The 118,310-nt window shown below is 52.5% G+C and overlaps 4 protein-coding genes and 1 long non-coding RNA gene across 13 annotated transcripts; 1 reads left to right on the top strand and 4 right to left on the bottom strand.

The window, feature by feature from the left end:
* Positions 1-995: 995 nt before the first annotated feature.
* On the bottom strand, positions 996-6,846 carry Acr (acrosin). The gene is made up of 5 exons (XM_027925382.2): positions 6,770-6,846; positions 5,644-5,850; positions 5,156-5,439; positions 2,141-2,286; positions 996-1,565 (listed from the first exon to the last, which is right to left on the bottom strand). The coding sequence occupies exons 1-5, from the start codon at positions 6,844-6,846 to the stop codon at positions 996-998; spliced, it is 1,284 nt and encodes a 427-aa protein (XP_027781183.2).
* Positions 6,847-10,153: 3,307 nt separating this feature from the next.
* On the bottom strand, positions 10,154-67,118 carry Shank3 (SH3 and multiple ankyrin repeat domains 3). Of its 6 annotated transcripts, XM_071609351.1 has the most exons (24): positions 66,991-67,118; positions 66,549-66,604; positions 65,206-65,822; positions 64,685-64,888; positions 63,578-63,649; positions 61,729-61,837; positions 61,503-61,654; positions 61,243-61,410; positions 61,037-61,153; positions 60,487-60,564; positions 59,527-59,593; positions 46,596-46,869; positions 43,745-43,938; positions 42,736-42,849; positions 37,353-37,428; positions 36,982-37,064; positions 36,467-36,591; positions 36,230-36,362; positions 35,205-35,285; positions 27,361-27,491; positions 26,725-26,809; positions 20,464-22,726; positions 18,061-18,095; positions 12,620-12,664 (listed from the first exon to the last, which is right to left on the bottom strand). In XM_071609351.1, exons 3-23 carry the CDS (start codon positions 65,479-65,481, stop codon positions 18,083-18,085), a joined length of 4,815 nt encoding a protein of 1,604 aa, XP_071465452.1. In that variant the 5' UTR covers positions 65,482-65,822; positions 66,549-66,604; positions 66,991-67,118; the 3' UTR covers positions 12,620-12,664; positions 18,061-18,082. The 6 variants fall into 6 exon arrangements, with proteins under 6 accessions (XP_071465446.1, XP_071465447.1, XP_071465450.1 ...); XM_071609345.1 differs by lacking the exon at positions 18,061-18,095 and having other exon boundaries at positions 10,154-12,664; XM_071609346.1 differs by lacking the exons at positions 18,061-18,095; positions 66,991-67,118 and adding an exon at positions 66,883-66,932 and having other exon boundaries at positions 10,154-12,664.
* Positions 67,119-82,332: 15,214 nt separating this feature from the next.
* LOC114106301 (uncharacterized) lies at positions 82,333-84,363 on the bottom strand. Of its 4 annotated transcripts, none has more exons than XR_003585166.2 (3): positions 84,093-84,363; positions 82,879-83,013; positions 82,333-82,648 (listed from the first exon to the last, which is right to left on the bottom strand). It is a non-coding gene; the product is annotated as an uncharacterized lncRNA (long non-coding RNA). The 4 variants fall into 4 exon arrangements; XR_011706900.1 differs by lacking the exon at positions 84,093-84,363 and adding an exon at positions 83,558-83,894 and having other exon boundaries at positions 82,879-83,467; XR_011706901.1 differs by lacking the exon at positions 84,093-84,363 and adding an exon at positions 83,220-83,894 and having other exon boundaries at positions 82,879-83,158.
* Positions 84,364-84,841: 478 nt separating this feature from the next.
* On the top strand, positions 84,842-87,960 carry Arsa (arylsulfatase A). The gene is made up of 9 exons (XM_027953210.2): positions 84,842-85,060; positions 85,168-85,419; positions 85,563-85,803; positions 85,895-86,113; positions 86,188-86,357; positions 86,674-86,798; positions 86,880-87,007; positions 87,206-87,308; positions 87,418-87,960. The coding sequence occupies exons 2-9, from the start codon at positions 85,202-85,204 to the stop codon at positions 87,744-87,746; spliced, it is 1,533 nt and encodes a 510-aa protein (XP_027809011.2). The 5' UTR covers positions 84,842-85,060; positions 85,168-85,201; the 3' UTR covers positions 87,747-87,960.
* Positions 87,961-97,342: 9,382 nt separating this feature from the next.
* Mapk8ip2 (mitogen-activated protein kinase 8 interacting protein 2) lies at positions 97,343-107,918 on the bottom strand. The gene is made up of 12 exons (XM_027953189.2): positions 107,704-107,918; positions 106,781-106,886; positions 105,096-105,377; positions 104,863-104,956; positions 103,539-104,771; positions 103,084-103,159; positions 102,799-102,971; positions 102,608-102,717; positions 101,801-101,908; positions 101,570-101,640; positions 98,927-99,025; positions 97,343-98,730 (listed from the first exon to the last, which is right to left on the bottom strand). Exons 1-12 carry the CDS (start codon positions 107,766-107,768, stop codon positions 98,658-98,660), a joined length of 2,490 nt encoding a protein of 829 aa, XP_027808990.2. The 5' UTR covers positions 107,769-107,918; the 3' UTR covers positions 97,343-98,657.
* Positions 107,919-118,310: the final 10,392 nt, after the last annotated feature.

Below are 118,310 nucleotides of genomic sequence, written 5' to 3' on the forward strand. Positions count from 1 at the left end.
ATCAGGATTTCTTTCCCAGGACTTTGCCAACAAATATGAGCAGTTCTGAGGGCTGACCCCAGCCTGGGGACAGTGCAGGTAGTTCTGCCACTCAAGTTGAGCATTTGTAGCCACTCTGAGAAAATTTCAGACTCTAGCCATACCATGGCTCCTATCTGTTTCTGACATTTACTGTTGGTTCTTTGTGATGTCTTTGCATCCTTATCATTTAAATGACTTTCTGTTCCGTGCAATGGAAGATCTTAAATACCCCTGAATGGTAAGAAAGCCATTCAAAATCCACTCAGGTGCATCCACCAAAAGGTATACCTCTATTCCATTGCTATTCCTGGAAAACTATAGCAAATAATTTTCTAGTTTGCCTGAATCCAGGAACAAATTCATTTCGCCAATCAGGAACTTGCACAAGCAATGTTCAGCCAGCCAGTCAACAGAAGCCAATCTGTGTGCTGTACTGGACATTTGCTGTTATGGCTGCACAGTTGTGTTGTCCCATGTTCTGAGAGCTCTCTCCACCTGCACAAGCCTCTCTGGCTGTCTCCTGATAGCACCAGGAGAACTTGGCCTCCTTGTGGAAGACTTTGAATTTCGCCTCTTTCTTCCCAGTCAGCTCAGCTCAGGCATTTTCAGGGCACGACCCCAGCTGAATTGCATATGCCGAGACGACCCCTTCTAGCCAGTTTGACTAAAGGGTGAGATAAAAACTAAACCTGGCCTGTGGACCCAATCACCTTAATCCAGCACTAGCGTTTAAGATTCAAGACACACAATTCACAGGAATGCATGAGAAGTTCCACCTTGTTGGAGAGTGAAAGGAGGGATGGATCTGATGGAGGTCTGGGTCGGACTGGATGGACAGACAGACAGAAGTCCAGAAAGCATCTCTTCATGTATATATATTTTTTATAAATAAATAAATATATGTTTATTTCATCTTTTTTTTTCCCCCCCTCAGGAGTGAAGAGTTCACCGGGTCTGCTGAAAACAGGGTGGGATCAGGATATGGATCCTGGAAGCTCAATGGTCTCCGTGTCATAAGAGGTCTGGGAGCTGGAATAATCCTTCCGCTTCAGGGTCTCTATGAGACGCTGAAGTCGCTCGGCAAAAGAAAGTGTTTGGGGAAGTTTGGTGGAAGGCCTTGGAGGAGGTGGCGGTGGCGGTGGCGGTGGCGGTGGCGGTGGCGGCAGGGTGGGGGTGGGGGCCGGGGTGGGGGTGGGGGCCGGGATCCGGGACGGAGACGAGGCTGGAGTATGGAGTGGAAGCAGGGGAACGGGCCGGGGTGGGCGAGGCTGGTGGAAGTACCAAGGACGGTGAGCCGAGGGCGGCCGGGAGCTGGGTCGGGGTGGGGGCCGGGGTCGAGTAGGAGGAGGTGGGGTGGCCGGCTGAATCATGTGCAAGGCGTTCGGACCGATCTTGGAAGCAATCCAGTCCAGATAGTCCCAGGTGGCCGTGTAGATTCCAGGGCGCTTAGCGCGGGCACAGCCTACCCCCCAGCTCGTGATCCCCACGATAACAAAGGGGCTTTGGTCGTTGTCTCTGCACATGAGAGGCCCGCCGCTGTCCCCCTGCCCAAAGGACACAGAGGTCACTCTCAGCCTGAGCCACTCTCCTTGCCCAGAGGGGTCGTGGGATTCTGGGAGGGCAGTTTCTGCAGCCACATGGTTTCCTGCTGCCAGAAACATAGATGGCTGTGCTGAAATTGGAGACGGTGCCACAGCCTCAGCTAGGATTGAGAACAGCATGGACGGAAATGGGTTTCCCGCAGTGAGATGAGTGAGGTGTGTGCACGCAGGTAGATCTGCCTGCATACACCAGCACTTGTGGGTTTGAATGCTTTGAGTTCTGGGAAAGAGGGGAGCATTGTCTTCAGGCACTAGGTTTGGGTGATATGTTCTGATGGCTGAGGTTGGGATCAAGTACTGAATGGGGTGATGAGTTCTCTGTAGGAGTAGCTGGTGGGTGTCACCTCTCATCTTCATTGTGACTGTCAGTGCTGGGAGAGGGACCAGGGAAAGATTCACTAGGGAAGGGCACTAGGCAGGGAGTAGAGGCAGTGGAGCTCAGGGACCCAAAAAGAGGTGTCCTCAGTCCTGAGGAGCCCTGGAGGGACCCAGGAGTCTGGCACCAGGAAGAGGGTTACCTGGCAGGTGTCGATCTTGCCTTCGGGATACCCTGCGCACACGTTGCTTGACGTGACACGCCCACTGTACCACTGGGTCGAGTTACACAGGTCGAGGTCAATGAGGTCCACACGAGCCTCCATCAGTACAGGCGATGGCCTGGGGGCTGCAGCCAGGCGGTGCAGTGGTCAGTGATCAAGGCAGACATGGAGGGAAGCCCTGTCTCCTCCTCCACGGATGGGAGCCCCCATCCTTTGTAATGCTCTAGTTAAACCTAGATCCACCAGCCAATGCCCCACCTTTCCTCATACACTCCTGAGGAAATACACAGTGAAAGAGCAGCCAGGGACGGGAGTGGGGCACTGTCACCTGGATGAAGAGGGAAAGGAAGGAAGGGTGGATGGGAGTGTATATTAATAGTAGATGAGGGTTAAGGAGGTTAGTTGTAGCATTAACAAAACAACTGGAATCTGCCCAGCACTCAGAGTCACATCCTGTTGTTCCCATTATTGATCCTGTTATTCCCTGGGGCTAGAGTGCCACCTGCCTACGGTGGGAAGTGGTAGCTGTAATCTGCCCAGGATCACTCTTCTCCAGACCCAAGTCTAGAACACACCGTCTGGCTAGGAATCAGCCTTCCTGCTTCTTATTCCTCATCAGGACTTCTCTTTCCAGCAGTGGAGCTGGGCTAATCAGTCCCTCCCCACATGCCTCAGATCTGTTTTGAGGAGACTGTAGGAATCTGGGTCTCCTTCACAGCTCCGACCCTGTCATGACCTGGGGGTTAGGAAAGGCCTGTCTGTGCAAGCTCACGCAAGCAGCAAGCATGGGGTCAGACGTAGCCCCACCACCAGTGCCTCCGTGCCCCCATCCAGTGCACACAGCAAGACCCCTTCCATGGCAGCACCACAGCCTTGTGGGCAGATCCAGAAGGTTCGCCGCCCAGGCAGGGAGCAGCCTAGGGAACACAACCATGCAGGCCCAGAGGGTAAGGGAGGAGATGCTGGAGGCATGTACACAGGGATGCACACTCAGCCAGCATTTGTAGATGACTGCTAATGTGTGTTTGCCAGGTGGGATTTTGTTCTTCAATCCCTTCAGCTACCACCATTCCTCCTATTCAAGCAGCAGCAAGGGATTAATATGTGCCCTGCCCTTGGAGTGGTGGCGACACTGAGATGGCAGGTTGTTAGCAGTCAAGATGACTTTTTAGATCTATGCAGAACCATAGTCCTGAAAGTCATAATCATTGTGAAATGCCCAGTGTCCAAAACAGAAGAAAGTTTCCTCAATCCCAGCCCCTTGGCTTAAGTAACAAAGGCCAGAAGCCCACAGGAACTCAAAATTCAAGGGAAAGAAGCAACACTCTGGGGTACTCTTTCAGCCCCAAAGAGTTCAAGGATTAGCCAGAACAAGGAAGATTCCGGTGAGTCACAGGAGATTGGAGCCTGAGTGTTTCTTTAAGACTTAAATTTAGGGGATGTTTGAAAAAAAAAAAACAAAGGAACAAGAGTGCCCCATTAATTTCTGGGGGATTCCAGGACAAAAAGGCCTTGCTTTGACCTCCAAGGTGTGTCTGGGAGCCTACAATTGAATCGCAGATGTGGGGTTGGAGTGAGGACCCCAAGAGCAGCCTTCCAGGGTCTAGAAAACCCTTCAAGCCATGGACAGGCCAAAGGGTAGAAAGGAGTGTGATCTAGAATAATGCATGTCCTCACTCTGGACACCATGGCAAAACCGTTAGCATCAGCAGCAGAGACAGGGGTGGGCACACTAGGTCAGAAAGTGATGGTCTCATGTCAGCAACGGCCAGTGAAAATGAGATCAGAGGGATAGGACTGGTAACAAACCCATCAGGAACTAGATCACCCGCTGGAACAAGGGAATAAGAGTAAAAGAAAGAATCTCAAACAAGTTTTAAGCCCCAAGTGGCTGAATTGCTTGAATTAAGAAGCATAAATTTTCTATTATCAAAGAAGAGACTGAGAGCAAGGTTTCTGTGTCAGCACCCTAATGTCAGTGGATGAAATTCTACGTGGCTGCTTATGGAAGACTGGAGTGTGGGTCATGCACAGAGGTCAAGTTCCACTTGGTTGTCCTCTGTCAGAATCTTGCTGTCTACAGTTACCCCTGGGACAAAGAGTACCCCTAGGCTTCAAGTACACGGGGAGATGTTGGGCTCCGCATAACCATGGAGTCAGCAATGGCAGTTGCTTTAGATTCCTCCCTGGACCCTCTGCGAGCCCATCTGCAGTGGAAAAAAAGATTCCTGTACTCACTCACCACTCAACTGGTGCCAGGTGGGTCGGGCAGTGTTGGGCAGGTGAGACATTTGGGCCAGAGAAGAGGCTGATAGCTTGCCAAGGCAGAGAAGTCTAGAGAGGCAGCTACCATCATCATGAACAGCAAGGGACCCGGTGGATGGCTCCAAGGTGCCCCAAATGCCGGAATACCCATGACCTGCAGAAAGCCCACCCACTGCCTGCCTGCCTCTAAGGTGACAGAGACAATGTCAAGCAGATCAAATGAAAAGGGTGGAAGTTTGTGCCAGGACTATCCAAGGACAGAGCCAGGAGCCTGCTGCTGCTGGTGGATAAGAGTGACCCTGTCATAGCAGAGGTTGGAGTTGTTCTGCTTGGAGGCCATCATTACACAGAAGCAAAACTAGCCCATGGCCACAAAAGCACATCTAGAATTCTTCTCTAAATGCTGTTTCAGTGTACATTCCTCATTTCCAGAATCTAGCAGGTGGGGCTCCAGGTGCCAGGCAGAGACAGGAACAAAGGCCAGGGTTCTACTTGTGCATGCCATTCGGCCTTCCGCTAGGCAGCCAGTCCTGTGACCTTGGACAGGGGCTCAGTTTCCCTCAGACCCCAGCTTCTTCAGCTGTAAAGGGCACTGTGACAGCCGCTGCCCATGGTACCACGATGGGAACGGAAAGTTGCTCAACTGGGCATCAGTGTATGATCCCTGCCTCTCCAAGCCCACCAACAGAAAGACCAGCATGCCCTCCTCAGAGCCCTTCCCACACTCACCCTTCTCCTTTATGTATCCCCAGCCAGCCACATAGCAGGTCTGGGGAACTTTGGGAGGGCCTGCCTTAAAATTGGGCAGGCAGCCTACCCCAATGAAAGGCCCACATGGAACAGGAGGGGTGACCTTCAAGAGAGCAATGTCGTTCCCCTCGGTCACAATGTTGTATTTTTCGTGGATGATGATTCTCTCCACATATCTCTCCTGCAGAGGATCATTCACTGGCATGTTTGTCCCATATTCAATTTCCTGTGCTCCAAAAATCAGTCTCCAGTCATAGACTCTTCTGTGGGTACAAAGGTAAAACAATCGTTCTCACAGATGGGTTGACAGAATCCCCTGGGGAGTAACCCTTAGAGCCTTCCCCCAACCAGAGTCCAGTTGCCACTTTGCCGGGGACCCCAGGGAGACCCCGCACAGAGCCCCTGGGGAAGTTCCCTTTCCAAAAAGAGCATTCTGGAGACCTCCCTCTGGGTGTTCCCGCACGTACTTCTTGTTGTCAAAGCAGTGAGCAGCTGTCAGCACCCAGTGGGAATTCAGCAGGCATCCTCCACACGAGTGGTACCTGCGGTTGTTGTGGGGCTGGTAGACCTGAAGGCTGACCATCCAGGGCCAGGCCCCATTCTGCACAACATGCCCTCCGATCACTCTGGAGCTCCCTTGAGGGTTCTGCCTGAACCGCAACCCACAGGGGCCACTGAAGAGAGACCGAGACACGATTCAAATCAATTGGCACAGCCAGTCCTGGGGAGAGGCAGGGATATGGGGCTGGGAAAGGTGGGAAAGAGCTGTGGGCTTCCAAGAAAAGGGAAACCTGGGGCACGCAAGAAGCCATCAGCTCCAGGAAGTGGTTTGGGGTTATTTTGGGGTCTTAAGTTATCACAAAATAAGGAAAGAGGGGCCATAGGTAGGGCTGTGTAGGCCATAGAAGTATGGGAGATCCCTGGGCAGAGTAGGAGGCTAGAGGTGGAATGAGGGGTCTGGAGGTAGAAGAGTATAATGGACTGGGGTCTTTAGAGACAATCTCAGGTAGGAGATCAGGTGATTTAGAGAATCTTGCGGCTGTAGTGGCAGGGTTAGATAGCAGCAGGAGGAGAATCCCTGCCAGCAGATACAGTGACCAACTGGCCTAGGGGGAGGCGCACTACGAGCAGTGAGACCCAGAAATGGAAGTTCTAGGAACTGTCACAGGTGGGAAGCCAGCAGTAGTTTGGGAGTTGTTGGCATTGTGGGGCACTTTAGGGGTGAGAGTCTGCAGGTAGATGGAAGTGCTAGAGGCACATGGAGTCAGGCTCATGGGGGACATCTCAGTTGTTCATGGAGGACAGGGCATCCTGAAAGTCAGGACTTGATGTCTGAGTGGCAGTGGGGTCAATCACCAGGGGAATTGGGAGCATGGATTTAGGAGCTGAGAGCTCTTTCTTAGGGGAAACTAGAGACAACTCCGGACCCAGGGTCTCTGGAACGATGGTTCTGGGAGCAAGGAGGGTCTAAGCTGGGTATGTGAGGCCCAGGCACTGCTGAGGCCCCAGTTTGGCCCCCTCCCTATCCCTGGACAGAGGGAGTCTGAGCAGGACCTGTTGAGCTTCCCTGACCCAGGAGCCCCTGACACTTACTCACACGTGGAGTTATCTTTGGCGACCACAGACACTGCCAAGACCAGCAGAATGGCAGTTGGCAGCATCTCCACCATACTCCTGCCCCCGCCTGGCTGCAGGCCATGACCTCACAAAGCTCCGTGGCCTCCTGGCCAATCAGCAGGGTAGTCTCCCCCCACCCCAGCAGTAAGCCAGGCAGGCCTCTCGGCTTAACTGATCCATGCTGAAGTGACGCCCCAACTTCCTGACAGGTTACCACTCCACCACCTGGCTCCCTCCACCCCCAAGGCCAAGATCTTCACTGCCAATTACTCTTCCAAGGTCCCACTGTGTGAGTTAAGGGTGTGTCTCTTTTCCAGCTGTAACCAGTGCAGACTCAAGCACTGAGGAGCAGATTGGCCCTGCTGCAACAAGATGGTGCAAGATGTCCGTGGTTAAAAAGAGTCAGGTTCAGAAGATCTGTGGATCCTTATTACCTGGTAGGGAAAACTGCCTTTTCCTTCTCCAAGTACATGCCATCAGTATACTTTTCAAAGAGCCATTTTGAATTTCCCAAGTTTATGACTACCAAGTCTACTTTCCTGTTCACTGCCAAGTATCACAAGGTCCCCTCCCTGGACATGGAGACCTCCTCTCTGGGAACTAAGTGCAACAAGTGGATCAAAGCCTCACCTTTTCTGATTGTCAGGAGACGGCATCTTGACTATCAGGAAGTGACAAATGTTTATTACATATTCCTGGATGTTCAAATGTTTCCCCGCCCCTGAAAGAGTGTCCGGAGCTCTGATCTGCTGTACCTGCATGTAGAGCACACCTACCTCCTCCACCTCAGTGGAAGTCTTGCCAGCTTATCAGAGGGCAAAGAGATTGTTCCTCTACTAGGAGTGTGACGAGAGCTCCTCTTGTCCACCTATTGGGACATCTCCTTTTCTCTTCCTGAGTGTTGAGTTTGGGGATTATGGATGATCTTGATTTCTCTCCCTATTTTCTCTACCCAAAGGACATAGTTTCTCATTTCTAAACCTTGCAGGAGGTCACATGCCCCTCAACTGAATGTCCAGCGGATCTCAAATATCAAGGAGTTCTCACCTCTCCCCATATGTGAGAACATCTCTTTCCTCCACTTCAGGTCCAGAGTCTTAAATCTCCTCCACCAAGAAGTAAGTCTCATCTCCACCACCTAGTTTCATCTTGTTGCATCTTCTCTACCTGAGAGTCAAGAGGTCTTATATCCTCTGCCCAAATGTCTAAAGGTGGCACTTCACTGGGTGAGTGTCCTGAAGTCTCAAGTGTCATAATGAAGTGTCAGGAGCTCTCATTCCATGACCCAACTTCCACAAAGTTTCCTATCCTCTACTTGAGAATAGTCTCATCTTCCCACCTGAATGTCACAGCTTTTATCTCCTTTACCAGAGCATCTCAAGTTCTCCTTTCCAAATTTCTCATATCAGCTCTGGTCTGTCTGTCTAAAGGTCTCACCTCCTCTACTTGACAGTGATGAAATCCTCTATCTCCTATTTGAGGAGATTCATCCAGGGTGTCTGAGTGCCCCCAGGGCAAAGCAGGGAGGATTCTGAGTTCCTGAGGACTCCCTGGCCCTGAAGGAGAAAGTATCTTCCCTCAGGTGTTTGGAGCTTTGGGGTGAAGCCCCACTTCCATACTACCTCTAGCAGGTTTCTGGGCTCTAGTCCTTGAGGACCCTGACCTGTCTTCTGAGGCTTTTGACCTGGGGGAATATTCATCTTCTCCAAACCCTTGGGGAACCAGAGGGGGCAAAGTTGTTTCTATGAAAGACAAGCCCCCCTACCCTTGCTCAGAAGGAAACCAGTCTCTCTGGTCCCTTCTCTCTCTCTGCCGCAGCAGGCCTTCCCAGGGCCTCTCTCCTGGACTTCCTGGGTCTTCCCTTCTGTATGATGACCGGAGTTTCTAGCCTAAAAATGAGACAAAAAAAATTGAAAATGTTGAACATCTGTAATTGTGGGGCTTTGTAAACAAACTGCAAGTCACCAATCCCAGCCTGAAGAGGGACTTTGCCATCACTTCAGAGCCACCAGAACTTCACCTGCCCCCAAGCAGCCTGCAGGGCATCTGCTTCCCCTGGAGAGCACACTGAAGGCTCCCTCTGCCCTCAGCTTTGATCCTCTTCCCAGGCTCTTTCTGCTTGGCTGGCCAGCTGGCTCCTCCCCAAGCCTTACCACCAACCCCTAACGTGAGTCAGGAGTAAGTCTGTTATGTTCATGCCAGCAGAGGGGCAGAATCCACAGACCCCAGAAACCCCTGCCCTCAGGCATGGCCCAGCTCTGAGCCCCGGCTCCTGAGGTCTCTACCCTCCCGCTCAGCAGGACTGTCAACCCACTCAACTCTCTGTTCCTGTTCTCTCTCATCCAGGTGCCCCTCCCCCACACTGTGAGCTACCCCCCCCCCAAGATGCCACACAGGCTGTCTCCCATGACACATTATTGGCCAGTGCCAGCTGGCTGTGCACAGGAGGCCTGTGCCCTTGAAAGTCATGTCTAGGTCAAATAGCCTGAAGAGAGAAACCTCACCTTCCTGAGGTGCTGGTCCCCAGAGGGATGGTCCCAGGTGGGAAGCTGGAGATTAGAGGGCTGTGGGGAGGCAGAGTGAGGGTCAGGGAAGGAAGGCTTCCTGGAAAAAGGGACCTGGAGTTCAACCTACAAAGGTGGCGCGGTGGGCGATCCAAGCAGAGGGGGAAAGGGCAACGATGCACCCCTGAGCCACCAGACGGGCTCCAAGACTTCAGGAGTGGAGTGAGGCCAGGGAAGGGAGGAGCAGGCCACCTTGGAGGCCAGAGGGTGTGCGGAGAGACGCCTTCCTTCACAAAGACAGTCGGGTGTTCGTGAGCAGAGGGCAGGAATGGAGCCCAAGACTAGCGCCTGAGCCCAGGGAAAGAAGTGGGCCCTACTGTGTGCAGCAGGCATGGGCAGGACAGGGGGGAGCACGAGAGGACTCAGAATGAAGGACTGTGGATTTTAAGAACAACTGGGCACTGGAGAGAGGTTTTAAGCCCTAGATTTCAGATCATGACAGAGGGACTGGGGTGTAGCTCGGTGGCAGAGCAGGAGGTTAAGAGCCTGGGTTTGAGCCACAGAACCCCAAAATGAAAAAGTGGCAGAGACCATGGAGGACCACCAGCCTGGAGCTCAGGAGCCTCCACTCAGTGAGCTGCTGAGCAGAGAGAAGGACCAGTGTGGGCAGCCTGGAGGCCAGCAGTCCAGGGAGAAGCCAGGAACTGAGCAGGGAGGCCGGCAGAGGCCTGGGTCAGAGACACATCTCTGAGTCACCAACACATTGGTCAGGGCTATGGGACTGGGTGACCAGTCTCAGAGTCAGAGCCAGACTCTGCTTCCCAACATCCCTTCAAACAGGCAAGTGGAACATGGCTTCATTTCTTATAAATTTATTACATAATAATATTATAATAATTATTATCAATAATAATAATATAAGAAACATAGATCTCTGTGGGGTGTATCACAACGTCAGGGTCAGGAGGCCTCAGGACTGGAGCAGGGGGTGAAAGCCCCTGGATGGAACTCCATACAAAAGGAGGGGTGAAGCAGAACTGACCCTGTAAAGTTAAAAACCCAAATTGAACGGAACAGAAAACCCACAGGTGAGTGTGAGACTGAGTGTGTATGTGGCAGTCTGTTACAGTGACCGCTGCTGTGTGTGACCTGGTCTGTTGGTGAGAGGGTCAGTGGGTGTGACTCTGAGCCCAGGGAATGGGGCCGGTGGGCCAGGGAGGGGCAGGCACAGACCGGCGTGCCAGGCCCCTGGGCTGTGAAAACTTCTGTTTTCTTTTATTTTTTTTTTTTTTATTAAAAAAAGCTAGAAATATAAACAGAAACTTGTGAGTGACGTGGATGGAGCTTAGTCCAGACTCCAAACCCTAGGTTTAAAAACGCCCCAGGCCCCCCACCCCACAGGCCATTGCTGAGTGTGAGGAGTCACAGTAGGGGGGCTGGGGCACCCTCAAGGGTCTCTGACTCTCCCCAGGGCCCGTGGTGGCATGACTCTAGGGGACCCCATGATCCCCTCAGAAGCCCAAAGAGGGGCACTGCCTCCAGGGGGCCCTTGGGCCTCCCCCAAGCAGCAGGAATTCAGCAAAGAATCCGCTCAGGCTTGGGGAGGCTCTGGAAGGACAGGCTGGGCAAACAGCAGGGCCCAGCGGCAAGCTGGCCCGACTTTCTTTGGAAGAGGAGACGGGGTGCTTTCACAGGCACACACCCATGCACACACCCATCACACATTTCCACAGCCCCCACACCAGTCTACAGCAGCCCCAGGGGGCCACTCCACAGGCACACACAGGGCTCCCACGTGCTAAGTTGCACCCGGGTTTCACACGCACACAGGTGTGCACACACACAGGGTAAGAACAGGAGACTTTGGGGTCCGAGGCAGGGAGGCTTCTCTGCTGTAGTTGCCCAAGAACATGGAGAGGATGCTGGACCCCTTCTTGGGGAGAGACCCTGTGAGGAAGATGGCTAGGGGTGGAGTGCTAGGGCCCAGCCCCAGCCCCAGGGCAATGGTCTCCCAGGCCACAGGGCCCTGCTGGTGTCCAGCAGGACCTGATGCCTGCCGCCCCTGCCCCCCTCCCCCCCGCCCCCGAGCAGCACCTGAAGGGTGGGTGGGGCACACTATAGCTCAGCAAGGGAAGGGAGCCGAGCTGGGGCCCCAGGGTGGGCCGCCAGGACCCTGGCCAACCCCAGACCAGCTGGAGTGTCCCCTGCCCCGTATGGGGTGGCAGTGAGGGGCCGGAGATGGAAGACTGGGCAGCTGCAGTGGGACCAGCGGGAGGGATAGGGGAAAAGGGGGCGGGAACTATTACGGACAGAGATATTTGTTCCTTTTCTCGTTCCAAATATAGAGTGGATTAAAATATGCAAAACAGGGGGCTCCTTGGCCCCCATCTAGAACCCCAATGTCTCCCCCCTCCCCCCGAGTCACCAAGGCGTGTCCTGACCTCGCATGCTGGACTAGTTTCCCCCTCTGGGAGAATGGCCACCCGGAGCTGTGAAGGTGGTGGTCAGGCCGGAGCACCCCACCCCCAACCAACTCCCGCCCCAGCCTCCCTGGTCCGTGCCCTTTCTGTGTGCTGGGTGGGGCTCGGCAGCAGGGCAGGGGAGGGCACTAAGCAATGTACAGGGCAAGTCTCCGAGCAACAGCAAACGGGACGATTCATGCAACATTCCTGGCCCGGGCGCCGTCGTAGGGGGCGGGCCGAGCCCGCGGCCCGGGGTTGGGGTGGGGAGCCCTGCCCGCAGGGCGCAGCTGGAACGGGAGTTGGGGGTAGGGCGTCAGCTGCCTTCCAGCTGCCTGAGCGCGCGTTCGATGTTCATGCGGTGGCCCACGCGCGTGACGCCCAGCTCCACGAAGTCGTCCTTGGTGAGTGCGGGCAGGTGCGCGCCCTCGATCTCGTGGTCCTCGAAGCGGTCGCGGTGTTCGCCTAGGTGGATGCTCTCCAGCCAGTCGCCCACATCAAACTTGCTCCAGAGCTGCAGCGGCTTCTGCTGGAAGGGCCGACGCGGGCCGGGGGCGCCGGGGCCAGGGCCAGGCGCAGGCGAGGGCAGCGGTGACGGCGAAGGGGAGCGGCTGCGCGCACTCACGCTGCGCACCACGAAGCGCACCTCCTTGGGCTCGTGCGGAATGGAGAGGCTGGACGACTTGAGGATGGTGGGAGGCGTGAGGCCGAAGGGCCGCCCCGCGCCTCCCGCGCCCGCCCCCAGCCCCTCCACCCGCTCCAGCGACGCGGGCTTCACTGGGCTCGGGGCGCGTCGCGCCACGGGGTAGCGGCCGCTGGGCCGCACAGAGTAGGAGGCCCCGCTGCCCGGGCCCCCGGGGCTGCGCTGCGCTGAGATGGTGCTCAGCTCACCGAGGCTGCTGAAGAGCCTGCGGAGGGAGAGGGGGTCAGGGCCAGTTGAGGGGGTGAAGTAAAAGGGGGCGGGCAGGGGGGAGTGGGGCAAGGGGCCAGGAGGGCTGTGGCTGGGGAGAATATCCTATTGTTATCCTAATCCTTTTGCTTGGCCCCTAGGGTCAGAGCCAGTGTCCTGATCTCAGGGACCCCTAGACTAGAGCAGTAAGACTGGTGCCTTCCTCCCCCTACTTCATGGAGGCTCCAAGAGCAGCGGACCAAGAAGACAGCCTCTCATGGCAAAGAGCCAGCTGCCCCTTCACTTCCAGCCTCCAACACTGGCTCTGGGCATGGCACCATCCACAGGTGTCTCAGACGGTAAGGCTCAAGACAGTAGCCTTCACCACTCCCCCATACAGCTCTGTTGCCCTGAGGAGACCCAGAGAACCTGGTTAGCTTCAGGGACAGCTGAGTCATGGAAAAGGCTGACAGTGGCACAAGACTAAACAGGTCCATGGCACTGAAGACAAACACCAAGAGGTGCTCACCCCCACACGGGGTAGTGTGTGCAGGTGTGAGGACGCAGTACACCACAACACACAGGTAGCCTCCCTGCACAGGACAGTTCATGACAGCAATGGTACCCACTCAGGTGGCAGACATGCAGCCATGGCAGGGGCTCCGCGGCTCACAAGCAGACATGTGCAGACACATTCAAGAACGGATGGCATTTCACTTCCTCACCTGCCAGGACCCAGGACCTCTAGCCCTACCTCATCCTGACCATGACAGGAGGCCTGCCTGGGGTGACTGCTCCAGAGCAAACCCACTCCCACATCCCCATTCCTCAGGAGCTTCCAGTGGCCCCAAAGCCCCCACGCAGCCATGCAGAGCAGACCTGGGCAGCTAGGCACAGCACATGGACTGTAAGAGGCATGGGATGGGCATGCTCACTTACACAGCCGGCGCTCGGGACCACCGCGCAGCTAGACAGAGCAGCCACATGCAGATGGGCAGGAGAGAGCAATGAGAGAGAGTGTTAGCAGGCCAGGCCCACACGGCCCAAGTCACAACCACACAACGGGCAGCCAGGTGCAGGGACCCCTACCAGAGACCCTGTGCAGGGAGGGACTCAGGAGTTGGGCCCAGCTACCCTGGAGGTGCTGGGGGAAAGGAGGCACCTGTGTGGGATCTGAAAGTGCAGGTGGACTTGACAGATAAGAGTGCACCTGTGACTTGCCTGCACAGGGGCTGTTCTCTTGTGCTCTTGTTTATGCAGTGCAGAGCAGTGTGGATTAGCAGGCACCTGGCACCTGGTGGTGTCATCCACTGACATCCTCTCTGCTGACTGGCCCCTCTCTGTCACCCCCCACCCCAATGCTTGCCCCCAACCCAGGCTGGCCTAAGGGGTCCTCCCTTGGGTTGGGAGTTGCCCTTTGGTACTGTCCTAACCACACAAAATCTCCAGTGCCTGTCCTGCACCTGCATGGCCCCTCCTCATTCCTTCCCTTAAAGTGGGTTCATCTTTCATCTCCATGTGGACAAGGCAGCCCCTCTCTGGAGACTTCTCTCTCCTACTTAAGCTCATTAATATCCCATCCACTGGCTGTCTCTTCCTCAGCCTGTTTTTATGGCCTCCTCCCAACTGTTCAGACCCACAGCAGAACTTCCTGAAGGGGGTAGACCATGCCCGCAGCAGAGAAGGGCTCCAGAAACACCAGAGGTGGCCACAGGGAACAGGCAAAACCACCAGAAGAAATGCTCTCTGGTCCTATGGAGCCTGGCCTGAGGGAGCCACTTACACTTTGGGGTTCCCTGGGGGTGGTGATTGTGTACAGTGCTGGTTGAGACTATGAAGGAATCATACCTGTGGACAGACGGGTTATTCACACAGGAGTAGAACGGGAATATGCACCTTGCCTCCCACCCCCAAACTTACTGACCCTGTCCAGAGCACCTGCACCACATGTCAGACACCTGCCCAGGCCCCATCCCAAGGGGTAGGTTTCTGTGCTGTTGTGATGTCAGGTGTACCTGGAGTCTCAGAAGTATACAGCCAAAGGGGTGGGGAGGACCCTGGCTGAACAGTGGAGACAAGTACAGTGCAGTAAGAGGTTCAACTAGACCCCACCCAGGAGGGTTCACGGAGGACAGAGGAAGCTATGCCTGTCTTGGTAGCACTGAAGCCCTCCTGCCTGGCAGAGGGACCTGGAAGCTCTGGCCAAGGGCACGCTGGGTCAAGGTTCCCAGAGGCTAAGGAAAGAGACAGAGGAGCACTGGGCTGGGAGTGGGGAGAGGGGAGAGGGCCGGTCACACACCCACCCCCTCCCACCCACGCTGGGCATATCAAAGCCTCAGGACACAGGAGGGCGTGACTCACCACACAGGGCTTGGGTATGTACCCTGCTCTCTTCTGGGGGATGAGTGCTGCCCACCTTGTCCCCAGGGCAGGAACCCTAGCCGTGTCCACATCTGACTTTCCAGCAAGCCCGTTTGGGTCCACTGGCATGCGTGGCTCTCTGACCACTCCCTTGGTGGGGCTCCAACCACTACATAGCCACCTCACAACACCTACCCCATCCCAAAGGGCTCTGGGCCACAGCCCGTCACGAGGCACAGCCCACAGCCTCCTCCAGAGGACAGCTTGCTCAGTGAGCATCCACAGCCCCCAGTGTCTCTTCCACCAACGTCTGGATCTTGTCCACTGTCCACAGTGACTCCTGGCCAGTGAGGCTCTTTCCCGCTCCCTGGTAGTCACCAGAGCTGCAGCAGGACCCCTGCTAACCTGCTCATCCATGTCCCTCAGAGGCATGCTCTCCTCAGTCTCCTCCTGGATGGGTTTTCTGTTTCCTGCTCTTCATAGTCTGCATTTTCTCTGGGCCACTGCTTGCTATGGCTGATGTGCCCAGAAACGTCACATGAGGCCCCCCTCTACTGGGGTCTGGTAACATACCTCCCACCCCACCTCAGTGATTGATGCCCCGTTTTTCCCACATGAGAAGCCTAGGAGCCACTGTCAGCTCCTCCCTCTTTTCACCCATATGGCTGACGAGTCACCAGTTCCTGACTTTACCCTAGGTCCTCCTCGTTGATCATCTCTGGTCCAGGCTTATCATCCCAGGACCTTTCGCCTCTTTTGTTGGGGGGTGCTGGGGACTGACTCCAGGGCTTTATGCCAGGAAGACATGCCAGCACTGAACCCCAGCCCCTCCCTTCTTCACTGTGCTTGACTCCTGGTACCTGTCGCAAAGCCAGGAATATAATGCAGCATCTTCCACCCAGGCTTGCTCACCTCTGTCAATCCATTGGTACCAATAGTAGGAAGGAGTCCACGCTCTGGTCTGGCCTCCACCTTTGGCTTTCTGTCTGTGCATTCACATGGGGTAGGTCTAGGCCTATAGCCTCATGATCTGGGGGCCTCATTAAGGGAAATGATCCTCAGTAGGAGCACAGAACCAAACAGGACTCCAGAACTTCTGGGTGTGTCTCTTCTGCAGATGCCTCCCTCCTACCTCACAGACCTGTTCACAGCTCCAGCTTGACATGCCCCAGTGTCACTATGTCCCATCCTCCGTGACCCACTTCTGTGCCCCAGCAGAGTTCAGGGATCTGGAAACGGACACCTGCATATGGCCCGCAGGGACACCGCATCCTAGCCCCAGTGCCTGGCTGTCCTCTAGACACCTGCCATTATGATCACTCAAGCAGGCAGGGCTTTGTCCAGATCCCTTTCAGACATGATAGTAGGCAGGCCCTCGTAGCCAACCTGAAGAGAGTGGGTCTCCTGTTAGGTCCAATGACACTAACAGGTCTGGAGAATACGGCATGCTGTGCCCTCCTCCACATAGCTGATCAAAGGCACTGAGAAGGGGCTGGGGATGTGGCTCAAGCGGTAACGCGCTCGCCTGGCATGCGCGGGGCGCTGGGTTCGATCCTCAGCACCACATAAAAATAAAATAAAGATGTTGTGTCCGCCGAAAACTGAAAAATAAATATTTAAAAAATTCTCTCTCTTCTCTCTCTCTCTCTCTAAAAAAAAAGAAAAAAAAAAGGCACTGAGAAGGGTTGGGGATATAGTTCAGCTGGTAGAATGCTTGCCTCAGATGCACAAGGCAAAAAAAAGGTGGGGGGGGGGCACTGAGAAGTAATGCCACAAAGAAACTTCACATTTGTGTTTCCAAAAGTTATTTCACTGCAAACTTTTTCTATAAAACCAGATAAAAGGGTCAGACAGATGTAAAACTGATAAACAAGGAGAACAGAGCATTGCTGTGGTCTCAGACCACATGTGGGATTTAGGTCCAAGAATGGGCCCTGGAAAACAAAGTGAGTTCAGAGACAGTATAGGCCTCAAGACAGACAGGTGGGAAGGGGCCCACAGCCAGTTGTGGAGCTCAGAATCAGGTCTGAATCAACACGCAAAAACAGCTTAACTCAGGTGTAGGGCCGAGTAGACAAACGGTCTGTCTGGCAGGGCTAGGCCTAAAGGTAGTACCCAGGGCAGATGGATGACCCAGGGTGGATGTCTTAGAGGCCAACAGTCCTAGACTCTCAGAGGCAGACCAAGGCTAATGCATTCTCCAGCTGTCACAGAAAAAACAAGGGTGGCCCAGTACAACCTGGTCATTTTCCTCAAATTCCTGAACTTTAGTTTCATAATATACATAACAGCTTAACTCCAGAAATATCTCAGGCTGCTGGGTACCTGTGGCTAAAGAGCATCACAGCCTGGACCGGGTCATCCTGTAGAAGGTAGTGGAAAGGGGTGCTTCCTTCCTTGTGGTATTCACCAAGGGAGGGAAGAGATGAGTTTGGGAGATGAAACTGAGGGACCACACAAGGAACAAGGGACATGGTGTGACCCTGAAGGTGTTTCTGGCTGCTGCCCTAGGACTTCTGCCAGGATAGGACCTGGGAAGGAAGCAGTCATGCCTGGATGTCAGAACTTCCCACACTTCGGACAATTCTCTCAAAAGCACTCCAGATGGGCCATGAAAAAGACCAGGCCCAAAATAGGATCAGACACAGACATGGCCACAGATGTTCTGTGTTCAGGCCCCTGCCTGCAGCCAGAAGTGGTGGGTAGTGGGGCCCAATTCAGAGGGCTATGTTTTTTTCCCAGCTCTGACAGCAAGGAGGAGCCCAAGAATGAGTGAGCAGAACAGAAGGGAGCACAGAGGCAAGAGGAGACAGGAGCCAGGGCAGTGGTACTTTAGTGCAGTTGGGCAAGCGATAACACTGAGTGCTGTTGGTTACACACACATCTGACTGTGCAGGCAGGTGAGTCCATGCTAGGCAGTGAACATGCTGTCCACTGTGTGTGAGAAGACTGCGGAGCATAACCCCAGTGCTGTCATCAGGAGGGGCTGAAGGGCAGAGCTCCAGGTCACAACAGACAGAGAATGGACCTAGGGGTCAGACACGCCACACTTACTGGATGGAGTGACTCTGGAACCTCAGTTTGATTGTCTGGAAAATGGAGAGTATATTATTGTCCATCTAATAGAAAGGTTGTGAAAATGAAATGATGTGATGTGACATTCTCTAGTGCCACATCCAGCATGTTAACTTTCCCACAAATGCCTCTAACACTTAACCTCAGTGCCTGCCCAGGTGCCTGGGTGTCAGAGAGGGTGAAGGTGATTCTAGCTCAGGGGTGTGAGGACCCATCCTGCCCCAGCCCTGGGCCTGCTTCATGTTTCAGCATGCCCACCCTTAGGGCAGCCTGGAGTTCCCATCATTAGCAGACCCATTCCACAGGTGAGGCACAGAGGGTCTGAGAGTCTAAGTGGCCTGCCCAAGAAAACAGCTGAGATGTGGCCTGGTGAGAGTGGAGATGCAGGGTCATCTGAGGGCTCTAAGCCCATGTCAGGCAAAGCAGCAGGATGCTGAGGCTGGCAAGGGCCACAGCACAAGGGAGGCCTGCTGTTTTAGGGCTGCTCAGCAGCTGATTTCCTATGGAGAGTGACCTCCCCTCAGCCTCAGCTCCTGTTTGCCAGGTGGGCTGGCTCCCCCACCCCAACCCTACTCGTGACGAGCCCATGAGCCCAGTGATCATTGGAAAAGCCCGGCCACTGGAAGCCAGGCGAAGGGCAGAACTTTGCAGGTACTACTAAGAAAAGCTGCCCACTTTCTAGCAGCCTGCAGACCCATGGAAGGTGGGTATTCTGGCCTGGCCTTCCCCACCCCATAAAGCACCCAGGCCTAGCAAAACACAGAGTCACAGGCTAAGAGAACTTGACCCCACCTCTGGAGAATCCCAAGACCACAACCGGAGCATGAATCTAGAGAAGGAACATGCCAGAAGCTTCTGGCTGAGGAATCACTGGATCTGGCCCTGCTGCCTACTACCTGATGGCAGTCAGAGCCCATGATGAGGACTGGGCTCACTGAGCCCAGCTACAGGAGCTGGACATCCAATAGATTTGAGCCCCCCTCTCTGTCCTTCCATGGAATTCATCCTAAACCACAAAAGACAGCACTTGCCTGTGGCTTCACTCTTCTATCCACCTAACAAATGTTTACTGATGGCCTGTACGGGGCCAGACACTGTGCAATGCACTGTGAGTGGCTTTTACTTCCATTGAGACCAAGAGGCAGAGAGGAACAGAGCAACTGGCAGGAGGAGGAGAAGCAGAGGAGGAGGACAGGGCTGGGTCAGGAGACCCCTCCTATCCTGCACAGAGGCCTGGAACCAGGGTACGCATCCTGACTGACCCACACTCTGTGCGTCCACTCCAAGGGTACCCTACACACCGCACTGCTGGAAACAGGCTCTCAGATTTGGCTGGGAATCAGAAGAGGTTGAAAGAGTAGAAGCCTCCAGAGCAAGCTTCAGGATGACAAGCATGGAACCTGGGCCACTCAGGAGAGGCAGCATGAGCTTCCCAAGTTTCCATTCTTCCAGCCAGTTTTGGATACTGAACTAGAAGACGGTAAGATGGACAAGCCCTTAGGAGTAAAACCCGCAGTCCCTAAGCTGTTCACTGCTCACGACTCTGTGGACTCCTGCCTTCGACATCTGGCAGCAAAGAGCCCACTCAGGTGGTCTTCAGAGCAGAAAGGAGTCAGGAGGGAGCATCCTGCCCAAACCTGGGGTTAGGGGACCTTGGGGCAGAAGCAAAAGCAGCTTGAGAAAGGTAGACCAGAGGCTGGCCAGCTGATCCAGCACATATGCAGCCCACAGAGGGCCAGCCCAGGGATTGACAAGAGTGGCACCCAGCCCCCAGTTCAGCCCCTCCCTGTGGCTCCATGCTGGGGAGCAGGACAGAGAAACAAGAAAGGGAAGGAGAAGGTGAGAGGGCAGATGGTATGACCCCACCTATCTTCTTACTGCACTTTAAAAATCCCACACAGGAAACTGTGTTTAAAGGGCTCTAAGGGGTTACCATGAGATGAATGTTTCTGGGCAGAAAAGAGGAAGTTAGTGGCTGGTTCCCCAAAGAAAAGGTGCCAGTGTGCTCCAGGCCTCAAAAAGATAAGCAAAGCAGTTGGCAGTCCAGGACAGATGGCACCAGTTTCCTGGGGCAGCCACACCACCCATGAGGACAGGAGTGGAGGCATTAGCTGGCAGACACAAAGCCAAACCCTGGACATGCTCATGCCCCATCTTGGTCTCAGGGACCCAGCCCCATGGCCAGCACCAACAGGATCATGGAGACCAACAATCCTAAAGAGCCTTCTATCTCAGAGAACCAAGCAAGACTAGACAAAGAGATGGACGACTGGGGTGTGGGACAGGTGAGATGGGACAGAATGAGGAGGGACAGAGGAGCCTGTGAGTGGAGAGGAGGAACAGGAGACAGGGACAGGTCCCTCCCCATATGGCCCTGCTCACCGAGCTGCTGCGATGGGTGACTTCTTGGTGGGGTCCAGCAGGCCACCCAGGCCACCAGCTGGCTCCTCCCCCAGGGAGCGCGTGTCTTTGTTCAGCTGTTGCAGGCGGGAGCTGAGTTCGCTGATCACAGTTGGTTTGTCGTCTTCAGGCCCAGGGAGCCCGCGGCTCTCCACGGGGTCCCCCCACAGCTTGGACCTTCTCTGGAAGAGGTAGCGAGGGCGGGCAGGCCCGGCGGCAGAGGCCAGCCCGGCAGAGGCGGCATGGTGCTGCTGGGCCATAAGCTCGCTGTCCGAGGACTGCTTCAGCAGCGGGTCCCTGAAGGTCACCGGCCCCTTCCCCAGCGGGGACTTGAGCTTGGGCTTGGGAGGCACTGGTGGCTTCTCGAGTAGAAAAGTATGACCATCAGCGAAGGAGGTGTGGGTGTCGGTGAGTTCCCCGCTCTCTGAGCTCAGGGTGGACATGCTGGACACTGTGGAGATGGTGCTTGTGGTCTCCAAGTGGGGGTCACTGGAACTTCGAGTGTCAGCCTCCTCCACGCCAGAGTCGGCGGCAGACTCAGGGGCAGGGGGTGGCTCACTGCTGGGCTTCCCTGAGGCCGGGCTGGGCACCGTGGTGGGCAAAGGGCCCGGGCCAGGGGGTGGGGTGGCCAGCAGGATTCCATTGGCAAACTCTTCAGGGGGTGGCACCAGCCCAATGCGGGCCAACTCCTCCCTGGTCTCCTCATCACTGGAGGACAGTTGAGCAGGCGGCAGGTTCACAGCAAACACCAGCTCTGGCTCCTCTTCTGAGCTGCCCTGGCCTGGTCCAGGGTCTGTTGGGGTGCTGCCTGGGGGCTGGGCCCGGGGGCTAGGCAGGGGCTCTGTCACCGATGCAGTCTGCATGGGAGCCGGGGCCAGCTCTGGGGTGCCCGGGCGCTCCTCTTCAGCTCCCAACCTGCTGGGCTCCTGCCCATTGCTGGTGGCATGCACAACGATGAGGCCAGCTGGCCGCTGCAGTGAAGTATCCAAGACGCTGAGGATCATGGACTTCTTGTCCTCGGGTGACTTACGCTCCTCCCTAGGGGCCTTCTCTACCTCCCTTCGGGCAGGTACAGGAATCCAGGCTGGGCTCCTCGGGGAAAAAGCTGGAGAGGCCAAGGCCCCTCGCTCTGAATCCCGGGCCTGTACATCCACAAACAGGGGTCCAGGGCGTTCTGCATCAGGGCTGTGCACGGGTGTGGGGGACCGGGAGGGCGCCTGTGAGGCCAGAGCTCGTTCTCGGGCAGCCAGAGCAAGGGCCAAGGGTGAGCTAGGGTCCAAGGGTTTGCCAGTGAGTGGGTGGATGAAGGTGGAGCCCGAGGGCCCCAGGCTGGGACCACTGACCAATGGCTTCAGAGCAGAGACTGGGGAAGGGAGCAGCAGGTCGCGGCCGGTGGTGGCGCCGGTCCCCAGGAGGCGCTCATCTATGGAGCGCGAGGGCTGCAAAGACGGCAAGTCAGCACTGGGGGGGCTGCCCTCGATGGCACCCACTGACAGGAACACCGTGGAGCGACGCCGTTCCTCAAGCCGTCGCTCCTTGCCAGGGCCCGCACCCGGGCCTGGGCCCCCAAACGCGAGTCCCAGGCTGTCCCCCGCGCCATAGTCGAGGCCGCCCTGCCGCGGGCCGCGGTGCGTCGGGGACGGCTCCCTGGCGAAGCTGCCTCCTCCTGGGCCAGGACTACCCACAGCCAGGGCCGCTCGCTCCTGTGCATCCTCCACCTGCAGCTGCTTCACCAGCGGGCTCTTGCGGCGCTGCGGCTTGGAGGGCGCGAAGAGGCTGGCGCTGAAGGCGCCGAGGTTGGCGTAAGGGCTGTCGGGGCCGGGTGGCCGAGGCCTGCGCTTCGGGCGCTCAGGCGGTGTGGCTGCGGGCCCGGGCCGGGGGATGTCGCCTGCTTCCGGCGCCGAGTCCTGCAAGATGATCATGGAGCGCGCGCGCTTCTGCCGCTCGGGATAGGGCAGTGGGCCAAGGGGCGCGCCTGGCTCGTAGAGGCCGGCTGTCCCCGCCCCCAGGCGTGCCTCCAGGCCTGGCTTGAAGCTGGAGCGTACAGTGTCATAGGCTCTGCCAGGCGGGGGTGGTGGTGAGAAGGCAGGGGGCGGCCCCGAGTCGAAGTAGTAGGGTGCTGGCGGGGGCGGAGGCGCGGTCTGTGGCGGGGGCGGGATGCCGCGCCCCTCACGCCCAGAGTCCTGCATCGATGTGCTCCTAGGGAAGCGCCCTTCCAGTAGGGACGCCAGCTTCTCATCCTCCCCTGCAGATGGAAGGGTCTGGTGAGCCTGCCCTGGGCGCTGTGTCTTCAGAGACACCCCTGGGGACTGCGGCGCCCCCTCCCATGGAGGCTGGTCCAACCCAGAGTCCATCCCACTCAGGAGCATGGGTCAGGGTCAGCAGGGCATCGGGGATGATTCAGGAAGCCCACAGCAAGGACTCTGAGTGAGAGGCCAGTCTGGGCTCATCCTGGGATACCCAGCCCTGCACAAGTAGGAAGGGCTAGGGCCCGGGAGCGTGCTGAAGTTCAGCCACAGGTGAAGGAAAGCCCCCACGAAAAAGGCTCTGGGACAGAACCTAAGCCCTCCCTGCGTGGGCCCCAAATCTGCCATGCCTGTAGATAAAAATCAGACCATAAGAGGACACTTCAGGCCTGTAGGGGTAGGGGCTCCCATGCAAAACTGAGGAAGGTAGGCTCAGAAAACACCCCAAATGGAACAAGCTGGACCTGTGCATGGCCCCGGGGGCAACCAAAGGTGGGAGCACAGCACTGCTGCAGATAAGGGACAGGACTGTGGCAGAGAGCACCATGCATCCAGCAGAAGGACGGCAGGGCATGGATGGGCCTGACGGGGCTGCTAGGAGGCAGCTGACATAACCACAGTGGCTGGACTTCAGTAAGGGTTGGTGGAGGGAGGATGGGTATGTGACTTAAATAGAACTGTAGGCCAAGCACTCTGCATGTTTCCATTTTAGCCCCTATTGGCTGTGTAATCCCAGGCCAGCCCCTCTGAACCTGTTTTCTCATGGGCTTATGTAACCTTAAAATGAACCCCCTCCTCCTACCTGTAGATGCCATTAGGATCCTAACTAAAACCTGACAACCTCCTAACTCTGGGACATAATGTGGACACCCACAGGTATGTCCAGTGAGGCTGCACATGCTGGGTGGCCCAGCCTGAGGGGTAGGCAGCTCCACACCAGCACACCACATCTGGTACGCTCTGTGTTAGACACAGGCAGGCTAAGAAGTCACTAAAAGATAGGATGCCTGCTCTGACTAAATCCTCCCTCAGTCGCTGCAGTGCAATGTCATCAGCAAGGCCTCTGACCAGCCAGGTGTAATGGCTCTGTCAGGTCAGGTATAACAAGGGTAGGTGGGCTTCTGCTGCAGGCTAGGCTTGAGTTCCAGCTCTACCAGTCACCTCTAGGAATTTCAGTCTCATTTCAGAAGGATTTTCTGCCCATTACAGGGCCATTTAACGTTTACAGTGTTGGGCTGGACAGGTAGCAGCACCCTGGGAAGGTGGCCAAGTATCATCATTTTTAGGTCTGCCTTCCCTCACACTGATGGACAAAGAGTCTGTGTCCAGTTGGTCTGGATCTCCCAGCTGCATTCCTGCACAACACATGCACACAGGATGAACACCCCCAAGACTGCACTAGATGAAGCTCCCCAGGAGGAACAGTTGCACCTCGAGGGTGTAGAGGCGGCAGTGACATGTGAGGATGAAAAAGGGAGATTTAATGCTAATGGCATGCCAAGTTCTGCGTTAGGTGAAGAAAAGTCACTTGCCTTCGCACAGAATGGGAGTCTGTTCTGATGCCATCTGGAGCAAAGTAGATCCTCTCTGCCCCAATCACAGCAAGAGCATTTCCTAGCCTCAAGATGCAGGGTCTGATCTACCATTGTTAGCCACTGCTGGGAAGCCCCTGTGTACCCACTTGGAGCTCAAGCAGGAACAGCCTACTGGTGAGCCCAAGTAGTCCTTGGGGGAGGCACCAGGTGTGCTCCATGTTAACAGATGAGGGCCCTGAGGCTCTAAGGGTTGCACCATGAGCCCAGGGCCACACGGGACACAGGGAGGAGTCTGGGGGAGCCTGACAACCCAGTCCAATGATCAAATTGGCAACTAAAAGCAAGGGACCAAAATGAGCACCTGTCAGATCACTTGTTCAGAGAGTATAGTGGGCCCCAGTGAGAGGAGGTGGCAGGCCTGCCAGGAGGCTCAAGGCCTACAGAGCAGATGCACAGGGCTGGACCTGCAGTGGTCAGTCCTGCAACTGGATGGCTATCCAGGCAGAGTGAGAGCAGGAGGACAGTAGCAAGACTGTTAAGACCCAGATCTGAGGGAGGTGGAAATGGAGGGGGCCAGTGCTGGTGCCCAGGGCCCTGGGACAATGAGAAGTCCACGAAGGGTTAAGCTAAAGGATGTACAGTAATGACTGTACTGCAGAAAAGTCTCCTTTGCCAGAGGGATGGATGTCAGGGCAGAGAGGGGGCTGGAGGTCATGAGAACAAAGCTGTGGTCCAGGTGCAAGAATAGGGCCTGTACTGGGCAAAGCTTGAGACATGTAAGGAGGCAGCCCATCCAAATTATTAGGTGAGGCAGAGGATAAGAAAGAAACCATAGAGAACGCCCAGGGCTTAGGCCAGTGAGGGCAAAAAGAAGCACCTCTTGGCTCCAAAGTAGCTGCAGTTTCAATAACCTTCTTCCACCACTCTCCCATCTACAGAAATGATTCTCAGCAATTCATGAAGGACCTTTCCATATACCCATGTTTCTACATATTGGCATCTGTCAGCAATTTTCCCCATTGTCCCCTGGAAACTTCCACTTACCCTGCATTCTAAGCTCAAAACTGCCACCAACCTTCTGTGACACCCAAGGGTGGCTGGAGCTCCCCAGTTAGCTCCATAGGTATGTGTACCTTGATACCCAACATGGAACTGAAGGACCCATCCTTTCCACCTGAGCCTGAGATCCAGCCCAGGGTCAACCTAGAGTAAGCAGGGCTCCTGGGGGAAGGTGAGGGACTGGAGTTTGGGCAGCTGATTGGCTTGAGGATGGATAGCAGGCAATAGGCAGGACACTTGTGTGACCTTCAGCAAGTCAATTTACTGAACCCTTTGCTTCACTAAAATAAATGATGTTCCCCAATATGGTCACCGAGAGTATGAGATAAACACGTGCATAAATGCTGTGTCTGCCCTGTGCTGGGCAGGGAAGCTTTGGGGTTTGGTGGCTATCCGCAGGTAGGTAGATGGACAGTGGGCAGCTCTGTGGGTGGCAGATGCACAGGTAGGCAGCTGAGGGAGACTGAATGCCTGTGTAGATACAGTCCTGCCTGGGGTCAAGGAGGTGGCCACATATGGGGTGTGGTGGAAGAGGGGCAGTAATGAGGCCACGAGGGAATAAGAGGTAGAAGGAAAAGATGCGGAGGGCTTGGCCTTGAGCAGGTCCCTCAGTTAGTGGGTTAGGGCCTGGGGACTGAATGGTGCAGGCTGAAGGAGGGAGAGCCAGGAAGCACTGTGCCCAAACCCTGGGAGAAGCTTCACTGAGGAGGGATCCAAGAAACCTGGTGGAGTGGTAAGAAGATGCCTGGTGGAATGTGCCCTGGGAGATTCCCCAGAGGCCTCTGGTAGCCCTGGGGGGAGGAGTTTCCCTTTAGATGTGGAGAAAGCTCATCAGACACAGGCTTAGGGCAATATAGGAGACCTTTCCAGGAAAACTGGCTGTGAGGTAGAGGAGAGTGCGCATCGCATGGTGGGTGTGGAGCAGGTCCTAGGAGAGACTGTTTTACGGCAAGCTGGACCTTTGCTTGCATCTTGCTACAGAGGAGCAGCCAGGATAGGAGATAGCTGATTTGGGGACAAGGACACTGGTGCTAGTGGGAGGCAGAGTGATGGAGGGGAACACCCAGTGGACAGGTGTTGGGGGCACCCAGTGCACATAAGATAGACCAGCAGTACCCAGTGGTTGAGGGATGCTACCCAGCGGACAGAAGTGGTGAATCCAGTGGGCACCAGACCAGGAAAGAAATCTCAAGAGTCTCTTCCAGCTGCCTGTCCCTGGACTCACGGAGGGACAGACATACTTATGTCCAAAAATGGGACCCCTGGTCTGGGCAGGAAGAGGTTGGACTCAAGGAACTGAAAATTCCAGCCACGGGTGGGAAGAGACAGCACCCTCCAACCCTGAATCCACCAGCCTAGCCCCATCCCTCCCAGCCTCATGCAGTCCCTCAGCCCAGCCATACCTACAGACTTGGTCCGTGGAATCCCCTTCCGCAGAGAGCCCGGCAGCTTCTCTGGGCCTGGGAGGCCCTGGCGCTCAAACAATGACTGTGGGGGTCGGGGAGGGGGGAACATGGAGGTTCCAGGGCATTAAGGCCCCCAGTGCTCCATTGAGCCCCACCCCTCCTCCACCTAAGCCAGAGACTGGATACACCCCATGCACCCTCCAAAACACTGGTACCCGTGGCCTGGGCCAGGAATCAAATCTGGCCCTATGCTCAGGTAGCAGGTTGTGTGGGCAGTGCAGACAGTGACAGTGTCGATGGTGGGTATAGGTCCCAGGCATGGTCTGGAGGAAGGGAAGAGTCCAGAAGGTGCCAGGGAGACCAGGAATGGTCATGGATAGGACATGCTATGTGGTAGCCTCCACCAGGACAGGGGTCTGGTGGTCCTAGAGTGGTACAGAAGCTGCCTGGGCTGGGAGGTATGCAGGCTGCAGCCACAGGAGACCCACTGGTAATAAACTGGCCATCCTGGGGACTGAAGTGGTCCCAAGAGTCTCCAAAAAGCTCTGAGGTATTTCTCCCACCTCCAGAGAGGAGATCCAAGAAAGAGGAAGCATGGCCCTCTGATCCCCATATCCTACCCGGCCAGCTTACACTGATCTCAGCAGGGGTGATCCTCCGGCTAGTGGGCCGCTGCTTGACAGTGGCTGCTCTGGAGTCGGCGTCTGCAATGTCTGGCCTCAGTGCTGGCTCTGCAGCAGCTGCCAGGATCTCATCCAGCTTCTCTGCAGTGGAGGAGATGCCACCTCAGCCCCCAACCTACCTCTGGTCCCCCAGGCCCACCTGACCCATAGTGCTGACCACGGCCACTGGGACCCAACCATCTTCAGGCCCCTTACTGCCCAAGGCTCACAGCCTGGACTACATCTTGTATCCCATACAAGCCCCTCATGTCCCAAAACCCAGCCCCCCAGCCTATCATCAAGATTCCACCTGCCCCTGGGGAGTAGCCACACTGGACACTCCAGGAGTAGCCACTATGGCAACGAGGGAAGAAACAAGGGTGGGGGATAGAACCATTTAGAGCCCCTACTCCCTGACTCCCCTCTGTCCCGGGCCTGATCTTGGCACATGGCCTAAGCCAAGGCAAGCTGCTCCTAGTGGGACCACAGCCCTGTGACAGACTCTGATGTAAAGCATGTGTCCACAGGATGTTCAAACAGGTAATAAAATAATCAATGACCGCACATGTGGGGGATACAGCCTAACAACAAGGCTCAGGCTGGGGATCTAAAAAACGGTTCAGTACACATGAAGAGGTCAAAGAGTCTTCCTCCTTTACCCCAAAGAGAAGCAGTTCCAGCCACGGTGGGTGCTAAGAAACAAAGAGGAAAGCAGGATGGCTGTAAAGGATCCTCCTCATTGAAGGGGCTGGGAAAGCCCCTCAGAAAGCAGTGGGAGCCAGAGAAGCAGGGGAGACCCACATGGGGCTGATGCCTGAACAAGGCCCACAGGCAGATGTACTAGGCGGCCTCTCTCCGAGTCTGTTAATAGAAGGAAATCTTTGTTTGCTGTCCTTATTAAAGTGAAGTGTTTTTAAAAGTGGCACAATTGCGTATCAAAAGAATTTGGAAATGTCCAACTAACATGACTGAGGGCACAGAGCTATGGGGAGACGGCCACTCAGCTATATCTCAGAGCATGTTCAGGGCCAGCATCAGGGGACAGAAGGGGCTGGGGAAGCACTTGAGTCTACCTGGCAGCTACACAAGCTCTCTCCTCTGGTGGCCTCACAGAACCCTACCCATCCCCTCAGGCTTCCTATCCCCAGGTCCTATTCATCTCTCAAGGGCTCTGCCGACCCTGGGGTGGGGGGCACTGGCCCTGGCCGGCTTCCACTCTCACATGCCCCTGATGAAGAGTTCCCATGCTCATCCTGAACACCTCCTGCTCCTTCCAGCCCCGAGCTGTGGCTTCAAATAGCGCCTGCTGGCTCCACCTGCCACCCCTTGGCAGCTTCTTGAAGGGTCCGGTACCCACCGCCCCCAGACCAGACCTACACTGCACACTGACTGCCCAGAGTTGGGGCCCTCACCAGATACAACAGGCATGAGCACAGCCAGGCACCATGCAGCTGGCTCTAGGGAGAATCCCTGCAGTGGGACCCATGACTGCACTAGCCCAGTGCAGGTACTCAGTGCCCATTAGAGGCAAAAGGCACCTTGTCTCCTGAGCCCAGCTGTGTGCAGGCCTTCACCAGCTCCTCCCAACACAAACCCCCAGAGTGGCTCCCGGACCAGGGATGGCTAGATGAGGGACCTTCCCATTTATTTTTGAAGTGGACTGAAGAATTTCCTTTCAAAGGTGAAATCACCATCGCCTTCCTGTGTTAACAAGTCCTTGGTGATATCCAGCATGTGCAGGTTCTTATCTCCCACAGCAAGCATATAGACGATGCCATTATCACCCTCACCCTACCAGGAGCAAACTGAAACAGAGAGAGACTATCCCAGATCACAGGCCCAATAAGAGGGCAGTCAACTGCCGCACCATCTAGAAACCACAGAAGTAAACATGGTGGAAAGTGCTTCCTCCTAGCAAGATGTGCTGCCACTTAGGCTGTGGGAGAACCTAATCCCAGGGACCCAAAGCCATGTGCACACAAAGTATAGCAAAGCAACTATTATGGCTCATGAGGTGAGGTGCTGAGGCCAAGTGAGAATTACTTTCAAAAGGAAAGAAATCAAGAATTCTGCAAATGGCTGGGCGCGATGGTGTAGGCCTATAATCCCAGTGTCTTGGGAGGCTGAGGCAGGAGGATCGTGAGTTCCATGCCAGCCTCAGCAATGGTAAGGCCCTAAGCAACTCATTGAGACCCTGTCTCTAAATAAAATACAAAATAGGGCTGGGGATGTGGCTCAGTTGTTGAGTATCCCTGAGTTAAATCTCTGGTTCAATCCCCCCAAATTTTGCAAATGACAAAAAGATGATGAGGTTGGGATAAATTCCCAACCAAATTAGAAAACACACTCTTGAATAAATTATTCTTGATACTTAAAAAAGGAAATGAAGCCCACTAGGAACCAGGTCCAGGCACTCCCACCAACCACCTACATGGGTCATCTGGGTGTGGGGCAGGACACGCTGGGCCCAAGTAGTGTGACAACTCTCCTGCCACCTCCTCCACAGCTGGGAGAGGTACACAGGCCACAGCACCCTGGAAGCCCAACTCTATCACTGGATGGCAGAACCAGAATGTCCCAGAAGTAGCTTTGATTGTCTGCCCCAAGGCACAGAAAGGAGTCCTGGAGGAGAGACTTTGTCATCTATTTTTAATACCTGAAAGGACAACAGATCCAGGAGACTTGGGGGCAGGGGAAGCACAGGGCTGCAGGTCCTGAGAGAGAAGTGGGCTGGGGGCCAGTGGATATGAAGCGGTAGATGGAGGGATGCTAGGTACACAGAGGATGTTCACAGACACTATGCCTGGGGCCCCAGGGCCACTGCAGGCTTCCATCTGGGCCTGGCTTCCACCTGTGTAAGAAGTAGAGGCAGCGGTAGCAGCCAGGCCCAAGAGCTCATCAGACACTGGTCCTCAGTACCCAGGCCCAAGTGACTCTGTTGCCACCTGGATATTGTCCCTTGCAGCCAGGCTGGACATACAAGCTTGAAAGGATACTAGGATGGGGCATGAGAGGGGGTAGCAAAGGCAACAGCCTGGCAGGGGACCCCAGATCCCTGCTCTAAAGGGACTGTCAGCTCTGAGTCAGCCCTGCAAACAACCAGCACAGGAGCAGGGCCCACAACCCAGCTAGAGCCAAACACCCCAACCCCATCCTAGCACCCAGCTTCTCCAACTCCAGATTGGACCCCTCAGAGCCCCTCTTCTCTCCAGCTCTAGGCCATGGCACATGCAGTGGCCTCCACCAGGGACTATCTTAGCTCCTCTCCACCAGGCTGCCTCCAGCTCCCACCTTCCCCAGCTCCCCTGGGTCCTAGGGTCCATTGCTGTGCCTCCCTAGCATATCCCAGAGAGTCACAACTCTAGGGACTCCCCATTCATCCTTCCTAGCCCTTCTCCAGGCCCCTACCAGGTCCCCCGGGAGAATCCTGGGTGTGCCCAGGATGCCAGACCACCCAGACTTGGACTGGAGTCTCATACACCAGTGCTCCCCACAGGCGTGAGGTAAGGCTGGGCCTGGGGACACAAGCAGATGACTTACCCCCTTTTCTTCTCCGAATGGAGGCTTGGAATCAAGAAACAGAGCAAAGGGAATAAGAGGCAGGTTTTATCCCATGGCACGCGGGCCCATTCTCCACATTCAATTCCTTGTCCCCATATCTACAAACCCCACCTCCCCAAAGCCAGGCCCTCACAGATCCGCCCCTGGTGTCCCCCTCCTTATCATGAGCACAAATCTGCTCAAATGCCAGTTGGTTAATATGTGGCCTAAAACAAGAAGGAGAAAACCAGCACAGGCAGGAACATATGCACACACATGCATATACACACTCCAAGTCCAGTCACACAAGCACACCATGCACACACACTCCCACAAGTCCACTCACATATGCACACATGAGCACATGTACACACCCACAAGTCCATTCACACATGCACACACATGCATACCCATGAGTCCATGTGCACGTGCATGTGTATGTACAGACATGACCATACACAACGATGTCCAAAACTAAACCATACTCGGTCCAGTCAACTGTCTGTTCAGGAAAAAGGCAAAATCCCCCCAAAAATTTAATTTCAGAGGCCACTGAAATTGATAGTTACCCTTGAGCATTCTTTGCAAAGTAGGGCTGGAGTGTGTGGGGGCACGGGGGTGTATGATTGGTGATGGAACCCAGGGCCTTGCCATGCTAGGCAAGGGCTCTACCACTGAGCTGCACCCTCAGCCCCAAAAGGAGTTTTTAACAAAAGGCAGGACAAGCATATTCAGCAGGGAAACCTTTTCCAGACTGAGGCCAGTGACAGGGACACTGGGCATGGAACCGACCCCAACCTCTCACCACAAAGAAAAAGGAACTTAGTGATTACAGGGAACTAATTTCTCCTAACAAAGTCATGAATGAATAGAAGTTAGCTTGGACCTGCCAGCTCCCCCAGAGCCGGGGTCTCCACTGAGTTCTGGCCCCACTCACATCAGGACAAGCCAAGCAGAGTCTCGGGTGAGGAAACCCCAATAAGGAAAGGAATTGGGAGTGCTCTGTGCTTCCTCGTCTACTACCTCTTGCTCCTCCTGTCACCCCCACATCTGCCCACTACTACAACCTTCGTTTCCTGGGACCAGCTTTCACTCACAGGAGCCCCTCTCCCCGCCTTCTCCTCCTCCTTCTCTTCCTCCTCCTCGTCCTCCAGCAGGGCCTGGCCTCATACTCCACATGGCAGGAGCCACTTCAGCATGAGCCACAGCCCACTTCCCCATCACCTCGCACACTCTTCTCTTCGGGTGTTCAGGTCATCGTAAAGGATCACAGAGTCCAGGGGGCGGTTAGCTCCTGGCCATGTGAGGGCAGGACATGTGTGTCGTGACTGGTGGTAACCCCACACCTCTCATGTCTACCTCTTAAAAGCACAAGTTCTGGATTGGGAATGGCATCTCAAGCACCTGGGGACCTCGACTGCTGGCCTGCTTCCACGCACCGCGAATTTCCAGAGGGGACTGGTCAGAGGTGGCTGCCGTCCTCGGGAAGCAAGGTGGCTCCCCCAGCCACTGGCTTCCCAGCCCTTCTCAGAACACAGAACCGTGAAGAATCTGGGTCCAGATTCAAAAGAAACTGTCATCCTAGGCTAAAAAATGTAGGCAGAGGCTCTGCGCTAAGCTGCCCTCTTGTCTTCCCCTAGACTCAGATCAGGAAAGCCTGCTGCCATGGGTGAGCTCCTCTGGACCACCAAAGTCTGCAGAGCAAACCCAACCACCTTTCCCTGTGGCTCTGGAACAGAGGGGAAGATCTGCCTCTTCCACTCACTGTTTCTGTCGGCAGAGCAGCTCAGGAGTTTTAACAAAGGCAGGACAAGTGGATTCAGCAGAGAAACCCGTGCCAGGCTGAGGAGTTATTCCGTATTCACAGTGCAGAGTCCTTGGTCCCGGGGTGACGGTGCTCAGGTTGCCAGAATCAATCTGTGCAGACCAGGAGGACCCCTTCCAAACACGCAGCCTCTGACAGGCGGCTGCACTCACCCATTCTACCTGGTGTCCAACAAGACCCAACTGCCTCCTGGTGCTGGCTGATGGACCCATGTGGGTCAGGTCAGCTCTGTGACTGACCACAGACCCACAGGACCCTGAGACCAGAAGTGTGTACCGCCAAGGTCTTGTGCCTCCAACTGCTGCTACCCAGAGCCTGTCATTAAGCCACTGCTCCCTCCTCTCCTGTCTCTGTCTCTGTCTGGTGATTTTTAAGACTTTTCTGTTTGTCTATGGTATTCTGAAGTTTGACTGTGATCAACCGAGACATAGATTTATTTCTATTTCCCTGATTGGAACTTCTTCAAACTGGAGTCTCACACCTTTGTTCACTTTGGGGAAATTCTCAGCTATTTATTGTTTGAATATTGCCTCTGTTCTTGTTCTTTCCCTCTAGGACTCCCAACAGATAGGTGCTGGGCTCTTCCCCTAGTGGCTTTCTGCCTCCATCCCCTAACTGATCTCCTCAGACTTACCTTCAGTTTCTTTTTTCAGCTGGGTCTAGTATACTGTTTATCCCAGCCACATTTTTTTTTTTTTTTAAATCTGGAACTATATTTTTTTGTCTCCATAACAAGTCTTCATGGATGTTTGTTAAATGGGCTTATGCTTTTGTGTTGTTGTTCTGTCTTCTTATCTTTCATTAGTTCTTTCAATTCTATTATCTTACTTTATTCTCTTTCATACTCCTCTGATTCCGAGTTCTTGTGGTGCTGATTCTAGCTCCTGTGCATAGTTCCAGCTTCCCCACTTCCCACAGACCCACAGCCAGCTGTGTCTTCCAGGAGAGCTGAAGGTCTCGATCTCCAAGCTTGAGTTCATAGGGAATGGACTGGTTTGGGGGCCACCCATCACTCTGGCTCAAGCTTGCTCTCTTGGCTACAAAGCCTCACAAAAGGATCCTTGGGTCAGAGCTTGTCTTGGGACAAAACAAATGCACTACTGCCCAGGGCCCTATCCTACTGGAGCTTCTTCCTTAGGGAGCCCACTCACGATCTGAGTTTGTATGGGGGCTTCAGAATTCCCAATCATAGACTGTAGGAGGATCAGCTTCCCCTACTCTACCGGCTTTGATTTCTCTCTTCATTTTTGAGACCTGGGGATTCCTTTTCTTTCTTTCTTTTTTTTTTTTTTTCCTTTTTCTTTCTTTCTTTGAGTTGTCTGTATATGTGTGTGTTCATTTTATTTTATCCAGAGTATTAGGCAAAGAAAATCCTGACCATGTCAGCCCAGTCTATCTTGGTAGTTGCTTCCCACACTGAACTAAATCACAGTCAAGAACAGGACAGCCAAGCTTGTGTCCAGGACAGGGTCAGGGCCCAGTCCATGAGCTAGCACAGGGATATCTCTGGGGGCCAGAGGAAGGATTTCTTCTATGACCATAGCCAGAGTAGAGCCTAGGATAGGGACTAGGCTCCAACTGGAAGGGAAGAGCACATCAACTGTCACATGTGTTGAATGTGCTCATGGCGGGGCTGCTGCTGGCTGGGATGTACCACAACAGGGCTCTCAACAGTCATGTGCATCAGCACATGACCACAATAAGGTTGCACACGCAAGACATGGTCATGCAGGGGAGACCTGCCCACAACAGAGCTTTTCAAGGTTACCTGTGTGTGGACGTGATCGTGTATATTGCCACATGCTCACAACAAGGCTATTAATGAGTACACATCCAGACCGAGCTGGGTGATCTGGGGTTGTGCCTGCAATTTGCCCTCCAAAGCCCAACACACTCTTGTTCACCCCCCAGTTCATGAAGCCCCATCCTATCACCTGCCAGAGGTGCTCACAGAGGCCTTGGAGGTTAGAGGCTCACTTGACCACCATGCACACAGGTGCAACAGTCACACACACATAGAGAGGCGACCCAGCCAGTACCTGGCAGAGCCAGAAACACACCCAGGTTCCCCAACCACTCCTCCTTCCTCACTTGGAAAAAATGCAGATGCAAAGTCAGAGTAAGACGTGGAAAGTCAGGAGCAGCATATGCACATATACATGCATACATGTGCGAACACGCTGCAGGGTCAGACCGTGCCCCCTGCCATCTGTCCAATTTATCCCCAGGTCTGTCTTCAGCCCCACTGCCCAGCCCTTCCACATGCCATGCCCTTGCCCCACAGGCACCCACCCCTCCAGCACTCTGTCGGCTCCCACACCCATCATCGGTCCTTCCTACTGTCCCTGCCTGACCTCAGCCCCAGCTCAGCATCCCTAGCCTCCCACACAGCCTCTGCCCACCCCGCTCTGGGCCTTGTGACCTAAGCCAATGGCCCCCCCAGTGCTCACCGAGTTCCTCGAGTTCGGCAGTCATGGACTTGGAGCGCAGGGTCAGTGTGGTGCTGGGAGCCCTCTTCGGGGGGGGTGGGGCTGCAAAGAAGAGGGAGGCCTTGGACCTCCTGTCCAGCAGCAGACGGCGCGGCGTGGCCAGGTGTAGGTGCCACTTGCGCTCTACCGCCTGGATCTCCTCGTACTCCCGTGAGGATGAGTCGCACTGAGCCAGGATCTTGTTCAGGCTGCGGCTGGATGCAAACTTCTTCATGGCGTGGGGAGCTCAGGGAGTGCAGGGGCTGGGGTGGTGGGGGCCTCTGGGGCCCTCGGGATCCCCAGAGCCCAGGCCTCAGAAGGCAGTTAACGGTACCAGTGGGGGTCAGGGTGCCAGCTGGCTCTAGTCTGAGTACCCACCCTGCAGGCTCTGAGGACCCAGCGAGGGGGCACTGGCGCCATGGGATGGGGGTTGGGAGGGTCTCCTGCCAGGCTGGCTCCTGCTGCTCCAGAGCTCCCCCAGGGGCCTGGTGGCCACTGCCCTTGGAGGACCAGGGTGTGACCAGCCAAGCCCAAGGCCTGGGCTGGGCCGGGTGGCAAGGCCTCCTGGGCCCGGCTGTGCAGTGGCGGCGGCGGCGCGGGGAGAAGACGCTTTTCCTCTTCCCTCAGGTGCCGCCTCCCCCTTCCCTCCGACAATAAGCAGCAGCGTCAACCTCACAGTTGCCATAGCAACCCCGGCCTCCAGGCAGCTGCTGGCAGAGTCGGGGAAGGAGGGATCTGCCAGGCCAGGAGCTGGGGATTCCAGGAAAGGGGGGGGGAAGGGATCTGAGGGGGCAATCTGGGGTCAGAGGTCAGAGGTCAGGTGAGGGCCAGGGTTCTCACACACCGCCTGGAAAGCAACCTAGGCTACACACAAGTATTGGATGAGCTCCGTCTATTAAGCCGCATCCAGGTTCAGTAGCCCAGAGTCAGGGTGGGCCTGAGGTAAGGGGCTCAGGTCGGGAACCCAGGGGAGAGTCCAGGCCAAGCCCACGAACCTCAGCCCTCACCTCTGCGCCGAGCCCCGTCCTCCTCTGGCTTCCTGGTCACAGACACGACCTTCATCACCAGGCGGTTGCCACCCTGGCGGATCAGGGCCACCACCTGCTTGTGTCCAACCTTCACCACATTCACCCCGTTCACCTAGGACAGATGGGCCGCTGGGTAGGCGCCAGGCATGTCCCCCCCGCCCCCAGTGGTTGGGGCCAGGACCCCACCAGGCTGTGCAGGCCCAGGCTGGGGCTCACCTCAATGAGGAAGTCTCCAGTGCGTAGTCCCGCCCTCCAGGCCACACCCTCCACATCCACTGACTCCAGGTACTGGAGCGCAGGGAAGGCCGGCGTGGGTGTGAACTCCTCGATGGGGGTCTCTGCTGCAGGGGGAGCAGGAAAGGTGCCTCACCAGTACGGCTCAGGTGGGGGCGGCCAGCACACAGCAGCCTCCACACAGCTCAGCTCATGGAACATGTGACAACTGTGGCAGAATGACCTGGGACAGGGAGGGCAGCAGGGAGGGCAGCAGGCAGGGCCACCCAGCCCAGGAATCCAGCACCGACCCCCATTCCCCGACCAGAAAGGCCCCCACTCTGCTAGGCTCCTTGCAGAGTGGAAAGCAGTGGAGGAGGTGGCTCTGCCCTGTCCCAGGGAGCCCCACACTACACAGCCAGAGCCAAGGCAGAGGCAGGAGGAGCCATGGGAGACGGTGGGCAGCGGGCAGCAGGACACAGAGAATACCCAGCACCACACGGCACTCACCCCCTTACCTTTGGCCCCCCGGAGCACGAAGCCAAAGCCCTCGTGTTCCCGTTTCTGTAGGACAGCCACCTTGTCATCAATGACGTAGTCACTGACGGAGGAAAGCAGGGGCGGGGGGTAAGGCTAGCCTGGCAGCTGGGGAGCATGGCAGCCAGGCTTACCCCACAGGGTCCCACAGGGTCCCCCACAGTACAGATCATCCCAGGATTGCCCTAGGCCGACCTGCACTGCAGAATGCAGAGGTGGCCAGGCACCTGGTCCTCACCTTCCTCCAATCTCCGCACACCCTGGCCCTCCCTCTCACCACATGTCCCACCCCACACCTGCCAGGCCCCACCAGTGTCCCTGTGTGTCCATACCCTGTCCCACCTGCCAGTACCTGTGTGAAGTGAGGCTGTCATAGGAGCCCACCGTGTAGTGGCGGAAAAGCCGCTTCGTCCGGTCCTCCCGGGTTTCTGGAGGGAGTATCAGGAGCTGAGGAATGGCCATGACCTCCAACTGGCTGAACTGCTCTCGACTAAGCTGCTCAGTCTGTCCACACACACCCTTGGCCTGGTTGTACCCAGATGGAAGTGGGGACCCCAACTTCTGGGGTCCTGGGTCCAGAGGTCTGAGGCAGGAAGGCTCAGGGGACCATGCAGGGAATTCTGGCCTCCGGCAGCCAGGGCCCAAGTGGGTAGCAGCCATGGCTTCTCTCTCCTGAACAGCACACAGCTGAGCACAGGAGACCAGACAAGGCCAGGGCCATCCAGTCAGTGAGCACAGGAGAAAGCCTGAGGGGCGTGTGAGACCAGCCACGTGTAAGCTGTGCTCACGCTTGTGAGCATGTGTCTGTGACCCACAGAGTGTGCAGCACTGTGCTCTTGCACGAGCATGAGTGGATTTCAGCATGTGCCAGTACACATCTGCGTGTCCGTGACCCGCACTCCCATGCAGAGTTGTGCTGTCCACCACGGGCACCAGCCTGGAAACAGCACTGAACTCTCCTCTGTAGGCCTGATGTGCACCCCTAGGGTGTCCCTTGCTGCAGACCTGCCTCTGAAATGTGGGAAAAGATTCAGGGGGGAAGCTGGGTCCCCCTTCCCTGACCTCACTGCATCCCATGGAAGTTTATCCCCATCTGTCCTTTGATCTCAAAGTCCCTCGTGGCCACTGTGGAAGTGGTCAGGTTGCCAGCTGCCCCCTCGTCCTTGCTGGTCTCCTGAAAGTCTGGCCCACATTGCCAACCAGGACCTCAGGTGGGCTCCAGGCTGGCTCCTCCGGCAGGTTCCTCATGCTTCTGGTTCCACACTTGAGGTCTCCAAAGACCCTGGGGTGGCACCCCTACTGCCTCGCATCTTACCCTCAGGGGCTCCCTCCCTCGTTTTCTCTTACTACAGCGTTCTCAAGATTCATTTTTAACTTCACCAAGTATTTATTGAGCTCCTACTATACACCAGGCCCTGTTTGTTTTAGTTCTAAGAACACAGCAGAGAACAGAGCAAAGTTTCTGCCCTTGTGGAGTTAATAAGCTATTCTGTAATAGATGTGATAAATAACAAATATATAACACATCAAAGGTTGGCAAGTGCTCAAGAGCAAAGAAAGCATATCAAGTATGCAAAGACAGTATGGTTCCAGGGCATCTCAAGAAGGCCTCACCTGCAAGGACAGCCAAGCAAAGGCTCAGGGACATGGGGGTAAGGGCCTCCAAGAATGGGGCTATCAGGGTGGAGCCCATGTGTTGGCCACCAGCCTAGGGTATAAGAGACGGTGTGGAACACCATGCAGCTGGAGCAAAGGGAGCCAGAGAGTCACCAGAAATGAGATCAGAGGGAACCTACAATGTCTTGTGACCTGTCTCCCCAATAACTGTGAGTTCCTTGAAGGAAAAGACCACATCTTATTCTCTGTATGGTCCCAGTGCCTAACACAGCACCTGGCACCTAACAAGAAGAGAATATGGTGTTCAGCTACCTGGGTGCGTGTGTGGATCTATACTGCATGAACAAAACAAAACAAAGTGAATGAATGTATAAAATGGATGGGTGGGTGGAGGTAGAGAGAGGATAGATAGCTGGGCTAAAGAGGGATACATACATGTACGGATGGATGCACAGATGGATGGACTGACTCAGAAAGAGGGTTGATGGAGAGATGGATGATGAACAGACAGATGAACTGGGTGGCTTGATGGAGAGAAGGACGGATGGATGGATGGATATGTGGGTGGAAGGATGGATGGATGGATGTGGATGGGTAGATGGGTTGATAGAGAGATGAATGGATTGATGAATGATCAATAGAGGTACAGGCAGATTGGGTAGGTCTCCTGAAAGGGGTGGGTGCACAGGGGTGGGTGGTGGGTGGAGGGGATGACTGGCTGAGTCAAAGGAGAGATGGAGCAGATACACACAGAGATGAAGCCATAGCTAGATAGGAGGAGAAAGAGTTCCTATTCACACCAGAAGACATGGCTATTAACTGGCACAGTGGCACATGCCTGTAATCCCAGTGGTTCAGGAGGCTGAGGCAGGAGGATTGCAAGTTCAAAGCCAGCCTCAGCAAAAGTGAAGTGCTAAGCAACTCAGACCCTGTCTCTAAGTAAAATGCAAAATAGGGCTGGGGGTGTGGTTCAGTGCTCAAGTGCCCCTGATTTCAATCCCTAGTACCACCACCACCACACCCCCACTGCCAAAAAAAAACACAAAGACACGGATGTGAAGAAAAGCACGGGTCCAGATTTCAGGCATGGCAGACTTCCATAAAGGCAAGATTCTCAGTAAGGCAACTATCTCCTTGGAGCCTCTCCTTACAGAGTCAGAAGATTTATCTTGGAGGGTCCCTAGGTGCTAGTCACCTGTATTCTCATCACCCTGGCCCCTTCCACACACACACCCACTTGCTGTGGCTGAGTCCCTCTGTGACATGCCCACATTGTCCATTCTGAAGCTCAGAAGTCAGCATAGATCACGCCTAAATACCATGCAGATGTGGCTTCAGATCCCTCCTGGCTCTCACCACACTCCTCTCCAGGTCGACCGTCATAGAAATGCCTACACTGCCTGCTTGCCCAAGGACCCCAAACTTGCATTCACTAGCCTCTAGCTATGAACTAACCTCTCATTTTTAGTTTTTTTTGTCAACCAAACACATAGTCTTTATTATAAATTCATTCTCTGGTTTTGTCAATCAGACACATGAAAATCTACTGGAGAGAGAACATCCAGAAACAGCCCCCTAATGAGAACCAAAGGGGCGGGGAGGGAGGGACAGTGCAGCACCCCAGCATACTGGACCTCAAGGTCCCTGCACAAACTGGTCTCAGCATTTACTGTCCTCACAGTTCAACTCCCTGAGCCTGCAACAGTGCCACACGAAGCCCATCTCTGCTCAGTGCCTGTCTTCTGGTCCTGGAGCAAATGCTGACCCTGGACACCAGACAGGCCTGTGTTCCTCAGCACAGTGTCCCCTCCTGGGCCTGTAAGTCCTTCTCTGTCCCCACTCTGGTCCCTGAATCAGATTTTTTTTTTTTTTTTTTTTAATCTGAGCCTGTAGGAAGCAGGTTCCTATTGCTAATCTGCTCTCTGGCCTCTAGCAGAAATGCACCTGAGTCCCAGTGGGAGGTTCTGCCCAGATGGCGAACTGGGCCTGCGGCTCAGGTCAGAGGGAGGCCACTGCTGCTCCTACCCACTGCCTACAAGCTGCCTCTGCAGAGCCCTAGGAGCTCCCATCTACCCAAGTACCTCTGACAACCTTCCCTAGTTACACACCCTAATCTGCAGCTCCATCTAGAGGCCCTGCAGCTGCCTTCAGGTCTCAGGCCATGGTCCCCGCACTGGCTACTCTGTGGCTCTCTCTCTTCTCTGTGAACTTCTAACAGCTCTGTCCCGCTGGGATCTTGACCCTGACATTAAAACACCTGCACAATCAAGCAGCCCTGGCCTGGTCAACTCCTACCACAACACCACCCTTTCCCTCTACCCCAAAGCCACATGACTGGCTCCAGGCTCCCCACTTCAGCCTTGCCATCCCTCACAAGGCTGCCTGCCTATGTAACAAAAAGACCCTACCCTTCAGGCTGAGGCATCCCTTAGAAATGGTGAGTAAAAACTGGCCCCACCTCCTGGGACTGCAGTCTACCACCTGACGGATGAAGTCCTAAAACTGAACTGCTCAGGTACAAGGAGTGACACCATGTGTGGCTCTATAGCACTGTCTGGGCCTGACGCACAGGGACACCCTCTCTGGCTCCTTCAAGACAACCCAGGGAGCTCCCGCACCCACAGGCCCCACCACAGTGGCACAGCACACCCACCTGGCTGCCAGGCAGGCCTGCTCTGCTTGGTGCCTGGGCCAGGCCTCTGAGAAGCCAGCCTAGGTGCAGCATGGGGCACACCAGTGAACACCTGCTCCTGAGTTCTGGTTCCAGCCCAAACTTCCCTCCCTACCAAGTTTCAGACTGAGGTCTAAATGTACCTGTACCCACAGTTTTCAAACGAGAACCTTTGTGACCCATACTAGGGGAGCATAGGACTGGCTCCTCTGCCTCGGGCATAGAGATACCACCCTTCCTCCTCTCCTGTCCAGTCAGACCAGAGCCCAGATCTCTAAAATCATTTCCCACCTGGACCCCACTACACCCACCCTTCACAGACACAGAAAAAGGGATCCAGGCCCTTCCACACTCCAGAAGGGCTACCAGGAAGACCTCAGGAAGTTAGGGAACAGCCATAAGAGAAAGCAAAGGCTAGCCAGCAATAGACCAGCAGCCGAGTCCTGCCTCCCTAGGCCTCTGCCTCCCTAGGCCTCTGGGCAGAGGTACTGGCCACAGAGGGGAATGGGCTCCCCTGGGAAACTCACACCAGGGAAGGGGACCCAGCAACCCTACACCCAATCCTTTCACACGCAGAGGAGGGAAATAGATACCTACATCCAGACACAGAACACAACTACTAGCGACCACTCAGGAGGGGCTCCTTCATCCCATTAGTTCTCTGGGCCAGAAGTAACTTCATGGGTCTGCCTAGGTTCTGAGGGCTCACTGCAAAGTCAGATCCCAGACCTGCAGCCAGCCCGTGTAGTGAGCTCCAAAGGACCAGCCACCGAATCTACTAGAGGACCAGAGGGAGCCTTTCTGGAAGCTCAGATATTCAGCAAGCTTGGACTAAGGCCGTTCCACCTGGAGGAGCTGCAGCCTTCATCTTCACGTTGTTCTTCTTGCTGAGGACAGGGGCCATCCCTCACTGGCTGCCCTCAGACCACCACAGCCCCAGGGTACCTACAACTGCCCCTGGGGGCCCAACTGGCCTCATTTCCTCTTGGCTAGTCCAGGCCTCCTGCTCTGCCCACTTGGACAATCTGTCCACTTTGGAAAAACGCCTCTTTTCTCACACTGACCTCCTTACTGGTCTGCCAGCCACACATGAATTGCAAGCTCCTAGCACCTGGTATTTCTGTGAGGACTATGCAGGAGGGGTGGTTACAGTCACAGGAGTCACGTGTGGGATCACTCACACAGAGGCATGGTCACGAGGGTGTGCCTCCTGTGGGCACATCACAGGTGTTTCTGTGGCGTGTACGGTACCAGGTTGCATGCACACATAACCCACTGTGTACACACTGTGTCAGTGTTATGTGCACAAGTTTCCATCTACTTTGGGTGTGTCTGAATGCACTCCTCGTCTTTCCTCTGTGAATGTCCACATTTAGTGCCCAAGAGACCCAAGGGAGGCTGGAAGGGCGGTGTCCTCAGGAACTGCCTGGGGGCCTAGGTCACTCACCACGCCGTGTGTCATACTGTCGCATCTGCACCTCCTCCACACAGTCAGCTGGGAACCAGCCTGTGCGACCCTTCACGGTCCCCTCCCAGAAGCCGCCTTCCCCGATGCTGAGCACTGGAGAGACAGAAGCCAGACAGGATGTGAGAGCAGTATGGAGCTGCAGGACAGTGGCCTCCCGGCCTCCTCAGGAATGGATTCTGCCCATAACCCTCACCCTGGCTCCCCTTCTCTTCCCACATCCTCCTAGATTCTTCCCTGGGAAGATTTTGGGACCCAACAGAAGAGGGAAAGGAACAGATGGGCTCGGCACAGGACAAGCATGTGGGGGACAGATACACACAGATGGACACACTAGATGGGACAGAAGGCAGAGGCAGGGGCCACTCCTGCTCTTGTCCCCAATGACCACTGTCCCTCCTGGCTCTGACACCCACCCAGAGGTCACAGCCAAGAGCTCAGGGTCATTGTGCTATGGCCAGTGGGCTAAACCACATGATGTACCAGGAGGGCTGCCCTCACAACTGCTTCTACCTGAGGCTCCCATGCCTTCTGCCCCAGAACACTGGAGGAAGGGGCCCGGTGATGACACAGACCCCCATGATGAGGGGCTCAGACCCCCAGAAACAGCTCCATGACAGAAACGTTCATAGTACACAGACACCCACAACTGTCAGGTCTCCCCCAGGATGACAAGCGCCCCACCATATCCCTAGAATTCCCATGGAAGAAGCCTTGGAAGTGACACATGCCAGGAAGCTCTGTAATGGGATAGTAGGGTCCTTCAAATACAGGGACCTGGTGACATCAGCCCCAATCATGACACCGAAGCACCCATGACAAGAGCTGAGGCTCTATCATGACAAGCAGAGCCACATGACAGGAGTCCAAGGGCCAGAGCCCTTCACGGGGACACAAGAAGCCAGCAGGGCTCATCCAGCAAGGCCAGGGCCACCCCCACCAGCGGACCACCAGGCTCCACCACGCCGGCCCCGCCCCCCGCGCCCCTCACCCTTCACGGCCTCGCCGCGGTGCAGCGGGATCTCGCCCTCGCCCTGCGGGCTGTGCGCCTTCACCGCGATGAACTTGCGGCCGGGGACGGCGCTGTAAAGTTTCCTCTTCGGGCCCCGGGGCGGCGGCGCGGGGGACGCGGGGGGCGCCGGGCCCGGACCGGGCGCAGGGCCGGGGCCGCCGGGCCCGCTTGGGCTGTAAACGAACACGTAGGTGACGGACGCGATGCCGGGGGGCAGCGGGCACGCGAAGCCGGCGCCCGGGGCCTCCATGGCGCACGGCCCGGCCCCGCCGCCGGCCTCACCGCAGCCGCCGCCGCAGCGCCCGCCGCCCGCCCGCCGCCCGCCCGCCCGCCGGGGGCCCGGCCCGGGGCCGCTCCATGGGCCGCGCCGCCGCGCCCGGCCCGCTCCCGCCAGCGCACGAGCCGCGCCCGCTTAGGGCTCCGGGGCCGCGGGGCTGCGCTCCCGGGCGCGCCGGGCTCGCTCCATGCCGCGGCCGCCCCGCGCCCCGCCTCCTCCGCCGGCTCCTCCCTCTGCGGGCGGCGGCGGCCGCCTGACTCCCGCCCAGCTAGCCCGCGCCCTCGCCGACCCCCGCCGGACCCAGCAGGGGTGGGACGTGAGGGGGCCAGTGTGGCTGCTGGGTGGGCGCAGGGGATGGCTGGGCGGGTCTCTGGGCACCCGAAAAGACGCCTGTGCTGGGGAAGGGCAGGAGGGGTGCAGCGTGTCTGGGAGCCTGGCCTCCTCACGCCCTATGCCCCAGTCCCCTCCCTCCGGGCCTGTGTCCTCTCGTCCTGGACACCTGCCCCTGCTGCCCCTGCCTACTGCATGCTCACCACCCTCTCCAGACCACTCCTCAGACCTGGGCACCGAGCCTGAGGTCTCCATCCTCCACCTCCACTCTGCTCAAAAGCCTGCCCTAGCTCCCTAGCGCGGAACAGGGCAAGTTCTCCCAGACTGGAGCACTTACTACGCTCCGGCCTCCCGCGTGGGCACCTTCCCTCTCCTTCCTCTGAGCCCTTCACCACACTGCAACCAACTAAACGACTCTGATCTTGCCCATTCTGCTGGCAATTAAGTTACCCACTCTCAGCTCCAAACTCCTCCAAACTCACCCTTCTAGGCTCCGCTGTATTGTACTGGGGCCAGACCCTGAAGATAACATTTCTGGGCTTTCCAGGCTCACGCCAGGCTCAGCCAACAAGGGGACTCAGAGCCCCACACCACGACACAAAAGCCATCCTCTGGCCATTGACCACAGGTTTCCTCTGCCCTGACGCTGTCCTTCCTGAGTGCACCAAACTTCCTTGATCCCCCTCCTGAGGGCCACAGACCCCTGTCCACTCACCAGAGCAGTCCAATACCTAGGTCACTGCCCCCCTAATTGCTTCTTTATATTGGGCCCAGCTGTCCATGTCCTAAAACCCAGTTGGGGCCCCTCTTGTTAGCTCCCAACACATGAGACACAGGCACCTATCCGATATTTATAGGGAAGAACCCTGCCATCCTACAGAGCCAGCAAGCTGGGGTCATGACATGGCAAGTCTTTGTTTTGCACCTGCGGCTGCCACAGGGCTCAGGCTCAGGAGAAGCCCTTCTGGGAAGCGGCAACATCCTGAATGCATCCTTTCAGCCACAGGGCCATTTGCCCCTTAGAAGCCCAAGGGGTTATGTGAAAACTTCAGGAGAGAATGGCAATTTGGGGCAAGACAGGCAGCCTTCAGGGTCCAGCAAGTCTAGGCATAAACAAACAGACACTGAAGTCAACACTGAGTTGGGGCTGCATGAGTAGGGGCAAGAGTACAGAAAGAAAGTCTTCCATGAGCTCCTGCTATACCTCAAGCCCTCTGCCAAATACCTGGGCCCAGGTAGCCAACTCCTAGTCCCATGACTTTTCTGAACTAAACTGGGCATCAGGACCCCTATCTACAGCACAGGGACACAGTCTAATAAGTCACTGAAGTGAATGCAGATGACACATTTGCTGTTCTGTTCAATGGTGCACCAAGTGATAGGATTCTAAGAACTAGCTGCCATCAGAAAACAACACACTGTTATAATACTTTCCTCCAACAATGTTTTCAAACACCTTCTATGTGCTTGGCTCTTGGAAAACAGTGGGAAGCAAAGACAACTCCTGCTCTCAAGGTACAAGGAGCACAGGCACCACAACCAGCAGGGCTGCCCATGCAGTGCATCAGGGTCACAGCAGACACGCCTCTACAGCACCCTGGAAGGCTTTTCAAAGGGAACGCCTTGGATGAGATTATCCCACCTTACCAAGGAGGAGCCCAGCACAGTGGCAATCTGAGAGCAACGGCACCCCAAGCCCCTCTGTGCAGCCTGCTGCTTCAACAGGCTGCAGTCCACACCTCCTACTGTAAGTCCTGGGGACTCCAAAACCCTCAAATTCCCTACTTTCTCAGTGTCCTGGGGCACAGGGGGTGGTAAAGAGTTCTATAGGTGTACAGGACTGGGGATACCAGAACACCATGGAGACAGGGCTGGTTGTCACATGTAGGTTCTGAGCCTTCATGAAGAGGCATCCCATATTCACTTATGACCAGCCACGACATTGCAGTGAGTTTTCTAACCACACCCTCTCTGCCTAGAATGTTCTCTCAGTTGTCCACTATCTAGAGCAAGCCCCAGCTTGAACCAGAAACAAGTGTAGATCAGCCTGCCCCAGCCCACAGGGCCTCATCTTCTTCCCTCCTCCATCCAGGGAGGCCCGTCAAGGCCCTGAGAGTCCTCATCTCAAGCCCCAAGGCCAGGCACCACCTCTCCCTGTTCCCACTGCCACACCTAGCCCAGTGCTGGCACCCTTCCCCACCAGGCCTCCCAGCCCCCTCCTACCTGATCTTGCTCTGGCTGCCCCTGCTTGCTGAAGGGCCACCGACATCATTCTCCTGGTCACCATCACGATCCCGGTCTTTCTCCTCCTGCAGCCGCTGGAGCAGCAGCTGGTGGGGGAGGCTTCGCAGAGAGGGCCCAGGAGAGGCTGCTGGCTGTGCCTCACCCTTCAGGTTGATGTCGCTGGCTGAGCGCTGCAGAGGCCGAGGGGATGCCAAGCCACTGGGGCCAGCCAGTCTCCGCCGTTTCGCATAGCTGGGGGTTTCCCTGAATGGTACTGGGGTGGAAGGGCACAGGTGAGACTCTGAAGAGCCAGCTGGGTGACCGAGTGTCCTAGTTTGCCCAGGTTTTAAAACTAAAATCCTGTGTTCTAGGAACTGCTTCAATCCCGGGCAAACTGTGACAGTTGGTCACTCTATAACTAAGCCACCATAGACAGGCCACATCCCAGGCAAGCTGCCTCTACCTCCAGCTTCGGGGACACATAGCTGCTATCCTCTCAGCCTGATGAGGCTTGGGTATGCCCAGATCTGCGGTCAGTTTCTCATTTCATGAACTTCAGTAGACACAAAATAGGCTAACCATGACCAACTATACTAGACCACTGCTATGCAAGACTATTTAAGGGGTTAACTATAGCCAGGTAAACTGAAAAAGACCAAATTTCAACAAATTACCATAAGAAAACAGATGGTAACTATCTCAGGCTTCTCTGAAAGCCATATAGTCTCTATAATCTGCCACAGTAGTGTGAATAAATACATAAAGAAATGGGTCTATCTGTGTTCCAATAAAACTTTATTAGAAATAGATGATGAGCTAAAAAATGTGATACAACCATATGATACTTAGAAAATCACTTTAGATCCAAAGACATAAATAGGTTAAGAGTTAAAAGATTTCTCACATAAATAGCAACCAAAAGACAGCCGGGAGGCTACATTAACATCAGACAAAACAACTTTAAATTCAAAAATGTAACAAGACAAAGGACATTAAACAATGGTAAAAGGCTCAACTAATTACAAAGATTAATGATTATTAAAGTATAAGCACCAAACAACAGACGACCAAACTATCAGAAGTCAACAGGAGCATGGTTAAAGAGGGAACAGGCAGTCACCAGGGCAACTGTAGGTGCCAACACTGCGCTTCCACAGTGGACAGAACCCTGGAGAGAAGAGCAGTGAAGAGAGGGACCTAAGCCGTCCACCTGGCAGGCGTGCGGGCTCTGCCACCCAGCAGAGAGCACACTAGAGAATTCTTGTCAAGTGCACACGGAGCAACATAGACCACACGTTTGACAACAAGACGAGTCTAATCTCAATACATTTTAAAGACTAAAACCAAAGTATCTTCTTCAAGCACAATCGCATGAAGCTAAAAATAAAGAATAGAAGAAAACTGGAAAATCTGTATATGAAAAGTAAATGCCACACCTGTGTGTGCGCACGCGTGTGTGTGTGTGTGTGTGTGTGAGAGAGAGAGAGAGAGAGAGAGAGAGAGAGACAGAAAGAAAGACAGACAGAAGACTGATGATTTAATCCAGTTGACACAGGGTTTAAGTTGCCTCAAACTTAGATCTTCCCACCTCAGCGTCCCAAGTAGCTGGAATCACAGGTGTGCACCGTCATGCCCAACTTAAATACCATACACTTTAACAACCACATCAAAAAAGAAACTAAAAGGAAAATTAGAATTGATTTTGAGACAAAAAAAAAATTCAGCATAACAAAAGTGATAATATGCAACAAAGCAACACTTAAAGGTAAATTTACAGCTATAAACATCTACATTTAAAAAGGCATGGGGCTGTGGGTACAGCATGGGCAAAGACCTGGATTCAATCTCTAGGACCAAAAAGGAAGAGGAAAGTCTTAAATTAATGACTTAATTGTATACCTTAAGGAACCAGAAAAAGAGAGCAAAAGGAAGGAATGCTACTAGAGAAATGGAAATAATAAGATCAGAGCAGAGATAGTCAAAATAGAAAACTAACAGAGAATCAAATGAAATGAAAAATTGTCTTTGTAAGTATCAACAAAACTGGCAAAACTTCCACTAGACTGACTAAAAAAGAGAGAAGATGGACAAAATCAGCTAAAACCAGAAATATTTGTAGCATTAGACTACAAGATAATGCTATGAATAATCGCCTACTAACTGTTACAGTTTGGATATAAGGTGTTCCCCAAAAAGCTCATGCCATAGACAATGAAGAATGTTCAAAGGTGAAATAACTGGATTATGAGAGCTGAAACCGAATCAACACACACGTCTATTGGATGGATTAACAACTTGACTGAACTACTGGGTGCAACTAGGCTTGGCTAAAGGAAGTAGGTCACTGGGGTCGTGTCCTTGGGGATTAGGTTTTGTCTCTGGCTCCTCTCTCACTGGGGCCTTTTCTCTCTGCTTCCTGGCTGCCATAAGCTGAGAAGCTTTCCTCCACCATGTCCTTCCTCTTGATGGTCTTTCTGCCTCACTTCACATCCAGAGAAATGGAGTCAGGGGATACGAATTGAACGTCTGAAACCATGAGCCCCAAACACTTCTCCTTCTCAGAGCTGCTCTTGTCAGATACTTTGGTCACAGAGGTGAAAAGCTGACTAACACCCCAAAAACCGGATAAGCTAGATAAGATGAACAAATTCCCAGATGAAAACAAATCAACAAAACAGACCAAGAAGAAACTGAAAATCTAAGCAGACCTGTAACAACCAAAGTTTGCAATTCAGAAATCACGAACCTTCCCAGGAAGAGAAGTCCAACATCTGTGGCACACTGTGGGCCCTGCCAACATCCGAAGAGTCAGCAACAACCCTCCTCAGGCTTCCAAAACAGAGAACAAGGGCAACACTTCCCAACTCATCCTTTGGGACCGGTATTGCCAAGTCCAGATAAAGACATGACAAAGAAAAGAACCAGCCAGGCACAGTGGCACATGCCTACAATCCCAGTGATGGGAGAGGTGAGCCAGGAGGTTCCCGAGTTCCTAAGTTGCCACGCTCGGCCACTCTATCACTAAGCCACCATCGAGCGGCCACGTCCCAGGCAAGCTGCCTCTAATAAATAAAAATATTTTTCAAAATAAAAATTTTAAAAGCCTCAGAATAAAATTTTTTAAAGGCTGGAGATGCATCTCAGTGATGGAGCACCCCTGGGTTCAATCCCCAGCACTAAAACAAAGAGAAAAAAAGAAATATATCTAGAGACCACTGAAATTAATGTGATACATGACATCAATAAGAGCAGGGGGGGAAACCTTATGACTGTTTCCACTGATACAGAGGACCAGACAGTAAGACTAGAGGGAAACATCCTCAACATGGCAAGACACACTTGCAAAGAACCCACAGCTAACATCCCACTCAGGAAAGAAGGTCAAAAGCTTTCCTTAGGATCAGGAGCACAGTCAGGAAGCCCACTTTTATTAACACTCTTCAGAACTGTACTGGAAACTTTAGGGGAGCAATTAGAAGAAAAACAAGGTATAGAAAGGGGAAGAAAAAGAAAACAAATGAAAGGCATCCAAATTGGGAATGAAGAGTTAAATTTACCTGTATTTGCAGATGGCATGATCCTAAACATAGAAAATCCCAAGAATCACCAAGAAAGCTACCAAAGCAAATAAACAAAGTGAGCAAAGTTCTAGGGTACAAAATGTACAAAAATCACCTGTTTCTATACACAAGCAGTGAGCAATCCAAAAGAAAATTAAGATAACTCCATTTGTAATAGCATCCAAAAAATAAAATACCCAAGAATAATTTAACTAAGAAAGTAAAAGATTTGTAAACCAAACATGACAAAACATTTCTTAAAGAAGACCTAAATAAATGGGAGGAAATCTCATGTCATTAATTAGAATATTGTTAAAAAGATATCACAGAATGATCACAGATCCAATGCAAGCCTATCAAAGTTATTTTTGCAGAAATAGAACAAAAATCTTCAAATCCACAAAGAATTGCAAGGGGCCCTGATTAAACAAAACACTATCCAAAAAGAGGAACAAAACGGAAGGAAACCTGATTTGAAACCTCCCAATGACTTTCACAGAGTCACAATGTGAACGGTCTCAAAAAAGAGGAACAAAGTTGAAGGAGATCTCTAGATTTGAAACACCCTAATTTTAAAACTTACCAAAGCTAGAGCAATCAAAATCATGTGAATACTGGCATAAGAAGAAACATGTAGGCCAGGCGTGATGGTGCACACCTGTAATCCCAGCAATTTGGGAGGCTGAGGCAGGAGAATCATAAATTCAAGGCCAGCCTGGGTAACTCAATGAAGTGCTAAGCAACTTAGTGAGACCCTGTCTCAAAATCAAAAAAAAAAAAAGGGGGGGGGGGTGCTAGGGATGTAGCTCAGTGGTAGAACAGCTATCTGGCCTGAGTGAGGCCCTGGGTTTGATTCTCAGCATCACAAAATAATAAAAATTAAAAGGGGACTGGTGGTGTAGCTCAGTATTAGAACACTCGCCTAGCACTTGTGAGGCACTGGGTTTGATCCTCAGCACCACATAAAATAAATAAATAAAATAAAGCTATTGTGTCCATCTACAACTAAAAAATATTAATAATAAAAATTTAAATAAATTTTTTAAAAATTAAAAGGACTGCTTTTTTATTGGGAGATTTTTTTTAATCGCTCTGTAATTCAGTGGTAGAGAAGTACCCCCCCCCCAAAAAAAAACAGACACATAGACCCAATGGGATACAACTGAGAACCCAGAAATGAACTCACATATTGATGGCCACATGATTTTGAAAAGAATGCCAAGATCATTCAATGGGATAAGAATGAGAGTCCTTTCAATAAACAGTGCCAGACAATTGTATATCCATGTGCAAAAAAATGAAGACAGATTTCTACCTTACACCACATACAAACATTAACTTAAAATAAATCAATGCCTAAACATAAGAGCTAAACCCATAACCCTCTTAGAAAAAAAACAGAATGGTAGAAAAAAGTTCTCACTGGGAAGCCGTTAGATGGGGGTGGCTCTGACACTGTAAATTCCTACATGAACACACCAAAGCCCACTGTAAACAGTAAACTGAAACTAGAAACAGGTCCAATCAGAAACCACAACCAAGGTCCAGCTGAGCACAGTCCCTGTGTCCTGCCTCCATAACTACTCTTTACGTGTTTTTCCCGCTCCCCTCCTGGAAGAACACTACCTCCATGATGTTCATGATTGCAGAATACTCATGTTTTTCAAAATAAAAATTTTTAAATTTTTTAAATTTAAATGTGCTTCACTTTTTCTTTTATCAGATCTTGCATTCAAAGTGATGATATTTAACAGGGGCAAGAAGCAAACAAAGCACAATCTCTGGGCTCTGCCATTGATGGAAGTTCATTTGAGCAATTCTTGATCTGCACTGGGTTCTGAAGTCACAGCAGAAACCAGATAGGTGCTGACTGGCTTTGGTAAAATACCTTGGTACCAAAGGTCCCAGAAAGACAGGGAATTGCTAGCTTATTTATTCCAGGGAGTCTGGGACTCTATCTGGAAGCCTGAACTTTCTAGAGAAATGGAGAATATTACTGAATGATCTAGAAGTTTGGGTACCACAGTACAGTTTGTCTAACCTAAGCAAGATCACTTGTCTGTTAGGGCACAGGAAAAGAGGCAGGGACATTGAAAGGCTCAGAAACTATACTTGGACTGGTACGCAGAGGTGCCTGACCTCTGCCTGTTCATAACCACTGACTCTTCCCTGGTCTACAGTCCCACCCCAAAGGAAGAGAAGAGGGCTGGGTCAGTGTTTAAAAGTCAGGCCATCAGTCTGCTTTTTAATCCCTGTGCTGTGGTCAAAATCTCAGGCTCAGAGCATCACCAGCAGGGATCTGAGCTCGTGTGACCAAGCACATAGTGACGGGACCTGTCACCCTGAGGTGATGCCCGGGGCCACAGTAACACACATGGGGTCCACACGTGGCAAAAAAAAAGCCTGCAACCCACAGATGACCATGGAAAGCCATTCCTAGAATGCCTGATCCACCAGACCTATAGACAAAAGACAAACTTATTACAAACCACAGTCCACGGGCAGTTTTATTTTTCTTAAGGAATTCCAATCAGCCCTCAAAGACTTCTCCTTCTTTTTCTTTCTTCTTCTTTTCTTTTTTCTGTGTGTGTGTGTGTGTATGTGTTTGTGTACTGGAGATCAACCCTAGTTCTTACTAGGCAAGCACTCTACCACTGAGCTACACGCCAGCCTGTTTTATGTGTATGTTTGTATGATCTTTCATATGGTACTACTAAAACAACTGACAAATCCTTTAAGAAAGTTTTATTTAAATTGGCTTCAGGACAAATGAGCATGCATATGAATGATTCCTAAAACTCTCAGAAACAGAGAAACGGCCCAAATGTGTTTTGGGTTTTTCCCTCCTAAGTTCACAAAATTTAGGTAGATCTCTGGTACATAAAGCTGGTTTTTAAATTGTTAGTAAAACAAGAATATGAATATTTTGACAATGTCAGTTTTCCTGGGCTGCTGGTCAGACGGACTTGTATGGTCTCTGCTAGATATTTAAGACCATGAACCATAAATTAACCTAAAAGCAAAACACACAGTGAAAATGAAGTGCTTGATACAAGACAGTCACAGAAGGAAAAAAAAAAAAAGAAGGGAAGAACCATGTTTAACTTTTAAATTTCTCGGCTTCTGTGACATTTTTTAATCTTGCCTTATTTGTCAACAGAAATAAAGCAGAACAGGATGATGGTATAAGGAGCAGACAGAAGACACTGGGTTTGTGGGAGCATCTACCTTCAGACAGGACGGACGGGGCATCCAAAGAAAGCCCCTCCCCTAACCTGCTCTCTATAAACACCTTCCAGGCCAGGTGACCAAGATTCGGGAAGCAGCATATTTTGGGATAGCACTTCCCAAAGGCCTTCAGTTTGGGCTTTGTTTAGTGTCTCGTTGAAGTTTTCAGGGGAAATTCAAGCGAAATGGTTAAGAACAGTAAATCAGGGCTAGGGGTACAGCTCAGTAGTAGAGCGTTTGCCTGCCTGGGCAATGCCTTACATCTGATTCCCAGCAATCCCCCAACGCAGAAGAAGAAAAGTTAGGTAGATATAAATTTTAAAAAGTTCTCCAATAAACTTTTCAAAAATAATTAACATTTTAAAGAATATGCCTACTTAAAAATAGTTTCCAAAATCTTCTTTTGGTAAGTTAAAATATTAAAGTAAATATTGATGATCATTAAATGGGTGAATCATTCCCATGTTAAAACAGGGAACTACCAGCTGGGTGCAGTGCTGCAGACCTGTCATCCCTGTGACTCTAGAGCTGAGGCAGGAGGATCAAAGCACAGGCCAGTGTAGGTAACTTAGTAAAACTCTGTCTAAAAATAAGAAATAAAAAGGGCTGAGGATGTGGCAGAGTGTCCCTGGGTTCAACTGCTGAACATGTTTAGAGCACACATACTCTGGCATCTTGCCTTTACGTAATAGAGAAGCTAAATATACTTAGGTGTTAATGAAAGACATGAAAATGTGTATTATGAGATGGCACCAACATTATGCTCCATAGTCCTTACTCATCTTCCTTAGAGACTGAGGCCACTAAGAGGTGCACGGGCCCATCAATGTAAGTAGCTAACACCGCATGTGGCTGGGAAGTGAGGCATGCTTCCCCAAAGCAGTGGTAACTAGAAGGATATGTTCTGAATAAGGAAAGAGGAGCAACTTCGGGACAGTGGCAAATAGCCACAGCCTCAGCTCCACAGGAGCCCTGGGAGGGGCCAGGCTGGGCAACACAGCAAGACCCCTCCCCCTATCTTTTTATTGTGGGGAATAGCCAGGGATCAAACTCACGGAGCCACTCGCCAGCACTACTCTGTATTTTATTTAGAGACAGGATCTCTCTGAGTTGTTCACCGCCTAGCTTTTGCTGAGACCAGCTTTGAACTTGCAACCCTCCTGCCTCAGCCTCCCGAGCTGCTGGGATTACACCATGCCCAGCAAGACCCCCTCTCTTAAGACAAAGAAAATAAAAACAGTAGTTTGGATAAACTGCTGACCAAGATCAAGCAGAACAAGAATTAATGATGTGGACTGAAACTTGATGAAGACAATGATTTTATGACTTTATTTGAAAGGTTATTGGTTAGTGGTTTATTTTCCAGATTTAAGTAAACATTTTTTTTCCTTTTAAGTTATTTATAGCTTGTAGCAATTTAGTAACTCACATCTTCATGAGTAATAGTAAAATATTTTTCTCCCTATCGGATCCTCCAGAATCTGGAAAGTTAACTATGTGTATTTTAATCATGTGGCAACAGTTATTTGCACAGATTCAACAAGAACCTCTCTCTTTTGGGGAAGGTACAATTGGAAATATCAAGGTCCTGACTGGAATGTTGCTACTGGGGAACGTGTGAGGGATGCTGCTTTTCTGGGGTTCCCAGTCTCACAATAAGTACAAACTGGCACCTCGTAGCAGGTCCCCAAACCTCAAGATGTTTTGGAGACCTTGGGAGACAGAATTCTCCTAACTCTACCAGCACTGTAGGTAACATCTGATTTGCCTTAATTTGACTTCTAGCTTTCGAAGTTTTTAAAAGTCCAATCTAAGGTTCCTTATAAAAAGCACCAACTAAACAAATGTAAAGGGCCTACGTGGTCAACTACCATCTGTGCTGCCTTTGCATAAACTCTGGCCAGATTTCACACGGCTGAATTACTGCACATTCAATCAATCTTACTCTGATTACCTTGGCAGAAACTAGGACAACTACAGAGACAAAAATCATGCCTTGGTGGAAAACCACGGTGCACCTGTTATTAGGCTGTAGCCCCAGTTCATTGTTTTCAAATTCTGTTATCTACCTGTGGATGGACTGGATCTTGAATCCTTCTGGATTCCTCCAATCTAATTTTCTCCCACTTTTCCTACTTGGCAACACTAACAAGAATTGCCCTGTTCCTGAAACCCCACAAGCTGCAGATGGATACCTGGATGCAATTCCAGGGTTCTTCCCACCCCTGAGTGGCCCCACCCCTGAGTGTGGGCCACCGGGGAGCTCAGCAAGATGCCCAATGCCATGACCAAGGCGCTCTAACTGCAAGCCAGGAAACACACTTTCTTTGAGTCCGAGTCTGGAAACTCCTTGGCTGACTCCCTCTGGATTCCGGCTGAATTTATGGCTTGCTATAGTCATTGATTTTGCTTTTCTTTTGCTCCAAAGAAAAACTATTTAGCTTGATTGGGGGCCCTTGGCCAGGGAGCATCTGGTCTCTGGTGTCACCCTCTGACAGCCACCACTGGAATGTCTGCAGCACACTACCTCCTGTCAAGGCCTGAATGTGTGCAGGCATCAACAGGACGCCAGGCTGTCTCACAGTGTGTTTAGAACAAGGAAACTGAGATGAACAACAGAGGACTTTTGTTCAGCAACCTTGCACATGCCACAGCGACAACCAGCTGCAATGGTGGCACTTACTACCAGGTTTTGGTCAATCACTCATAAACAAGTGGCTGAACAAAAACAGGGAGGTCATTTTTTAAAATTCTAAGTGGGAAGTCATTAGATGGGGGTGGCTCTGGCACTGTAAATTCCTACATGAACACACCAAAGCCCACTGTAAATGGTAAACTGAAACTAGAAACAGGTCCAATTAGAATCCACCAACCAAGTTCCAGCTGAGCACAGTTGCTCTATTTTGCTTCTGTGATTCTCCCCATTCATGATTGCAGAACATGCCAATGAACTCTTTAAAACTGAAATGTGCTTAAATGACCTTAAATGTGGCAGTCGATTATTAAATATGACATCAAAAGCATGAGTGATAAAAGAAAAACTAGCCAGGTACCGTTGTATGTGTCTGTAGTCCCAACTACTTGGGAGGCTGAGACAGGAGGATCACTTGAGCCCAGAGTTTAAGACCAGCCTGGGCAACTCAGGGAGACCCCTAAGTCAAAAATAAAGAGATACACTAGATCTTATAAAGTTAAAATTTTGACATCAAAAGACATTATCAAGAAAGTGACTCCTGACAGAGAGCTTGCAGCCCTGGGTTCAAGCCCCAGTATCACCAAAAAATTCAAAAAATTTAAAATTAAATAAAAATAAAGGGCTGGGGATATAGCCCAGGGGTAGAGCACCCCTGGGTTCAATCCCCAGTACCAAGCCAGGGGCAGTGGCAGGAGGGAGGTAGAAACAACCTACATATCCACCAAAGGATGAATGGATAAACAACATGTCACATAAAACAATGGAATATTATTCAGCCATAAAAGGTAACAAAGCAGTGAAACACCCTACAAGATAGAGGAAGGTCAAACACATGTTGAGTTAAAGAGGCCAAACACAGAGTCACCCTGCACATGAAAAGAGCAAAAAAGGTAAATCCACAGAGACAGAAAGTGTGTGTATGCCAACAGGCTGGGGAGAGGGCATGGCAGAGTGACTGCTTAGCACATCTGTGGTAGTTATGGAAGATAAAAATGTTTTGAGGTTCAAAAGAATTGGTTGCACAACATTGTGGATATAAGAAAGGCCACAGAACTATTCAATCAAAATTTTACAGGATGTATATTTCACTTCCTTTTTAAAAAAAAAGGTGAGGGCTACGGGCTGGACATGCTTGCTGGGCATTGTCTTTCAAGCCAGGTCCATGCCCATCACACAGTGTGGCTGCAGGACCCGCAACACTGCTGCACCTAGAGTCGGCTCAGGGCAGAACCTCAGTGCCACCAAGGCCAGCTGGGTCAGAACCTACACTGGACAGTGTGCAGTGTGGTCACTACACAGTACGTGCCGCTCCAGGGCACTCATCAAATGCACCATGGCCCACAAGGCCCCGAGAACACACGTGCAAGGAGTGCATACCTGAGAAGGTACGAGAAGGCTACCCTGTGGGCCAGAGGCACACAGGGGCAGGAGGTGTCCTGCCTCTGGAGGATGACACGGTTCCCTGGAGTCACCAGGTGATACTTTCACTGAGGAATAAGGAGCAAGATGGTGGGCAGATCCCTCCAGCTTCTCCTATGTGCAATGGTGGCACTTACTACCAGGTTTTGGTCAATCACTCATAAACAAGTGGCTGAACAAAAACAGGGAGGTCATTTTTTAAAATTCTAAGTGGGAAGTCATTAAATGGGGGTGGCATAGTAGGACAGGGGGACTCCTGGGGGCAATTCAGGGAGTGTCCCTGAGCAGCTGTGTGCAGATGGGACCGGGTAAGAAGAACAGACCCTGAATTCCCAGGTTTACATACAGGCCCTGCCACAAATCCCCCTGGGCCTTAGTCTCCTTCTTTATCTAAAAAACAAACAAACAAAAGGCCCAATAATCATCCTTTAGGGGGTTGTTGACAGTGACTTGAGATAAGGGGCTCAGAATAAACCTCATGAATGCCCCCTCCTGCCCAAAGGACAAGGGTGTGTGCCCAGGGCTGGGGATGTGGCTCAAGTGGCGGAGCGCTCACTGGCCTGGCATATGTGGGGCGCTGGGTTCGATCCTCAGCACCACAGAAAATAAATGAAGATGTTGTGTCCACCTAAAACTGAAAAATAACTCTGCAGCACAGAGACAGTGGGTCTCACCCCAACCCAGCAAGCACACCTGGGTTAGAAGAACATCAAGCCTCCACGCTGGTGACCCCGAGACCTAGGAGGATGGCAGCAGGGTCTTCTTGCCTCTCAACCTGGACCACAAACAAGCCCCCTCCCTCCAACCAACTAGCTAGAGGCCACCTATCCCCCAGAGTCCAGCTGCAGGAGGCCAGAGTGGAGAGGGACTCGAACAGTGGTCAAGACCTCACTCTACTTAAGAGAAAGCGAGGCACCAAGACCTTCACAGCTTTCCCAGATCAGACACCACAGCAGAAGAGAGGGCCCCCACGTGACACAGGCCAGAGGCCACCTCTGGTGCACCATCAGCCTGTCCTGGCCCTAATTCAAACCCCAAACTTCCCCACAGTTCTCTCCTAGCCAGAACCTGGACCCAGGACCTATGGGCTCCACACAGCTGCCTCTACAGTGGAGGGTCTGCCCACTGTCCTCATGGCCCTCACCCTGCTGGGGCTCCGGGGACTTGGTGGAGAGGAGTGATTCAGGGGAAATTCCACAGAGGAAGGGACCCTAAACACAAAATCAACCTTAGTCTCAACCCTTGTCCAAAGTCCAACCCCAGCCCTTACTATACCGAGACTCGTACCTTACCATCGTGAGGTTCTCACCACAGCCACAGCAGAATAGACCTCCAGGGCAGAAGGGGAGCCTGGGGCCCAGGTTCCAGAAAGAGCCACAGACATAGAAGCCCACTCCACCCAGGCAGCTAGAGGGTGTGGACAGCACTCTCCTGGAGGGAGGCTCAAGGGCTCCTGCAAGTCCAGCCCCTCCACCCTGCACAAGATGGCCGGCCTGGCACACATGCCCAAAGGGGCAAGAGTGTGTTCTGGCCCTTCCTCCACCTGCCTGGGCCAGGCTCCCACCAGATCCTGGCCTTCCTCCAGGGACCATGAGTCACTCACAGGTACATCACCCCCCGACACACAGGCCACCAGGTGCGAGAGCCCGACTGCAGGGGCCTGCCCCGGCCACCTGTCTTCACCCTCGTCACTGGAGATCCCTGTCACCCTAAAAGCAGGCTGTGGTCTCCCAAGGCTTTCAGTTTCCAGGCTGCAATGGGATCCACAGCCCGGTGCCCCCAGGTGGCCCTTCCTAGGACCAGAAAGAAAACACAGACCCTGACCCTAAGTTCCACCCTAAGCCCAGGGCGAGCCTGGCTCACCAGGCTCTTGAATCTGACTGAAACACCTGTTTATCAACATAGGCCCTTTCTGGGGCATGCCCCTGGGCTTACAGATGGGGGCCCTTGACATGCCACTTGAATACCCACTACTGCCCTTTAATACCCACACAAATCCACACAGGGCCCATGGGTGGGCAGAACTCACCGACATCTGAGTCTTTGTGAGTCTTGATGACCTCTGCCAGCTCAAAGTTCCCTGCAATGATGGCCACCTGGGAGAAAGGGGAGGTCAAGACACGCCGAGTGGCGAGGAGGTCTAGGGGCACCCGACCTCATGCTGCTCCCAGAGGTCCCTAGGCTGCTATGCACAGTCTTCTGCAGTCACAACACTGCAGTCCAACGGGACACCACTAGCTGCAGACAGCACTTACAGGGTCCTACACACAGACCCTGAAACTAGTGACCCACCACCCAGTCTGCCCAGGACCAAGAGACTTCCCAGCCAGGAGATGGTCCCAGGCACACTGGGACATACTCCCAGAACGTCTAATCTGCCCCTCCACACAACCATCATTCCTGGGTCGGCCAGGGCACCCCAGCTGCCAACCTGCAGCCCTCATCTTCCCTGACTACACCCCTGACGGGCCAGTCACCCAGTCACCTGACAGGCCCCGACGTCTCTACTTCCAGATGTGCCCAAACCCCTGTACCACTGCCTCTGTCCTCCTGGACCACACGACCACAGGTCTCACCAGAGGTCTGTGTTCCAACTGAGAAGAGACCCACGCTCTCTCCATGGCCTCAGCCCCTGTGACATATTCCAGGCTGCCTGGCCAAACAAAGAACTCAGAGGCATCACTGGGGAAGTCAGGAGCCAGGGTGGTGCCCTTTGGGGTTTGATCTCTGCCTCCCTGCCTCACACTCAGGGGATCAGGCCCACACCTGTTCTCCGGGCTTCTTGTCTGCCCCTCCCACGGCCTGGAGCCCCCAACCTTCCTCTCTGCCTGGGCATCCAACACATCCCACCACTGGCCATCCTGCTCACCTCCTCCCAGAGCAATCCAGAAAGTGGATTCTCCCCTGTTGCCTTCCAGAGAACCAAAGTTTGGAAAACCAAACCGACAGAGACAGGCTGCCCCAGTTCACTCCCAGGAACCATACCTACCTGGAAGGCCGTCTGGCTGTTGTAATTGCGAACATCCTTGTTGGCTCCTCGGAAGAGCAGGACACGAGCACAACTCTCCTGTCAGGAGGCAGCAGGGGTCACACTGCATGGCTGGAGAGACCAGACCAGGTGCAGCAAGAGGCACACGCAGAGGTGCACCTACAGTTGTGTAGGATAGGGCACTCACAGCTACATGTTCTCTGCACACGGCCATCCGACCCCCAACCCCAGGTAGTTATGCCTGGGAAGGTCCCAGCAGCCCAGAGGGTCTGGATGTGCGCAGTGAACACCAGGATGGCCTCATGGGCCTACGTGTACACACACACGATACATCTGTACTCAGGAGACAGACTGTACAGGAAGGCCCATACGGCCATCCTGTAACCACAACTCACTGCAGGACACAGGACACCCATGGAATGGCACACAGCTGGGACACAGAGCCACCTGTGTACCAGCATGCACATGTATGTGTACGCGGGCACACAGGCGTGCTTTGAGGCACTCCAACAGGCGGTGCACACATATAGAACACCATGTATGGTCACACCTGGTTGTAGAGAGCACAGATATGCAGTGCTGTGTTTCCCGAGGCATTCTGGGCACCCATGTTGGCTCCGTAGAATAGCAGGTGCTCCAGGTGTTGCACGTGCCCGAAGCGACAGGCCTGGAGAGGAGGGAAGTACTGCAGAGGCCGGACAGAGGCTGGGCCCCCATCCGCACACAGCCAGGCCCTGCAGCACACTCTCTACCCACCTGGTGGATCTCCTGCCAGCCATTCTCATCAGTGGTCCCCAGCTGCGCATGGTCATGGAGAAGCAGCTCACAGCAGAGGGCATCACCGCCACCCAGGGCACTGTGGTACAGGGGTGTCAGGCCGCGGCTATCCTTGTAGTCAGGTGAAGCACCCAGGTCCAACAGGGTCTGAGAGTGAGGCAGCTCAATGTTCATGCCAGGCCTGGCTTCCTCCAGCCCCACCAGGCCATGTGCCCCTCCACCCATGGCCCTCCACTGACCGTCAATGCCCCTGCATTCCGCTGCCGGGTGGCACAGTGCACGGCAGTTAGCCCATCTCGAGTGCGGAAGTCCAGGTGAGCACCACCATTCCTCAGCACCTTCAGCAGGTCCGTGGCATTGTCTAACTGGGCCGCAAGACTCAGAGGGCACTCTGGGTTCAAGGGACAGATGAAAGTTAGGGTCCTAGCCACTCAAAGGGCAGTCCCTCCCTGCTCTGCTTCTTACCTCCTGAATCGGGGTCATGGAAATTGGGGTCTAGCCCCTTGTCCAGAAGACGGGCCACCTTGTCTGTGCTGTGCAGCTGGACATAGTCCATGAATTTCTTCAGGTTTGCCTAGAATACCAACTGTCTCAGATGACCACAGCCATCTGACCCCCAACCCCACATTTTCCCCAGTAAGCCTCAGGCCACCAGATGCACCACCCCCAGCAGTCTGACCTGTCACCCAGCTGGTCCACCCTCAGCCCTACACCATGCCTCAGCTACGATTCCAGCTTGGCTGAGCCCACGGTGCCACTCAAAGCCCTGCCCTGAGTCCTGATACCCAAACCCTCCCACAGCAGTCAGCTCAGCCAGCCTTGCCACAGCCATGCCCAAGCAAGTTCACATCCTCAACCTCAGTCACTGTCCTGGCTCTGTCTCCTGACTCCTGTGCCCAACATGACCAGAGTAGAAGAGCCCTGAGCTAGCCCTATGGCAACCCAAATGCTCATCAGTCCCAAGACTTCTTCTCTAGTCCTTGCTAGTCCTCTTCTCTAGCCCACCCCCTGGCTGACCCTGGGGGCCACCTTTTATCCATTTTCCCAGTCCTGAGTCAGTTCGCTCAACAAAGCCTCCTGCGCCCACATGGCAGGAACACCACACAAAAGGCCCAGGGCCTCTGGACACTCAGCATGCAGCAGGGCAGGAGGGGGCAGCTAGGGACACTGCCATGGGTTGGGGCGATAAAACTGGAGGGAGGCTACTCCAGCCAAGGGAAGGGTCTGTGCAAAGGCTCAGGGGAGAGACCTCAGCCAGCCCCAGGACTGGAAGGGGGAGTACAAGGCCAGGGGAACCCCAGAGCAGGACGCAGGGCTGTGGTGAGGAGTTCCAGTGCATTCCCAAAGCAAGCAGGACTCACTAAGGAATAGACACTAGTGTTCTATTAGTCACTGGGAAGAAGTCAGGAGAAAGCCAATATGGGGCAGTGGCCTAAGTGACAGAATCACAAAGGAGCAATGGAGGAAAGCAGGATCTTCTTACATGATGCCTGCCTGGCCACAGAGCCAGAGCCACTGACCACCACCTGCCCTAGACGGCAGAAATGCCTGGTTCAGAAGCCTGAAAATCTGGGGTCATGAGTGGAGTCTTGGTACAGGGACCCTAACCTCCGCTCCAGGTCCAACTAGCAAGTGTCCAGCAAACAAACACACACTAGGCCACAGAGCTGGGGTGAGGGGTCAAGGAATCTGCCCATGGGGGAGGCCAAGACACCCATCTTTCCCCCAGCACATTCAGAGGAAGTAGTGCAATGCCCCCCAAATTTCATAAGATCAGGACCCCCTGGAGGTGGCACCCAACAATACAGACACCTCATGCATGAGCCAGGAACAGGGCAGAGTCAGACAGATCTGGGCCCAGCTTTTGGCTGCACAGTCACAAGTAGGTGACTTGACCCCTCTGCCATGCAGTCTGCTCACATGAAATAGAGTAACGAGAGTCCCTCTAGGGAGAGCATCCTTGAGATGCCTAATGACAACACTTCTCAGCACCAGGTGGTAATAAGCACTGGGCCTCTTGTCCCCAACAATCAACACATCAGATGCTTGTCTGCTTTGCCTCTCACAGGACACTCCACCCACTAGGCCAGGGGATAAGGAGAGTCTGATCTGACTGGAGCCAGTACAGGACTAGCCATCTCTGGCCATGGTCCTGGAATCTGTACCCAGCCTTCCAGTAGCTCCAAAACCCACATCTGGACCTCTGACAACAGAATGGGCCTTGGGGGGAGGGGAGGGGGGATCAGTGGGTTAGCCCTAAGCTGGAGGTGGGGACAGTGGCCATGGGGTCCCCTTCGCATAATGATATCTTTACCTTTGTGTGCAGCTTTGCAAACTGCTTGTCATCAATGAGGTTCTGGGCATAAACACGCCGCTTGTATCGAAACTGCTCAGATAAAGAAAAGGTGGAGAAAAGGTACCCACCCCAGTGAAGAAAGTGGCGACCACCATCATCTGCACTCTCACACACACACACACACACATACACACAGTGCTCACCATCACAGAGCCCTCCTATACACATCTGTCAAGGGCACTGCCACTTAACAGCCATGGAAGGCCCAGGCACACACTACCATGGTAGACACACAGCTGACAGCTGTCACCTACCCAGCACACTGAACGTGGCATGTGGCACCATGAAAGGCAAGTACCTGGCCATCTTAAGTGGCAGGCTCCTAACCTGACACATTCTCATCCCCAATATTCCCTGGGAAATCCCACTCCTCTCCCAACATCGGCTACCAGTCTTACCTTCCTAGATATCCCCTCTCTAACCTCTCTAAGACTTCCCTATGTCACCATGAAAGTCAGTGACCTCAGCTACCCTCTTAATTCAGTGCCCATTGAGGTTATCACCTTCCCCCTTCCCCAAACTACAAGACTTCACTATCATGACTCAGTCTCTGTACCCCCCCCCACTTCCTGGAAGGGCACCTTTACGTCATGACTGAGCAGAGTACACTCAGGTCCACTTCAGAAGACCTCTCAGTGGGGGGCAGGGAACAAACTGCACACAGATAACGGTGTTCACACCCCCCAGCCCCCGGGGCACTCACTTCTCACACTCCTCACTGCGGAGCAATACTGGATGCTCACTGCACATGCTGTTCAAACTGCTCACACCACGCGCGCGCTGACTGCATGTGCTGCACATTGCTCACTGTGTACCCCCCACACGGCTTGCTGCACGCACCACATACACTGTCCACACTAGTCTCCCTGCCCACACTGCAACACTGCTTATCCCGCACGAAGCTGCTCACACTGCCCACTGCACACACCGCTCACAGCGCACTGCTACCATTCCAACTCATTCCCCGCGTGTTTCTCACTGCTGTGCCCTTCACCACTCCTGCCACGGCGCTGGGGGTCGCACCCTGACCGCCTCCCCCACCCCCGCCCCGGGCCCGCTCGACACCTCCAGGTAGGGCAGGGGCGTGTCCAGGTTGGGAGGGTACTCTTGCAGGAGCCGTTCCTCATCCAGGAACTTGCCGGCCCGGCCCCTGGAGGGCGGCTGGAAGAGCCCGTAGTTGAGCGCGTCCTGCAGGCTGTGGTTGAGGGCGCAGAGCACGCGCTGCTTGGCGGCCCACACGGGTGCGGTCGGGTCCAGGCGCAGACACTTCTGCGGCGGAGCGGGATCGTGAGCAGGGATCCACCCGCCCGGCCGGTCCCGCGCAGGGCGCCGCGCGCCGCGCCCCGCCGGAGGGAGCCCGAGGCTCGGAGCGGAGCCGAGACCCGCGCCTCCGAGCACTGCGGCCGAGGCCCCGCCCCGGGGTTGGGCTTCCCCGGGCCCCGCCCCCACCCAGAGATGGGGAGGGTCCCGTGGAGGCGGCGGGGGAGGGGTGAGTAGCCGCGGCCGGGGGTCCTGGGCGCTGAGCGCGCCCGGCGGGGGCATAGCGATCGAGCCACTAGGGGCGCGACAGGGTCTCGGGGGCTCACCGTCTGCTGCAGGTCCGGGATGCCGACGCGCACGACCACAGCGCTGGCCCCGGGGCCGTCCATCCCCGCGCCGGCGCCGGGGCTACCCACGGCCGGGAGACGGGCGCACGGGGACTCCGCGCGGCGCCCCGGCCCCCCCTGGCCCCCCGCCGGAGCCCCGCCGGCCGCGCTGCGCGGGAGGGGGCCGGGGGGGGCCGGGGCCGGGGCCGGCTCAGGGGACAGCGGCTCCGGGAGCTCCGCGGCAGCGGCGGCGGCGGCGGCGCGGCTCAGCTGCATCGGCCCCGGCTCCGCTCGGCGCCTGCCTTCCCCGGGGGCGGGGGCGGCGGGGGGAGGGGGCCTGAGTCGGGAGCGAGGCGGGGGTGGCGAGGGGGCCGCGCCGGCGGCGGGGGCGGGAGGCCCCGGACCAAGCGCAGGGGTTCTCTCCGGGTCCCGCGCGCGCTGGGGCAGTCGGCTAGGAGGGCGGGGGTCCGCACGTGGGGCGGGGGCCAGGGGCTGCTCCGGGATGTAGGCGCCCTAGCCCTCGCGGGGGAGTGACTGAGCGGCGAGGGCCACGCCGCGCTTCCGCTGCGGGCGAGCGTCGCGGACCACCGGGCGAGGGACGGCAGGGGGTCTTGGAGCTGGGTGGGGGCCGCGTCGGGGCAGGACCACAGGCCAGGCAGGGGAAGAAACAAGGAGAATTATTCCTCCGGGATGGCGACCTCTCTGCACTCTGCCGACCCCCACTCCAGGCCCCGAGGGGGCTGGGGGGGTCAACCCTGCCCCAGCGATGGGGTCGACTGGTAGCGCGCCCCGCGCGGGGTAGGCTCTAGTCGGCCCGGCGGAAAGAACCCCCCGCATCCCCCGCATCAGCCTTCGGACCGCGCCCAGCGGGGTCCCGCGGCACCCCGCGGCGGAGTTTGGGACTTCACTGTGGCCCCCAGGTCCCCTTCTGCGGCCGCCCCCTCCGTCGCCAGGCGCCCCTTCCCCGTCACCTTAGCGACGGGAGGATGGGGGCGCGACCTGCAAGAAGGGCTTAGGGGAGGGGGCGCCACTAGTCTCCACCTGCGACGGGGAAGTGAATTTTAGTTTCGCGCGTTGTCGTGGCAACGCGGGAGGAGGGCCGAGTGGGCGGAGGAGGGGAGCGCAGCGAGGAAACTAGCTCAGGCGCCGCCCGCGTGGCGCGTGCCAGCCCCGGCCTCGCACAGCACAGCCGCGGAAATGCCCAGGCCCCCAGCGCTTCGCGCATCCCCGAGGACCGAGGACCGAGCAGCCCTGGGTCCCGGAGACCATTCCTGCCTTGCATACGTGCACCGACACCCCCCCCCCCAAAAAAAAAGCCCCCGACTCCGCAGTGATCCACTCACCCCCTGACGCACCCACTGGATCACCTTCAGGAACAGCCTGGCTGGAAGCCCTCTGCCTGTGGTGGAAAACAGCCCCTAAGCACCAGCCTCCCCCACTTTCTCCACTAGCAGCCCTGGATCCCTCACAAAACTGGTTACTCTGGAGCTCCCAGGAATAACCTTGGACTGCCCAGTCCCACCGAACACAGAAAACCTCCCTATCCCTCTCCGTGGCAACCTGGGCCATCTGAGAAATACCCTGACACCACACAGAATAATGATTGAAAACCCCAGAAGAAGCCCCCATTCTCCACAGATCCACCTAACTCCCCTTGCCCCATCAAAAAGCACTAACTGACTCAGGCAGGGGGTTTCTCAGCAACCCCGCCAGAGGAGGGATCCCTTCCCCGGGACCACTGGCTCCCTGCTCCTGCTCCGCGACCCTTTGAGGAATAATCTCTACCTCCCCAGGACACCAGTGACCCGGCCGAGCGGAGACTCCAGCGCTGTCTGTGGGTGTGCCTGCCCTCCAGCCTGGATGGACCCTCGCTGACGGGGAAGTGAAGCCCTAGCAGGCCCCTCCCAAGGCCATTGGTGTGGCCTGAGTGGTGCAGTTGAGGATCCCCTGGTGTGGAGACAGGATGGGAGGAGGGGGCTGGGAGCAGGGAGCAGGAAGGGGCCCAGGAGTCTCTCTTATCTGCAGGAAGCACCTTGGGAAGCCGGAGGGCTGGGTTTCCTGCAGCTTACCTCAGGAGAGGAAACTAGGGCTGTCCACCCCTGGCGTCTCCACCGCCTTCCTGCCCTCTTTTCCCTCCCGCTTGGCCCAGGCCCCCCCCTGCCCCCCACACACACACACACAGATTTCCCCTAGCCCTTGACCCAGCCTTTCAGCACCCTGGATGCAGCCAGCTGTGACAGATGAGAGAGTCTACCAGCAGTAGGACTGGAAGGGGAGAAGGCCTTCTCCACAATCGGCAGAACAGTCTAGAGCCTCCTGGCTGTTCCTTGGCTCCCTGCAAATCTGCAGGGATGGACCTGGATGGACCCAGAGCCCCCTAGCCAGAGCCTTTGGACCACCTGCCCAGACTGGACCTCATGGGGGCCCTTGCAGCCTCTCCTGCCAGCTCCCTACATCTGTAGCTGCTGCTGTGCGAGCCTTTGGGGAGGGCATGTCACAGCTTCAACGCCTGGTAGCCTGCAGACCGGTGGTCTCCTCAGCTGGCCCTCACACTGCCCAGGGTGACACAAAGCATGTGCTCTACACAGCGCCTGGTGCACAATGAATGAATAGCAGATCTCCGTGGTCCTCCAGTTCCCCTGCCACCTGGCAGATGGCAGAACTAATAATGCCTGGGCCCTGCACACCAGAGGTCTTCCTGAAGGTTCTGAAGGAGAAAGCTGGTTGGGTGTCTTTGCCCTGGTTTTGTTGGGAGTAATCCCAGGCTCCTCCCCACAAGCCTCCTGAACAGCCCCCACCTCCCAGTCAGGGCCATCCTTGGCCTGCCCTACCCCAGCTCCCCTGCCACTCCACCTAACCCCCACACCACATACTAGGCCCTTCTGCTGGCCCCACTTTTCCATCAGGACTAAAGTTCCCGGAAGACCATGATTTTTGCCATCCCTACTTCTTCCCCACCAAACTGTCAGACACAGCAAGCTTCATGGGACCCAGAATAGTGCCTGGCCTGGGGCACAGGCTTCAGACCTCTGCCCTGAAGTAGCTCCCAGGCGCAAAGGCCACTGCCAAATGTCACTGCCTGTGACCTTCCACCTGTGCTTCAGTGATCACTCCAGGCATTGCAGACCTCAGGCAAGTCAAACCCTCAAAGTTCTGGGCCCTCCACACTCAGGATCCCACCTTGAGGCCATCCAGGTGACCTCACCTCACCCGAGGCTCCTCTTTGCCTGGTGGTTCCGCCTCCCGTCAGCCTAGCTGGGATTGTCCCTTTCCCCTATCTGTCACTCCCACAGGTCAACTTGGTCACCCAGATCCTACCCTACCCTCCGTCTGGCTTCTTGCCCCAGGCCTGTTCCCTCAGTCAGCATGCCCCAGAAGACCCCCTTGCTGCGGGCTGCCCAAGCATGATTCTGTCCTGTCTCTTGACTCCTCCCTGCCCCCACTAGTTTCCATGACAACAAGGCGGGCTTTCACTGAGCCAGACCCTAGCTGCTTTCCATTCCCAGCCTGCCTCTCTCCAGTGTAGACCCGTCTGGCTCCTTCACCTCTCACTTTGATCTGCTTTCTCCTGAAGCCACTCTTGGCTTCTAGACTGATCCACTCATTTGTTGCTCAGCATCTTTCTTTTCTTGCCAGAAGGTGGGTTCCCTGTGCAGACAGATCTTACCTGTCTGGTTCACTGATGTGTCCAGTGCTTTTCCCCTTCACATCAGACTTTCTCCAGAGTGGTCTGTAAGGCAGGAATCCTGGAGTGCTCAGCCGACTATGACACCGTCTGGACCTGGTGCATTCTTTTGAGTAGGGGTTTGGTTTTGGCTTTGATGGGACTGGAGATCAAACCCAAGGCCTCGCACCAAGCTAGACAAGGGCTCTACCGCTGACTACTTCCCCAGCCCATTCTTCAATTTTGAAAACAGTGTCTTGCTGAATCGCTTAGGAATCAGACACGGTGGCACACACCTGTAATCTCAGCAACTCAGGAAGCTGAGGCAGAAGGATCGTGAGTTCAAAGCCAGCCTCAGCAAAAGCGAGGTGCCAAGTAACTCAGTGAGACCCTGTCTCTAAATAAAATACAAAATAGTGGGGCTGGGGATGTGGCTCAAGCGGTAGCGCACTCGCCTGGCATGTGTGCGGCCCGGGTTCCATCCTCAGCACCACATACCAACAAAGATGTTGTGTCCGCGCAAAACTTAAAAAAATATTAAAATTTTAAAAAATAAATAAATAAAATACAAAACAGGGCTGGGCATGTGGCTCAATGGTCAAGTGCCCCTGAGTTCAATCCCCAGTACCCCCAATAAATAAATAAATAGCCCAGGAATCCTCCTGCCTCAGCATCTGAAATAGCTAGGATTACAAGTCTGCCCAACCACATCAATCATGAGTGGGTTTTTTTTTTTTTAATTGCTTGTAGTTTTATAACATCCAAAGGTATATTCAGAGTCTATTTCACCTTGAATCTAAGTTTCCTTTTTCTAGAAATACACTGAGGTTTTTATTTTCTTTTAGACTCAGTTTTCCTATCTATCTATCTATTTATTTATTTATTTTTATTATGGCACTGGGGATTTAACCCAGGGTTACTCTACCCCTGAGCTACATCCCCAACCCTTTTTATTTTGAGATAGTCAACTTGGGATCCTCCTGCCTCAGCTTCCTGAATTTCTGGTGTTATAAGTATGTGCCACTGGGTCTGACCAGCTTTCCATTTTTAATCTGTTTTCTATTTCATTTTATTCTATTCTTATGTTTATTTTTTCTACTTTTTGTGTTATGATTTGTGTGTGTATGTGTGTGTGTGTGTGTGTGTGTGTACGGGGTATTGAATCCAGACCTCATGCATTCTATGCAAGCCTTCTACAACTGAGCTACATTCTTAGCCACTAATAGTTTTGATTTTTTTTTTAACTAAAGTAATGAAGCTAAGCACTTACTAATTTTTAGTAGTTCTCCTTTTCTAAAATAATTCTTTCCTCATACATTTGGTTCTGTAAATTTTCAGGTGCCTCTTGTTATGTTCCTTAAGTGCTAATAAGTAATAATTTTCTAACATCAGTTATATATTTTAGCTTGTAAATTACTGAAGACTATGCTTATTTAAATTTTCAAATATGTACTAGTTTTTCAAAATGATTTCTTCATTACTGATTTCTCATATGACTGCATTGTGGTCAAAAAAGATGGTCTAGATCATACTAATATTGGGGATTCTATGGAGTCTTTGTGTCCTGGTACATGGCCCATTTTTGTAAATATTTCGTCTCTTTTCAACAGGAATTAGTAGATGCAAGTACATGTCCTTGCATCCATTAATTCATATAGACGGTGTGTGTATGTATTCAGAAATATGTAGTATCTATTAGACTAAGGTCCTTAATTATGTTACTCAAATATTCTATACCTAACTAATATTTTGTCTTCTTCATTCATAAATTGCTGAGAAAGGAGTGTTAAGATTCCTGTCCTACCCTGTGGTTGCAGCTACTTGCAAGGCTGAAGCAGGAAGACTGCTTGAGCTCAGGATAGCAAAACCAGGCTGGGCAGCACAGTGAGACCTGTCTCAGAACACATCTCTGCTGGGGTGCTGGCTTTACCCATTTCTCCTTGGAACTTTGCCCATGTTGGTTTTGTATATTTGGGGGCCTTGTAATAAACATTCTTAGGTTTAGAAATATTTTATTTTCCTGCCAGGCGCAGTGGCACCCACCTGTAATTCCAGTGGCTCGGGAGGCAGGAGGATCACGAGTTCAAATCTAGCCTCAGCAAAAGTGAGGCTGCTAAGCATCTCAGTGAGACCCTGTCTCTAAATAAAATACAAAATAGGACTGGGGATGTGGCTCAGTGGTCAAGTGCTCCTGAGTTCAATCCCAGGTACCTCCACAAAAAACAAGAATTATTTTTTGTTTCCTGACAAGTTTTTCCTTTTATCATTGCTCAGCCACTCTATCCAGTAATGCTTCATGCTTTGGTTATACTTTTTCAAAGTTAGTGCAGCTGCAGTGCCTGTTTCCATGAGTATGGGCCCCCAATCTCTTTCCTTCCTTCTCCTTTGTCTTCGTGTTCTTAGGTACACAAGGTGAGGAGGTTTACAGCTACAATCGTGAGTTCCTGTGTTTGATACATCTTAACTGATTCTTATTATCAATTTTGTGTTGTTCTTCCTTTTTTCTGTATGCTACTTTTTTCTCCTTTCTGCCCTCCACTAAAATGATCAGGGTTTTTTTAATTCCCCTTTCCCTCATCTCCCAGTGGTTTAGAAGTTATACATTCTCTATCATTTTCATAATTACACTTAAATTTTCAACAAGCATCATTAACAAGGCCCAAAGTCAATTAGTGTCAGTTTATTTTTCCAGGTAATATAAAGAATGTAGAATACCAAACTCCATTATGTACGTTTGTCACCATGTTGCTTTTACCTCTAAATCATTCTTGTTATTATTCTCACTAACAGGGAATACTCAGATTTTTCACATAATCAATTTTGTTGCTCAGTATTCTTTCTTACACCTCATTCTTTCCTTCTGGGTTCAATTTTCTTCCTCCTGAAAGTACATCCTTTAGAAATTTTCTCAGTTTCTGTTAGTGGCAAACCCCCTCCATCTTGCTTTGAATTGTCTAACTTTGCTGTTATTCTTGAATGATAATTGAGCAAGTGGAGAATTCTGTGTTGATAGCTACTTTCCTCTCCGTCCTGTGAAATTTTTTCCTGAATGTGCTGCATTCTGAGTGACTTTCACAGTCATGGCTTCCATGACACTCATCCTTGACCGTGTTTAGCTTCCAGTTTCAATGACCATAGATTTTATTTTGAGAAGCTGTATTCTTAAATCTGCTTGCTATTTTTTTTCAGGATATGAGCTTTAAAAAAAAAAACAACTTTACTTTGTTTATTTTTATGTGGTGCTAAGGATTGAACAGAGGGCCTTGCATGTGCTAGGCGACCACTCTACCCCTGAGCCACAACTCCAGCCCTGCTTGCTGTTTTTTTTTATGTTGACTTTTTGGCTTTTACATAAAGCAAGTTTTCAAAGTATTCTTTTTTTTTTTTTAACGTATAAATGTATGTATGTATGTGTTTGGTGGTACTGGGGATTGAACCCAGGAGCACTCTACCACTGAGCTACATCCCCAGCCCTTTTTAATTTTTATTTGAAGGCAGGGTCTCAATAAGTGGCCCAGGTTGGCCCAGAACTTGTAATCATCCTGCCTTAGCCTTGGAGTTGTTAGAACTACAGGTGTGCACCACAGTGCCTAGTTTCTTTTGTTTTTAGCTTTTCAAATATATATATTTAAAGTTTCTAGTCCATTGTTTTGTTATGTGAACTTTCTGATGGTCTAACTCTGCTTCTTGGGATGTCTATAGACTTTCTTGGGGGCCATGAGTTCACCGTAGGCCTGGATTAATGTGGGAATCCTGACTCACCTTGATGATACAGCTAGTTCAGGACTTTTCTTATGTTTACTTATTGACTTTCTTAACCCTGAGGACCACAGTGTGTTGCAGTCCAAGGTCCAAAGATGGTGTGACAGGCAGTGGCTACATTGTCCCAGATTTTTTCACCAGAAGATCATGACAAAACTTGCTTAAATTGAAAGGAAATATGCAATAGCAATTATAAAAACAGGTGATTCACTGAGGTTCTTGAGCACTTCCAAGCCACCATGCACAGCTTTTACTTGATTTTATCTTGTTTTAAACTTTATTTTAAAGATAAGCCCTATCCACAGGGATAGCTCCCTTTCTCTGGCTGCGAGGCCTTTCTAACCCTCTCCCCTGTACTTCAGGGGCAGTTATGTCCCCTGCAGCTGGAGTTAGCTGATCCCACTCCATCCTGGTAGGGCCACTACTCTGAGACTGCTGTCTTTTCAGCAGCCAGACTGATGTTTAGGATATACAGCCAACTCTGGCTGTGTTAACTTCTCTCTCTGATCCTGTCTGATCAGTCTTCCAAAAATTCCTGTAAGTTGCCAGTCGATTCCCAGTCCCTGTTCCTGTCTTCCAACAATGGGATATTATTTATTGACTTTAAATGTATACAGTTCCTTTTTATTATCACTGTACACTTGAAAATGGCTCAAGTGGAGAATTTTGTTTTGTTTTGTTTTTTACCACAATTATAAAAATTTGCACATAGATCATAAATTGTCAACGGCCTTGAGAGGGAGGTCAGGTAAACACCTGGGCAAAACAGCCTTGAAGGAAACTTGGAGTTCTAAGTGTGAACTTAACTAGACATATATCTCAATTTTGATTCCACATTTCGTGGGAGAATAATGCTTTAAATCTAAAGCTCTAACGATATACAACCAGCTGCCGCCTGTGAAGGGCATCTATCAGAGCACCTTTCCCTGGTGGAGAAGACAGGAACTGCACCTGAACTAGCTCCCTGCTGAAGCGCACTCACCCCAGAGGCTGGGAGCTAATGGCGAGTCTCTGGGGACTGGCACTTTGCTCCATAGACAGCGTCCAAGCAGGCCCTGCCTGTGGCCAGCATGAATGAGACAATGAAACAGTTGTGTTACTGTCCCCACTTTAACTGAGCAGGCGAGAGAGAGGAGGGCGAGAAGTCCCACGGGCCACCGGGATCCTTGCCGCTGAGCCGGGTGCCCACCAACACACCGGTCCCAAGGGCAGCCCTGCACCCTGCTGTGCACACTTTCAGCCTAGAAGTCGGGAAGTGTGTTGGCTCCTAAAGCCAAACTGCAAGGAAAGCAGAAGCAGAACAGTTGTCAAATTTCAAAAATGATGATTAGGGATTCAAACCCTTTTGGAGTCAGGCGGTGATGCATGCTGTGATTCTACTTGGGATACTAAGGCAGGAGGATCTCAAGTTCCAGGGCAGCCTGGGCAACCTATCAAACCCCGTCTAAAAACAATGAAAGGGTCTGGAGTGTTGCTCAGTGTAGAGCACTTGCCCAGCCTGGAGGAAGCCCTGTGTTCCATTCCCTGTGGGAGAGTGTCCCAGCCCCTTCCTCAGGGACATGGCTTACTTTCTGCCAGAGTGCCCTCTACCCCAAGGAAACCCTCCTAAGGATCAGTCCTACTTGGTTCTTTCTTCTTTTTCCAAGTAGTATTCCATTTTATGAAAATGCCACATTTTGCTTGTCAAATCATCTGTGATATGTACATTTGGTTGTCTCCTGTTTGGAACAATCATGAATAAAACTGCTGTACACATTTGTGCATCCGTAGCTTTGTTTTTTACAGTACTGGAGGCTGAAGCCAGCAGTGCTGCGCCACTGAGCTACATTCCTTTTTATGTTTGTTTTGAGAGGGTCTCACCAAAGTGCCCAAGTTGGCCTTGAACTTGGGAAACTCCTGCCTCGGCCTCCCAAGTCACTGGGATCACAGATGTGAGCACTGCCTGTTTCATTTTTCTTGGATAAATACTTAGAGGTAGAATAGCCGTGCCTTATGGAGATGTGTGCTAACTTGTAAAGATATTGGCAAGCAATTTTTCTAGCATGGTACTGCACTTAACATCCACCTTGTTCCATTTCCTGCATGACCTGCCCCTGTCCACTGGTGGCATTGTCAGCCCTTCAGACTTAAGCCATTTTAACGGATATCTAGTGCTATCTCTTGGAAGGGTTAGATTTGCATTCTTGATTGTTAATAAGACTGAGCTTCTTTTCATGTTCTTATTGGCCATTCAAGTATCTTCTTTTGTGAAGTGTCTGTTCTAGTCTATTGCTCATTTTTTTAAATGGGTAGTTTGACTGAAATTTAGGAACTCTTTATGTATTCTGGACAAACATTTTTTTACTATATATGTGTTACAAAAGTTCTCTATTTCATAGCTTTCCTTTTCATTTTCATTATAATCTCTCTTTTTAAAAAAAGCTAATGCTTTCATAGAATACAATTTTATCTGTTTCTCTTTCACTATTAATATTCTTTGGGTCTAATGTAAGAAATTTTTTCCTATGACACTATCACAATTTTTTTTCTGTTTTGTTTTTTGGGGTTTTTTTTTTTGTGTGTGTGTGTATGTGTGTGTGTGTGTGGTGCTAAGAATTAAATCCAGGGGCTGACCCATGCTAGGCACGACCCCCACCACTAAGCTATACCCCAGCAGTTTTAGTTTTTAATTTAGGTCTTTGATTAAAATTAAATTCTAGTTTTGTTGTCAAGAAAAGTTGATGTTTGTATGTTTCTTATGAGATGTTCATTTGTTCCAGAACCATGTTATGTTTATTGTGTCAAAATATGCTCATTATAGAATTTTCCATGTTAGCTGGGCACCTCTACTCCCAGAAACTCAAGAGGCTGAGGCAGGAAGATTGCAAGTTCGAGGGTAGCATGGGCAACTTAGCAAAGCCCTGTCTCAAAAAATAAAATGGGCTGGAGCTGTAGCTCAGTGGTAAAGCACTCCCAGGTTTAGTCCTTTGTGTCAAAACATAAATTAATTTGATAAAAAGGGCTGGGTGTAGCTCAGTGGTGCAACGCCCCGGGTTGTTCAGTCCCAGAACCACGGTGCTTCCACTATGATGTGTTTGTGGGTACAGTTCTGTCGAGTGCGGCACACTTGTGCAGCCATCTGCTCGTGCCAAGCCCACATTTCCCCCTGTGGCCATTGCCCATCCCCTCTCCCAGCCCTTCCTGCCCTGTCCCACTTTCTGTCAGCATGGAGCTGACTATTCTAGGTCTCTCTAAGCACTGTCCTTTAAAGGACTTTCCTTTCTCACTGAATTGCCTCTGGCACCTTTGTTGAAAGTCAGTTGACCACATATGTGTGGTCTATTTCTGGACTCCCTATTCTTTTCTGTTGATCTAAATTTATATACTTCCTTTAATATCACCCTGTTTAATTTCTGAAACTTTATAGTAAGTTTTCCAATCAGATAGTATAAGTCCAACCACTTTGTTCTTTTTAAATTTTGTTAACTATTCTAGGTCATTTTTATTTCTTAAAAATCTTAGAATAAGCTTGTCAATTTTTACCAAAATAAAAACTTTTGGGGAATTTGATATTGTTTTAAATCATAAAAATATTTATAAGTGTGAACATCTTAGCCACAGTGTATCACCCAATTGAGCATGGTATATTGCCTCATTTATTTTGTCCAGTTTATCTCAGCAAAGCTTAATAGCTTTCAGTGTACAGTTCCGACACATTTTTGTCAAGTTTAGTCCTAAGATTTTTAACTTCACATATTTATTGTAAATGAAATTTCATTTAACTTTTATTTTTCCAATTGTTGCTAACAAAGAAACAACTGTGTGTATGTGTGTGTGTGTGTGTATGTGTGTGTGTATACACACACAGTAGCCTGTGACCTTTCAGATTGTGCCAAGGGCTGGGGTGTAGCTCAGTGATAAAGCACTTGCCTGGCATGCCTGAGGCCCTAGGTCCAATCCCCAGCAAAATACAAACAAACAAAGAAATAAAATGTGCTGAGTTATAATACAGTCTATATACACACATGCATGCATAAATTCCTTGGAATTTTCCACGTAATCAGGTTGTCAGCAAATAGAGATGGTTTTACTTCCTCTCTTGAATTCTTATGCTTCCTGTTTCTTCTTATCTTATAGTGTTGCATAAAAGTGATAGAAGAAGACCAATCTGGACAATATAGTGAGACCCCATCTAAACACAAATTGTCAGAGTTCATGGATGAGTGTTGAAAACATCACCTAACATAAAATAGCCAGATAGAAAGGGGCAGATGTTGTATGATTGCATTTATGCAGAGTGTCTAGAACATGCACATTCACAGAGAACTCAGGACCAAGGTGAGAGGGGCCAGGGCAAGGGCTGGAGCAGGGAGGCAGGCCCAGAGACTCTGATGAGGAGGAGCTCTGGGAACGGACAGTGATGCCGCTGGGAATATACTTGATGAAATTTTAAAGTGTGGAATTAAAAAGTGATTTAAAACTCTTAAATACATTAGACCTTCTCCTTCTAGCTTCTATAAAATGTTCTCATCTTCCAGTCCGACTATTCTGTATTCTGGATCATTTCTTCAGAACCATCTTCCAATTGAATAATTCTTAGCTGTGACTGATCTGCTATTGAACCTGCCCATTGAAATATAATAATAATAATAATTTTATTATTCACAATACCAAAAAAATGGAATCAGCAGTCCATCAACATATGAATAAATAAATAAAGTGTGGCATATATACACAATAGAATAATATTCAGCCTTTTAAAAGAAGGCTGGCATGGTGTTGCACACCTGTAATCCTAGGGATTCAGAAGGCTGAGGCAGGAGGATCCTAAATTCAAGGCTATTCTGGGCAACTTAGAGAGAACCTGTTTCAAGATAAAAAATGAAAAGAGCTGGGCTAAAGCTCAAAGGTAGAGTACTCCTGGGTTCAATCCCCAGTACTACAAAAATAAATAGATAAAAATAAAAACTATTTTCCAGGAAGGAAAAAAAAAAAGAAATTTTAATTATTGATTGTCGAATTCCCAGCGACAAAAACACTCAGGGTCACTCCAGGGGAACTGGGCTGCACAAAATAACCACACAAGAGACAGAGATACCTTTTTCTTTGGGGGTCCTGTGATGGCTCCTCTGACCTTAAGAGTCCACAGAAAGCTCAGGCAAGCAGGAGTGCGTGCTGGCCCCTTTTATTGAGAAGAAGTCATTCAAATGAGGCAAGGGGTCAGGTTTCAAGGGGCTAAGTCTAGCTTCATGATGTCTGCGCTCAGCAGGTTGACTGACATCTAGGAAGGCCACACCCAAAGGCAGAGTAAGAGAAGGGGACACACAAAGGGCATTTCCATGGAACATTCTATCCCAAATAGGGTAAAGGGATAATATCACAAAGGAACAGGTGAGCATAGCTCGGTCCATGGGGCTACAGGAAGGCATGCCTACGCATGAAGTCACATTCTGCTACTTTGAGGATCAGGGCAGCGTCCAGGCCACTACGGAAGTGACCAGGTCACTACAAAAGTGACAGACAGAACCTCTTCCAATCACATGAAGGAAAATGTTTATTATGCTTTAAATCAGCATTTCCAGATGTTTTGCAACAGAGGCATTTTAGATTACATTATTGAAATCTCTTCCTAGTCAGCCACAGCAGTCAGAATGCGACAGCCTCCCAAAACTGATTGTATTTTTTCATTTCTGGAGCTGTATTTTGTTCATTTTCTTATCTTTTTTTTCTTATCCTTTCAGATAGTTTCTCATTCCCTTCTCATGTTTTCTAATTACACCCTTACACCCTTTACCTAACTAGCAGTTTAAGCATACTTACATGTTTTGTGATTTTAGATTGTGATCTCATGTCTGGCTAATCTTCATCTGTGGGAACTTGCAGGAGTCAAAATGAGGGTGCACACCTTTAGAGATGACTGGTATTTTTGCTCTGGCCAAGTGCCCCTGTGCTGTGGATCTACAGCCAACTCAGCTCAATTCCAAACCACCTAGGGAGTTTATATTTAAATTCTACACCCATTTGAAGGAAGTTTATAGCTATACATTCTCAGAGAAGATTTGATTTACTTTTGGTGATGAGGTCATTACAAACATCATCGATTTCTCCTTCATGGAAAGCAGATATTTTTTTCTGTAGTCTTTCTGGACTTCAAAAGTCCTGATTTTATATAAGACTCTTATTTCCAACTTATTATATTGCATGTGCCCAAATCCATGTCTCTTCCTTTCTATGCAGCCTTAAAACTCAAGGCTTTAAGTTCCAGGTATTAAGAATGTTCAAGATTTCATACTCATTTACCCTATTGGTTTCAACTTCCTCTTTATTTTGTGTCTCCAGGGATATATCCCTTGTTTTCTTTGAAGTTCACCTATGCATATAAAGGAATGTTTATTATATTTCAAATCAGCATTTCCAGATGTTTTGTAATTTTACATTATTGAAAATCTTCTTTTCTTAGTCAGCCACAGAAGTCAATATGCATAATGTTTAATAATTTTCAGGCTGGGATTGTGGCTCAGTGGTAGAGCGCTTGTCTCACATGAGTGAGGCACTGGGTTTGATCCTCAGCACCACATAAATAATAAAATAAAGTATTGTGCCCATCTACAAATTAAAAAAATGTTTAATCATTTTTTGGTCAAACATATAATAAACAGATTCATAAATGAAGAGGACACTCTGCTTTATTTATTCATCTATTTATGCAGGGGATGGAACCCAGGCGTTTGAGTATGCTAGGCAAGTGCTCTACTACTGAGCTACATCCCCAGCTCACATATGCATTTTAAAACTTTTATTATGCACAAACTCTGGCCAACTGCTCAAAACAATCAATCAAACAATATATGAGACAACCAGGAAATTAACACAGGATAGATTCCCATACCCACTGTGTTCATTGTCAAATCAAAATGTGCCTCTCACCTGTCCTCCCAAACCCCTCTGCCCAGCAGCCCCTTTGCTTGAAGCATCCCCTCCCCCAGCCATCCTGGCCAAGGCTGCTCCTCCCTTCAGCAAGGCTGAGGGAAGACCAAATGGCCTTGGGTGTTTCCGCCAGGTCTGTCCCTAGACAGAGGGCTTCTGGTCCAGGAATGACTCACATCCAGGAATTGCAAAAGGAACTCCAGTCCCCTGCATTGTGACCAAGTCAGGACACATTCCTGAGATCCAAGGTTTTGCACCCTACTTCCACCACCCCACCCTATGCTGCCTAATGCTTTTGTCCTAGACAAAGGGCCAGGGAAGAGGTTTCTGATGCCACAACACTCGGCTTGCCCATCACAGCAACCCCATCCCAACACAGTCTCTTTATCCTGCTTCTTGGAGGCAGCACCTCTTTATCTCTGCCCTACACTAGCTGGCCTCCCCAGAGCTTCTCAAGGGTGTCTCCTTCCACAGTGCACCCCATTAATACCTTGGGGAGGTTGGGACAGTTAAGGAACAGCTGGGCAGGCAAAGCACAGGGCATACCTGCCTCCTTTAACCTTTGGGTGCTTTTTTCCTCCATTAAACCAAGGAGTGTCTAATATTTCACCTTCATTCCCACATCCTTTGTGAACTCTGGTTTTAATTACCAGAATATAAACAATCCCCTTCCAGGCATTCCACCTGCGGTTCCAATCCAAAACCTGTGTTCATTGCCTCAGGCTGGCCTGGTTTAGGACAGGTCTTCTTCGGTATCCATTCCCCAGGACTGCAAAATCTGAACAAGATTTGCAAAATGATACAATTGTTTCTGTGTCCAAGTCTTCTCCTCCCAGACTTACTTTAAATAGCCCCTGCCCTGTCTTGGAGGACTGGAAGGTGACCAGTTCAGGGTTCACATCACAGTGCCTGAATTCCTCAGGCCCTTGGACCTGTGCAGGGTTCCATGCTTCTGGCACCCTGCACGGGATGGCAGCTGCTTCTCAGCCCATCCCAGCCAGACCTGCTCTGGGTTCTGCACTGGGGGTTCCTGGTTGCTGTAAGTGCCAGCTCTAGTGTCCCTATCTATATCCACTTTGGGGCCTGGATCTGCTGGAGAGGTCCTCCTCATGAGCTCTGTCTAGTTCCTTCAAAGCACTGGAAAATAACCTGGTTTGGGCAGAACAAGCATTCTTAATAAAATGCTAACGAAATTTTCTGTAATTTTATGAATTTATAATGTTGGTAAGACTTGTTCTTGGGAACTAATCACTGCCTAGCTGGCTGTCATCTACAGGTCCAGTCATCTGCAACCAGAGGTTATTTCTGTACCTAATCTGATTCTTGTTCTTGAGTGAATCTTTGAATCTCAGGGCTTTTCTCTTTCATTGGGATTATAAGAAAACCTGGCCCCTGCTTCTCAAAACTCAACAGTGGGTTCACAGGTTCCAGGCCATGTCCCACCTTTCCACCCACCACCACTGTCACCAGCACAGTCTCCATCAGGCCTCAGTGCTGGGCCAGAATGCCCCCTCCTTGGAGAACCACCCTGGCTCTAGATTCTTGCCACCCTGCACAGCACACCTAGGTCCTGTCAGTAACATTAGGGAGCAGGCCCATGGGGGTGGGAGAAGTGGAAGAGTCAGCTGGTCCAACTGCGCAGAATTCCACTCAGGCCAAGTGCTCCCACTTGTGCAGCTCCTCCATCCCACCCTCCCATGCACAGGCCTCTCATCCCCCTCGTCCAAGGCGCAGAAAGAAGAGACCTGCTACTCACTGCAATGCCTCTCTCCTAACTGTGGGCGTTTGTCCCAAATTAGCGATGCCCCAGGTGTCCAGAGCTACTTCCCAAACCCCAGCAGGCTGCCTCCAATTGGGGCTTTGTCAATGCAGGAAAAGAACTCACATCCCCAAAATACAGGACAGCCTGCAGAGCTTGGCTTTGAACAAACTGAGCTGGCAGCAAGCACAGCCTCCCCAACCCGCCCTAACCGCAGGCTTGAGGTCAGGGCTGGGCAAAGCAGCCATCACGTGGGCACCCGGGTGAGTACCACTATTTGCATAACACAGTCCCTTCCAGGAGTGATGGGTAGGTCCTGGGGTAGTTCCCAGCTTGCAGTTGGACAAAAAGAAAGTGCTTTTGGTTGATTTAAAAAAAAAAAAAAAAAAAAAAACTCCAGTTCACAGCACCAATTCATTGAGAGAGCTCCAATTACAGGTTCAAAGATTTCTGGGTCACAGAGGAGCAGTGTCCTGGATCCAGACTGAAGCACCAGCAGTGCCCACTCCACCTCTTGCACAGGCCCAGAAACCACGCTGCAATGGGACACCAAGGGGATCACTTGCCAAATGTCCCCAGAGACAGCAGCAGCCTGTGGCCCAACCCTTTCCCCATCACACCCTGGGAGTTCCTGCCCTTCCACTTTCCCTCCACACTGCCTGTTTTTAATCAGCTTTTCATTGCTTTGACCCAAATACCTGACAAAATGACTTGGAGGAGGAAAGATTTATCTTGGTTCACGGTTTCAGTCCATGGTTGGGCCAAAGGCAGAACCCTCATGGTGGAAGAGCACCTGGTAAAGCAGAATTTCTCGCCTTGCGGGGGCGGGGGGCGGGGGGGGGGCAGTCCCAAGAACATGTCCCCAAGGGTCTTCAACCAGGTCCCACCTCCCACAGACGCCACCTTCGAGTCCCAGCTATTAGTGGATCAATCCAATAACAAGGCTGACACCAAAAGCTCAATCCTCGTCCACAATGCTGGACACAGTTTTGAGGAAAAGGAAAAAAGTTTTATTTTTTTTTCAAATAAAAAAAAGTTTTAATTTTTTAAAATTGTTTTTATTTATTTTTTTGTTTTGTTTTGTTTTCAAATGAAAGAACAAAGAAGAACACAGAGGGGTCTCCTGTCCCAGATGCTGTGACGCTCACTGCCAGGAAATGGTGGGCTATTAAAGAGGGGATGGGAAAAGTAAGCTCCAGGTGTGCCCTTCAGGACATCATTCACATGTGGCCTTGGAGACTTGTTCTCAGATCCTCCGTGCCAGCCCTGAAGTCTGGATTCCTTCATTTCTGTGGTCAGTGAGCTGAAGAATAGGTTACTCAGCCTAGGATGGGAAGGCTAACCTTGCCTTCCTGAGTTGGAGGGAGAAGAGGAAGGAAAAAAATGTCAGTTTTAAAATACACGGGGGTGGGGTGGGTACTGGGGTTATGGCTCAGCGGCAGTTCAGCAGCACAAAGGGGCACCTCACTACAAGTTGGCACCTTCACAGCCAATCACTTCCCAAAAGCCACCTCAGAATACCACTGCATAGGAGACCAATCCCTCAGCACACACAGCCCTAGAGGGGCAGGGACTACACTACCTCCAGGTGTTAAGGGAGACTGAGTAAGCACCCATCTTGCCACCTCTGAAACAGTTAAACAGGAGGCTGAAAAGGTGAAGTCCTCAGCAATTCAGGGAGGGACACCTTCCAGACAGGATCCTCCAGAGGTGAAACCTGAGTCAGAGGAGGAAAGGACCCCACACAGTACTCCTACCTCTAGCACCACACACACCTGGACCCCAAACACACCTGGACCCCACACACCTAGAACACCAAATCCACCTGGAACACAAACACACCTGGAATGCCACACAGACACCTGAACACCAGAAACACCTGGAATGACACACAGACACCTGGAACACCAGACACACAGACACCTGGAACACCAGACACACCTGGAATGACACACCGACACCTGGAACACCAGACACACCTGGAATGACACACAGACACCTGGAACACCAGACACACCTGGAATGACACACAGACACCTGGAACACCAGACACACCTGGAATGACACACAGACACCTGGAACACCAGACACACCTGGAATGACACACAGACACCTGGAACACCAGACACACCTGGAATGCCACACAGACACCTGGAACACCAGACACACACCTCAAACACCATACACATACCATTCAAGTACCACAGACACACCTCAAACACCAAACACCTGGAGCACCACACAACTTGAACACCACACACCTCAAACACCACACATACAAGCCCTCGAGCAAAACAACCACCCTCAAGCAATACGGCTTCAAACATCTCTCATACACCTCCAACACCACACACGCACCTAAAGAACACCTGAATCACCACACACACCCTGAACACCACACACCTCGCACACCACACACATCTCATGCACCACCAACACACAGCACCAGATACCTCGAGCACCATGCACACCCCAAGCACCACACACACTATACACACCTCGAGTACAACACCCTCCTCACGACCCACAAACACACCTCCATCACACACACTCCTGAGACAAAACGACTCAAGCACCCGCATACCTAGAACACCACACACCCACCTCAAGAACCAGACCCGGGCTGCGGCTGGGCTCAGGGTGCAGCGCTCCCCCAGCGCGTGGGAGGCCCGGGGTTCCCCCGGGGCGCCCTAAAGGAACCCATAACCCACATCGTATTGTGTCCATCGACAACTACAGCCACGCGTTTCACCTTGAGCACCACCCACCTCAGACCACACCCTTGAACACGCGTACCTCGGTACCACCTGCACACCTGGAACACCACGCCAGGTGCGCGCGCAGGTGGGAGCAGCAGGGCCCCCAGAGAACAGGCTCAGGTTGCAGAGGCGCCCCAGCGCTGAGGGCAGACCCCAGGGTCTTGCCACCCCCGCTGCAGCACGGCGCGCCCCGACTTCCGGGAGAGACCCCGGTCGGGGCAGCCCCGGCCTGCACCAGCACCGGGGCTGGACCCGGGAGCGCGCCCACGCCCCGCCCGCCAAGCCCGCGGGAGCACCGGCCGCGAGCCCGACCCTTCCTCACCACTCCCGCCCCGCCCTCCTGGCGGGACACTCGCCCTCCCCACCCGGGTCCCGCCCAGGCCCCGCCCACCTGGCGCTGCACTCGGCACCGCCCCACCCCGGCCCCGCCCCTTTCCCCCAGGATTCCCCCCACACTCTGTCGTGGGCGGCTCCCCGCCCAGGCCCCGCCCAGGCCCCGCCCACCTGGCGCTGCACTCGGCACCTCCCCACCCCGGCCCCGCCACTTTCCCCCAGGATTCCCCCCACACTCTGTCGTGGGCGGCTCCCCGCCCGGGCCCCGCCCCTCCCCCAGTCCCCAACCCGCTCTGCCCTCGGTCGGTCCCCGCCACCGCTCCGCACCGGGAGGCTGGTCTTCGTTCCACCCACCTCCAGGCTCCGCCCACCAGCACCCGGCTCCGCCCACCGGCCGGTCTCGCGTGGCCGAGGGTCACGGGACCACCTGGGGGCCTGAGGCGGAAGCGCCCGCGAAGGCTCCGCCCCTCCCTTCCTGGGCTCGGAACCGCCTTCGCCTGGCAGCGTCTGAGGCCGCGGTCCGCGGCGTCCTGTGACTCCTGCCGCGACTCGGGCCTGGGCCGGGGCTTCTGGGCGAACAGGGCCTGGTACCCGAGCGTCAGTGCGAAGGGGTCCTGCCCCCAGGGTCGCTGTGGGTTGGCCCAGCAGGCCGGGTCTCCTGGGTTCTGTCAGGTTCGCTGCAGTCGGGAAGTGGGTCGGGGTCCCTGAGGGTGGCGGCAGTTCTGGGCCTGGGGTCCCTGAGAAGAACCCGCAGGGACCAGTGTGCCTTGGTCCCCAAGGCTCTCTGAACGCAGGCCTAGCGGCACCTGTGCTATGAAAACGGTGTGGACCCTCTGCATGGCCTTGGCCGCAGGCCTGGCCGCCGACAGCCAACCTAACATTGTGCTCATCTTTGCTGATGATCTGGGCTATGGGGACCTGGGCGCCTATGGGCACCCCAGTTCCACCACCCCCAACCTGGATCAGCTGGCTGCAGGGGGGCTGCGGTTCACAGACTTCTACGTGCCCGTGTCTTTGTGCACACCCTCTAGGTGAGTGAGGGCCCCCACCCCACCCTGCTCTCCTGGATTCACTTGGATTGCAGAGGGGAAATCCGTGTTTTTCCCTTCTCTTTCTCTGCTCCCACCTCTGTTCATCTCTATTGGATGCATGGACTCTGTGACCTGTCCTACAGGGCTGCCCTCCTCACTGGCCGGCATCCCGTCCGGATGGGCATGTACCCTGGAGTCCTGGAACCCAGTTCCCGGGGAGGCCTGCCCCTGGAAGAGGTGACCCTGGCTGAGGTCCTGGCCTCCAGTGGCTACCTTACAGGGATGGCCGGCAAGTGGCACCTTGGGGTGGGACCACAAGGGGCCTTCCTGCCTACTAATCAGGGCTTCCATCGATTCCTGGGCATCCCGTACTCCCATGACCAGGTACAAACCCCGGGGCCCTCATCCTCAAACACTTGACCTTCTCCCAGTCCCACCCCACATCCCAGACCCCTGACTGGAGATATGTCCCCAGGGCCCCTGCCAGAACATGACCTGCTTCCCACCAGCCACCCCATGTCACGGCGGCTGTAACCAGGGCATAGTTCCTATCCCACTGCTGGCCAATCTGTCTGTGGAAGCACAGCCCCCCTGGCTGCCTGGATTAGAAGCCCGCTATGTGGCTTTTGCCCGAGACCTCATGTCCGACGCCCAGCGCCAAGATCGTCCATTCTTCCTCTACTATGCCTCCCATGTGAGTGACCGTGGCCCTCCCCTCCCAGCTGACAGTGGCCCCTATCAAATGCTGACTCCAGTCTTCACCCCCAGCACACCCACTATCCTCAGTTCAGTGGGAAGAGCTTTACAGGGCGCTCGGGTCGCGGGCCATTTGGGGACTCCCTGATGGAGCTGGATGCCGCTGTGGGGGCCATAATGACAGCCGTGGGGGACCTTGGGCTGCTCGGAGAGACGCTGGTCATCTTTACTGCAGACAATGGGTATGCCAGTCAGGGCAGGGAACATTCGTTGCTCAGTCATACACCAGGGTCCTGAGGATCCTTCCACCTTGCTGGCTGAAGACATCATGGGATAAAGGGGTGTCAGGAGATGGTGGCCATGTTACAGTAACTCCCGGGTTTTAGGCTGGGTGCCACAGATGCATAGGGATGCTGATCTTGGTAGGCCAGGGTGGGGACAGGAATGTAGTGGCCAGTTTGGGGCAGGATGTATAAATGAAAAGTGTGGGGCTGGTGGTCACCAGAAGTGGGTCAAAAGCCATGGACTGCTTGTTGCTGATAACCTTGTGTGTCCCAGACCTGAGACGATGCGCATGTCCCGTGGTGGCTGCTCTGGTCTCCTGAGATGTGGAAAGGGGACAACCTTCGAGGGTGGTGTCCGAGAGCCTGCTTTGGCCTTCTGGCCGGGCCACATCGCTCCTGGTCAGTCCTCAGGCCCTCTCCTTGGCCTCATTTCCCCAACCTTGATGGCTAACTGAATAACTGAATAGCCCTCTGCCCCAGGTGTGACCCATGAGCTGGCCAGCTCTCTGGACCTGATGCCCACCCTGGCAGCCCTGAGTGGGACCTCACTGCCCAACGTCACTTTGGATGGCTTTGACCTCAGCCCTGTGCTGCTGGGCACAGGCAAGGTAGGGTTAGTGAGCCCTTGGTCCCATGGGTTTGTTCTCCCTTGGAGTCTGTCCCAGGTCTCTTGATGAGTGGCATCCGAGTAGTACCACCTTTCAGGTTCCTAGGTGGGCCAGAAGGGACTGTACAGCCAGGGCCTACCACAGGGGCTGACAGCTCTTAGGGACCCTCCTACCTGGCAACCCTGATTGTGCCCCCAGAGCCCTCGGAAGTCTCACTTCTTCTATCCTGCCTACCCAGACGAGATCCATGGGGTCTTTGCTGTGCGAAGTGGGAAATACAAAGCTCACTTCTACACCCAAGGTAACTCCATCTTCCTGGCTCCCTCTCCTGGCCCTGTTGACCCAGTGTCCTAGAGCCCTGGCCTCTCCTCTTGCTCTTGCCCTGTGCATAGAGCTGACCACCTCCCCAGGTTCTGCCCATAGTGACACCACTGTGGACCCTGCCTGCCATGCCACCAGCCCGCTGACTGCTCACGAGCCCCCACTGCTCTATGACCTGTCTAAGGACCCTGGTGAGAACTACAACCTTCTGGAGGGTACTACTGAAGTCACCCCAGAGGTGCTGCGGGCAGTGAAGCAGCTTCAGCTGCTCAAGGCCCAGTTTGATGCAGCCATGAAGTTTGGCCCTAGTCAGATGGCCCGGGGTCAGGACCCTTCCCTGCAAATCTGCTGCAAGCCCAGATGTACTCCCTACCCAGTCTGCTGCCAATGCCCAGAACTCCAGCCCAGAGGACACTGACCAGGTGCACAGGGAAGACCCCCAGGGCCAACCTAGGGCCCCCTCCATGCCCTTGGCACGTGGTGGTTTATCACCATGAGGGCATGTGGAGGAGTTTATGCCTGATAATGTAATAACACCAACTAAGACTTGCAGGTATAGTAATTCAGCTACTGCTTGTGGTAACTCTGGTGATATTCCCCTGTTACTAATAAAGAAACTGAGGCACAGGAAAGTCAGGGACTGGTGCAAGATCACTCAGCCAGAAAGAGGTGGGGCTGGGATTTGAATCCAGGTGTCCTTGTTCCAGAAGCTTCTCCACCCCCAGTGATCTGCACATGTCAATACATGCATGTAAACATCAGCCCCAAACATGGATACCTCCATTCACAGGATCAGTAAGTGCTTTTAGGTGGCAGGAACAGGTGGGCAGGGCTTGAGGGCACAGTGACCAGAAGACCTCAAGATGCAAAATGCCTGAGAGAGACAAGTTTTCTCCTGAAGAAATGTTCTTAGAGAAGCAGAAGCTGGTGCCTAATTTTTATTAGAAGCCTGCTGGAGTCAGGTGATGAGGTGCACATTCCAGGTGAGGATAAGGGGCTTAGGGCCCTGCCAGCTCCTAGGAGAGCACACAGCAGCTCCTGAGCCAGCCTTGTGGGGCCCATCCACCTCTCAAGCTCTTCATTCCTCCTGCATGCTTCCTTCCTGTGTCCCAGCTTCACCTTTGACGTCTTGTACTAGCTGTTTTCCACACCAAATGATCTGTTACTATCATCTATCAGGTTGTGTTTCATCATGCTCAGGATAAAATCTACACTCCGTCCAGTGGCCTACCCTGTCCTTAAAGCCCCATTCCACCCTCTTGTTCCTTGGTCTTGGCAGGCTGGTGATCCATCCATGTTCTGCCTTCACCATTGGCTTTCTCGGTGGAAAGGTACCTTTTTTTTATACTGGAAATTGAACCCAGGGGCACTTTACCACTGAGCTACATCCCTTTTATTTATTATTTTTTAAATTTTTATCAGTTATTGATGGACCTTCATTTATTTATTCATATGTGGTGCTGAGAATCAAACCCAGTGCCTCACACATGCTAGGCAAGCACTCCACCACTGAGCCACAACCCCAGCCCTGCTTTTTATTTTTTATTGTGAGACAGGGCCTCACTAAGTTGCTAGGCTGGCCTCAAACTTCTGATCCTCCTGCCTCTGCCTCCCATGTCCCAAATTGCTGGAATTATACACGTGTGCCTCTGCACTTGGCTGTGACTTTTGACCACCTGCCTGCATGAACAGATGGTGTGTCACATGCCAGGTGCTCCTTGGTAATGGTCACAGGAAAGCAGTACCACCTGGGTGTGCCACTACTACCTTTGCAGGGCAAATGCTGTCTGTTGTCTTACTAGTGAATCCTCACTTTTTTTCGATGGTAGTCAAAGGCCCCGTGACCTCAAGGAAACAGGCTCTGTCTGATCCAAGAGGGTAGTGGCCACTCTGAGACAGTCACAGCCCAGGGATTTGTCAGGGAGTGGCACAACATGGTCCTGATAGTGAAAGGTTGGGGTGAGCTTCCAGGTCAGGACCTGACTATGGCCGTCACTGGCCGTGGAGGGACATTGTGTAGCTGCTAAACCAGTGTCTCCAGCTGCCTACCTGCAGAGCACCAAGTGCAAGAAAAACATGTTCAAGCCATCGCCGGGGACTGTCGGCTACTTGCAGCTAGGAGTGGCGTTATTGGAATGAGCCCTGAACGGGGTGTGGTGGGCACATGTGCATATATGACCTGTAGCGTCAGTTATGTCAGAGCCCCTCTATATTTCCATACAACGTCCCTTCACTTATGATCTGTTTGAGGGGCTGTGCTGATCACACCTCAAGTCCTGCTGGCTTGGGTGATCCCAAGAGGGCCAGCATGCAACAAGTGAGGAAGCTGGCCCCAGAGATGCCCAGGCCCAGGCTGAGGACAGCAACTGGAGCAGACAACAACCATGTATCACATCTCAAACTAACCGTCCAGCAGCACACCCTGTGTGCTGGACAGGTCGTTGTCAGAGGAGGCCCACCCTACTCCCACAGAGCTTACAGTCTAGCAAAAGAGATAGCTTGACTGCCGGGATGTCAGACACAAGGGATTTCACGACCTCTAATAGGGTGGGGCACATGGTTATTGCCCGAGCAATAGGAACATGAGGATGTTACAGATATTCTCTGTGGAGAGAGAGACACGAGGCAGACGTGAATAAAGAAATCAAGCTAGACACTATAAAGATTTACATACTTATTACAATGTCATTGTATATTTTATACTTAAATAAAATTTTTTGTGGTAAACACTCCAAAGAAACAGTGCCTGGTCATATAAACAGTCATGAGGCAGGGGAGGGCAAACAATTGAGCCAGTCGGGGATGCGGGACTAACAGTGTTGGGTGTTCAAATCCATCCTCTGCACCCAAGATCCAAGAAGGAGATTCTCCCCCCCTCCCTTTGCTATGATTTGTTTGCATGAAGAAATGCTTGTTTCCATCCTCCAGCTGCCCGAGTTCAATACACCCTCCTCGTACAGGCATGCACACATACATGCACAAGTGCACACACAAACACATTCTTAAACGCTTATCCTCCAAAACCATCCACAATGTTCCCACACTTCCTGTTCTTCTCTGCTACCATTGATTTATAAAACATCTTTTCCTGCAAGCCTAAGATGATCCATTCACCAGCTGGCAGCTGTCCATTCCTGCAGATCTGCTTCCTCAGGGAGCCCAGTGCCCTCTGGAAGAGGCCAAGAGTGCTACAACAGAAGCGCCTTCGCTCTAGTTCCCCTCAGGTATGTCAGGAAGGAAGAGGAGATATCTGGAGCAGGGAGTCCACCCTCTCCCTTGCCTTTCACCCCTCCTTTCTCATGCACTCTCCTCTCCTGCAAGTGACCAGAAGGAGGAGCAAAGGGGACTGTTAGAAGCAATGTTTAATCTCTTTCTGCATATTCTTTTTTTAAAATATTTTTTTAGTTATATATGGACACAATATATTTTGTTTATTTTTATGTGGTGCTGAGGATCGAACCCAGGTTCTCTCACGTGCAAGGCAAGCCCTCTACCATTGAGCCACAACCCCAGCCCCTGCATATTCTTAATCACAAAGTAATGTGTACTCACTGGAGCAACCCAGGCAGTCCTGCTGACCTCAGTCCAGGTGGGTAATGCTGTCAGTGGGTGTCCACACAAATTGGGTCTTTGTGCTCATGCCAATGCTGTGTCATGGCTCTGGGCACAATCCCCTGGTGCCTGGACGCTCCTATTGGATGTCTTGCCATCTTTATAACCTGGCCTTGTGCAGGGGACGACAGGAGTCACGAAGGGAGAGTGCATTTACTTAACCCCTTCTAACCTTCTTGGCCCTTCTCAGGTGGATGCAGCATGCAGGTCCAGGGCACCAGCCACTGGTCACCCACAAACTGCTCCCCATGAGCAGCTCTGTAACCCACTTCCCACTCAGGCAGCCTCAGGAGGAAGGGACTCAGTCACAGGAGAGACCCCTGCCACACTCAGATCCTGGAGGAGGGGGAAATTTGGGAGTGACTAATCCAGGATTCCATGGAAGAATGGAGCCACTCCTCTGCAGACACTAACATCAGACAGTGCATCTCATAGGCCCGTGGTCTCCAGATTCTGCCGGCTTCAGGTGGAGACTTCAACCCAGTCAGGAAGTGGAGCTCCACCTCCCATCCCTGGCCTGAAGCAGGGGTGGATAGGTGCGTCTGTGCACAGCAGAGTTAGATACCCGCCTATAGGGCATCACATCTCCTCTTTAGTCGTCCTGTTCTGCCTTCTTTTAACTCTGGGAATCCTAACGACTTCCCAATAAATTTCCTTTTGATTAAATTACTCAGAATCAGTCTCTATGGTTGTGATCATAGAATGCTAATCGGCACAAGAGGCAGCTAAATAATTACACTGCAGGTTCCTAATCCCTAATCCCAAAGTGTTCAGGGTGAAAGGAGCTGGACAAACTGGACACGGCCCCTGCCATCAAGGAACTCTACTGACACATGGGTTCAGCATAAAAATGTGCCTGCCATCTGTGGTGGAGGGTGGGAGGTCACCTCCTGGGGATCTCTGCCTGTGCCACTCTTGCCACCCCTTCCTGGGGGATGTGCCGTCCTGGGAGCCATGTGACCTTTTTCTTCTCTGCTACTCTGAATGGATGGATACCTGAATTGGGACCCTCCCAGTGTGAGCTCAGCGATCCAGTCCTGAGATGGGAGTGGAAGGACAGAGCCTGTGAACCTGGGGCTTCTTCAGAGTCCCTTCCATGTCCTTCAGCTGACCCACCCAGCACAAGGCTGCCAGATACCCTGAGGGACAGTCAGGCCCACTCCATACAAAGCCTCCAGACTCCTGAAGGCCTGGACTATAGGCCACAGAGTCCAGGTAGCAGATTCTGTCTGCATGGATGCTTGAGATTCCACAGAGATGGGTTCTGCAGAGGTGGCACGGGAAAACACACCAGGTAGACATGGGATCCACCTCTCCCACTTGCTCCAAATGTGCACAAAGGATACAAGAAAAAGCAAAGTGGCAGGGCACAGGGGTGCACGCCTGTAATTGCAGCGACTCAGGAGGCTGAGGCAGGAGGATCACAAATTCAAGGACAGCCTGGGTAACTTATGGAGACCTTATCTCAAAATTAGTATAAAGAGGGGGTGGTGCTGGGGATGTAGCCCAATGGTAAAGCACCCCTGGGATCAATCCCCAGTACAAAAAAAAAAAAAAAAGAAGGAAAAGGAGGAGCAAAAGCAAATTCATCATGCTGTCTTTAGCTCAGACAACAGTGCAACTATCTTGAGATGCATTATTTCATCTTCCATTCTGCCAGGCAATTCATGTGAGACCTCTACGTTCACAGATATGAGGGCGCACTGGAGTCAGTACAGGCCAATTTTGGACTCCGAGACCAGGTTCGTGGCCTGAGGTGCTGCAGGATAACAACCAGGATGTGAGCAGGCTGTGGGCGCTGAATGTTGGGTTTTATACCGTACATAAAACATCACTCGGGTTCCGGAGCAGCATGTCAACCCCTGGCCTACCCTCACCTCGCATCTCACATGTCCACGCGAAATCCACATCTGCACCTGAAAACCAAATGTGACCAGATCATGACTGCTATTTCAGGGCTACAGTGCACTTTGCTAAACACTGCGGCAACATTCCTAACATCCTCTCTTTGAAGGTGCTGTTTACTTCCCCATCACCTGCTTGGTGGGCGGAAGGTCTTTGCCAGGCTTCCTGAAGACGTGGAACCTGTAGCTCAGCTTTGGTGGATCAGAAGCTGGGTGGAGGTCTTCTAATTTCAGTGGTGGGTGGGTGGTCCCAGGACCTTCTTCTTCCCTCCCTCCTCCATTGGCATGTGAAGTGCTCAGGGGGCAGAGGGTGAACACCCTGCAGGCAGCCCTCACACCATGGGCTGGAGCCAGAAGATGCATTTCCTCCTATCCTTCAGGTGAAGGTCTCAGGAAGGCACCAGCCTCATTCTTGCCCAACCCTCTGAAGCCAGCTCTGTGAACCTGCCCCTTCCTTTGCTCTTACATTTCCCTCTGCCTGGAATTTGAGCATAAGGCTTGGAGGCACAGCAGCCTCCATGCAATCATGAGGACAAAAGTCTCTCACCGAAGACACAGGCAACTGCGTACTTCACAGTTACACCCATCACACGATCCACTTCTTGTAGACAGTATTTGTTTTACCTTACTGGTTATATTTTCAGATTTTTTTTTCTCTTCAGTATTGAGGACTGAACCTAGGGGTACTCTACCATGGAGCTACATTCCCAGTAGTTTTTATTTATTATTTTGAGACAGAGTCTCAGAGGCTGACCTCAAACTTGTGGTCCTCCCACCTCAGTACATAATGCTAAAAGCAATCCAGACGGTTTCATTGCTCAGCTCGGCCTCATCACGACAGTCACCCAGCACCACACAGGATGCCAACCACTAAGGTGAGTTTGTGGAAGAGTAAGACTTTATTTAGGAGGTGCTGAGTGTGCTCCAGGGGTGGGGGACTCAAACCTGCCTCCCCAAGGATGGGGCTGCGGCAGGTATGGGGGACACAGGTCACGAGGAAGGCTGCTGGAGGCGAGGGCATGGCGCAGTGGGGCTGAGCCACCAGTTCACCCGCTCCCCAGCGCTCCTCTGCAGAAGGCCGTGGCCCTAGAGGGCGAGGTGTGAAGAGCTGGCCCATCACGCACCTTCCCGACCCAAAGGAAGGGCCAGTGGTTTCGACCGTTTTGAGCTACTCTAGGTTTCTGAGAAGCAGCTTGGGCACCCGGCCACTGCATGGGGGTGTGAGGCTTGGCTAACTGACCTCAGAGCTGGGTGGACACCACAAATCACTGCAAGCAAGTGAAACTGGAGGGATGGTCCGGGTTTTCCTTCAGCTTCAACTTTCAATATTTGTCACGTTTCCTTTCAGTAGGTTTCAACACAGCCTAGCTTCTAGGTATGATTCTGTGTATTCACTTTCTCTAATGGTATAAAAAATATTTTCTGTACCTTTACAAAATGTTAATAAGCACACCTTTTCATGTCTGCCCAATATTTCAATTGGACAAATATACTTCAATTTAGTGAACTCTATTAATCAGATATGGGTTTTTTGTTTGTTTGTTTGTTTGTTTGGTACTGGATATTGAATACAGGGATATTTCACTACTCTGAGCTATATCCCCAGCCCTTTTTATTTTTTATTTTGAGACAGGGTCTCAATAAGTTTCTTAGGCTCTCACTAAGTTGCTGAGGCTGGCCTCAAACTTGTGATCCTCCTACCTCAGCCTCCTTAGTCACTAGAGGGTGTGTGCCACAATGTCCTGCTGGCCCACATTCATTGCTTTAAACAAGAACATCAGGAATGGTGCTGGGGTTTTAGCTCAGTGGCAGAACACTCGCCAAGCACATGTGAGGCACAGGGCAGCACCACATAAAACATACATAAAAAAATAAAGGTATTGTGTCCATCTACAACTCAATTTTCAATAAAAAATTTTATTTTTTTATGTGGTGCTGAGGATCAAACCCTGTGCTTCACACGTTCAGCAAGCCAAGGACTGGGTGCAGCCAAAACCGGGAGGTGAGGGGTCCAGCAACCAAAGGATGTGGAGGGGTCGACAAAAGGAGGTGAGGGGTCCAGGAAGCAAAGGACACAGAGCAAGTCCAACAGCTGCACCAAGGCCAGTCAGGAAGAGAGAAGTAGAAGCTCAGGAGATATGCTGGAGGGACAGCAGTCCCAAGAGGGGGGAAGCCGGGGCCATGAGGCATGAAGGCAGGCAGGGGAGAAGGGGTCAGGCAGGGTGCAGGAGCCCAGCACAAGACTTTACTTCTCTCAGCTGGAGGGGTGCAGCTTGCGCAGGACGGGGTGAGGCTTTCCAGGGTGCGCACCAAAGGACACTGCTGCCTAAGGAGAGCAAGGTGTCCGGTGGCTTCCTGACATGGGAGATGTTCTTTCCGTGACTAAGAAGCTGGGGTTCTGGCTGAGTGGTAAAGTGCTCACCTAGCACCACTGAGGGACTGGGTTCCAATACAAAAATAAAACAAAGGTGTTGTGTCCACCTACCACGCAAAGAAGAAGGAGCTGCAATTCACTGCAGCAGTGCTCTGTCACAAACACTTGGTTGAGTCTTGGTGCATTCACTCAGATCCACCTGTGCTGTCACTCACTGAAGTCACACCCTGACTCAGATCCACCTGTGCTGTCACTCACTGAAGTCACACCCTGACTCAGATCCACCTGTGCTGTCACTCACTGAAGTCACACCCTGACTCAGATCTACCTGTGCTGTCACTCACTGAAGTCACACCCTGACTCAGATTCACCTGTGCTGTCATTCACTGAAGTCACACACCCTGACTCAGATCCAATTGTACTGTCACTCACTGAAGTCACACACTGACTCAGATCCACCTGTGCTGTCATTCACTGAAGTCACACACCCTGACTCAGATCCAATTGTGCTGTCACTCACTGAAGTCACACACTGACTCAGATTCACCTGTGCTGTCACTCACTGAAGTCACACACCCTGACTCAGATCCACCTGTGCTGTCACTCACTGAAGTCACACCCTGACTCAGATCCACCTGTGCTGTCACTCACTGAAGTCACACCCTGACTCAGATTCACCTGTGCTGTCACTCACTGAATTCACACCCTGACTCAGATCCACCTGTGCTGTCACTCACTGAAGTCACACCCTCACTCAGATTCACCTGTGCTGTCACTCACTGAATTCACACCCTGACTCAGATCCACCTGTGCTGTCACTCACTGAAGTCACACCCTGACTCAGATCCACCTGTGCTGTCACTCACTGAAGTACCACCCTGACTCAGATCCACCTGTGCTGTCACTCACTGAAGTCACACCCTGACTGACTCAGATCCACCTGTGCTGTCACTCACTGAAGTCACACCCTGACTCAGATCTACCTGAGCTGTCACTCACTGAAGTCACACACTGACTCAGATCCACCTGTGCTGTCATTCACTGAAGTCACACACCCTGACTCAGATCCAATTGTGCTGTCACTCACTGAAGTCACACACTGACTCAGATCCACCTGTGCTGTCACTCACTGAAGTCACACACTGACTCAGATCCACCTGTGCTGTCACTCACTGATGTAACACTCCCTGACTCACATCCACCTGTGCTGTCATTCACTGAAGTCACACACCCTCAGATCCAATTGTGCTGTCACTCACTGAAGTCACACACTGACTCAGATTCACCTGTGCTGTCACTCACTGAAGTCACACACCCTGACTCAGATCCACTTGTGCTCATTCACTGTAGTCACACACACTGACTCAGATTCACCTGTGCTGTCACTCACTGAAGTCACACACTGACTCAGATCCACCTGTGCTGTCACTCACTGAAGTCACACCCTGACTCAGATCCACCTGTGCTGTCACTCACTGAATTCACACACCCTGACTCAGATCCACTTGTGCTCACTCACTGTAGTCACACCCTCACTCAGATTAACCTGTGCTGTCACTCACTGAAGTCACACACCCTGACTCAGATCCACTTGTGCTCATTCACTGTAGTCACACACACTGACTCAGATTCACCTGTGCTGTCACTCACTGAAGTCACACACCCTGACTCAGATTCACCTGTGCTGTCAGTCACTGAAGTCACACACCCTGACTCAGATCCTCCTGTGCTGTCACTCACTGTAGTCACACTCTGACTCAGATCCACCTGTGCTGTCACTCACTGAAGTCACACACCCTGACTCAGATTCACCTGTGCTGTCACTCACTGAAGTCACACCCTGACTCAGATCCACCTGTGCTGTCACTCACTGAAGTCACACACTGACTCAGATTCACCTGTGCTGTCACTCACTGTAGTCACTCCCTGACTCAGATCCACCTGTGCTGTCACTCACTGAAGTCACACACTGACTCAGATCCACCTGTGCTGTCACTCACTGAAGTCACACAAACCCTCTTTTTCTATTTGTTGGCTCACCAAGGGTATTTTAGTAGAGATGTGTGGTTTTTACAAGCAGAACTTATCATTTTTAATTTTTTATTTTTTGCAGTATTTGGGATGGAACCAAGCCTCATGCATGCCTGGCAGACGCTCTCCCTGAGCCACACCGCAGCCCCAAACTTGTAAATATCCTGTAGTAAACTTTCAACACTCCTCTGTCCACTTCTTCCTTCTCACTGAAGTCACACACTGACTCAGATTCACCTGATGTCCTCTGGCCACCACTGTTACACTTTGGTCTCAGCGGGAGGAACACTGGCCCACCCTGATGCCCACTTTCATGTGGACGCCTGCTGGGGAGCTGGGTACAGTGAAAAGCAGTCACCTCTTTTCTTCTGGTCTTCTTAGAGGGGTTCTAAACTAACAGTTTTAAGGTCTCAGTGGAGTGTCTTCAAGGAGTCTGGGCCACTCAACCCTCACATGGGAAGGACGCAGGATGCTGTAAATGCCTTCCCTCTCTGGCCTGGACGTCTTCGGCGGCCCATCAAGTGTGTTTGCAGAGAATCTCTGTTCGGGCCTCCAGAACTTCAGAAAGCACTAAAGGGTGCTTCTTTCCCAGGAGCCCTTGCCCTGGAGTCTTCGTGTCTACCACCACAGGCAGCATCTGGGCACCCCGGATCTCAGCACCCCTTAGAAACAGCCAGGGTCACACCAAGCAGAGTTTATTGAGGCCATCGCAGGGCCCATGTACACAGGGTGCATCGCACGCAGGGCAGACACACACTGGACTGAGGGGGTGTTAGCGGCAAAGCAGATGAGAAGGGGCGCCTGGCAGGCACCTCCTCCTAGCAGCATGGGGACTTTGGGGCGAGCATCAAGAACCACTCCTAGTCGCCCCACAGCTCTCTTGGGGACCCTTTCCCGTGCCCCCCAAACTCCCTGGGGGGTGGAGGTCCCTCTCTCTCTGTGGTCAAGGATGGAATGATCCCTGGAGATTCACTATAAAAATTAAGATTCCTTTATAAATCACAGGGGAAGGGCAGGAGGGGATCCCCGGGGAGCTTGGCATCACCTGCCACCTCCAGCCTCGCCTTCCTTCACCCCCAAGTTCTGACCCCAAAGTAGAGGGCAAAGAGCAAGGTCTGCAGGCACAGAAAGGGTATGAGACAGAGGAAGGGAAAGGAGGCTCAGGGACAGGACAGGAGAGGGCGTCAGAAAGGGTGCATCAGAGGAAACGGGGGGCCTGGCTCCGTGGCCTCGCAGCTCCCACGATCGTTCCCTGGGGGTTGAGGACAAGAATTCCCAGCCCAGAAACTCCCACAAACTTAAGGTCCCACGTGCCCCCAATCCTGTCCTTGCCAAAGCCACAGTGGCCTCAAGACACTCCAGTGGTGGCTGCACTGGAGCAGTGGGCAGGAGCCAAGGGCGTGGGCGGCTACTCCAGGTAGATGTCCTCTGTGGGGCAGGCGTACGCCAGGTGCTCCTGGTAGTACTCCAGAAAGGCGCGGCTGCAGGAGAAGCACCAGTCCTCAGCTCCCCCCCGGCCGCGTCTGTCCCTCCCACCTGCCTGCAGTCACATCCACGCCACCGGACTCCCCCCCCCCACTCTCCCACCACGAGGTCCCACCTCTCATGGCCACGCACCTGTCTCCCTCTTTGTGGCTCTCAAGACTCAGCCACACACCCACCCACGGCCCCACTCACCCCACACTCTGCGCCACTGGCCTCATGGACTCCTGGGACACAAAGACATGGCAGGCGAAGCGGCTCAGCAGGGGGTGCTTAGTGATGAAGCCAAAGTAGCTGCAGGGAAGTTGGGGAGGAGGTGTCAGAGCACTGACCCAGCTTCAGGCACCCCAAATGATCTGGAAAGAAGAGGCAGGAACTACGGGCTTGAGGGGAGAGCAGAGGACAGGAGGGTGGGGTCATGATGTCAAGATCTGAAGGCACCTTTCTGGGCACCCCAACACAGTACTGGGCACCCAAGGGAGCTAATGCTGAGTTAGCACCTTGCCCAGGGCTTCCAATGTACAGGGAGCAAGGCAGCCTCCCCGTACCCTGCCCGGAGGCTGCCTGGGACAGATGAGCTGGCTCTGCCTCATTCAGCCTCTCCCGTGGGTTGTCCAGTCCCACCTCTGGCCCTGCAAACCCAGCTCCTTTCCAAGCTCTGACACAGTGTTGGATGTCACCCCAACTCTAGAACCATCTTGGATTCCGTCATGGGCTCCGACTGGAGGAAGCACTGTCCTCCCAACCACTTGGGTCACACACACCCTTCCTGCATGGCCCCATGCTCTTCTTCCAGAGCACTAGTGACCACTGTTCTGAGGGAGTGGCGGCCAGACCTGCAGCATGACTCCAGATCCCCATCCCACTGACCCTGGGCCAGCCAGATCCACTCTCATATGGCTTTGGGTCTGTGGTTCTACCAGATGGGAAGTCACACAACAGTATCATTTCCAAGGACAATGTGACCTCTTGTCCATAGACAAGACCTGTCTCCCATAATCATGTTGTTAACATTTAAACATTGCTTACTAATGTTAGGAAGGCACTGTATTAAGCACTTTCTAAACTCACAGACCTCACAAAAGCCTCAAGAGGTCGTGTCCTGATAGAGAGCTGAGCAAAGAGATCAGTGTCTTGCTCAAGGACACAATGGACATCCTGTGGATGTGCTGCAGGTAGGCAAGGCAGTCTGTGCTCTTAACATCCCTGCCTCATCCACACACAGCATGCCCAGCACTCCTGCTCTCCCGCCTGCCTCACAAGGAAGTGAGTTGGCTGTCCCCTAACACCATGTCCTCAGTGCTCCTTGCTGTGAGGGACTAGGCTGGGATCTGAAGCAACAAACATAAGAAGGGTCTGGTTAAGACAGCAGCTCCCACGCCTCCCCACTGGCCACCTCAACAGCTCGACCCCAACCCCTTGTATGACATCTCTCTTCCACGGAACTGCAGCTGAGCCACTGTCCCCCTTACGGCGTCGTAAGCTTGTGGCTCCTACAATGTCCCTCTAAAGAGAGACAGGTGGCTCTTTTTCATCTCTAACAGTGCCTAGGACTGTCCTGCAGGTTGGTCTGGCCCTGGCACTATGTCCCATCTCTCACCCCCGAGCAGTGTCTCAACAACGGAGCCTTCTCAGTGGAGAAGATGCAAAGCTGCTTGACCATTGTCTAGCCAAGAGACAGCCCCCTTCATTTTCTTCACACTCGAGTCCAAATGACCCCTCTGACCCCTGTCATGAGCCCCAGCCTGGCAGCATGGTATCTACCATGAGGATTCTTGCTCCATCTCCCTCTAGTCCTTCTGAGCCTCTGGCTGGCTCTGTCTTTGCGTCCTGCTCCTCTCCCTCTAGGACACTGGGGCTCAGCAGGCTGGGGTCTGTGCCTGGGGAGGAAGCCAGCAGCCCCCAACCACCCACTGCTCCCACCATGGCAACTCTTCCTCCCCCTTCTCTGCTCTTCTCACTCTGCCTGGCCATTCTTCCCACCTCATGGTCTCAGTTATCCACCTGCTCCAAAATGAGACCCTTCTCCAGGTCTCTCTCCTGAAGTCTAGACACGCTGACTGCTCTCCACATCTTCTCTGTGTGTGGGTCACTGTGCCCATCACCCAAGTGAACATCACCCTTGATGCCCTCCAGGTTAAGTCTACAGCCAATCAACGCAGGTACTGCCTGTCCCGTCCACTAAATGCCTGTTGCATCTGCCCACGCTCCACCATGACACGGCACCTGGATCACTCTGGCAGTCTCCTGCTGGCAGTACCTGGCCAACCCCTCTATATAGCAGTCCGTCCCAGTCAGCTGGCTGACCTGCCTATAGCACACCCTCCCATAGGACCTTCTGTGGCCTCACTGCCATCGGGATGAAGCACCAGCTCCTGGGCACAGTCAAAAGGGCCTAGGTCTGCATGACACTTGCAGCTACTCCTCTATACCCTCCCTGCTCCTCTTATACCAGGTCCAGGGCCCTGGTGTCCCTCTCTAGTGCAGCCCCAGGGCCTTGGCTCAGCTGGCCCCATAACAGGTTGATCCTCTTCCCCCACCCCTCACCTGGTCATCATCTGAGCTTGGCTTCCCTGAGTCCTACAAGGACTCACCCATCTCTGCAGTTCTTCCCAATGGTGTCCATTCAGAAGTTCACCAGACCTCCCAAAGACGCTCTGGCACTTCCCCATCTGGGTGTCTGACCCCCACACAGACCAGATGGGAGCCACGTCTCCTGAGTCCAGCTTAGAGTAGGTGCCACATGGGTATAGGTGGACTCTCAGGAGTGGGGATGGGACTGGAATACAGGTGACCTTCGGGGTTTGTGGGGATCATAGGGGAAGGTGAGGCTCTCACCAGCTATTGCGGGGGTGACAGCCACAGAATGAGATGTTCTTCATCTGGAAGAAGTGGCTGCAGCGCTGAAACTAGAGCAGAGGTAGAAAGAGGTGTCCAAAGTTAGACAGGAGAGACCAGTGGCCACTGCGAGCCCCCACTGCTGGACATCCCTGCCAGCCTGCCCCTAGGCCACACCCTCTTACTCCCCTGCGCCAGTATCTCTCTGACCCCAGTCTCCCACATCCCCACCTCAGGTCCTCCTCCACTCAGACTCAGCTTGACCCCCCGCAGAGAGATCTCAAGGTCACAGGAGGCAGGAGGGCGTAGGTGGACAGTCAGTTTCCGGGCAGTAGCAATCTGAGGAAAAATGTTGTGGAGAAAGAAGGTCTTCAGGGCCTACAAGGGCTTCTCTCTCTCCCACTGGTAAACTATGGTTCTGTTCTTTTTAGACCCTCAAAGACTCTTGCCAAAGACCCATACAACATGATTCTGAAGGATGAGAGGGTGGTCTTATCCATCCTTGGCCTCAGGACAAGCCAATCGCTGCTCTGTCTTATCTCTCTCTGTTCCTCTGCCAGGCCGCTCCTCTTGGCTCAAGTGCCAGGAATTCTGATTCTTGGTTTCTCACTGCCTGGTTCCAATAAACCTGTAAACCCTGAATGCAGGACTCATCTGTCCTGCTTCCTGCTGTCCTCCAAACTCAGTCCCAGGCCTGGCAGGTGGGCAGGCACTCACTGAGTGTCCACTGAGCAAATGAGTAAGCGAGCACCTGACTCCTAGGGAAGGAGCCCTGAGAGTTGGTCTCGACTTTCAGACAGGAGGAGCACTGGCTAAAGAGGAGGTGCCAATGGAAAGGGGAGCACCCAGTCAGCAGATGGACACCCAGGGGTGAGGGGACAGCTGCCACACTTTGCCCTAGGTCTGTCTGCTCAGCCTCTGAATCAGGGCCAGGGTACCCACCTCTGAGCTGCCCCCACACTCTCCCTGGAGGATGTCGGAGGCCTGGAGCATCAGGGAACTGAGCCAGCCTGTGCCCACCCTCATTTCCAAACTGACCTTCTGCATGGCTGCACACAGGATGCCATTGCCCTGGTGACACGGCACCTCCACAGAGCCGAGGAACTGCACATCGAAGCGCTCCACCCAGCAGGGGCTCCGCTTGCTCCCTGGGGGTCACAAGGGTAAGGTCAGGGGGGTGATGGAGAGAGCCTGGGGAGATAAGCTGCTCCTTGGGGATGGGGCCTCACCCAGCAGGTCCTTGGCAGGGCCGGGCACTGCGTGGGCATAGAAGGCAGGGAACACACCACGTTCCCCAGTGCGCATATTGAAGCCCCGGCACCAAAAGTCATCTTCCTCAGCTTCCACCAACACTGGGTCATCCACATCCAGCTCCAGCTCATCAGGGTGGCGAGGGATGAACCTGAGGTGAGGGGAGAGGTCACTGAAGTTGGGCAGGCCTGCTGGGTCATGCCTTGAGGTGTCCGGTTTGCGGAATGAAGCTAGGGATCACCAACAGAAAGGGGAAACTATACCTGAAGACAGCCCGATGGGTCTGCTCTCTCTCCTCCCCATTGACCAGACAGGAAAAAAGGCCAAAGGACTCAGTGCCTGAGACAGACAGAAGAGGCAGAGAAGGAGAGAGGCAGACTCAGGGAAGAGGCAAGGGCTCCACGGGCCTGGCTTTGGAGGATGCTGGAGGCCTGGAGCATCAGGGAACTGAGCCAAGTTCCTTCCTCCAACAGGTTTCTGTGGGTGTCCTAAGCCAAAGAGGGAGGGAAAACCCAGCCCACCAGGGGCTGGGACAGAGTAGACCCTCCCCAACTCCTTGCCCACAGACAGGGCTGGGGAGGGCAAGCCCTGCGCTTTGGGATAATGGGCAACCCTGGTCCCTGGGACACCTGGGTTCTTTGGGGGACCAGATGGGACCTGGGCCAAGAAGATGTGCTTTCTCCTCTGGGCCACCCTCCTTCCCCCACCTTCCACTCACTGGAGGATCTAGATGTGCTGTTGACAAAGACATTGAGGAACTTCTTGGAGAAGGTGAGGTCAGGACTGTCTGGAGAGGCATCCCCCGGGGCCTGATCACTGCCTAGCAGCGCAGCCCCCACCTCCTCCTCGCTGGCCTCGCCGCTGCTGTCCTCTTCGCTGTCGTGGCCCAGGCCTGCGCAGCGCCGCAGGCTCACCAGCTCTAACTGTGTGTGCTCGTCCACCACCAACGTGTACTTGACCGCATCGTAGACCAGCGAGGCGTCCCGCGGCGGCGCTGCGGGGCCGGTGCCCCTGCCCGCTGGGGGCCCCAGGCTGTCCTCCGCCTCCTCCTCCTCCTCCTCCTCCTCCTCCTCCTCCTCCTCCTCCTCCTCCGAGCAGGCAGCAGAGTAGGCACGGCCAGGGCGTGAGGTGCGGCCAGGCGCGGCCCACAAGGGTGTGATGGTGTCACGTGTGGGGTTGCTGAGGAAGAGGCAGGGCCCCGGCTGTGCGCTGCCAGGTAGAGGCGCGGCGGGGGCAGGCGGCGGGGGCCCACACAGGGTCTCCATGTCCACCAATTCCACGCCTGGCCCCACGGCCGCGTCGGGGTCCTGGGAGTCCTCCGTGGCCCTCCCGGCCGGCGACACAGGCTCCCCAGGCAGGCGCTGTGCGGGCGACAGGCACTGGCCAGGGCACCGGATGGGCGAGGAGCCCTCGGAGATCATGCGGCTCACCAGGTTGCTGAGCAGCCAGGGCGAGTCGGCGTCCTCGCTGAGGTCGGCCTCGGATTCGGACCCCGACTCATACTCGCTGTTGGTGTCATCAGGGCCCACCGGCAGGAAGGCCGGGCGGCGCGGGGGTTCGTGCAAGGGCTCGGGCTCGGAAGCGGGTGAGGAAGCCTCCTCGATGGAGTTGGTGAGGTGCGAGGAGCGGCCACTGCTGCTACTGCCGCCATCACTGCTCAGCTCCAGCTCCGTCTCAGAGATGGATGAGATCATGCGCCCCAGGCGCACGCCGCTGGCTTCCTCCAAGTCGGAACCAGGGGAAGACAGCTCCTGGCTGCTGCGCCGGCCCCCGTGGCCCCCGCTGGAGCGGCTTCTCAGGTCAGCCTCTATGCCAGGATCCGAGGAGGGCGAAGCTCCACCTGGCGCTTGGGGCTCCGGGGGCCGGTTCCCTTCACAGTCACAACCCGGACACACTGGTGACTGCTCTTCACAGAGCCCCTCCTCCGCGGGTGGGAGGGGGCCAGGGAGCTCTATGGGGCAGGGATAGGGATCAGTCACCACTGGCCAGTCCTCCTTGTAGCAGGCAGCTGCCCCCCACCCCACCAGGCTCACACCCCTCACCTCCAAGGATCTCCTGAGCCTGAGAGCACAGCACTGTTTCCTGCCAGGAGGCTGGGGGCGCTGGGGCAAAGCCTCCATTGTTATTCAGGGAGTCCTGGAACAGAGGGACGAGAAAGCAGACTAAGGAGGAGCTCCGGTTTCCAGGGGTGGGGGGACTTGCTGCCATGGGGTGCAGAATCTCAGGTGCTAGGAATCAGGCTCAGCTCTGGGATGCTACAAGTCAGGACCCTCACCTGGGCTCCCAGAGAAGTGAAGTGAAGTGTGGTGGGCCGGTGCTTGTGGGGCTCTTCCAGGGAAGGGGAAGGGATAAGGGGCTTTGGGATAGATGCCTCTGATTCAGGTCCTCCTCCCTCCTTGCACTCCCCATCTCCCTCTTCTTCCTCCTCCTCTTCTTCCTCCTCCTCCTCCTCTTCCTCCTCTTCTTCATTGTCATCAATCATCTCAAACTCCTGGAAGTCATCCTGGAATGAGCAGATGGGGTGCGGCTGCTCTGAGCGTCCCAGGGAGAGGCTGTCCTGCAAGAAGGAGTGAGATGGGCAGGGCTGGGTCAGAGTGCAACAGAGACCTGGGTCCCAAGTGCCAAGAGAGGGAAAGGCAGGGAGAACTCATTGGAGACCTCCTTCCAGTTCACTCTGGCCCCCACCAACAGAGTGATTTTTTTTTTTTAATCTTTATTTTATTTATTTTTATGTGGTGCTGAGGATCGAACCCAGGGCCTCACACATGCTAGGCAAGTGCTCTACCGCTGAGCCACAATCCCAGCCCCTAGAGGGACGTTTTTAGAGATCTGCTTAAGATGCACAGGGATTGCTTCATTTCTTGAGAAAGATTCAAATTCCTGAGACTGAGTGACATATTTCCATAGCACCCCCAATCCACCTTCTAAAGCCTTATCTCAGTCAAAACCCCATCACATTTAACCCTGGCACTCTGTTTCCTTCATAGCATTTTTCCCCCTTCACAGCATTTAACACATGATTCACAATCACTGCGCATGGTTTTTGGTCTGTCTCCTCCACCAAGCCACAAGCCCCACCAGGGCAGGATATACCCATGTTGTGCATTGGTACACCCACCTAGGGAACAGCACCTCAGGCTCAGTGGATGTTCAGTAAGTAGCAAAAGAATGCATAAATGAAGAGACAGCCTGCACTCCGAGTATTCACCAAGTTTGCACCAACCCCAGGGCCTCTGGCATAGCCAATCCTTCTGCCAGCAATTCCTCTTCTGCATCTTCCTTTCTGCCCCATGTGCCTGGCTCCTGCTAACCTCAGGACGTGACTGACATTTCTTCTGAAAAGCCTCTCAGTCCTATCAAGTATTCTTCCCTGTCTTCAAACCTGTGTCCCAGTGGGAATCCAGCTGCTGACACTTGAGGAGCTATTGGCTCCTACATGCCCTTCTCCCCAGCTAGGCTGCAAGCCCCCCAAAGCAGTTGTCCTATTCCACTCCTAGCACCTGGAAGCCCAGCTCTTGCCACACAGCAGTTGCTCAGAGTGGATGGAAACAGAAACATGGAGACAGGAGGACCAGAAGGGGGAGAAAAAAATTTAAGGGGTGGAGCTTTGAGACAGATGGAGGCGGCAGAGATGGGGACAGGGCAGAGAGGGGACAGATGATATGGTCGATGAAGGTGTTAGATCTTTTGGAAAGTGATCTGGGGACTGAGGGCACCAGAGTGAAGACAACCTCCCCTTTGTAGGCCCTGCATAGCACCAGGCTTCCAGTGTGTTAGGAAGACAGTGTTGATGCTGAGGAAGCCCCAAGGCCGAGTAGCTAAAAGGCAGGAGCAATCAGAGGATTTCCTGTGCCCAGGCTTAGCTCAGACTTGCCCCAACCCCAAGTGAAGGCCAGGCAGAGCCTAAGCAAGGCCCTCCCTCCCTTGACCAGGTTCTTTGCTCCCAGCCCATTCCCCCACCTTCTCACAGTGGTCCGAATCGTAGCTGAGACCCAGGCCACAGTCATCGGTGATCTCCGACAGGTCTTCATCGTCAAATTCTTCCAGGCTTATGTCCTGGGGAGGCCTGGGGAGGAGGCACAGGTCAGGGAGCCACTGACCCTGGACTCCCCAGCTGGGAGGTGATACTGAGGAAGGGTTGAGGGAGAAGTCCAACTCTGAGGCCCCCAACTCCCAGGCCCACCTCCTGCTATCATCTTGACCCCAAGCTCTGCCCTCCAGAGGACGCCGGGCCCTGTCAACCCAGAGGGGCCACCCTCCCCCTCTCCCCTCCTCACTAAGCTCCAGGCCCCAGTGGGTCACAGCCTCAGCCTCTGGGGAGTCAGCCAGAGCCAGCAGGAGGAGGGGGAGGGGAAGCTGCGGCAGCGGGAGAGGGAGAGGGAGGGGTCTGGCCTACTCTGTCCCCCCCACCTCCAGGCAGGTCTGCACCTAAAGGTCCGCCCGGCTCCCACCCCAATCCCTTCCTCCGGGGCTGCAGGTTTGATTTCGACTCTTTCCCTGTCTGGGACCTCTGGGCTAGGCCTGGGCCTCCAAGGAGGCAGCCCAGCAAGGCCAAAAGGACACTGCCAGGCACAGACCCTGTGCCCGTGTGACACGCTGCCTGGTGGGCTGTCTTCTCAGCGGGTCAGTCCAGAGACCCACTCTTGACAGATCAGCCGCCGGGCTGGGTGCGGCAGTGTCCGGCGGGAACGGGGGCGTCCCTGGGTCTGGGCGACAGAGGTCCAGACGGAGGGGCTCTGAGCCGCGGGTGGGGGAAGGGCGGCAGCGGTCAGGGCCTGCGGACCCGAGAGGGGCCGGGGTCCACGAAGGTGGGGGGCGGCGCGGCCGCGGCCGAGGGCGATGGCAGGCGCCGGCCGCGAAGGCCGCGGACGCCGAGTGCGTACCTGCAGCCCGGCGGCGACAGCGAGTGGAAGGTGGAGAGGGAAAACATCTCCGCGCGATCCGCCATCTTCCCGGGAAAGGCCGTCCGGCTGCGGGGGGGAGGGGTGAGGCCACCGGCGCCCTGGGCCGCTCCCGCGCTCGGCCCCGCGCTCCCCACTCACCTCGTGACACGCCCTGCGACACCCGCCCGCGGCACACCTCGCCGCCCGGCCCGGACACCGCGGCAGCGAGCGCCGCGCCGCAGGGGGAGGGAGGGAGGGAGGGAGGCAGCGGCGGGGCGGGGCCTGCGCGGGGGGCGGGGAGGCGGGGGCGGGGGGCGGGGGGCGGCCGCGGGCTCTCGGGGAGGCGGCCGGGGCGGGGGGCGGACGCGGGCTCTCGGGGAGGCGGCCGCAGGGTGGGTCGCGGGCTCCCGGGGAGGCGGCCGGGGCGGGGGGCGGCCGCGGGCTCTCGGGGAGGCGGCCGGGGCGGGGGGCGGACGCGGGCTCTCGGGGAGGCGGCCGCAGGGTCGGACGCGGGCTCCCGGGGAGGCGGCCGCAGGGTGGGTCGCGGGCTCTCGGGGAGGCGGCCGCAGGGTGGGTCGCGGGCTGGCAGGAGGTGCCGGGGCGGGGGTCGGGCGGAGGCTGTGGGAGGGACGCAGACTGGGGGTTCGAACTCAGGCTGCAGAGGTGAGCTGAGGGCAGGCTGGAGGGCGGAACCCCGGCTGGGGCAGTGGGCCCGAGGCTGTGGGAGGTCCCGCCGAGGTCGGGGGGGAAGCACGCTCCGTCGGGGAGGGCGGCGTGTGGCTGGGGCGGTTTCGGGGCGAGGCGGCTGGCGCGAGGGGGTCGTTGGACGGGGCGGGCTCGTGGACCGCGGGTCAGCAGGCCAGGCGTGAGGCCGGAGCCCTAGACGAGGCCCGAGAACCGCTCCGGCCCGGGTCTGCGCTGCTCTGTTCGGCTGCCGGGCGCTGTCTGTGGGAGGGGGAGGCTCCCGGGGAGGCGGGTGCGGCCTCCAGAGCTGCGCGAGCACCCCGAGGCGTCGGCCAGGCAGAGTCGGGGTCCGCGGTCTGGACGGAGCTGGTGGTAGGGGCGGACGCGCCGGCTGGGGCCGCAGGAGCTGTCCGCCGCGGTGTGCTGATCAGGGCCGGTCGGAGCTGTCCCCCAAAGGGGTGCTGATCGGGCCAACGGAGATTGCGCCCTGAAACATTCTGACCGGGCCGGAGCAGCCCTTGCCCTGACTGTGCTGAAAGGGGCTAGACAGGGAGTGCTGATGGGGTTAGCCAGCCAAAGGGTAAAGCTGAACTTTCTGTGTACAGTGCAGACTGCAGTCTGCACAAAGGCACTGGGAAAAGTGAACACTCTGAGATTGTGTTCATTCAACTGAAACGCTGTTGCGGGAGACGGCTTATGCTCTGGCCTGCTAAGGGCTCTGTGAGTGAAGGTTGAAGGAGAGCTGGGGTCAAAGTGGGGAAGGGCGGGGCTGCCACGGGCCAGCAGAGGGGGAGAACCCAGGAACTTTGTGGAGATTTGCCTGGAGTTTCAGCCACAAGAGTGCAACGAAATATCCCCTTTTCTCCAAGATGGATATTCTGTGCTGAGATTTCTTTATATCTAAATGTCCTTTGGAGAATCATTTCTAAGGGATGGTGAGTGATTAATGGCTGGAAGCGACAGGGAAGAGGGAGTTCACATAGTCAGGAGGCACAAGACCATTTTGGGGTGGCAATCTCTCCAGCTCAGCGGCAGCCCATGGCTGGCGGATGACTGGTCTTCCTGTCTACTATGCTGTAACCTCAACTTATATATTTCTTAAAGCATTTTTCTAGAAATGGCCTCTATTTCATGTTTCCCTTTCATGACTGGAAGCTGCTCAGGCAGCACAGAGCGAGTGAATAACAAGCTCACAGGCTGCACCAAAGTCAGGGACACTGGGTCTCTGCCATCATAACTTTTCCCCAACATTCCGTATTTCTGAGGTTCAAGGAGTTCGGACATATTCACTAGTCATTTGCCCTGATTCTCCCTGTAAAACCCCAGAGTTCCCCCAGAGTGTACAAAGGGTTTTGGACCCTAACTTCCCAGATTTCCTTTTGACCCTGCATCTTGTCATCAAACTGGTTAACTTGGGCATTCACATAAATGACTCCATCCAACACACTGGTCAGCCATTCCCTGATTTCTGATTAGTCAATGATCTGTGACTCTCACAACTCTGATGATTTCTCCAAAAAGAGCCCCTGGGACTCACCTCCATCTGGAATTGCACCCATCTTGAAGTCATGTCAGATCACTGATCTCGTCTCCCTACAAGCCTTCTCAGATGACCACCTCCAGATTCCAAGAGTATAAGCACCATCTTATCTCACAACCCCTACCCCCATCTTGTCCCCAGAGTGCAGGTGGAGGGTTACCTACCATGGAGTTGAGAGACTGTGGCACCAAACTTTGGCCACAAACTTTATGGACATGAGCAAACTGCTCAACCATCAGGACCTCAGTTTCTTTACACAACGGTTGTGCTGAAGATGCATGGCAAGTGGAAAGCCCCCAGGATTTATTCAGTGTTCACTCTGCTACTCATAATGGGGTTATCCTCCTCCTGGCCCCTCAGGACCACTCTGCCAAGCCCAGGAATATATGAATGAAGGACAGAATCTCTCTCCTGAAAAATTATATTCCCTCCCATTGTACACATTTTATCAGATTTGTACGCTTACATCATGTGACCCTCAGCGCTTCCCTGCACAGATGGCAGGACTGAGGCCCCCTGGAGAGTTGAAGTCACTTCTGGAAGTCCTCTCCCCTCTGCTGGAAGCCACAGGCCCTGCTACTTCCCTGAGCATGCAGCATCAGTGCCCTTCCAGATGCCCTTCCCCCTACATAGTTTGGTTTGGTTTGTGCTGCTGGGGATTGCGAAGATGTTCTATTTTAACAGTTTTTTTTTCCCCATTATGGTCCATTAATGGCATGGACAGTAGTGCAAGGCAAAAAGCTGGTTGGACTTACAAGGGAGAGTTAGAATAGTAACATATCTCAACAGTACTGACCACGACAATCCTACAAAAGTCAAAGGGCATTTTCTGACAATTTTTATAGACTAAAAAATAATAAATGCAAACCATCAGCCTGTTGTTCTACTCATATTGCACAGAAATCACAAATACCAAAAAAGGCTGAAACTGCAAACAGAAATATGTAATAAAAATGCTAAGAGTTATTTTGATTGGGATGTTGTCATGACCAACAACTCCACCACCTCCCAAATCTTGATTTTAAACATCCAGTTCTCTCACCATGACCTCCTGTTTTTCTTGACCTCTTGCTATATTTCAATATAGCCATTCTTTGACTATATAAGACTGTCTGTCAGTTACCATTGCTATGTAACAAATTATCATCAAATTTAATGGATTAAAACAACTGATTTATTCTGAGATCTGAAGTTCTGGGAAAATTCTGCTGGGAGTTCTTTCCTGGACCTCTCCTGAGGTTTGGGTACAGTCCGAGCTGGGCTGGGTATCCAAGATGGCCTGCCCATGTGGTTGACTGCTGATGCTGAGTGTCTACAGGGTGCTTAGTTAGGGCATTCCAGCAGCCTCTCCATCAGGGTGTTTTTGGGGTAGTTGAGGGCCAGGTGGAAGTTGCATTCCTTTCTGACCTAGCTTGGAAGACTTGTGGTATTGTCTCTGCCATACCTATTGGTCAAAGCAGCCCCAGCCAATGCAGTTAGTGGAATCTTAGAGCCACCTCTCACTGGAAGGAGTCAGGGCTATGAGATGACCACAAATCTCCATTCCATTGATCCTCCCACAGCTCTCATTGCCTACCCAAGTCCCTCCTTGAAACTGATCCTCTCTCTTGCATCAACTTCTTTTCTAGATTCTCATGATCTGGTGTTAAGTAAATGGCATATTCTCATATCTGTTTGCATAAGAAATCCAAAGTCATGGGTTACAATACTGTTTTGCCTTAAAGGAAATGGTACTTAAAAATAATTTATATGGTTTTAAGAAATAAATCTTACAAATAATTACACATTTCAGAAAATAGATTTCCACCAGTGCAGAAGAGTACTATGACAAAAAAATCAGAGTTGAGGTTTTTGTTGTTGTTGTTATTGTTGTTTTGCAATTCTCCTGCCTCGATCTCCCAAACCACTGGGTTACAGGTATGTGCCACTGCACCTGGCAGAGTTGAAATTTTTAAAGGAATTGCTACTATTGGGTGAGGGGGAGTGTCTGAAAGCTCCATGTTTTATTAGATTCCTTCACACAAATTACATGCCCCAAGTCAGTTTCACTGAACACAGAGCAGACATTTACACAGTCTTCACACTGCTCCAGTGTCACAACTTTAAAGAGGACTGCACCGGCAAAGGTATTTGTGAGAGTCCAGAGACTTTCCCATTTAAATGCAACAAATCCCAGGACTTATCAGGCCAGAGAACATGTGCTGAGCATGGCTCCTCATATTTCCCCAGGTCCTCCTAAGAGATGTCCTGAAGATGGTGGTGGTGACAGTGTGCTGCCTGACGCAATGGGGAGACTCCTGATAGGAACAGGAGGCCCTGAGTGGAGACTTACCACAGTTTTCTACTCACAATCTTGTCATCTGAGGACTCTAGCAGAATCACCTTCTTTGGTTAACAAAAGCTGCTTTTACCAAGCATTATCTCCCAGATCAATGTCCAGGCTCTAGGCAGGACCTGTGGAGACCACAGGTGAGGTGACAGTGACCAGGTGGCTAGGAAGAGGCTCCTCTGCCCTCCCCCAACATCCCTGCCCAGCCACACTGCAACCACCCAGGCTCCTGCACTCCAAGTAAGCTGTGCTTGTGCCTGCATCCCCTTCTCAGACCCTGCTCCTCGCGAGCCCCAGAGAAGTGGACCCTCTGTTGGCCACTATCAGAGCCTTAAATGAACTGGGCTGGTTCATCCTGAACAGAGCCTAAGAGACTTTGTTTACTTCAGTCCTAACTTAAATTCTATTTTTACATTTAAAATTTTTCAGACCTACAAGAACTGTTATTGTTGCTTTAAACAGTATTTACTTAAATTCATTTAAATGTTCACCTCTCTCTATTCTTCATTCCTCTTTGCATGTCAGCCCTTTCTGGGATATCTTTTTTCTTGCTTAGAGTACACCTCCTAGAATTTTCTGTAACACAAATCTCTGGGTGGTAAATTCTTTCAGGTTGTCTGAAAATGTATTTTGTTCTGATTCCTGAAAAGCTTTTACTGGATGTACAATTCTAGGTAAGGTCTACACTCTCTGACTCTCTCCCTGCCTGACCCTTGCTTCCCACTCTTGGTACAGAACAGGCATGTTCCCACCTCAGGGCCCTTGCACTAGCTCTTCAATCCCCTAGACCATTTCCCTGACATGTCCTGTTACTGTCTGTCTATACCCATTAGCACAGGAGCTCCAGAAGGGCAGAGGAGGAAATCTGGACACAGACACACATAAGGGATGACCACATGAAAACAAGAAGAGAGAGCTGTTCACAAGCCAAGGAGAGAGGCCCCAAAGAAACCAGCCCTTGATGATTCCCTGAACTCAGACTTCTGGCCTCCAGAACTGTGTGAGTAGGAGAGAAAAGAGAAGAGAATTTTGGGTCAGATTTTAGCCCGCGGCCAGCACAGGCTTCATAAATGAAGGTTCAGTACGTGAGCAATCCTTAGGGAGTTTTGAATTAAAGAGACAGACTCTAATTACCTTTAAACCAGCTCCAGGACAGCTCCTCCTAGCTCCAGCCTCCAGCCACCTATTATGGTAGCGAGGTTTACTGAAGAGGCTAGTGAGAGAGAGAGAGAGAGAGGGAGAGAGAGAACAAGCCAGGGAGTGGACTTTTATTGGGGAAAATCCCATCCAATGAAGAGTAAGGGGGCAGTGTCCCAAGGTCAGGTGTGATGACTGTGGCCTGACACGCCTCCACATGGACAAGCCCTCGGACCTGAGAAGGCTGGGGAAAGCTCTGGACACAAAGATGTGTCTAAGTGCCTCTCGCCAACCCAGGGAGGTACCTCAAATGACGTGCGAGGATGGCCTCCCACATCAGACAGTTAGTGCCCACCATGACCCTGAGCCTTACTTGCTGTCCTCCTCAGCTGTCACCCTTGATGGGCACTTCTCTCCCTCTCTGGCTGTAAGTGGAACTTCTTGGCCTTCTGTGTTCCCAAGTTGCAGTCAGGTGTGTCTCAGTGTGAATTTATTTTCCTCCTTCGTCCTGCCTAAGGTTCACTAGGCTTACCTACATGAACCCCTCTTTCATCATGTGCAGATTTCAAGTCCTCATCTCTTTCAATATCTCCTCTACCCATTCATTCTCTCCTGGCACTAGCCTCCATGCCTGCTGACCTCCTGTTCATGTTTTCCACATCTGTATCCTTTCAGGTAGTATTCCAGATACTTTACCCACATTTATCTTTTAGCTCACTAATTTTCTATATACTGAGCTTTTAATTTCATTGTATTTAAAATCCCCCCAGTGGTAGAGTGATAGCCTAGCACATGTGAGGCACTGGGTTCAATCCTCAGCACCACATTAAATAAATAAGTAAATAAGTAAAACACCCCCCCCCAAAAAAAATTAAAAATTTGACTAAAATTTCAACAAAATCAAGGACTTTCTTCTACAGTTTCCATTCAATTCTTTGCATATGATTTGATTGTTCTTTATAGTTTCTTAGTTTCTGCACCTATTTTCAACCTTGGCTTTTAGTATTAATTCTATTAAACAGGCATTTCATAATCCTATTTGATGACTTCATTATCTGGAATGTCCTACCCACAGTCACTGCTGGCTTGCTCTCAGGATACCTCATTACCTTGCTTTTTAGTTGCCTTTTAACTGAGAGTTGTTTATAGCAAAATCTAAGGCCAGGAAGAAGGTAGGGCCCATCGAGAGAAGATGAGAGTTCAGGCTGCTTTAACAAAATACCCTTACACTGGGTGATTTATAAACAATAGAAATATATTGCTCACAGGTCTAAATGGCTGATAAGTTCAAAATCAAGGTGCCAGCAGATTCAGTGTTTTGGTGAGGGCCCATTCCTCAAAGATGGATCTTCTGAGTTCTCACATGGTGGAAGGCCAGACAGGCTCCCTCCAGCCTCTTTCATGATAGTTATCCCCACCTATCAGGGCTCTCCCTGAGACGAGGGGCACCTCCTACAAGCCTCACCTCTTAAAATTATTGCATTGAAAGTTAGATTTTAACACGTAAATCACTTCCACTAGCCACCTCCAGGGATCGTTAACCAGAGATCACTCTGTTAAATTCTCCACTGAAAGGTCTGGGACCACTCTGCTAATGTGAGCTGTCAACCTGGGTAAGGTTGACAGCTTCTCATTCTCCACATCTGTCCTCCACATACTTCACTTTGCCCTAAATTTGAAAGAGTTGATATCCTATCCTTCAGTCCCTGAAGGACAGCTTGTCTTAATTCATTTTTGCACTGAGGGCTCAACCCATCAAAGTGTCCAGCATTTGAGGAGAATCAGGTGTGTCTCCGTGTGAATTTATTTTCCTACTTCGTCCTGCCTAAGGTTCACTAAGCTTCTCCTACCCCATTTCCTCCCAGCAGGCTCTGTGGTTGGTCTCTGTGTTCCACATCTTGAAGGCTTGTGTGTGGTTTCCCAGGGCTGTAGTAACAAAGTTCTCCTCTGTCCTAAGGGCTCTTCCCTCATGGTCTAATCACTTCCCACAGGCTGCACCTCCCAGTACCAGCACATTGGAGGTTAGGATTTCAACATGAATTCCAACAACTCTTTAAAGAAGAATAACAAAATCCAGGCCCTTAACAATGTAACATCCACACCATTCTGCATTTGGTTAAAAAAAAAAAAAAAAAAAAAGACCTGCAAAGCTGAACTCAAAAAAATCAGTCAAAACAGACTCAGATTCTCCATTTGTGTACAAAGTGTCAAAATGTATTCTACTGTCATGTATAACTAATTAGAACAAATAAAAAACAGATTCAGAAAAGGCAGAAATGATGAAACAAACAGATATGGACTTTAGAACAACTATTATAAATGTAGTCATGGATTTAAAGGAAACATGAACATAATGAACAAAAAATTGGAAGATAAAAAGAAGAAACGAGAGGAATTTTGAGAGATAAAACTGTAGTAGATGAAATTAAAAATTCACTGGATGGGATTGGGGCCGGGGTTGTGGCTCAGTGGTAGAGTACTTGCCTAGCATGTGTGAGGCACTGGGCTCAATCCCTGGCACCACATAAAAATAAAAAATAAAATAAAGATATTGTGTCCATCTACAACTAAAAAAAATTTTTTTTAATTACTGGATAGGATCAATAGAAACAGAGGGGAAAAAAATCAGTGAACTTGAAAACAGAAATAAGAACTAGCCAAACTGAAGCAGAAAAAAAAAATGACTGAAAAAAAAATTAAGAAATCCTTCTCACCTTTGGAACCATGTCAAGCAAAAAACAAGAAGAAAGAAGTATTTGAAGAAATAATGGAGGCTGGAGTTCTAGCTCAGTGGTAGAGTACTTACCTAACACACCTCAACACTACATAAAAATAAATAAATAAATAAATAAAGGTATTGTGTCCATCTACAGCTAGAAAATTATTTTTAAAATAAATAAATAATGGTTAAACATGTCCCCCCAAATTATTAACTACTATGTGCTCACAGATCCAAAACACTCAACAAAACCCAGGATAAACACAAACCACACCAAAGCACATGATAATTAAGTTGGTATTCTACGTGCAGTGAAAATGTCCTCCAAAACTGAAGATGAAATAAAGACAACTTTATTATTTTATTTATTTTTTACTTTGTGTACTGGGGATTAAATGGAGGAATGCACTACCACTGAGGTACATCCCCAGCCTTTTTTACAATTTTTTTAAAATGTTTTTAAGTTGTCAATGGACCTTTATTTTATTTATGTATATGTGGTGCTGAGGATTGAACCCAGCACTTCACACATGCTAGGCAAAGCACTCTACCACTGAGTCACAATCCCAGCCCTACATTTTTTTTTTTTTTTTTGAGGTAGGGTCTTACTAAGTTGCTGAGGCTGGCCTTGAACTTGTGATCCTCCTGCCTCTGCCTTCCAACATGCATCACTGCACCTGGCAAAGACAACTTTAGACAATCAGGATCTGAGAGAATTTTTTGCTAGCATATCCACAATGCAAGGATGAGAGGACACCCCTGCAGGGGACCTGAGGTTAAAGAAGCCTAAGGGTAACCCAAAAATAGTTTTCTCATGTTTGAATTTTAAAACATAAATTGACCATATAAACTTGAAAAATTATTTGTGGGCTTTATAGCATGCATATAAGTAAAACATAACACAACATTACTAGTAAAAAGGAGGGGAGGGAGAAATGGAAATATACTGTTGTTTGGTTCTAACACTACATGAGAGAGCACAGTATTATTTGAGGGTGGACTACGATGAGTTAAAAGTAGATTTTACAAAACCAGAGGAAACACTTTAAAGACCATAGGGGAAAAAACTAATAAGAGTGGAGATAAAATGGAATACCAGAACACACTTGCTAGGTGTGGTGGTGCACACCTGTAATCCCAGCAGCTTGGGAGGCTGAGGCAGAAGGATCATAAGTTCAAGGTCAGCCTCAGCAACTTAGTGAGACCCTGTCTCAAAATGAATAAATAAATAAATTTAAAAAAGGGTTGGGGATGTGGCTCAGTGTTAAGCATCCCTGGGTTCAACTCTTGGTACAAAACAAGAAACACACACACACACACAATGTGATTAATCCAAAAGAAAGAAATGGAACAAAGTAAGATGGGACAAATATAAAACAAATAGTGAGATTAGTGAGATAGTAAATTTATGTCCAATAATGTCAATAATTTTATTAAATTGAAATTAAATCTAAAACATTTAAAAGACTGACAATATTTGAAAAGCAAGATATAATTATAAGCTATTTTGAAAAATGAACTTCAAATGTAAAACTAAAGGTAGGCTAAAAGTAAGGCAGGAAAGAGAAAGAATAATAATTGATGAGGGGCTGGGGTTATAGTTCAGTGGTGGAGCGCTTGCTTAGCATGTGCAAGGCACTGGGTCTGATTCTAAGCACCGCATATAAATAAATGAATAAAATAAAGATCCATCAACATCTAAAAAATATTCTAAAAAAAGAATTGATGAAATAGAAAACAGACAAAACTGAGAAAAATCAATAACACAAAGAGCTGGTTCTTTGAAAAATATCAATAAGGGGCTGGGGTTGTAGCTCAATGGTAGAGCACTTGCCTAGCATATGTAAGGCTCTGGGTTCAATCCTCAGCACCACATAAAGGTAAATAAATAAAATAAAATTATTATATCCATCTACAACTACAAAGAAATTAAAAAGAAAAATATCAATAAAATCGATAAACCTCTAGCAAGATTAATTAAGAAAAAAAGTAAAAAGACATAAATTACCAGGATCATAAATAAAAGCAAGAATATCACTAGAGATTAAACAAATATTAAAAAGAGACAGGAATAGGAAAGGAAGTGGAATAAATCTGATATAACCTTCCTATGTACATATATGAATACTACAGTGAATTTCCATATCATGTACCACAAGAATTAGATGTACTCCATGTTTGGATAAATATGTCAAAAT

Source organism: Marmota flaviventris, chromosome 3 (genome assembly GCF_047511675.1).
Source record: "Marmota flaviventris isolate mMarFla1 chromosome 3, mMarFla1.hap1, whole genome shotgun sequence".
In the NCBI taxonomy this organism is placed as follows: domain Eukaryota; kingdom Metazoa; phylum Chordata; class Mammalia; order Rodentia; family Sciuridae; genus Marmota; species Marmota flaviventris.

Coding starts and splice junctions, on each gene's coding strand:
- Acr (XM_027925382.2), bottom strand. CDS start 6,846: ATGGTGGAGATGCTGCCAACTGCCATTCTGCTGGTCTTGGCAGTGTCT. Junction 5,440..5,643: donor CACTGCTTTGACAACAAGAA/GTACGTGCGGGA, acceptor TTGTACCCACAG/AAGAGTCTATGACTGGAGAC. Junction 1,566..2,140: donor GCAAGATCGACACCTGCCAG/GTAACCCTCTTC, acceptor TCCTTTGGGCAG/GGGGACAGCGGCGGGCCTCT.
- Shank3 (XM_071609345.1), bottom strand. CDS start 65,481: ATGCAGCTGAGCCGCGCCGCCGCCGCCGCCGCTGCCGCGGAGCTCCCG. Junction 61,838..63,577: donor TTGCAAAGCTGCACACAAAG/GTAAAGATATCA, acceptor TTGGTATTCTAG/GCAAACCTGAAGAAATTCAT. Junction 60,565..61,036: donor TCTGTGCTCTCTACAACCAG/GTGTGACCATAC, acceptor GCCTCCTGACAG/GAGAGTTGTGCTCGTGTCCT.
- Arsa (XM_027953210.2), top strand. CDS start 85,202: ATGAAAACGGTGTGGACCCTCTGCATGGCCTTGGCCGCAGGCCTGGCC. Junction 85,804..85,894: donor TCCCGTACTCCCATGACCAG/GTACAAACCCCG, acceptor ATATGTCCCCAG/GGCCCCTGCCAGAACATGAC. Junction 87,309..87,417: donor AGCTCACTTCTACACCCAAG/GTAACTCCATCT, acceptor CCACCTCCCCAG/GTTCTGCCCATAGTGACACC.
- Mapk8ip2 (XM_027953189.2), bottom strand. CDS start 107,768: ATGGCGGATCGCGCGGAGATGTTTTCCCTCTCCACCTTCCACTCGCTG. Junction 103,160..103,538: donor CAGCACATCTAGATCCTCCA/GTGAGTGGAAGG, acceptor TGTCTGTCTCAG/GCACTGAGTCCTTTGGCCTT. Junction 98,731..98,926: donor CCAGTGGCGCAGAGTGTGGG/GTGAGTGGGGCC, acceptor CTTCTCCTGCAG/CCGCGCCTTTCTGGAGTACT.